The following is a 129,766-nucleotide window of genomic DNA, read 5'->3' as shown; positions in this document are numbered from 1 at the left end:
GCTTGAATCCAGGTCTCTGCCCCTACATCATGCTGCTCTCAGATGGGGTAGCAAAAACCTGCTGACAGATCTACTTTTAGGGCTCATTCAAATGTTTGTTTGTCTTGCGTACAAGCAAATGGACCGATTATTTTGATCCGACTTTGATAACAGCTTGATCAGAGTGTGGGCCGAGTGCCATCAGTTTTTCTCATACGTGGAGAAACCAAAAAAAGCGTTTCTCCACTTTCTCCTTTCTTACAGTCAGTGAAAATTAGCACTCACTTGGATGTCATCCAACTGCAGTTTGATTTTCTTCACAGACCTACAGACTTGCATTGCCAATTTTGATGCAATCGTTTGATCAAAATCAGACGTGCCTCCATGATTTTCCACAGACTGCTCAATCTGCAAAAAGTCACTGACTTATGAATGGCCCCATAGACTATCACAGGTACGAGTGCTATCCGTGAAAACCATGGGTAGCATTCGAACACCAAAAAGAGATGCCTGAATTATATCTTAGGCCGGAGTCAAACTAGTGTACAGCATTAGGTGCTAGATTCAAGCGTGATCCGAGTGTCAATGTTCTGTGCTCCTATCCTCTCACATGAGAGGATCAGAGCACAAGTGTGGAGGAGAAGGTAATTTCTCCGTATCCTCCATTGCCGGCATCCACAGAAATCGCACTGCACTCGGGTGACATCCGAGTGCAGTGTGATGTTTCACACGTACCCATAGACTTGTATGGGCGAGTGCAATCCGATTCTCGCAGCCATTTGCAGCATGCTGCCATTGTTTTCTCATGCCATTCTGGCGTAATAGGATAAAAACAAGCAGGACAAGTTTTCTTAGAGTTACGTACATAGAAAATGAAGGCTAAAATCCATATTTGTGTGCCTTCTATGTTTCTTGGATCTCCAATTTTAATTTTGTATTGAATTTAACATCACAGTGTGGCATTATTTTCTTAACTAGAAAGATGTATGCTGTGGCCATGGACCTCTCTTTCTGTTGTCCTATGCTTTGGCTTCTTGCCACAAAATTGTGCAGTTATCAACATACCCTAAGAAGGTAAAAACTCACTGCCACCATGTACAGTATATTCTACCGTATCCATAAATTACACCCGTGGTCTTAGCTTTCTTTGTCCTCATTGTTCTAAAGGAAACATACAGCAAAATGTTCTAATTGGATCCCACTATGCTGTTCATTTTGTCAGAAGTATTCCGTACAGATCAAGCCCAGGGATTACCTACCAAGTCATTGGAAAAGGGGCATTTTTGCTTGTAAGAGGAAAATATTAACTACTTTTCCCTATATTAAACATAACCAATACTTACCACTATTATTTAAGATGTAACATAATTTCTGTGTCGGTGCAGGTCAGAGAACGCTTTTGTTTCCCGCACTATTTTGCGTAAGAGATCTATTATTGGAATAAATTATGTAGCTATCATTGCTGTTGTTTTCTCTTCTGGGTGTAATTTTCAAGTATGTATATGTTGAGACAATGCTGCAGGTAAGGGTAGCATGATTAAATGGCTGGTTGTATTATCTGTGCCCTCAGTAGTTTATGCATAAAGAATATGGACCGTGAAATATGCTTCTTTTAACTTGACCTAAAGTGGCTTCCAACCCTGGCACTTAAGGCTTTGTCTACTACTAGGCCCACCCTTCTCAAACTCAATGTTTGGCCCGATAAAATAGTAAAGCCTATACTCTATACTCACCTCCCGTACTGGCAGCTTTCCAGCAGTATCAGCACTCTCGGACCCGGGGAGGTGATGTGGTGGAATGACACATGATGCCCAGTGACCATTCAGCGCTGGTGTCACTGTCTTCGCCTTCGGACAAACTGAACATGAAGCGGAAGTCTGTGATGACCTGGAGCCCTCGCTTCCTCTTCATGTTCAGTTTATCCAAAGGCGAAGACCATGACACCAGCGCTGATTGGGCGCCGGGCATCACGTGTCACAACACTGCATCACAGCCCTGGGACCGTGAGTGCCGATACCGCAGGAACTGCGCCTGCACAGGAGGTGAATATAGGCTTTATTATTTTATCGGGGCTGAACATTTAGTTTATGAAGGGGTTGTCCTAGTAGTCATTTATCATGTATTGTCACTCTACTTTGTGCCCTCTGTTTGCCTTCTTCTGCTTTCTTCACTGAGATCAGTGTTTCAGTCTTCCTACATCAAAAATGGCTTCAGCAGTCGTATAGAGAGCAGTGGTAAGTCTGAACAATGTCTCCATAGCACTAAAAAGGCAAGGGAAATGTGGCTCAGGGTAACCACTGTGCTCCCCATAGCGCTTCACAGCCATGTTGAATGAAGGGGCCCTGGAACACTTGTCAAAGGAGAGGAGGAAGCAGGAGACAAACCGACGGAACCAGGTAGACTGGGATTACACGTGGCAAATGTGCAGTCAGTACTAGAAGCTGAAAGGAGGAAAAAGTGTCAGGCTTCAGGATCTAGGCAACAAGAGCTTAATTGTGATACGCCTGTGCCAGAGCATATACAAAATAGCAAGCAGGGCTGACTCCAACTCCACAGTATGTCTTAGGCCAGCGTCACACTACCATAGAATACGGGCAAGTGCCATACGAGAAAACATTGCATAGCACTCGGCCCAATGTTAATCTATGGGGAAGCTCTCATCACCATTTATTTTCTCAGGCGTATTCAGCGTGCTTGTAAAATCATAGCATGCTGCGATTGCCACCGAGACTTGCCAATGCAAGCCTATGGCTGCGAGAGAAAAATTGCATAGCACTTGGACCATGCAAGTGCTGTCCGATTTTTACGCACTTGTGTCCTTTGAAAAGCTGGCAATTCATCTGCCGCATACAGTAAAATCACACTGGCAGGTTAGACTAGAATAGATATATACATAGATATATAGATGTCAATGACACACACACATATAAATATATACAGTGGATACAGAAAGTATTCAGACCCCTTTAAATTTTTTACTCTGTTTCATTGCAGCCATTTGGTAAATTCAAAAAAATTCATTTTTCTCATTAATGTACACTCTGCACCCCATTTTGACTGAAAAAGAAACAAATGTAGAAATTTTTTCAAATTTATTAAAGAAAAACTGAAATATCACATGGTCATAAGTATTCAGACCCTTTGCTCAGACACTCATATTTAAGTCACATGCTGTCCATTTCCTTGTGATCCTCCTTGAGATGGTTCTACTCCTTCATTGGAGTCCAACTGTGTTTAATTAAACTGATAGGTCTTGATTTGTAAGGGCACACACCTGTCTATATAAGACCTCACAGATCACAGTGCATGTCAGATCAAATGAGAATCATGAGGTCTAAGGAACTGGCCAAGGAGCTCAGAGACAGAATTGTGGCAAGGCACAGATCTGGCCAAGGTTACAAAAGAATTTCTGTAGTACTCAAGATTCCTAAGAGCACAGTGGGCTCCCTAATCCTTAAATGGAAGAAGTTTGGGACCACCAGAAGTCTTCCTAGACCTCGCCGTCCAGCCAATCTTCATGGAAGAAGAACCCCAAGATCACTGTGGCTGTAAGTGGAAAGTATTCAGACCCCTTTAAATTTTTCACTCTTTGTTTAATTTCAGCCATTTGGTAAATTTATCAAAATTCATTTTTTTAATTCGGTCTCTCATGACAGCACCATGAGAGAGGGGATCCGCCCTTCAGGGACAGGAAACCTACAGATACAAAGGGGCGGCATCTCACCCACACATCAGTTGGTTTCCTGTGTTTGACGGGGACCCTGTTCCTACAGATAGCTGTAAGGAGTCATCGGATCCCCGGCGCGGCCGGTTCAGGTGGTGGGGGTCCCCTGCCTCTGCCGGTACAGGATTCCTGGAAGCACCATGGTGGGTACAGGGAGGATTCCATGACAGTGAGCGAGCAGGTGGAGCGGTGTCCGGATTACCATCTCCGGAGGTAAGTGTATCCCTTTGGATCTGTGCAGCTCCTGGCCTGCGCTGCCCGGCGTGCTGTTGGGTTTCCGGGTCTGGCGGCGCCTATGGGCATGCCAGGTGACGCATCCGGGGGCTTGACCAGTGACGCATTTTGGGCATTCCTCTGGCGCGGCGTCGGCTGAGGTTGCCATGGCGATGCATCGGGGACCAGGGGGTGCGTCCCGGATACCAGGCGCCTGCCGGCTTTTCAGAATGGCGCCGCGGTCATGCGCTCTGCAGGTGAATAAGCCCCGCCCATCGGACCGTACAAACGGCAGTTTACATCTGAACCGATATAAAAAAGGTATTTATGCATGAAAGGTGCGGGGTCAGAGGGAAGCAAAAGTAATAAGAGAATCCTTATGTGACACACAATTGAATGATATCATTATGATATCTCAAAAAAGGGGTGACAGATTCCCTTTAAGTGTTTTCCAGAAACAAGCAGCAATGAATGTTGCCGGGTGAAAATTGCAAACTGCCATTGCTGTGACCAGTACGCTGTAGCGACCAGTACGTTATGCTCAGCTCATGCTTCTGGAGACATGCACCCGTAAATTAGGCGGGCTCTCATCGCTACAGAAATGCTAAACATTTGGACACTAAATGAGGATTAAGCACACTGGGGCTCAGACGGGGGGGGGTTCTGCTGGATGACAGGCTGTATGGTTGCATCATGCAACCATGCAGCTTGCCATCTAGATGTAGTAGAGCTAGACCCGTTGAGGAACAAATGGATTAACAGCATCTCTGCGGAAAGGTGAGGAATATTGTTTTTTTTTTTAAACTCTTTTGCAGATGATGAGAGCATCGGGGGAATGGGCAAGGTCGTAAGTATGGTTTAATTAAGATCTATTAAACGAGTCTGTGTCATTCTTTCAATTAAAGGACACTTCTTTATCGCCTTATTGGGGGACACAGATTACCATGGGTGTATGCTGCTGCTGCTAGGAGGCTGACACTATGCAAAACAAGAAAATTACCTCCTCCCCGGCAGTATACTCCCACCGACAGGCACTAAGCATCTCAGTTTGTGCTTAGTGTCTGTAGGAGGCGGACCGGGATCTCCCCAGATCCGCATCTAACCATTTTCTTTTAGGTTTTGTGTGTGTATATTAATCTTTTCCCATTTATTTTCCAGATTCTACACCGGGAAACGGGGTAAATGTTCACCCTGCTTTCCCATATCATGCGGCTGAGCGAGCAATGTGGTGTTACCCACATCGCAACTCTCAGGACCGCAGGCAGGACCCTTTCCCTATCACCCTCGGGTGCTACGGGCTGACATCAGGTGGCGGGTCCTAGCCAATTCCCCTCCTCACCCCTCTCCCGGGACAGGGCTGAGAGGAAGACGGCGGTCACCGGCGGTGACTTCCTTGCAGGCAGAAAGGTTTGGCGCCGTCTTCTGCACTATTCAGAGAGAGTGCCGGGCAGAGCACATTCATTCCCAGTGGCACCCCATCATCGCGGGCCCCTGTGGTCATCTTCTTCAGGAAGCATGTGGACGTCAGGTAAGCAGCCTAAAGGGCTACCATCAGTCCCATGCACGCTCCTTACAGTCTCCTTTGAATTTCCCGCCCTTTCTCTGCAGCCGCGCGCCTTTCATCTCCCACGCCGGGTGCCCTTCCCCTGAAGCAGCAGGCAGCGGGACCTCTCTCCCTTACTTCCCTCATCCACCGCGGCATCACAGGCTCATCGCGCCAGGATCAGGGCTTCGGGGGCAGAAACCGGCACGGCGCTGATTTTACTTTCACTTTCTGTTCTGCTCCGGTGCGCGCCCACTGCAGAGCGCGCGCTTTGTTGGCGCCACTCCTCAGCCCGTCACAGGACTGTGCTCTGTTCATGGATCCTCTCATCTCCTCATGACCCGCCCCCCCCGCAGGTCACAGCCAATCGCGCAGCGCTGCCGTCCAGCGCCGCCCATCTCTAAGGTCCTGCGCCTCTCTGATTCCTCGTGTGAGACACGCCAGGGATCTCAGCTTCGGGGGCACTTCTGCTGTTCTGCTGCACATCAGATGACGGTGCTGGTGACGGTAGGCTCTTATTTTTTTTTCTGAGCCCCTAATTTTAACTCCCGTGGCAGTACTCCCTATTTAGATACTGGCCGCAGTAATTCTCCAGTCCTTGCATATGTCCAACCCTGTAGGGGCACCTTACCCTAGACCCACCACTACCCACTACGCCTGCGCGCGCTGCAAAAAGAAGTGGGCGTCAGATCAGTTGTCTCCCTTCTGTCCGTCCCGCAGTCCTTCCGCGATGTCTGCCCCACCGGAGCACCCCGAGTCCCGGGATGAGCGCACCCCCCCCTCCTCCAGAGTGGGCTGCTGCAATGTCTCTCAGTCCCTGGTCCAGGCCTTGGAACGACTTTCGCAACTATCTTCAGCCACCTGTGCTCCGACCGCCTCTCACGGTGAGTCATCTGCACCTGACTGCGACCTCCACAGGGACAGGCCGGGTAGGATTGCTAGAAAGCGCGTTATCTCTAGCTCGTCTTCCGTCTCGCAAGGTCCGTCCGCTCCACCCAGGCTGCTTTCCTCGTCCCCCTCGTCAGAAAACGACCTTAGGTCAGTCAATGTCTCAATCGGGATCTGACTCAGACGCAGATAACATGTCCAAGACTCAGGACATGGGCGATAGTCTCATATCGGCCATTTTCAAAACGCTCAAAATAAAGTAAGAAAAAGCTCCTCTTCAGGACGGCTCCGTCCCCTTTAAACGAGCGAAACCCTCCTCCCGAACCTTTCCTAACCACAAAGAGTTCGAGACTACTTTATCCAAACACTGGGAGCCCCTTGAGAAGCGCTTCTCAGGCCGCAGGTACGTAGACGTCCTGTATCCATTCGATGCGGACCTTCTTACAAAATGGACGAAAGCTCCCGAAGTGGACCCACCAGTTTCTCGTCTATCCTCTTTGAAGCATCCGGCGCCTCTTTCTGCCCTATTTTTTGCTTTTGCCTGGGTGCCAAAAGTCATTTCAGCTTGGGCAAAAATTCTTCGCAGGGGCATTCTGTCTGCCCCTCAGGACGAGTTGGCTGATCTGGCAGACCAAAATAATCATGCGGGTAAATACCTTTTGGCCGCCGCCTTAGTTGCGGCCGGCTGTGTAGCAAGAGCTAACAGCAACATAGTTGCTATACGCCGTATTCTTTGGTTGAAGTCTTGGAGTGCGGTTACCACCTCCAAGAAGTTGCTCACTAACCTGGCATTTCTAGACTCTTTCTCGCCAAGCTGGATCAGAATAATCTCCGATGCCACAGCTGGTAAAAGTACCTCTCCGCGGCCGTTTAGTTCCTTTCGTCCCTTCCCTTCAGCAGAAGGATCATCCCAGCAGGACCGGCCCCTCTGTCTCCAGAGATCGCAGAAAACCATCGTACACACACGCTCCCCGCTGGAGATCAAGAGGCCAACCCTCCAGGTCCTCAGGCTCCTGTTCCGGTAGATTTTCCTCAAAGTGACGGGTCACCCACACCCGGAGATTCTTCCAGGGTGGGAGGCAGACTTTCCTCTTTCATGGACGCATTGCTGTCTGTTGTCGACGACGCTTGGGTCAGGGAAGTCATCATGTCCGGATACAAATCGAATTTTCTTCCCCCCCCAATCTGGCGCTTCTTCCTGTCGCGATCACAAGACAGCGGTCCCAAATTCCAGGGTTTCTTCAAGCCGTTTCCTCCCTTTCCGCCGGAGTTATCGTCCCCGTTCTTTCAAACGAACGGTTTTCAGGGTTCTACTCGAACCTTTTTGTAGTTCTCCCCCCAAAAAAAAAAAGACGGCTCCCTTCGTCCAATCTTGGACTTCAAGTTGCTCAACCGCCACGTAAGGATCCTCCACTTCAAGATGGAGTCCCTGCGCTCGGTGATAGCCTCAATGGAACCCGGGGAGTTTCTCTGTTCTGTGGACATACAGTATGCATATCTTCACATTCCTGTGTGTTTGCAACATCAAAAATATCTTCGTTTTGCAATTCAAGAAAATCACTACCAGTTCACGGCTCTTCCCTTCGGGCTAGCCTCCGCTCTCCGCGTTTTCATGAAGGTGATGGCGACAGTCATGGCCATTCTTCGCTCCAGGGGGATCCTCATCATCCCTTATCTGGACGATCTCTTGATCAAGGGCTCGTCCCGTCAAGACTGTCTTCAGAGCCTTCAGATAACCCTAGATACTCTTTGCCGCCTCGGATGGATAGTCAACAAGGAGAAGTCCGTTCTGACCCCCACTCAGCGTCTGACCTTTCTGGGCATGGAATTCGACACAAATCTAGCCCAGGTGTTTCTTACGAAAGAAAAATTTGCGGCTCTCTCCAAGGGAATCTGAACCCTCAAAAGGCCAATGCCCATTTCCCTTCGGTCCTGCATGAAAGTTCTGGGGAAGATGGTAGCTTCCATGGAAGCAGTGCCTTTTGCACAATTTCACCTTCGCCCCCTTCAGCTGTCCCTTCTCTCAGCCTGGGACAAAACCACGTTGTCTCTGGACTGCCCCATTCTCCTTCCTCTCAAAGTAAGGCAATCCTTGACTTGGTGGGCAATGCCAGCGTCAGTTCTACAAGGGAGGTCCTTCTTTCCGCTTCAGTGGCAAGTCATCACCACCGATGCCAGTCTTCAAGGATGGGGAGCAGTGTTCCATCAGAAAACGGCCCAAGGACGCTGGAATCCACAGGAAGCTCTCCTCCCTATTAATCTTCTGGAGATAAGAGCAATCTTTCTGGCCCTGCTCCGCTGGCAGCCTCTCCTCGTAGGCAAACCAGTCCGCATTCAGTCGGACAACGCCATGGCTGTGGCGTACATAAACCACCAGGGGGGCACGCGCGGCAAGCAAATAATGTCGGAGGTGACCAGGATACTGCGCTGGGCAGAACGTTACGTTACGGCAATCTCCGCCGTTCACATTCCAGGAGTGGAAAATTGGGCAGCCGACTTCCTGAGCCGTCAAGGCCTAGCATCAGGCGAATGGGCTCTTCATCCCTCAGTCTTCGATCAGGTATTCCAGCGCTGGGGCTCTCCGGATGTCGATCTCATGGCATCTCGAATGAACCGCAAGGTTCCGTGCTTCGTAGCCAGGTCCAGGGACCCCCCAGCCGTCGCCTGCGACGCCCTAGTAATTCCGTGGTCCCAATTCCAACTTCCTTATCTGTTTCCGTCTCTTCCCTTGATCCCAAGAGTGGTCAAGAAGATAAAATCGGAAGGCGTCCCAGTGATTCTAGTGGCTCCAGACTGGCCAAGACGTCCTTGGTACGCGGAGCTGGTGAACATGCTCGCGGACGTTCCCTGGAGGCTTCCAGACCGTCCAGACCTTCCCTCGCAAGACCCCCTTTACCACGAGAATTTTCAGTCTCTGAATTTAACGGCATGGCCGTTGAGGCCGCGATCCTGAAAGAATCAGGTCTGTCCAGCCAGGTTATTCAGACTATGATCAGAGCCAGAAAACCAGCCTCTTCCCGCATTTACCACAGGTACTGGAAGGCATTTTTCCGTTGGTGCGACGATAAGGGAGTCTTTCCAATGTCCTTTTCCATTCCATCCATACTTGGTTTTCTCCAGGCTGGGCTGGATGCGGGTCTGTCACTCAGTACCCTCAAGGGCCAGGTCTCCGCTCTATCTATCCTCTTCCAAAGAGAGCTCGCTCCCTTACAGCAGGTTAAGACCTTCCTCCAAGGGGTCGCCCATGTGGCCCCTCCTCATCATTCGCCGATAGACCCGTGGGATCTCAATCTCGTCCTTAGCGCTCTCCAAAAGGCGCTGTTCGAGCCTATCCAGGACATTCCCTTATCTCTCCTCTCATGGAAGATAACCTTCTTGATTGCCATTACATCCATCAGAAGAGTTTCCGAATTGGCGGCCTTGTCATGTCGTTCCCCTTACCTGATTCTCCATCAGGATAAGGTTGTCCTCAGGCCCGTTCCTTCTTTTCTTCCAAAGGTGGTGTCTTCTTTTCACATCAATGAGGATATTGTTCTCCCATCCTTTTGTCCTGCTCCTTCTCACCCTCTTGAGAAGTCACTTCACAAACTGCATGTAGTTAGAGCCTTACGGGTCTATCTCGCCAGGACCTCTTCTCTTCGTCAGTCCGATTCATTGCTGGTCATCCCTGAAGGTCGCCGGAAAGGGCTTCCGGCATCCAAATCCACGATCACTTGCTGGATTCATTCTACCATTCTGGAAGCATACCGACTTCAGGAAAAACGGCCCCCTCCGGGAGTGAGAGCTCACTCCACCCGGGATGTGGCAGCTTCGTGGGCTGTTCGTCACCCGGCTTCAGCTTCACAAATTTGCAGGGCCGCGACCTGGTCGTCCTTGCACACTTTTGCGAGGTTCTATAGGGTTCATACCCAGACCTCGTCTGATGCAGTTGTTGGTAGGAAGGTTCTGCAGGCGGCAGTGGCACACCGTCCGACCTAAGCCCTTCCTGTTCTTTCGTTCCTTATTGCTGTTCCCGTCCTTGGGACTGCTTTGGAACGTCCCATGGTAATCTGTGTCCCCCAATAAGGTGATAAAGAAAGATGGATTTTTGGTTCTTACCGTCAAATCTCTTTCTTGGAGCCTTCATTGGGGGACACAGCCCCTCCCTGTTTAAGTTGTACCGTGTTGGGTCTTTGAGTCCCTTGTTGGGTTGGTACATATGTTTAGAGTTTTTCGTTGCTTCTCCTACTGCTTTCTCACCAACTGAGGTGCTTAGTGCCTGTCGGTGGGTGTATACTGCCGGGGAGGAGCTAATTTTCTTGTTTTGCATAGTGTCAGCCTCCTAGCAGCAGCAGCATACACCCATGGTAATCTGTGTCCCCAAATGAAGGCTCCAAGAAAGAGATTTTATGGTAAGAACCAAAAATCCATCTTTTTCTGGGTGTCTGTGTTTTCTTACAATGTGACTATGGGGTAAGTAATGGGGGCATCTTATTGATGCCTCTCCATTACTAACCTCGGGGCTTGATGTCACTTGACAATACAAAGGTTACATCAACACCCCCAACTATCACCCCTCTTGCCACAGTTACAGGGCAAGTGGGAAGAGCAAGGCTAAGTGCCAAAACTGTCAAATCTTTGAGATGTGCCTTTTCTGAGGCGGCTGAGAGCTTATGTTTTTAGCCTGGGAGGGGCCAGTATCCATTAATATCAGCCCGCAGCTGTCTGCATAGCCTTTGCTGGTTAATTATAGGGGGACCCTACCTCATTTTTTAGGGTCCCCATTTTAATAGCCAGTAATAGCCACCATATAAAGCACAACAGTAAGGCGATCACAGAAAAGGGACGAAGCTAAGGTTTTCATTTAATCCCTGTGTGTGGATGGTTTGTAAGGTCCAAATCCACCGGGTCTCCATTTGACCCAGACGCTGGCACAGCTTATCACCACAGATTCCAATATTCAAGAAATCAGTGCCTCTCACCCGTAACAATGTGCTGTCACATTGGTGAAAGATCTTAAAGTGACGTGGCAAAGTTTTACGGGTGGATGTGTCCGTGTGGTCAACTGCAGCCTGGATGCCCAAAACACGTTCCCTTATGTGACCTTTCAATTGTCGTGTATTTAGACCAACATGGATCAAACCACATGGACAAGTGGCATAATATACAGCATACCTAGATGTGCATGTGACAGGCTACACAGTACCAAATCAGTAATATAATGCTGCACTGTATGTGTTGGATATGTTATTTCTTCTTTTTACATATGAAAATCCTTTGTGGCACACAGTGAATCTTCTGTACATTTGGATATGTTTTGGGCATTATGTGCACGCTCTTTTCTTTATATATATGAGCAAGTGTATGTGTGTGTATATATATATATATATATATATATATATATATATATATATATATATTTCTTTGTATTTATATATTATTGGTCCCAATGGCCTGTATTATAGGTAATTCCTTTGGGAATCGTTGTAATCTTATGCATATCTATATTAATTATAGTATTCGCACCCCTGTGTTGTCATTTACACTTTGTAGTTATGCAGGTTCCGATTTGATGTTCTACTATTTTGTTGCCTGCCCTCTGGTTTGCCAGTATCCTCTACGGCAGATTGATAATGATTTGGCCAGTGCGCAAGCGCTGCCCTTTGATCGCTGCCTCCACCGGCTTCCCATACTCGCGATGCACCCGGCGTTGGATCATGTGGGGCCACACGTGCTTCTAACGTAGGCTGCTGTGTGGTGTGCTGGCCGGTGGGTGCCGCAGTCGTCACGACAACGCAGTGTGATCACATGATTTTCGGCCTAATCTAGTTCCTGTTTCCACTCTATTTTAACTCATGCTCTGGGTACACTAGCTATGCCCCCTGATGAAGGAGTATCCGAAACATGCGTAGAGGTGGGTGGGTCGACTATAGGGGATTCCACTGCCATGTAACCAACGATTTGGGCATATGCTGTGGATCTTTTGATTGTTTAGCTTTGTGGTATATAAATTTGATATCCATTTATATATGGTCTGTACTATCCACTTGGATATGTTTGTGCAAACTATGTACTGTTGGAATACTCTCAAGTGGATCCTCTTTTTGATGGTGAAATAAAACTATATGTTAGCCTGATATATAACATGTTTGGTCTCACCTGCCCTCCGCACTACTGGTTTGTGCTTTTATCCACCTTTTAACTTCGTCTACCCTAACTTGTTCATTTGATCAATAAAGATAATTTGTACTTATATATATGGACTCTATGATTGTAATTTTTGCCCTCCCCCCCCCCCTGTTGTTAGCCCTGACTACTGTAGATACAAAAGCCAAGATGCCAATGTGCACAGAGACTTGCTGAATAAGACAGGCTAAGACATCTAGAGCTTGAGTGTTTTTCCAGATTACTTGGCCATATCATAGCAGTGTTACTGCACAGTGTGTATTGTCTGCTGCTCAGTGTTAAGCCCCCGTTACACATAGCGATATCGCTAGCAATATCGCTGTAACGTCACTGATTTTGTGACGGAGCAGCGATATTGCTATGTCTGATACTTACCTCCGACCGGCTCCCCCGCTGCTCATCATTGGTCACGCGAGAACGTCCTGGACCATTTCTCGTCGGGCACTTCCTGCTGGGCTTCCTGTGGCGCCGACGAGCGACGCGTGGACGGGGGCGGGAGGACGTCAGGATCGCCTCGTCTGACAGGTAACGACCCCCGACCCCTGCTATGTCGCTGGTGAGATCTGCCTGTGTGGCAGCTCACTAGCGACCACTTAGCGATGTACCAGCGATCCATATCGTTGTCGGGATCGCTGGTGCACCGCTAAGTGTAATGGTACCCTTAGAGCGTGTGCAGCCCTCTCCTCGTGTGTATGTACTAATCACCATGTCCACTTGCCTCTACGTAGTCCATTCACCTGTGTTGTCCAAAAGACATGGCTATTTACTGACAATGGCGTGAATGGAAGGAGATGATTTATCTATTGCCTTTGTCTGTTTAATCTGTATGTTACCTATAAAATGCCACTGTGTCTGGAAGGTGTCATTGTATATCCCTTGTAGGGACTCACGCCCTCAGGTAGCCATTAGGCAGCGTTCAGACAAGTCCTGGATTCTTGTATCAAAACAATGTGACTTATTTTCCACTAGTTGTACAATACTAAGCAAAACCATAAACATAAATCCTTAGCCTTGTCCAGGCACTAAGTAAACAGAAGAGACCCTGGCTACTGAGACACGACTGAGCTAGCCGCAACCCAGTCACACAAAAGAGCTACTGTCTGCAACCATCTTGCCTTCTCTCTAGTGATGGGCAGTCCGGCTCTTTTTGGATCTCAAATGGATCCCTATTAAATATATGTTCACAATAGGTGACCGAAACCCCGCCCACCCACAGCCAAAACTCCACCTGCTTGCTGTTAACGAATTAAATTGATAAGTGGGCGGCGATACGTCTGCCAAACACTGGAATTTTATACCCAGTGAGAGCCATGCAGAGAATTTAGTGTCTCTCACTGGGGTGCCAGCTCCCATCGTTCCCAACAGGGAGCCAGCTCTTTATACAAGATCGTTCGCGAATGACCCATCACTATACCTCTCTCCCCCTACCTCTCTTCTCCTCCCCCTTGCCTCTCTTCTCCTTCCCCCCTTACTCCCCTCTCTTTCCTCTCCCCTCCCTCTTTTTTCCTTCTCCCCTCTCACCCTCCCTCCTTACCTACCTCCCTTTCCTCTCCCCCTCCCTCATACCCACCTCCCTTTCCTCTCCCCCCTCCATTTCCTCTCCCCCTCCCTCTCTTCTTCCCCCCTTCCTCTCCTCCCTCTTTTCTCCTTCCACCCCTCTCCGCCTCACCTCCCTTTCCGCTCTCCCTCCCTCTTCTTTTCCCCTCCTCTTCCTCTCCTCCTCCTTTCCCCTCTTCTTCCCCTCACTCCTCCTCTTCCACACCTCTCCTCCTCCCTCTTCTCCCCCCTTTCCTCTCCTTCTCGCCTCCTTATCCACCTCCTTCCCTCTCTTATCCTTTTCCCCCTCCTCCTCCTCTTCCTCTTCTTCCTCCTCCTCCTTCTCTTCGCCTTCCCTCACCTTACCCACATCACTTTCCTCTCCTCCTCTTCTCCTTCCCCCTCCCCTTCCTCTCCCCCTCACTCATCCCCTGCCACATCTCTCACCCTTACCCATTTCCCATTCCTCTCCCCCCTTTCCTCTCCCCCTCCCTCTCTTCTCCTTCCCACTTATCCCAAAACCACCTCTCTTTCCTCTACCCCTCCCCTTTCTCCCCTCCCCCCTTATATACTCTTAGTAACTGCAGCACCTAAGCAATTTAACAGAGGGGGTGCTATGCATTTCAGGCCACCAGTGGGTTTGCATGGTATTTGGGGACCTAAAAAAGGGCCAGAGGCACAGACACACAGAAATGAGTACACTGAAGTATTTATTAGCAGTAGCAATCAAGCAACTGAATTGTGACGTCAAATGCAGAGACTCGGTTCACTTACATTATTATCCTTCTTATTTTGGAAAATTATTTACTTACTTCGAGTGAAGGTTTGTTGTGTACCCAAAAAACCCAGCAGAGGTCACTGTTACACTGCACACTTAGGCTATGTGCACACGTTGCGGATTCCGCTGCGGGTTTTTCCGCGCGGAAATGCAGGTAAAACCGCAGGTAAAGTGACCTGCAGTTTTCCTGCAGTTTAGTCTGCAGTTTTGCCCTGTGGTTTCTTTCCTCTACTATGTTAAAGGTGTGAAACCGCTGCGGAAACCGCCCAAACAATTGACATGCTGCGGTTTGTAAACCGCGGAAAAAACCGCACCGTCAGCACAGCGTTTTTGAAAACCCATAGAGTTTCATTGTACTGTACTTGGTCAGCGGAACTGCTGCATTTCCGCAGGGCCAAAACCGCTGCGGAAACGCAGCAGAATCCACACCGTGTGCACATAGCTATAGGCTATGTGCACACGCTGCGTTTTTTTCTGCGGATCCGCTGCGGTTTTGGCCGCAGCAGAACTGCAGCAGTTCTGCAGACAGTGTACAGTAGCATGTTATCCTATGGGACTTACAATCTGCTGTGCACAGGCTGCGGATTTTTAACTGTGGAAAAGCTGCGGTTTTGAATCACACGTCAATTCTTTTCTGCGGATTCTGCTGCGGTTTACCATCTCCTCCATTGTAGAGGTGATAAACCGCAGGCCAATCTGCAGGTAAAACCGCAGGTCATTTTACCTGCGGTTACGCAGACCAATCCGCAGCGTGTGCACATAGCCTAAAAGCTCCAGGTATTACTACTGTAACCAAACTGACTATGCCAAGACGTACTGTGCACCATTGGTCTGGGATCTTTAACATGTGCATATAAGAAAAACAATTGGGTATTCTGTGTCCGCACTAGATTTAGTTAGTAAATTAAGTAATATCTTCTAAAAGTAATTGATAATTTAAAACAACCCACAGTCTGATAATATGTATTCTCCCCATAGGGAAACACTGAGCGGACAGCTTTATGTTTTTTATTCCACAGGCTAAATTGTCAAATTGTGAGTCCTAAAGCGGCTCCACAGCCAATGTCAAAGTGTTGCCTGACAAGTTAATTATATGTTGTTTTGCAGGGAATCTCTTGTTTTGCTAGTCATATCTGTACACCTTTATTTTGAAAACAAAAAGCAAAAAACACAAATATGCTAAACTAAAAAGTAAAAAATATACTGCAAATAATGCATAAGGGTAATACTTTCTCAGTTCAGATTTGTTTTTTATTCATTTCATTGTACATTCTGTGCATATATGGGTGTGACCGCCCTCTTTCTGAGCTGGGAAAACCATCCTGTCTGGCCTAAGCTGTTACTAGTGGTTCAGCTGCTCGATCCTTATTCACATTCACGTCACTTGGCAAGTGAAAAGGTTTTAAATAGTAGAGTAGAGACTGTCCCACAAGGGTTGCCGTGACGTGGCGGGATGGCTTGTACATTATTTTGATCAAAATTATGTTTACTAAATATCCTTATTATTATTACCTTTATGCATTATTTGCAGTATATTTTTAGTTTAGCATATTTGTGTTTTTTGCTTTTTGTTTTCTCTGGTTAATGGTCATGTGTTAATATGCACTTACATTGTGCATACACATTCATTTACTTTCTCAGTTCAGATTTGTTTTTTTATTTGTTTTTTTTTTAACCTTTATTTTGAAGTAATTATTAAATGGATGCTTAAAAGGAATCAGTCACCAGGTTTTTGCTACTCCATCTCAGAGCAGCATGATGTAGGGATAATGTATCGCTAACTGGGCTGCTTGCTGCTGTTTTGATAAAATCCCTATTTTCTCTGCTGCAGATCTAGCAGTTCTCTGAATGCTGAGCTCTGTATAACCCCGCCCACACCACTGATTGTCAGCTTTCTGTGCACATTGTGCATAGGCAGAAAGCTGCCAATCAGTATTGGGAGCAGGGTTATACAGAGCTCATGAATATGGAAGGCTATATGGTAGAAGTTTCACAATGATTTTAAAACTACAGTAAGCAACCTAACAAGTGACTGGAATAAAATCTTTACCAAAATGCTTCAGGGAACGTCAGCAAAACTTTTATAAAAGACGTTTCAGTATATAAAAAATGCTAGCATATCCTGAAGCGGTTTCCACTTGAAAACCTCATAGCTTTTCCCCGCTGAAAAAAACATCATGTGAACATACCCTTATTTTTCTGAGGCCCTATCTATAATAATAAATGCCCTAACCAGCTTCCGGTTGTAACAACTTCCGTCCAGTTGTAACCGGTGACGTCACCACACACACACGCACGTTAACCCTCAACACACCACACCACCTCAACACACACTCCTCTCACCTTTCACCTCCACTCATGTCCACTCACTCTTTCACTACACATACGTTCCTTTCTCTCACTCCGTTTCACATACTCACACCGTCATCGTCGCTGCCCCATCTTCCTCCGCCGCCGCGATCCAGGATCCAGACGTTCTCCAGGCCGCCGACATCGGGATCCAAAAAGATGGCGTCAGCGAAATCTCGCGAGATTACGCCGACGCCATTTTGGATCCCGATGTCGCCCATGCCAGCGACATGTTGTTGCGGCGACACCATCTTGAATATCGCGGGACTTCACGAAATCCAAGATGGCGTCCCGCAAGAACATGTCGGCGGCCTGGAGAACGTCTGGATCCTGGATCGCGGCGGCGGAGGAAGATGTCGGGGCAGCGACGATGACGGTGTGAGTATGAGAAACGGAGTGAGAAAGGAACGTATGTGGAGTGAAAGAGTGAGTGGACATGAGTGGAGGTGAAAGGTGAGAGGAGTGTGTGTTGAGGCGGTGTGGTGTGTTGAGGGTTAACATGGCAAGAGGTGTGAGGCTGTGTGCACACGCTGCGGATTTTGCTGCGGTTCCGGCCGCTGCGGACCCGCAGCAGTTTTTGCTGCGGTGTACAGTACCATGATTCCCTATGGGAATCAAAAACCGCAGTGCAGACGGTGCGGAATTTTCCGCGCAGATTATCTGCGGTTTTCAATCCGCAGAAAGAATTGACATGTCAATTCTTTCTGCGGATTCTCCTGCGGTTTGCCATCTCCTCTATTGAGGAGATGAAAAACCGCAGGGCAAAACCGCAGAGCAATCCGCAGGTAAAACCGCAGGTCTTTTGACCTGCGGTTTCACCTGCGGATTTTACAAAATCCGCGCGGATGAATCCGCACCTAATCCGCAGCGTGTGCACACAGCCTTAACGACGTCAGCGAAATCTCGCGAGATTTCGCCGACGCCATCTTGCATTCGTGAAATTGCGTCATTTACCTCACGCCGACTTGCTGTGCGGACGCTTGGCATTGCCTGTACCACCATAACTACTGCTGCCTTGGTCCTATGCCTGTTTACTGCCGGTGTCTAATTACAGGGCCAATTTGCCTATACCGCCATAACTACTGCTGCCTTGCTACTCTGCCGGTGTCTAATTACAGGGCTAATTTGCCTCTACCGCCATAACTACTGCTGCCTTGCTCCTCTGCCGGTGTCTAATTACAGGGCTAATTTGCCTCTACCGCCATAACTACTGCTGCCTTGCTCCTCTGCCGGTGTCTAATTACAGGGCTAATTTGCCTCTACCGCCATAACTACTGCTGCCTTGCTCCTCTGCCGGTGTCTAATTACAGGGCTAATTTGCCTATACCGCCATAACTACTGCTGCCTTGCTCCTCTGCCGGTGTCTAATTACAGGGCCAATTTGCCTATACCGCCATAACTACTGTTGCATTGCTCCTCTGGCGGTGTCTAATTACAGGGCTAATTTGCCTATACCGCCATAACTACTGCTGCCTTGCTCCTCTGCCGGTGTCTAATTACAGGGCTAATTTGCCTCTACCGCCATAACTACTGCTGCATTGCTCCTCTGCCGGTGTCTAATTACAGGGCCAATTTGCCTATACCGCCATAACTACTGCTGCCTTGCTCCTCTGCCGGTGTCTAATTACAGGGCTAATTTGCCTCTACCGCCATAACTACTGCTGCATTGCTCCTCTGCCGGTGTCTAATTACAGGATCAATTTGCCTCTACCGCCATAACTACTGCTGCCTTGCTCCTCTGCCGGTGTCTAATTACAGGGCTAATTTGCCTCTACCGCCATAACTACTGCTGCCTTGCTCCTCTGCCGGTGTCTAATTACAGGATCAATTTGCCTCTACCGCCATAACTACTGCTGCATTGCTCCTCTGCTGGTGTCTAATTACAGGGCCAATTTGCCAATACCGCCATAACTACTGCTGCCTTGCTCCTCTGCTGGTGTCTAATTACAGGATCAATTTGCCTCTACCGCCATAACTACTGCTGCATTGCTCCTCTGCTGGTGTCTAATTACAGGGCCAATTTGCCAATACCGCCATAACTACTGCTGCCTTGCTCCTCTGCCGGTGTCTAATTACAGGATCAATTTGCCTCTACCGCCATAACTACTGCTGCATTGCTCCTCTGCTGGTGTCTAATTACAGGGCCAATTTGCCTATACCGCCATAACTACTGCTGCCTTGCTCCTCTGACTGTTCACTGCCTGTGTCTAATTACAGGGCTAATTTGCCTATACCGCCATAACTACCGCTGCCTTGCTCCTCTGCCGGTGTCTAATTACAGGGCCAATTTGCCTCTACCGCCATAACTACTGTTGCATTGCTCCTCTGGCGGTGTCTAATTACAGGGCTAATTTGCCTATACCGCCATAACTACTGCTGCCTTGCTCCTCTGCCGGTGTCTAATTACAGGGCTAATTTGCCTCTACCGCCATAATTACTGCTGCATTGCTCCTCTGCCAGTGTCTAATTACAGGGCCAATTTGCCTATACCGCCATAACTACTGCTGCCTTGCTCCTCTGCCGGTGTCTAATTACAGGGCTAATTTGCCTCTACCGCCATAACTACTGCTGCATTGCTCCTCTGCCGGTGTCTAATTACAGGATCAATTTGCCTCTACCGCCATAACTACTGCTGCCTTGCTCCTCTGCCGGTGTCTAATTACAGGGCTAATTTGCCTCTACCGCCATAACTACTGCTGCCTTGCTCCTCTGCCGGTGTCTAATTACAGGATCAATTTGCCTCTACCGCCATAACTACTGCTGCATTGCTCCTCTGCTGGTGTCTAATTACAGGGCCAATTTGCCAATACCGCCATAACTACTGCTGCCTTGCTCCTCTGCTGGTGTCTAATTACAGGATCAATTTGCCTCTACCGCCATAACTACTGCTGCATTGCTCCTCTGCTGGTGTCTAATTACAGGGCCAATTTGCCAATACCGCCATAACTACTGCTGCCTTGCTCCTCTGCCGGTGTCTAATTACAGGATCAATTTGCCTCTACCGCCATAACTACTGCTGCATTGCTCCTCTGCTGGTGTCTAATTACAGGGCCAATTTGCCTCTACCGCCATAAGTACTGCTGCCTTGCTCATCTGACTGTTCACTGCCTGTGTCTAATTACAGGGCCAATTTGCCTCTACCGCCATAACTACTGCTGCCTTGCTCCTCTGCCGGTGTCTAATTACAGGGCCAATTTGCCTCTACCGCCATAACTACTGCTGCCTTGCTCCTCTGCCGGTGTCTAACTACAGGGCCAATTTGCCACTACCACTTCATAACTACTGCTGGGCAATTACAGGGTCAATTAGTATCTGTTTACTCTACAATACTCCAGGACGCCTTCTTCACTGCCAGATAACTGCCAAATAGACTCCTTTACCTGTGCCAACATGAGTCATAACAAAAAGTATGCCAATGCCAGTGAAAGGAAAGCAGCTTTAGCACTATGACAAAAACAACGCCGTGCTAATGAGACTCCTGAGGAAAAACACCATCGCCTTGAGAAGATTAAGGCTTATAAACGAATTCGCCTCACACACGAATCCCCTAACTCTAAATCCATAAGATTGGCTGAAGAAGCCTCTGCACACCGTCACCGCCGACAACAGACGGCCTCTTCCTCATCATTATTATTAGACTCACAACAGGATGCTTCCACATCAGCATGTGGAACAATTTACTGCTACACTTCATCCCATATGCCGTTCACTGACATAACTAATCAGCAATCTGTTTCTGCCCTATCAATACCACCATTGAATACCGATGCACAGTATGCCAATGCCAGTGAAAGGAAAGCAGCTTTAGCACTACGACAAAAACAACGCCGTGCTAATGAGACTCCTGAGGAAAAACAGCATCGACTTGACAAGATTAAGGCTTATAAACGCCGTCGTCTCACACACGAATCCCCTAACTCTAAATCTATTACATTGGCTGAAGAAGCCTCTACACGCCATCACCGCCAACAACAGATGGCTTCTTCCTCATCATCTATAATAATAAATGCCCTAAGCAGCTTCCGGTTGTAACAACTTCCGTCCAGTTGTAACCGGTGACGTCACCACACACACGCACATGTTAACCCTCAACACACCACACCGCCTCAACACACACTCCTCTCACCTTTCACCTCCACTCACGTCCACTCACTCTTTCACTCCACATACGTTCCTTTCTCTCACTCCGTTTCTCATACTCACACCGTCATCGTCGCTGCCCCGACATCTTCCTCCGCCGCCGCGATCCTGGATCCAGACGTTCTCCAGGCCGCCGACATGTTCTTGCGGCGACGCCATTTTGGATTTCGTGAAATCCTGCGAGATTCAAGATGGCGTCGCCGCAAGAACATGTCGCTGGCGTGGACGACTCGGGATCCAAAAAGATGGCGTCGGCGAAATCTCGCGAGATTACGCCGACGCCATTTTGGATCCCGATGTCGTCCACGCCGGCGACATGTTCTTGCGGCGACGCCATTTTGGATCGGCGAAATCCCGCGATAGTCAAGATGGCGTCGCCGCAAGAACATGTCGCCGGCGAGGACGACGTCGGGATCCAAAATGTCGTCGGCGAAAACTCGCGAGATTTCGCCGACGCCATTTTGGATCCCGACGTCGTCCACGCCGGCGACATGTTCTTCCGGCGACGCTATCTTGACTATCGCGGGATTTCACGATACTCAAGATGGCGTCGCCGCAAGAACATGTCGCCGGCGTGGACAACGTCTGGATCCAGGATGGGCGCCGGCGGAAGAAGATGTCGGGGATCGTGGAGCAGCGGCGATGACGGCGTGAGTATGAGAGACGGAGTGAGAGAAGGGGTCGTATGTGGAGTGAAAGAGCGAGTGGAGATGGTGAAAGGTGAGAGGAGTGTGTGTTGAGGAGTGTGTGTGTTGAGGGTTAACATGGCAAGAGGTGTGATGCTATCGCATCCTCCCGATGCGATAGCATCGGGCCATAATCTAGTGGAACATAAAATCGCTGGTTTCTGTGTACCAGTTTTCATACAAATCCATCATTAACTATGGATACATAGCAACTCTAAGGGCTCCTACAGATGTCTGTGGCTCTCAATCCGAGCACGGACAGAACTGCACAGTATGTCCACAGGTCTCCTCACCTGAACTTCACAGTTTCATAGGCATCTATGATGCTGGCGAAGTTCAGGTTGTGAGACCCAAGGCCAGTCCAATTCATTTTGGTCCACGATCAGACTGAGATCCATGGACATCTGCTTGAGCCCTAAGAGGGTGCCTACAATGGACACAGTTATTACATACTCTGAACCGTGACGTAGTAAGCACTCTGGAGAAATGTCTTTCAGTCTATAAACCTGTCTTAATTTATTGTGTAATGTAAGTGCAATAAAATACTTGCTGAATGCTGTTTTCCCCAGTCTCCAGCTTTGGTCGGGTCCTCTTCTCACTCACGAAATTACGACTCGCTGTATCACACTGGGTTCTACGTAAGACGGAAATCACTTTTACAGGGTAAATTCACAGGCTTACATTTTAATAGGGACTTTCGGCTCACACATAGACCCCAGTGTGATCCAGAGAGTCAAATTTTAGTCACGTGAATGAGAAGAGGACTGGAGCGGGTGATGTGACCCCTGCAGCCAGTTGGGCAGCTACTGACTGGGTACAGTCTTTACTAATTTGCCAAAGAAGACGTTCTCTATGACAGTATGTTGATTCCCTGCAGGTGACTGACAGACGCTCTGACCCAGTAATGGACAACCCAAAAGAATATGACATACAGCTCTGGCAAAAATTAAGAGACCACTGGACAGTTTTATAAAAAAACATCTCCACGTGTCTGACAGCCATTCCAGTGTCAGTTGAATTCCAACCAGAGTACACCTCATTCTACTTAATGTGCTTCTGATTAGGTGATCACCTGAACCAAATCTTATTTAACGAAGGAAAGTATGAAAAAAACCCTGCTGTGGTGTTCACAATCCTCTTGCAATAGGACAAGCTGGATGGCAAAACAAGTGCTAGTAATATCCCAAAAATAATAGGAATGAAAAAATAACTTTTAACCATGTCAAAGGAGTTGAAAAGAAAAGTCTTGAGTGAGGAAAAGAAGGGCTCAATTCTGTGTTTACTAGCAGAGGGATACAGTGAGCGTCATGTTGCCTTCATCCTTAAAATTTCTAAGATGGCAGTCCATTACAACAAGGTCAAGGAGCAGACATTGGGGATAACAAAGCTACAGACCGGCAGAGGGCGAAAACGACTCTCCACTGACTGGGATGACCGTCATCTTATTCGAATGTCACTCGGTAACCGCAGGATGACATCAAGTGACCTAAAAAAAGGAATGGCAAATGGCGGCTGGGGGGAAAAGCATGGAAAGAACAGTTCGTAACAGGCTGCTAGAGGCAGGGCTCAAGTCACATAAAGCTAGAAAAAAGCCTTTCATCAATGAGAAGCAAAGAAGAGCCAGGCTGAAGTTTGCCAAAGACCATAAGGATTTGACCATAGAGGTCTGGAGTAAGGTAATCTTCTCTGCTGAGTCAAATTTTCAGCTTTGCCCAACACCTGGTCATCTAATGGTTAGAGGGAGACCTGGAGAGGCGTACAAGCCACAGTGCCGTGCACCCACTATGAAATTTGGTGGAGGATCGGTGATGATCTGGGGATGCTTCAGCAAGGCTGGAATCGGGCAGGTTAATCTTTGCGAAGGATGTATGAATCAAGCCGCATACAATGTTATCCTGGAAAAACAGTTGATTCCTTCTGCTCAGGCAATGTTCCCCAACTCTGAGGACTGTTTTTTCCAGCAGGACAATGCACCATGCCACACAGCTAGGTCAATCAATGTGTGGATGAAGGACCACCACATCAAATCCCTGTCATGGCCAGCCCAATCTCCAGACCTGAACCTCATTGATCAAAAACAAAAAAGGAAGCACTCTAGCACAATAGCATGCAAGCATGAAAAATGAAATGCATTACTGCATTAGAAATATGAAAAATTCAGAAAGCTTAGTGCATAAAATGGCCAATTTATGTGTTCCTGGAAGCCATGATAAGGCGTTTCTCGTTTTCCAGGGCCCTAACCTAATGCCAATCCTCACTTAGACTAAAGTCTTCATCTGTATGGGAACCTGTGTAAATCCTCTCCTTAGACTGATCCTGTTCACACTTAGTTTATGCTTGGATGTGACGGTCAGTTTTTTGAAATCTGAACCCCATTGTAAACCTCTGGAATGTAATTAAGAGGAAGATGGATAGTCACAAGCCATCAAACAAAGAATTGCTTAAAGTTTTGTACAAGGAGTGGTATAACGTCACCCAAAAGCAGTGTAAAAGAGTGGTGGAAGGCATGCCAAGACAAATGAAAGCTGCGATTAAAAATCATGGTTATTCCACAAAATAATGATTTCTGAACTCTTCCTAAGTTAAAACATTAGTATTGTTGTTTCTAAATGATTATGAACTTGTTTTCTTTGCATTAATTGAGGTCTGCAAGCACTGCATTCTTTTGTTATTTTGACCATTTCTCATTTTCTGAAAATAAATACAAAATTTAGTGCTTGGAAATTTGAAGACATGTTGTTGTCAGTAGTTTATAGAATAAAAGAGCAATTTACTAAAAAATATTCCTATGAAAAGAAAAATCAGACAAACTGAAAATTTTCAAGTGGTCTCTTAATTTTTGCCAGAGCTGTATGTGCCTGTTATCTGTATACAGTTAGGTCCATATATATTTGGACAGAGACAACATTTTTCTAATTTTGGTTCTAGACATTACCACAATGAATTTTAAACAAAACAATTCAGATGCAGTTGAAGTTCAGACTTTCAGCTTTCATTTGAGGGTATCCACATTAAAATTGGATGAAGGGTTTAGGAGTTTCAGCTCCTTAACATGTGCCACCCTATTTTGAAAGGGACCAAAAGTAATTGGACAGATTAAATAATTGTAAATAAAATGTTCATTTCTAGTACTTGGTTGAAAACCCTTTGTTTGCAATGACTGCCTGAAGTCTTGAACTCATGGACATCACCAGACGCTGTGTTTCCTCCTTTTTGATGCTCCTCCAGGCCTTCACTGCGGTGGTTTTCAGGTGCTGTTTGTTTGTGGGCCTTTCTGTCTGAAGTTTAGTCTTTAACAAGTGAAATGCATGCTCAATTGGGTTGAGATCAGGTGACTGACTTGGACATTCAAGAATCTTCCACTTCTTTGCTTTAATAAACTCCTGGGTTGCTTTGGCTTTATGTTTTGGGTCATTGTTCATCTGTAGTATGAAACGACCAATCAGTTTGGCTGCATTTGGCTGGATCTGAGCACACAGTATGGCTCTGAGTACCTCAGAATTAATTTGGCTGCTTCTGTCCTGTGTCACATCATCAATAAACACTAGTGACCCAGTGCCACTGGCAGCCATGCATGCCCAAGCCATTACACTGCCTCCGCCGTGTTTTACAGATGATGTGGTATGCCTTGGATCATGAGCTGTACCACGCCTTCGCCATACTTTTCTCTTTCCATCATTCTGGTAGAGGTTGATCTTGGTTTCATCTGTCCAAAGAATGTTCTTCCAGAACTGTGCTGGCTTTTTTAGATGTTTTTTTTAGCAAAGTCCAGTCTAGCCTTCTTCTTCTTGATGTTTATGAGTGGCTTGCACCGTGCAGTGAACCCTCTGTATTTACTTTCATGCAGTCTTCTCTTTATGGTAGATTTGGATATTGATACGCCAACCTCCTGAAGAGTGTTGTTCACTTGGTTGGCTGTTGTGAAGGGGTTTCTCTTCACCATTGAGACTATTCTGCGATCATCCACCACTGTTGTCTTCCGTGAGCGCCCAGGTCTTTTTGCATTGATGAGTTCACCAGTGATTTCTTTCTTTCTCATGATGCACCAAACTGTAGATTTTGCCACTCCTAATGTTGTAGCAATTTCTTGAATGGGTTTTTTCTGTTTTTGCAGTTTAAGGATGGCTTGTTTCACCTGCATGGAGAGCTCCTTTGACCGCATGTTTCCTTCACAGCTAAACCTTCCAAATGCAAGCACCACACCTCAAATCAACTCCAGGCCTTTTATCTGCTTAATTGAGAATGAAGGGATTGCCCACACCTGTCCATGAAATAGCCTTGGAGTCAATTGTCCAATTACTTTTGGTCCCTTTATAAACAGGGTGGCACATGTTAAGGAGCTGAAACTCCTAAACCCTTCATCCAATTTTAATGTGGATACCCTCAAATGAAAGCTGAAAGTCTGAACTTCAACTGCATCTGAATTGTTTTGTTTAAAATTCATTGTGGTAATGTCTAGAACCAAAATTAGAAAAATGTTGTCTCTGTCCAAATATATATGGACCTAACTGTATATTGTTTTTCCATCACCATCTCTAGCAGCAGGGAGACAGATTGCACTTATGAAACCAGTGCATATAACACAAGCTTTTAAGGAAATGGAACACCTACGTTTAGATACTGATATATTTTTTACTAATCTGTAATTTTCAGAACCTTTGCTAATTTCTGTTAATCTGAAATATGATTTATCGCAGCCACAACTATGAAAAGCAGCAGGAGATGTTCATTAACTTCTATGGAAGTGTTGTGAACATGTTGTGCACAGAGGAAGGTGAGGATCTGCATCTGTCACTTATAGTGAATGGTTGATCCAGCGTTATCTATATATAGGTGTTACCTTTCATTGTAATCCTGACTGTGATAACAATGGCTACTGAAAAGTCATCTCAGCAGAACAAGATATGTCCGTCATCATGTATGTGGACAGACTGACATCAGGAAAAAGAGAAATTGGGGGCATTGGATTTCATCGTTTCTGAGAGAACCGGATCGCGCCGCATGTGCTTCCGTTTGTTCCGGTTTTTACTGGATCCGGCTGAATTCCTCTGTCTGGCGGCTGGACAGGACGGGTGCTGCAGCGTTTTTTGTCCGGCGAAAAAAGCCGGACATGGACGTTTGCGGCCCTTCCGGCTCTGCGGAACAATGTTTCTCAATGGCACATTCCGGCCGCCGGATCAGGCTTCTACCTGATCCGGCCGCCGGATCAGGCTTCTACCTGATCCGGCCACCGCATGCACGGTTTTACCCTGTGCGCGTGCCCGGATATATCTCTCTCTTTCATACCCCGGTCTCTCTCTCTCTCTTTCATACCCCATTCTCTCTCTCTCTTGCATACCCCGGTCTCTCTCTCTCTTGCATACCCCGATCTCTCTCTCTCTTTCATACCCCGGTCTCTCTCTCTCTTTCATACCCCGGTCTCTCTCTCTCTTTCATACCCCGTTCACTCTCTCTCTCTTTCATACCCCGTTCTCTCTTTCAAACCCCGTTCACCGGCTCGTGGATCCTTTTCTTCCCCGGCGACTCCTTTGCAACATAGCTGTGTCAGGCGCCGTAAGATGCGCCGCATATACTTCCGGTCCCTCCATTCACGGCTGGACCCGGCACTCCATCTTTTTGCCACACGGCGCCGGAATGCCACCGACGGACATGTGAAAGTAGCCTTAGGGCATGTGCACACGCACAGAATCCGCATCTCTTGGCAGAACACGCAGGTACGTTTTTGATGCGACTTTTCATGCGTTTTTTACATGTGAATTTGTATGCATTTTGTAAGCTAAATAAAGATGTTATTTACCAAAAAAAAAATAAAAAATTTGTGATGTCATTTCTGTCCAATCTCCTCTTTTACATTTGTCCAACCCACACTCCATTACACACACAGAGAGACAGATGATAATAAATATGGGAAAGATAGATAGATATTGGATAGATAGATAGATACATACATAGATATATCTATCCATAGACATATCCATATTTATAAATTAACAATAGGTTTCATTTTGACAAAAAAAATGGTGTGGGCTCCCGCGCAATTTTCTGTGCCAGATGGGGACAGCCGAGGGCCAATATTTGAAGCCTGGGAAGGGGGTAATACCCATGGCCCCTTTCCCAGGCTATGACTAACGGCCCGCAGCTGTCTGCATAGCCTTTACTATGGGGTCCCCCTATATTTTATAGCCGGAAAGGCTACGCAGACAGCTGTGGGCTGATATTCATAGCCTAGGAAGGGGCCATGGATATTGGCCCCACCCTGGCTACAAATACTAGCCTGCAGTCGCCCCAGAAATGGCACATCTCTAAGATGCGCCAATTCTGGTACTTAGCCCCTCTCTTCCCACTCCTGTGTAGCGGGGGTATAATAAGGGGTTAATGTCACCTTGCTATAGTAAGGTGACATTAAGCCCAGTTAAAGGAGAGGCGTCAATAAGACGCCTATCCATTATTAATCTTATAGTTTGAAAGGGTTAAAAAAAGACCCACACATAAGAATAAAGCATTTTAATGAAATAAAACACAACACAGTTTTCAAATTTTTTATCAGGAACACCGCACTGCACTTGCTCACTGAGCCAGTGCGCGTGTCCTGAGTAAGACAACCTATGCTCAGAGATACCTGTGGAGCGGGCAGCAGCAGAGAAGATGCGTGCTTCAGACCCACGGACCTGAAGCATGTGACTGCTGGGGGCGTGGCCTAAACTCCCGAGAATTAGGAGCTGCAAGAAAACTCCTAGAATGGTAACTACGGAACAAAGTTACTAATAGGCATACACAGGGAAATAAACAAGATCAAGCCGGGGTCAAAGCACGAGATAGCACGACAATTACCAAAGGGCAAGACAGAACGGATAGTCAGGACGTAACAGATAGTCAGGACGTAACAGATAGTCAAGACGTAGCCAAGAAGTCAGAAACCAGAGAAGCAGATATACAGTACAGAATCAACAGGCAAACTCACAACGGGGGACAGAACCGGATCAGAACCATATAAGCAAGCTATAAGACAACGAACAGGCACACAGGGGTCACAACACTCGGCCAAAGGCAAAAGTATAACTGACAGGGATTGGAGTTTCTCAGGGCAATAAAAAGCTTTGCCTGAACCAAAGAGAGGTCACAATAATTAACCCCAGGTGTGCAGGTCAAAGCCTGCACTGAGCTCAAGACATTAACCCCTGATGTGCAGGTCAAAACCTGCACTGGGATCATGACATTTTTATTGTACGCCCAGATCCAAGCGACGCCCTCGGTCTCCTATAATAAAAAGTAAAAAAAAATAAACCAACCGTATACTCCCTGTCCGACGCAGTCCAATTAATAACGAGTGTCTCATGACGATTTCCCCTATAGAACAGCGACATCAGGTGATGTCACTGCTCTATAGGGCCTCCCAGTGATGAACTGACAGGAGACAATGGCTCCTGCAGTGCATCACTGAGGTTACCTGAGTTCAGGCTCACTTTACAGCAATGCTGCGTGAGAATTAGGGTTAGGCCAGGGTCACACTGGCGAGGAATACGGCCGAGTGAGAGGCGCTAAAAGCACGCATTAGACACGGACCAATGATTCTCTATGGGGTCCCTCGCATCAGCCGTATATTTCTCATCCGTATTCTACAGTCCGTGCCAATCGCAGCATGCTGCGATTGTCAGCGTACTACGGCCGTAGTACGCCAATGCAAGTCTATGGGTGCGCAAAAAATACGGATTACACACGGACCACACGTGACTTGCGAGAAATACGCACCAGGTGTCTTTTAGCAAAGCCGGCAATTCAGTGCGCTATACAGTAAACTCACACTGACAGTTTTAATAAAGAAACGAAAGAATAGATATATACACATAGAATATATATATATATATATATTCTATGCGCATTCTATGTGTCTATATCTATTCTTTGGCTTCTGTTTAGAAACCGTCATAGGGCTCCATTATATGTCCATTTTGCAAGCCTGCGAGAAAATCTCGCCATACGGATTACATACGGATGCTTACATGCGCAAAATACGCGACCACACCTTGATTACGGATGACATACGGAGCACTGTTTAGGGGCCATTCATCCGTATTACGCATGTAAAATAATGACCGTATTTTGCGTCAGTTAGTGTGACCCCGGCCTTAGGGTCATGGGACCTCTTTCCCGGCGGCGGAGATACACATTTTGTCATTTAATCGCTGGAGCCCCTGTAGAGCACTGACATCACCTGATGTCAGTGTTCTACACCGCAGATCGTCGTGGGACTCCGTTTATTAACTGGACTATGGCAGAAAGGTGAGTATAGGTTGTTTTATTATTTTATTTTTTATTAAAGGAGACAAGGGCTTCGGGGATTAGGTGATTGGTAAGTATGTACTCTATATGTTATGTGTTGTATGTTCTATATGTTTTTTTACATTCAACACATTAGCCAGATGATGGGACTACTACTATCCTATCATTGGCTATTGTGTCACTCACTGTCAATGTAGCAGGCATAGACGATGCCGGCATACACACACACAGCCCTGCAGACCCCCGCACAGCCCCAGCAGACCCCCCCCCCCCGAACAGCTCCGGCAGATCCCTGGACAGTCCGCAAACGCCCCCGGGACATGCCCGGCAGACCCCCGTAAAACCGGCAGACGGCACAGTCGACAGACCACCCCCTGCACAGCCCCACAGACCCGGCAGACCCCTGAACACACACAGCCCGCACACACCATACACGCACACAGTCACCACCCACACACTATATATGCACACAGTCACCGCCCACACTCTTCCCTCCTCTCGATCTGCATTTCATCCGCAGCAAAACCGCAGATCTTTTTTAGACCTGCGGTTTTGTTGCGGATGTGCCCGACTCAATGCAAGTCAATGGGTGCAGAAACGCTGCAGATCCGCACAAAGAATTTACATGCTGCGGAAATGAACCTGCAGCATTTATGCTGCGGATTTTTCCGCAGCATGTGCACAGCGTTTTTTTGTTTTACATAGGATATAAAGGTATTGTAGAGCGCAGGAGATGCTGTAGAATACGCAATGTGCACATACCCTTACCCTCAACACATGGGGGATTGCCTGTTTGTTAGAGAATCCCCACGTGTTCAGGCTGTCTAACAATTACAAATCATGCAGCCGCGGGAACTCGAAAATAATATACAAGCACGCCCAAGATATTCGGATAACACCTGGGCGTGCCTAGACAGGACATTATCGGAGAATGTTCGCTCATTACTAATGCAGAGCTTTTTCTAATGTGCACGTTGATGGAATGGCAGCTAATCTACTTGTTAGTCCAACCCCCATATCTACATATAATGGGAACATCTTACCAGAACATGGGAGGAAAAAGATTATAGAATATGAAGATTTAGGGTTTACTACATCATTACTTGCTTTACTACTGCAGAAGGGTAAAATCCTGTTCAGTCACCTTTCTACAGCAGCATGACACTGTAAAGTAAACCACTATACCAGAAAGTGCACATATCACCATGACTTAACATTTTCTACTCTAGTGTACAGAAGGCATGTATTCATAACTTGCTAGCTAAACACTAGGCTAAAATATACAGGGGGTGAAATAAGTATTGAACACATCACCAATTTTCTAAGTAAATATATTTCTAACGATGCTATTCACCTGAAATTCTCACCAGCTGTTGATAACTTATAACTCAGTTTATTGGACATCTGTGGTTGATTTCTTTGCCTGTGTGGATCGGATGGATTATTACCGACATCTGGTGAGAATGTCATGTCACTAGACATGAAACACAAGCCTTCTCCCCCAGCCACCATGAAATAAAATGCAGTCATCAGTCTTTCAGTACACAGTCAATGACTTTCCTAAGGGCCGCATAGGTACTTTGGCCTTGGGAGCAGGGCTGTGGAGTTGGAACCCATTTTGGTGGAGTCAGAATTGGTGTCATGGAAATTGAGGAGTCGGAGGTTTGGCTTGCCAACCCCACAGCCCTGCTTGGAAGTCAGGGAGTTTCCCATTGCTCAGATCGTTATAGTGTCATTATCTATGGCGGCAATAAAGCTTTATAAAACAAATGTAATAAAATTGCTGTTTTACCAAAATTGTGCTATTTATTAACAAAAGTAATAGAAATGGACCATACATATCAGAAAGCAACAAAATTAACTCCGATTTAATATCTTGGAAATAAGTGATATTGGTGCAAGTTGCGGAGTGTCCAACCAGGGCGCCTGCAAATTCCCATATTTTTCTAGAGTAACTCTTTTTGTATATACACGTTTTTCCAGTCGGCTGATATTGATTTTAGAGACATATTCTTCATTAGGTGGCTCCACGTCCTTCCAATGATATGCAATATGCTTGTGGGCCTCACATAAAAGATGCGATATGGCTTGCCCATACAATGAGCTCAGAAATATTACCAAGTATCGGTACTTAGGGATCAAGTGTGAGACGACATTGACATAGTATGCAATCAGATCTATGGAATCACTCCAATACCGTCCGAACAGTTATAAAATCCCACATAACATTTAGCAGGTCAGCCTCTGGCATGTGGCAGCTAACACATTTTGAGTCAATCTTATATTGGAAATAAAGCACTGGCATAAAACTAACTTTGTGTATGAGATAGATTTTGGAAAGCCTGTGGGGGGGTGAGACTTTTGGAATTCCCTGCAAAACTTGCACCCATTTATCATCAATAATAGAGCCAAAATGTTTTTGCCATCTATTTGTAAAAATACATAGACACTTCCGAAGGGAGGCCTTCAATAGACATCTGTCTAGAGATGACTCCCTGTGCGCTACCTGCATTTGATACGCTATCTATAGAGGATGAATACGATGAATGTCAATTCGTTGCCTACTTGCCTTTGTCCCATTCATTGTAAACAGTAACTGTCATTTTAATTTTTCTTGCATAAATCAATAGTACACATGAAAATAAAAGACTGGACTGCTCTTTCTTTATGAAGATTTTCCATTCAAGGGTAGAATCTGTATTGTGAAGACAGACTTTCCCTTTGCTGAGATAGGAGATGGCAGTTACTACTGATAAGATTCAATGTAGATGTAAGGCTTGTTTCACATTTCCGTTTTTTGGCGTCCGCCAAAGTGTGAAAAAACGGATCCATTTCCGTTTTGCCACAAACGGATGCTACCGGTTCCGGTTTTTTTTGGACGGATCTGCTAAAATACTCTGGGAAAAAACTGATCCGCCAAAAAAAAAATGGCAGATCCGTTTTTTTTTGCAAAACGGCGGATTTTGACGGACGTCAAAAAACGGAAGTGTGATCCACCTCTAAGAGAGAGGAAGAAGAGTGGTTCTGGTTCTAGCTCTTCCGATCTCTCCCCTCTACCCTATATTGATGATTGGTTATTAATATTCTGATTTTAGAGAACAAAAAAGGATTTGTGCTCTTTGTCAGTATGTCTGACAGATGTGCACTATTTCAAAATTCACTCCAGCTTATACACCGTACTTACACCACTGAGGTTAAAAAGAAGCTCAAAGTTAAAACAGCATCACGCCTTGTAAAAACCAGACATCAGGTTTCGCCTTCTTGGCATCTTCAGGGGTGCACTATGTGTAGTTCTGCATTCAATAGCTGACTACTGTGAGCCAACACGATGGGAGAGTGTGAACAAAGGCAGAGAAGAATAATTGTTACGTACAGGTATGAATAACCTGTGGCTCCTACACTATGTAGTATCATATTGAGCTGATCATACAGTGTTTTATTCAAGTGGATAAAGACAAGAGTTATTGTAAATTTGCTTTAAGTTGTTTAGCACAGCGTTGGGGAGTTTTATACATGTTTGTTAGCCTCATACATATACATGCTGCTTGAGTCACGAGACACGCAGTCTGGCTGGAAAATGTGGCTATAGCGTGGACAGAAACCAGACTGCCATTGGCAGCCCATTTTTAAGGACACCCTATTGCATCGTGTAGCTGATCTTCACAAGGAGACCTTAAATAAAAATCAGATCTTCGGTGAGGGTTAGACCGTGACAATACAGTTTTTACAATACACTTTAATATAGTCCATTGGTAACTTTTTCTTACTGCATAAACTTAATATTTCCACCTTAAAGAGCATTGCTGCTTTATAATCTTCACATTTAGTGTTTAGGTTTTTGATTAACTTCTTGGCCTCTAGTGTGAGGAAATTAAACTGTACATTGCCCAAAGCATTCTCTAACATCCGCATATACTGTAGTGCGATGACAAAAATAGCCCCCATAATGGCCGAACAGGGAATTTGTTTCTTTATGTAGTTATAATACCATTTAGGCCAAAATATAGACTAAGTTATACAACATGGTTATGAACCAAGGTCTATATTGAATATGACAAATACCCGAGTTTTCTGTACACAGCATATATACACACACACGAACATCTGTAGTCACCCATATAAAATTAGAGCAGGAATGTACTTAATGGCTGTCTATATATGCCGCCACTACAATGACAGGTAATATACACAAGGCATTTATTTTTCATCCAGCACTCATGAAGTAGGGGTTTTCCATGGATAATGGTTGCAGAGTCCAATGGCTTTGCCACAGTGTCTCTTCAATCAGTCTCCGTCTCTGCTTTATTGTGGACGTGTCTTCACGGCTGCCATAACAACACCAACCATAATGGCGGCAACGGTAAATCCTTGTGATAGAATACGCGCCCGCATCAACAGCTGGGACTGTCTGGTTTTTCCTTGCTTGAAAGCGATGAGCCCATAGGTCAAAACTCCTGCGGTGGCAAGACACCCTGGGGTGGGGGGGAAAGGGACATCCAATTACAATCATTTATATGTATACAGCCTGCTCAGAATTCTGCATTTCTCTCATAGAATAATATAAGAGAGAAGCAAGAAAAGGCGTAGAGTTATGAAGAATAAAAAAAAAAAAAAAGTGCTTTATTAACCAGAAAATATACACAATAAAAAACACACTAAAAACAAGGAGAAGTATCAAGAGAACACACAGCACCAGGGTAACCGGTAATATAACCGCAGAAATGATGGCATGTAATAACAGATAAATCAAACAACCAACGATTAGTAAAAAGCACTCACAGATAAAGGGCTATGTGCACAGTAACAAGGATCAGATCCCAGAGGAACTCACATACACTGGTAATCACAGAGGTCAAAAATATATATTTAATAATTAGTCATATAGGGAAAGTTCCCAGAATGCAGCAAGGTGCCATAGCAATGCAAAAACCACAGAGTCCATAATAAATTCATCCTGTCATGATATCTGTTTAGAAATGCATATAGAGGTCCCAAGGAGTAACAGGACTCAAAGTTAAGCGATAAATATTACCTGATGCTGGGAGGTGGCACCCGAGTTTGGCTTTGGTCTGCTGTGAACTGACTGAGGTGAACTCAGTGACTTTTTCCTCACAGTGCAGATGTCACCACAGTTCAGCCCGGCTGAGAAAGCTGCCTGAGCGGTAGGCAGTAATGTCAATGATGTCACCGCTGCTCACTGACGCTGCGCTCGCCGCAGCTTATTCATCAGTGGTTCTCAATCTGGACAGGACCATCTTGGCACCATCCAGGTTGAAAACTATTAACCCCAGACATGGATTACGATGTGGGACAAAACGACCGACAGGTGAGGGATATTTTTTTATTTTATTTTGGTTTTATACACGAGATGAGGGATTCAATGGAATGGGCGCTAGGTGAGTATAACTGTGTTTGTTATTTTTTTAAAAAAATGGAAAAGTGTGTTTTGTTTTTATTTCAAATAAAGGACTTTATTCTGGCTGTGTCTTTATTTACCAAATAACTATAGGATTAGTAACGGATAGGTGTCTTATAGATGTCTCTCCATTAGTAAGCCGTGGGGTTGATGTCACCAGACAATACAAAAGGTGACATCAACCCCACAAATATGAACCCCACTTGCCACCGCTATAAGGCAAGTGGGAAGAGCCAGGCATCTAATACATGTGCCTTTTCTGGGCAGATGTGGGCTATTTTTAGGCTGGGGGGGGGTCAAAAATGGTGGGGACCCCACGCCAGTTTTTTAAAATGATTTATTATTTAAATAATAAAACAAACAGTGTGAAGACCCCTCTATTCTTGATAACCAGCCTTGCTGAAGCTGACAGCTGAGGGTTGCAGCCCCCAGCTGTGAGATTAACCTGGCTGGCTAATAAAAATGCAGGGGGACCCACACTGGTTTATTTAGATATTTATTGCCCAGCTCATCATCAGCCGCCACCTGCTGTCACTGTTATCACTTGAATATAATTCATCATTCTCCCCTGATTGCCGGCAGAGCAGAGGAGAATGATGAGAGCAGTCTTCAGCACCCGGTGCCAGGGAAAAGCGCTTACTGTACCACTGCTTCTCAGGCGCCGGTATGTGTGGTAGTGATGCAGCACACGGTTGCCACACATATGCCTCAAGTATTACCCACACTGATATTTCCGATACTGGAAATATCAGGATGTGTGAAACAGGCCTAACCCAGAGCAAATAGCTCCTTGATAGATTCTTTGAAACAGGGGCAAACATGCCATTGGTGCAACCTATGCGGCCAAACAGGGGCCCAAGAGATGAGGGGGCTGTCTGCCACCATCAAAGCAAGTGGAATCGTAAATGAAGAGGAGCTATTGGGCTGCAAAAGGCCCATATTTTGTTCTTGTCTGTGTCCGTTAGTGCTTTGAAACCATGTATTATGGTCCAATCGCTACTTATTACTGTAGTGATACACTGATATAACCTTTCAGGGCCTTGTTCAGACAGTGGGTTGAACAATCTAAGCTAATACAAATCATAGGGATCCATGACCCTATTAGTTTGGGCCATTAGCCGGTGGTTGAGCTGATCACCTGACTGACAGTCACTGTGATCCAGCACGTGTCCCATCACCTTGATTACCATGCAGAGCTAGGCGCTTTGCAGGACAACAAAGATGGCCTATCCTTGGGCAAGGTCATCAGTATCAGATCAGGGCAGACACCAGCCATTGATGACTTATCCTAACCATAGGTCGTCTAAACTGATACAGTGGAAAACCCCTTTAAAGAATTAACAACCCTCATATATTACCCGAGAATAATGGCTTTATTTTACTAAGCCGGCGAACTCCTCGCCTCAGTGAATGCACAGCCCCCGCAGCTTCGCCTTGCCCGTCATTTCTCAGAAACCCGCTATTGTGGTTGTTCAGACATGTGACCACTGGATCCAAGCAATGGCTGCGGCGGTGATGACTGGGTCACCAGGGTGCCAGGCGATTGGCTGCAGCGGTGATGACTGGGTCACCAGGGTGCCAGGCGATTGGCTGCAGCAGTCACGTCTGTCCCGGGCCTTAGGAAAAACCACAGTGGCCTGTATTGCTATAGGGCACTACTAAGGCATTGTCCAATCACAGCGCTCCGCCAAGGGCGACCCCAATCCCAGACTCGCAGCAGGAGCCCTGTGGATGAAGTGTACATGGAACTGCCCTTCAGGGGGGTGTACTTCTATAGGGTTCCCCCATCAGATCGAGAATGGAACACTCCGACAAACACGCCCGTGCTGCTGCCCGCTCCCAGCACTCACCTAGTGGCACAAATGGGTTCTCTTTCACCTTCCTACTGAACTTGCTGCCGAACTGCTCCTTCTCCATGTAGGGTGTTGGGGAGTACCCTTCTATCACCGGGGGCTGAGGTTGCGCCATGTTTCTACTCTTAGGCACCGTCAAGGACACTCTCCCAAAGCTGCTCACTCACCAATAGAAACCATGCACAGGCCGCCCAATAAACAGCGGCGACAGAGTGACGCTTCTGGTCACATGGGCTCTGGGTGTCACGTGTCTACGGAAAGCGTTCTGCTATGACTGTATTGACTGGTACTAAGCTCGTGCGCCACCTAGTGGCCCTCAGTGGTAATACAGCGCTGTGTGTCTCTTGCCTGGTAACGAGCCCCTGACACACCGCTTGGTGCAGGAGAGTGCACTTACTCCTAAGGGCTTACTCACACCACTGTTTTCATGTTTAATGAATGTCATACTGTACATAGGAGCCACATAGCAGTATAGTCATATATACCCATTGTTATAAAATTAAATCCCTCATAACCCCTTCACCACATATGACGTACACTTATGGCCTCTTTCACACATCCGTTTTAGGCGCGACCCGGATTTTTTTTGTAAAACCGGATCCGGCGAAATGCAATGCCGGATCCGGTTTTTCCGCATTGACTTGTATTAGCGCCGGATGGCATTGCGGTTCGTCCGTTTTTTGCCGGATCCGGCTATGTGTCTCATTCCGGCGTCTGGAAAAAACGGCTACTGTAACGTTTTTTGTCTCCGGCGAAAAAGCCGGAAGCGCCGGATCCGACACTTCCAGCTTTTTGCTACAATGAAAGTCTATGGGCGCCGGAATGCACCGGATCCAGAAAAAGACGGATCCAGCCACCGGATCTGTTTTTTTAAGTCTGCGCATGCTCAGATCCAATTGGCCAGCCCCCAGGAACAGATATAACCTGCTAGACGGATCTGGCAGAAAAACAGATCCGTTTCTGCGGTTCTCCAAAATTTACACCGGATCCGTTTTTTCTAAAAATAGCCGGATCCTGCCTGATGGCAAAAAACTGATGTGTGAAAGTAGCCTAAGTCATATGTCGTGTCCGATTACATTGCAAGTGGGAATGAGCCCTATGAGTGAAGGCTCAGCGTTGGACCTGAGGAGACTGAGAAACACTTCATTCAGATGGTAGGTTTTTTCGATGCACGAGTTTCATCAGTTTCATTTTCATCAGAATTTGGTCAAAGTTTCATCGATTTTTTTTTTATTTTCACTGACCCATAGATTTCCACTGCTGAGTTTGTTCCGACGCTCTGATCAATATCGAATTGTTCCGACGCTCTGATCAATATCGGATATGTCTCCCCGATTTTGCATGGATCACTCTGTCCGGAAAAAACGGTATCGGAGGTATCCATGTCCATGTGTCTATGTGGATATGTGGTACAAATGTGGTTACTATCAGGTACGAGGGATGCAGTGACAAGCAGAAGGCAGAGCAAGGGTTAAACTCAAGTTTTATATATGTATATAGATCAAAGCTGACAAAGAGTTTCCCACGCAGGGAAGTAAAACACCAATACAAAATCCTACACAGAATAAACAATACGGGGGTGAAAACTGACCGTTATGCGGCCACGGGCAGGTCAACTATGGAACCTTATGCTAAAACGGGGGGACGAACAACGGAGAGTCCTGCATAGTTGGTGTAGGAAAATTGTCCTGGCAGCGCCTCAGTCAACGTGTCCAACCGAAGAAGCGTTGCCGGAGGGTCTGGAAGCGGAAACCGCGGGGCTCGATGAGGAGGCCGCAGCCACGGCGGGGAGTCGAGGGTAGGTGGCCGCGGGTCCCGATGTGGAGGCCGCAGTGTGAGGCAGAGCAGAGGCAGCCGCGGGGCTCGATGGGGTGGTCACTGGCGGCGGTGTGAGGCAGGGCACAGGCGGCCGCAGGTCCCGATGTGGAGGCTGCAGCTGCGGTGTGAGGCAGAGGCAGCAGCGGGGCTTGATGGGGCGGTCAAGGGCAAGAGGCGAACTGCCCGCGGTGAAGAGAGCTCTGTTTGGTGTTCGGGAGGTGCCGCGCCTGAGGATGCACCGTGGCCCGCGTTTTGCAGCGGGTCGGGGAGAGACTTATGCTCCAGCCACGCAGTCAGGGCCTTCCGCTCGGTCAGGTCGGGTCCTGTCTCTCCTCTCTCCGAAGTGCTGACTCGTTGTGACGCCTCTGGCTAATACGTCCAAGAGTGGACCCTCTGGATCGCGGATCCGGAGCCCCTGGGCCGAGCACACCTGGTGAAGACCGACCCCTGTACAGGGATCGTTAGGGGCAGGACCGCAGGGGGCGGAACCGCGACAGCCGGAGCCAGCAGGGACGACTCGGAGGACTGGCAGACAGAGCAGGAGTAGCGAGGTGGAGGGCAGAAGGAAATGGCTGGAAGCCTACGGGAAAGGTACAGCGAGGACCACAGGAAGGGAACAGGCAGACAGACACGGAACAGGAACAGGGCAGACAAAGGAACAGTAAGGATAGGCAGGGTACACAGAAGAAGGTAGGGCCGATGGGTGCTGCAAGTCACAAACAATCATCAGGCGCCCTCAGAATAGAGCGGACGCCTGATATATGCGGAGACCGGAAGTGCGCCCTACAGACCCTCCCCTAGCGACGCCCCCTGCCAACGGAAGAGGCCGGGGGAACGCGCGTGCGCGGCCTAAGGCCGTCGCGGTTACCCGCAGCAGAGCGGCAAGCAGCGCGGAGGAAAGCGCGAACCGGGGGGCGCAGGTGAGAGGAAGCTGCGGCGGGCACCGCCGCTAAAGGGGCATCGGCGGGCACGACCGCCGATGTCACAGTACCCCCTCCCATATGCCCTCTCCTTCTGAGGTTGGTTAGAAATCTTTTCATGATAAGGGGGGCATCGACATTCTCTCGGGGCTCCCAGGACCTCTCCTCTGGGCCAAAACCCTTCCAGTCGATAAGAAAAAGAGTCTTACCTTTGACCCTTTTCATAGCCAGGATGTCCTTTACTTCAAAGACATTGTCAGAACAAATTGGCGAGGGAGGGGACATGGAGGTTGGTTGGAACCGATTCAAGACCACAGGTTTAAGGAGCGAGATATGGAAGGCGTTAGGGACCCGGAGTGACGCCGGCAACCTCAATTTGTAGGCTACCCTGTTAATGCGCCCAAGTACTTCAAAAGGCCCGATGTACCGAGGACTTAATTTGTAAGCAGGGACTTTCAGGCGGATATGTTTGGTAGAAAGCCAGACTTTGTCCCCGGGCTGGTACGGGGGTAGATCCCTTCGTCTTTTGTCCGCGTGTTTCTTAATTCGGACGTTGGCTAGCTCGAGCGCCTCTCTGGTCTCCTTCCAGATTTGCGAAAACTCCTTGGCGAGAGTGTCTGCTGCAGGAACTCCAGACGATGCGGAAAAGGGCAACGGAACCCCAGGATTTAGCCCAGTTACCACAAAGAACGGTGTCTTGGACGTTGATTCGCTGGAATGATTATTATGAGCGAATTCCGCCCAAGGTAGAAGAGAGACCCAATTATCCTGATGAGCGTTAGAAAAGTGGCGCAGGTAGGTGGTCAGAATTTGGTTAATCCGTTCCACTTGGCCGTTGGTTTGAGGATGATACGCTGAAGAGAAGTCGAGAGACGTGCCCAGGAGCCGACAGAGGGCCCTCCAGAATCGGGAAGTAAACTGGACCCCTCGATCGGTCACGATTCGCAGAGGGAGACCATGTAGCCTGAACACGTGGTGGATAAAGATTTCGGCCAACTTTGGGGCAGATGGCAGTCCGACCAAGGGAATAAAGTGGGCCATCTTGGAAAAGCGGTCAGCGACGACTAAGATGGTAGTACACCCAGCCGAGCGAGGCAGATCAGTCACGAAATCCATGGCGATTTGCTGCCAAGGAGCCTCTGGGACAGGCAACGGATGAAGGAGGCCGGAGGGGAGAGTCCTTGGAACCTTGTTCTGAGCACAAGACCTGCAGGAGGCTACAAAGTCCTTTGCATCCTGGTGGAGAGAGGGCCACCAGTAATACCGGGAAAGAAGCAAAAGGGTCTTCTTAATCCCAACGTGCCCAGCAACCTTGGAAGAATGTCCCCAGCGCAGTACTTCCAGGCGTTTGTTTGGAGGGACGAAGGTCTTGCCAGGCGGAGGGTTAGAGAAACTCACGGGGGCCACGGAGATAACCTTAGCCGGCTCGATGATATATGATGGATCCTCCTCCCTCTCTGGAGGCTGCAAAGACCTGGAAAGCGCATCGGCTTTGATGTTCTTACTGCCGGGCCGGAAGTGGAGCTTAAACTCAAAACGGGAAAAATACAGAGCCCACCTGGCTTGTCTGGAGTTGAGTCTCTGGGCAGATTGCAGGTAGGCCAGGTTCTTGTGGTCCGTGAAGATAGTAAAGGGGTGCACTGCCCCCTCGAGCAGATATCGCCATTCCTCCAGCGCCATTTTAATGGCCAATAATTCCCGGTCCCCAATGGAGTAGTTGCACTCCGCCGGAGAAAAGGATTTGGAGAAGAACCCGCAGGGGACAAGACGTCCAGATGGAGCCTGTTGGGAGAGAACTGCCCCAGCTCCAGTGGAGGAGGCATCAACCTCCAGAATGAAGGGCCTACTGGCCACTGGACGGTGTAAAATCGGAGCAGAAGCAAACGAGCGTTTCAGGGCAAGAAAGGCGTCCTCGGCTTCAGAGGGCCAGACGTTAGGCTTCGTCCCCTTACGGGTCAGGACCGTAATGGGCTTGGTGACTGTAGAGAAGTGGGGTATAAACTGCCGGTAATAATTAGCGAAGCCGAGGAAACGCTGGATGGCCTTTATGCCAACCGGACGAGGCCACTGGAGTACCGCGGACAGCTTGTCCGGATCCATCTTAAGACCGGAATCCGTGATGATATACCCCAAGAAGGGTAACGCTGTTTGCTCGACGAGGCACTTCTCGATCTTGGCGTAAAGACGATTTTCTCGAAGGCGCTGCAGGACCATGCGTACACTTCTCCGATGGGAGGAGAGGTCGGTCGAGAAAATGAGGATATCGTCCAAATACACCACCACGCAGGAATAGAGTAGGTCTCGGAACACCTCATTTACGAATTCCTGAAACACCGCTGGGGCATTGCAGAGACCGAACGGCATGACCAAGTATTCATAATGGCCGTCCCGGGTATTGAAGGCCGTCTTCCACTCGTCCCCCGCTCGGATTCGGATTAAGTTGTAAGCTCCCCGCAGATCCAACTTCGTGAAGACTCTGGCCCCCCTCAGCCGGTCGAAGAGTTCAGGAATCAGCGGGAGCGGGTACCGGTTTTTAACCGTGATGTTGTTCAGGCCCCGGTAGTCAATACAGGGTCGCAGGGACCCATCTTTCTTCCGGACGAAGAAGAAACCTGCGCCCGCAGGGGACGAGGACTTCCGGATGAACCCCTTGGCCAGATTTTCCTGTATATATTCCGACATAGCCGAGGTCTCTGCTGGGGACAAAGGATAAGTTCTCCCTCTGGGAGGAGTGGCACCAGGAACTAGGTCGATGGGGCAGTCATAGGAGCGATGAGGGGGTAAGGAATCCGCCTCCTTCTTGCTGAACACGTCGGCAAACGTGTGATAGGGTGCGGGTAAGCCCGGGAGGTCGGCAGGCTTCAAGCATGGACGAGGACGCGTGAGAGCCCGTAGGCAGTGCCCCTGGCAGGAGTGCCCCCAACGGAGAACTTCCCCAGAGCGCCAGTCAATCACAGGCTCGTGCCGTCTGAGCCAGGGCAGTCCTAGGAGAACAGCATGGGCTAGTTGTGGCAGGACATAAAAGGCTATCTTTTCGAGGTGGAGAGCTCCGATTTGAAGATCTACTTCGACGGTAATCATGGTGATGAGTCCGGGTAAAGGTTTACCATCAACGGAGGAAATAGCGCGAGGGTTCTTCAATACCAACACCGGAATCTGGAGTTTGTCAACCTCCTCCTGGCGGATGAAATTACCGGCAGCACCCGAGTCCACATACGCCTCCACAGACCCACGCCCCCGACCTGTAATTAGCAAAGCTGAAAGAGTAAGGGGAAGAGAGGAATTTTGATCACCTAGGGGGTCCTCTCTTACCTGACCTAGGTGGAGGCATTTCCCGACCTCTCTGGCTTCTCTGGACAGGAACGCACAAAATGGTTGGCCCCTCCACAGTACAGGCAGAGGCCCTTGGTCATCCTCTCCCTGCGGCGTTGCTCGGACAGTCTGACCCGATCAACCTGCATAGGCTCAGGAGCGGCGCTAACAGGAGATACAGGAAAACGGGGGACAGGGGCCTGATACAGCCTAAAGGACCTTCTCTCTCCGACTGCCTCTCGAGCGCGCTCCTGAAAGCGTAGGTCTATGCGAGTGGCCAGCGAAATAAGGTCCTCCAGAGTGGTGGGGGTGTCTCGCCCGGCAAGCTCATCCTTGATCTTACTGGAGAGGCCTCTCCAAAAGGCTCCCACAAGAGCCTCATTGTTCCACCCTAACTCAGAAGAGAGGGTCCGGAAGCGGATGGCGTATTGCCCCACTGTGAGGGAACCCTGGCGGAGGTTAAAAAGGGCCTCAGTGGAGGATGCTAAGCGACCCGGTTCATCGAATACCTTGCGAAAGGTTTCTAAGAAGGTCTGTAAATTTAGCACTACGGGGTCATCTCTCTCCCACAAGGGGTTCACCCAGGACAGGGCCTCACCCTCAAGATGGGACACAACGAACGCCACCTTGGCGCGGTCAGTAGGGTACTGAAGGGGGGCAAGCTCAAAATGTAGCCTGCATTGATTTAAAAAACCCCGGCATAACTTGGGATCTCCGCTGTACCTGGGGGGTTTACCCAGACGGGGAGCCGGAGTAGAGGCTACATCCGGGGAGGAAGTTGCAGCGGCAGCAGAGGATTGCAGGGCCAGCAATCGGTCATCCACGGATGCCATGTAACCCAAGATGTGGGATTGGGCGTCGCGCTGCTGCGCGAGCTCCTGTTGAAGGCTGACTAAGAGAGGAGCGTGCCCGGGGTCAGAGGTCTGCAGGGCGGACAACCGGGTGTCCATAGACTTCATAAAGGACATTATCCGGTTCTGATTTTCACGAAGGAAAAGCAATTCCTTTTGTGTGGCGGCTGCGGCACCGGCGGGATCCATGGCCTGATGATACTGTGACGCCTCTGGCTAATACGTCCAAGAGTGGACCCTCTGGATCGCGGATCCGGAGCCCCTGGGCCGAGCACACCTGGTGAAGACCGACCCCTGTACAGGGATCGTTAGGGGCAGGACCGCAGGGGGCGGAACCGCGACAGCCGGAGCCAGCAGGGACGACTCGGAGGACTGGCAGACAGAGCAGGAGTAGCGAGGTGGAGGGCAGAAGGAAATGGCTGGAAGCCTACGGGAAAGGTACAGCGAGGACCACAGGAAGGGAACAGGCAGACAGACACGGAACAGGAACAGGGCAGACAAAGGAACAGTAAGGATAGGCAGGGTACACAGAAGAAGGTAGGGCCGATGGGTGCTGCAAGTCACAAACAATCATCAGGCGCCCTCAGAATAGAGCGGACGCCTGATATATGCGGAGACCGGAAGTGCGCCCTACAGACCCTCCCCTAGCGACGCCCCCTGCCAACGGAAGAGGCCGGGGGAACGCGCGTGCGCGGCCTAAGGCCGTCGCGGTTGCCCGCAGCAGAGCGGCAAGCAGCGCGGAGGAAAGCGCGAACCGGGGGGCGCAGGTGAGAGGAAGCTGCGGCGGGCACCGCCGCTAAAGGGGCATCGGCGGGCACGACCGCCGATGTCACACTCGTGTCCCCGGAAGCTAGTTTGCTAGTTTACTTATCTCTCCCCATATATATATATATATAGTGACAGGGTCACTGGTGCTGTACGTGAAGGGAGATATGTGTTGCAAAGGTTGCTTTCCTGCGTGATCATAGAATCATAGAATCGTAGAGTTGGAAGGGACCTCCTGGGCCATCTGGTCCAACCCCCTGCTCAAAGCAGGATTCGCTAAATCATCCCAGTCAGATGTCTGTCCAGCCTCTGTTTGAAGACTTCCATTGAAGGAGAACTCACCACTTCTCGTGGCAGCTTGTTCCACTCATTGATCACTCTAACTGTCAAAAAGTTTTTTCTAATATCTAATCTGTGTCTCCTCCCATTCAGTTTCATCCCATTGCTTCTAGTCTTTCCTTGTGCAAATGAGAATAAAGATGATCCTTCTACTATGTGACAGCCCTTTAGATATTTGTAGACAGCTATTAAGTCTCCTCTCAGTCTTCTCTTTTGCAAACTAAACATTCCCAAATCCTGCAACCTTTCCTCATAAGACAGGGTTTGCAGACCGGTCACCATTCTGGTCGCTCTTTTCTGAACTTGCTCCAGTTTGTTGATGTCTTTTTTAAAATGTGGTGCCCAAAACTAGACACAATATTCCAGATGAGGTCTGACCAAAGAGGAGTAGAGGGAAATAATGACTTCACGTGATCTAGACTGTATGCTTCTGTTAATACATCCTAGAATTGCATTTGCCTTTTTTGCTGCTGCATCACACTGTTGACTCATATTCAGTCTGTGATCTATTAGTATACCCAAGTCTTTTTCACATGTGCTGTTGCTTAGCCCTATTCCTCCCATTCTGTATATGCTTTTTTTCATTTTTATTGCCCAGATGTAGTACTTTGCATTTTTCCCTGTTAAAAACCATTCTGTTAGTTGCTTCCCACTTCTCCAGTTTATTTATATCTTTTTGAATCCTCTCTCTCTCTTCTCTAGTATTAGCTATCCCTCCTAGCTTTGTGTCATCAGCAAATTTAATCAGTTTACCCTCAATTCCTTCATCTAAATCATTGATAAAGATGTTGAACAATACATGGCCCAGGACAGGGCCCAGGGTCATCTGTGGCCGATCGGTTAAAAATGGTCTCAGGGAGGGTTCAGTACATAGAATGGGCCAGTGTTTTTGGGGAAACCCCCTCATACTGTCCCATTCATGATTGAAGTCAGAAATAAACCTTACTTTAGGGAGTAAGTAGAACGTTGGTATTTTTGGGAAAGTAACAGTTAGCCCCTCCAGCACTTTTTTATTAATGATCCCCAAATCAAAAGCTTTTAAAAGGATTTTTTGGAGAGCCGCTGAAAAAGAGGCAACCGGGCTGTGTGTTAATTTATTATACACATCACCATCCTAAAGTTGGCGAAATGCCTCACGTTCATATTTAACTACCGGCCAAATCACAATGTTTCCCCCCTTGTCAGCTGCCTTTATCACCACATCATTGAGTGATTACAATTCCTGAAGTCCCTGTCTTTGTTGAGATGTCAAATTATCAACCCGCCGATATGTGGGCAGTTTCCTAAGATCTTCAGTCACCATTTTGGTGAATACTTCAACCTCCGGACAGAGTGACAAGGGGGGAAACCTTGTTGACTTAGGGAGTATTGTTTTTGGCCACCCACCTTGTTTTGTGGGGTTCTGTTCCTCCAGTAGCTCATCCAATATCCCGATTGCCTCTCTTTCAGCGGGAGTCCAACCCTCCTGACTGGATTCACCCCTAGCATGTAATTTTTTTAGGATGAGTTTCCTTGAAAATAAGTGGAGATCCTTCAGTGCTGTAAAAAAATGGAAGCCATTAGTAGGAGAAAATGATAATCCTTTACTAAGTACTTCAATTTGTACACGTGACAACTCGTGATCAGACAAGTTCATTACCTGGAGCCCCCCCTGAGATCCATCATCTGATTGTTTAGCTGATGCCACTTTCTTGGCATTTTGTCTTGTGTTCCTTTTACCATTGCTAGTTGAGGCACAATTCTTATCCCTTTCACCCCTGGGCCTTTCATCCATTGAAAATGTGGATCTAGCTGAAGTGGAACGCGATCGAGAATAAGATCCATTTCTATTGAGGGGTCGTGATCGATCATTGATATTTCTCCACCTATGCATCTTATTCTGTTGCTTGTCATTAATGTCACGTTGAAATTTTTTTGATTTCACTTGCTGAATCTCATCAGCCCACTTCTGTGTCGTATCCTCTATTTCAGCATTAAATTTCTTTAGAGCCTCATTTGACATGTCCTTTTTGATAACATTTTGGAGGGCCTCAATCTCTCCTTCAATTATCTTTAGGGATTCAGCATTCATTCCCTTCAATATCTCCATGAAGCCATATGAGCATGTATTCGCATATCCTTCCCATTTCTCCTTAATTTCCTGACTGTCAATCGGAAATGAGAGGAAAACCTGCACCCTCAGACCCCTGGGTATTAGACCCTTCTGCAAATATTTGTCAAGGAAAGCATGGTTCCACCATATTTTTGTTCTTTTTCTAAGTAAATCCTTAAAATTTAGGATCACTTCCTGCAAACCTTTATCCTTATCCTCCACATTTGAACTACCAGTGTCCTTAAATACATTGTCTAATTGAGAGAGCCAGGCACCGTCCCGGGCTCTAAAATCTATTACCGTATTGCTGGGATGAACTGTGAAAAACACAGAAAAAGCAATTAACATAACATATACCAGACTCATAGTAAATTAGCACCGGGTGTGCACACGCCCTTTAAGTGCATTGAAAAACTCCACTGTGAAATAGTAGAGAAACCAGAGAACAACAGGAGTTTTGCATAAAAATATATAAACTTTATTACCACATACAAAAAAGATAAAATGCATAACACATATGTGGACAATGTATTCAAGTAGACACCAGAACCGGGAAACGTGTTGCGCTTATACCATCATAACAAGTGTGACTTTCCCCATATAATTGACCCCCATGGAATTAAATGTCAGACAATAACATCCATCCCATAGTGGAAATGCACTTAAAGTACATAAAGACCCCATCAACCCTCCAGGACGTCCGATTGTGTTGGGTATTGATGGGTTATGTGACCCAATTTGTAAATTCATAGATCATTACCTAAAGGGATTGGTGGAAACCCTTCCCTCCTTTGTTAAGGATACGACGGACATCCTGACTAGGGTTGATGGGGTTTGTGTTGATGCAGAGACGATAATGGTCACTGCTGATGTAGAGGCATTATATACCTGCATCAAACATGAGGATGGGTTACGAGCGGTCCGCTTTTTCCTCTAGGCCTCCGACCTGGACGGCCCTTTATGTGAGCTAATCCTCGAACTGCTGCATTTTGTCCTCATGCATAATTTTTGTTTTTAAAGATCAATTTTACCAGCAGAAGCACGGCACGGCCATGGGGGCGGCCTGTGCACCCGCATACGCCAACCTCTTTCTGGGATTTTGGGAGAGGTTGGTGTTGGGGGATGCGGGTGTGGGGGGCCGCCGACCGTGTGCTGCATTTGCTGCGTTATATTGATGATGTACTTTGGCGGGGGACGGTGCGGCAGTTGGAGGATTTCATGGCTGTGTTAAATAACAATTCTTTCAACATACGCTTGACTTATAAATACAATTTTACGAAAATTGATTTTTTGGACATTAGTCTGGAGGTAGATGCTTCATCTTTCATCCAGACTGATGTCTTTCGTAAAACTACATCTGTCAATGCATTGTTACATGCGGAATCCGCACATAGCCAAGCCACTGTAAGGGCCGTCCCGGTCGGACAGTACTTGAGGATACGGCGGATCTGCTCCACGGACCATAGATTCGAGAAACAGGCGTTGGATATGAGGGAGAGATTCAGGCAACGGGGCTACAGTAGGAGAAATATTAAGAGTGGGTACAATAGAGCCAAAACTACAACTCGTGATCAGTTGTTGTACTCCAAGAAGGAGGTGAAAAAGGATAATGAAATAGTAAGGTTTATTTCTGACTTCAATCATGAATGGGACAGTATGAGGGGGATTCTCCAAAAACACTGGCCCATTCTATGTACTCAACCCTCCCTGAGACCATTTTTAACCGATCGGCCACAGATGACCCCCCGGAGATCCGAAAATTTGAAGGTTCTGCTTACTAAAAGTCACTATGTACCACCTAGAGGGAACCCTTTTGGATATACTAGACAGACGAGGAGAAGCTTTAGGTGTGGGCACTGTTTGGCTTGCAATAATGTCCTCCGTATTGATTCATTCTCCTCTGCGGATGGTTTGAAAAGCTATGCGATCAAGGAGTTTATCTCCTGTAACAGTAGTAATGTTATATATTATGCTACTTGTGGATGCTCCCTCATTTATATAGGCCTAACATCAAGGGAATTAAGGATATGTGTGAGGGAGCACGTTCGCGACATTGTTGCGGCTAAAAAAGTGGGCAATGATTGTGATCTTAAAACAATCCCCCGACACTTTAAAGCGGTACACAATTGTGATCCATCTAGCTTTATGGTAAGGGGGATTGAGTTGGTCCATACTGGGATTAGGGGGGCAATATAAAAGAATTGCTCGCTCAGCGAGAATTGAAATGGATTGTCATGTTAGGCACAATGAAGCCTGCTCGCCTGAATGATTCCCTTAATTTTGGCCCCTTCTTATGATATCTACCTGCATTCAATTTAGTTCCTCCATTTTTGTGTTTTAATTTGTGTTGGTGCAGTTTTTTAATTTTTATTTTTTCTTCTTTATTCAGTTTTTTGTTATTTCAAGCTATACAGGAATGAAAGATTGGTCTTATTCATCGTGATGACAGATCCCTCAGTACATATGGAAGATGACTGAAAATTACTCAATATATTTACTATAATATGATACCCAGTATGTTTAAATTGATGTGGATCTATGTGCTATCTGTCTTGTTTTTAATATGCATACTTTGCACAATATGAATCATGTCTTTATATGGTATGTCTCAGTCCAGCGCTAAGTGTTGTGCGCCTGTGCGGTTTCTCCGTCTCCCCTGGCCCGGAGGGTCCGGCACTGCCTGGGTCGGTGTGCGATTGGGGACACCTTGTCCCCGCTCGCTTGCTGGCAGGGCGCCGCTGGGCGTCTTGGCCTGGTGGGTGTCGGGGATCGGCGTATGCGCCGCTTACACACGGCGCCTGGCCGACATGACAAGCTGATGGTCATGTGACTAATTATGATGGGGTAAAAAGGTCCTGTGCCAAGAATCTCCACACTTCCCCTTGAGACAGTTAACTGGTATTAGCGAAACGTGCGTCGGGTTGTCCCGGGACGCGGTGGTGGCGCTCTATTTGTGAGTATTCATCTCTCCCTGTTTCCCCCGTTCTTACTTTTGTTTTTACAATTTTTTCCATGCGGTTATTAACAGTGGGCTAACTTAGGCTGTGGATAGCCAGGCCCTATATTAGTGCATGGGATTATTTCCACTATGGGATGTTATTGTCTGACATTTAATTCCATGGGGGTAAATTATATGGGGAAAGTCACACTTGTTATGATGGTATGAGCGCTACACGTTTCCCGGTTCTGGTGTCTACTTGAATACATTGTCCGCATATGTGTTATGCATTTTATCTTTTTTGTATGTGGTAATAAAGTTTATATATTTTTATGCAAAACTCCTGTTCTCTGGTTTCTCTACACACAGAACATTATAGGGGTTGCACAGTGTTAAGCCACAAGTCTGCAGTCATCCTACCCATCGCATTCTGTGAGGATTTTCCGGTGTTGGCTGCGAATGGGTGATGGTAAGTATGGATTTGCATACATGAAGTCAAGTGCCAACTAGATGGGCATGGCATCAGTCAATGCAAGTGTATTGAGCGACACTGAATACAGTCTAGTCAGAATGTAGCCGAAAGTATGCATATTACATACTTGCGGTCATATGACCCCCTCCAGGCATTGGCACCAGAGAATTCACACAATGTGCAGACCGGAAAACCTCTTTAAGATTTCAACACCTAAAAGGAGATCACAGGATCCATAGATATGTTAATGATATGCAAATTATGAAAAAATTGAAAAAAGCATTTTTAAACATCTACATTTATTCAGTATGGTATATGAGTGTCATGTGCAAAAATACATGTACTTACACACCCTGACATGCTATCAATGAGGTTATTAATGGATGTCTGAGGAATCTTCTGCCATGCTGAATACACTTAGGCAATAAATACACCACAATCTGCTGGTGGCAGCTCCCTTTGCAATGGCAGCCCAAAGACGTCCCAGATGTGCTCAATGGGAGACAAGTACGGAGACACTGAAGGCCATGGTAGCACGTTTAGGTTACACAGGCTGCTCAGCTGTGAGTTATGCTGCAGCTCAATGAAAATTAAAGGGGTAAGTTGCGGTTTGCTGCAGAACCAGCCACAGCGACACGTGTATGGATGTTAATATGTCAGTTGTCAGTGAGTGCCACAATGCCTTCCCTTTTTACTGATCAGTGAGTGTCCCTGGGGGTCAGAGACAACCTACTTTCAAATCAGTCATATCCTCCTTCATCTCATTACGCTTCTGGGTCACCCTCCCAGGGCGTGGGGTACTCGGTACCGGGCCGGTCTCTCAAAGGGGAATGTCACAGCAGCGGTGACCAGGTCCGTGGCCCTGGGCGCCCATGTAAAAGGGGTTAAGTGATGGAATAAAGTTTATGAGTGAATGATTCGTGACGCCACCTGTGCTGCTCGGCAAATAGGGGGTTAAGCTAACGCTGCCGGCAGATCCTCTGGGACAAATGGTGTAAGGCAGCAAGGTGTATTAGCTCCCCACAGGTAGTGCTGTAATCCCAGGGCAGTGAGGATAGGTGTTGAGGAAGAGGGTGCAGTGTCTGTCATTGGGATGAAGCAGTGCTGACGGGGTTGCAAGAAGAAGGCAAGGACACAACAGGGTGCAGTTTCTTTACCTTTACTTTGCTTGGCAAATGCAGTCCAGGGTCCAGATTACAGATGGCACAGGAGCTGGCTAGCCTGGAAGCAACTTAGGAACCTCTCTGTGCAGATGGGTTGTGTAGTCTCCTTCCTAGTGCTTATTTTTAGGTACTTGCAGCACTGTGTTGCACTGAAGTTCCACTTGCTTATTCTCTTTAGAACCCCCTCATATGGCAGACAGCTGTAGCCTTCCTCTTCTGGCTCACACGTCGCTGTTGTGCCTCTGAGTCTTATGTGGGAATAGAGCATTTACAGCTTCCTATTCCTCTGGTTTCTGTTGCAGGACCATCAGTGTCCGTACAGCCTTGGAGACCGGGCTCCAGATCATGCGCTATAGCTGGGAATGAGCCTGAACTCTCTGCTCAATCTCCCAGCTCTTCTCCTCCACGTCCACACACGTTGCCCTCCTCACACGAACTCCCCCTAATTTTCCCTCCTGGCCCCCAGAGAGTAGCTCCTCCCCAGTTTTGGTTCAGAGCTCCCTCTGCTGACCTGGAATGGAAACTGTGTTGTGTGTTGTGGTTAACTGCCAGAGAGATCCTTTATTGCTTCCAAGCATGATATCATACTCCCTAGGAGGAAGGCAATGCCACTGTGGCGACCATACTCCTGGGGGCGCCACACTTCCTAAAGCTAAATGTGGACAAAATTGAACTTATCATGTTTCCTCCATCTCGCCTAACCCCCATACCAGATCTATTACAATAAATTACATCACGCTTTCTCCTGTAATGGAAGTCCGCTGCCTCTGAGTTACCCTCAACCTGTCCTTCAAGCTATACATTCCAAACTCTTGCTGGCTCCTGCCATCTCTAACTCAAAGGTATTTCCAGATTTTGTCCATTCCTCAAACTTGAATGTACTAAAATGCTAGTGCATGTCCCTTTAATCTCCTGCCTTGACTACTGCAATATCCTCCTCTGTGGCCTCACAGCTCACATTCTTGCACCTGTCTGTCCTTATCTCTGCTGCCTGACTAATCCATCTCTCTCCTCCCTACTCCTCTGCTTTTTCCCTCTGCAAATCCCTTCATTGGCTCCCAATTCCCCAACATATCTGATTTAAACTACTAACACTGATCTACAAAGCCATCCATAATCTGTCTCTGCTGTATATATCCAAACAAATTGCCTGATATCTTCCAATACATAACCTCCAGTCCTCTTAAGACCTCCTTCTCTCCTCCACACTTAAACGCTTCTCACCCAATCGCCTCCAAGACTTCTCCCGAGTGTCCTCCATCCTTTGGAAATTCTGTGCCCCAACTTGTCCGACTATCCGCCACATTCAGAACTTTCAGACGGAACTTGAAAACCCATCTCTTCAAGAAAGCTTACATCCTGCGCTGACCATGCTGCCACCTCACCACCACCGAAGACGCCACAGCCTGCTGCTCTACTGTCTCCTTCCCCATTATCCTGTGGACTGTAAGCCCGCAAGGGCAGAGCTCTCTCCTGTCTGTGCCAGTCTGTCATTGTTAGTTTGTTCTCTCTAATTTATATTTGTGTTTTGCATGTAACCCTTTCTCATGTACATCAAAATGGAATCAATGGTGCTCTAAAAATAAATAATAATAATGATGATGGCCTATCTTGTCCCATGATACTCGAGAAGACAACAAAAGAGACACATTATGATTTTACTGCTTTTCATTTCATTTATTGAGCCTTTGATTATTATTAAAGCACTAAGCTGCACATAGAAACCAAATTTTTGCAAAAGGAAACATTCAGCCGAATTTGATTCAGAATTGTCTTCTTCTTCCTGTATTGAGAACATAAATACACAAGTTATTACTTGGCAGTAGATAGTAATTACTGACATTCAATATTATGGAGACATTTTATGAATCTGTTCAGGCCCTTTAAAGTTGTCTTTATTAGTTGTCAGTCATTAGGCTTTTCCCAGGAAAATGATAGCAAGCTAAGTAGAATTTTTATTTGGCAAAAGATGATAACAAAAGGGAATTAATTTACTGGAAATTTAAATGGTTGTCTCAGGCTAAAGATTTTATGGCCTAGCCATAGGATAGGTGCAATTCCAACCAGAGGCCTAACGATCGTGGTCACAGAGGTCACGACCAGGCCGGTGCGGGGAGCGCTTCGACTCCAGTTCATAGTTCAGGTGGACGTGAAGTGTATTGCGGCTCAGAGACTATACTGCAATACATGCCGCTGGCCAATCAGAGGCCGGCACCTGACATCATTGAACCAGTCGCAGGCTACGCATGGCAGTGATGTCATGTGCTGCCCATCGATTGTACACATAAACCAGCTGCCAGCTTCAGAAGAGGACGCTGTGCAGCGAGGGAGCATGGAAGGTGAGTGGAATTTTTTATTTTTTTATGGGTTATAGAACAGTGGCAAAACGTGGGATTTATATACCAGGATGGGAAACATATATACCAGGATGAGCCCAGTTGAGGGACATATATACCAGGATGGCGGACATATATACCAAGATGAGAGCATTATGTACCCAGATGGGAGCCATGTATATCAGGATGGGCCCAGATGGGTGACATATATACCAAGATGGGAGACATAAACACCAAGGTGAGACAAGGACGGGAGATTTACTGTATATACCAGAATGGAAGACATATATGCCAGGATAGGCACAGGATGGGGGACATATATAGCAGGAAGATACTAAGAGTGGGGGACATATATACCAAGAAGGGACCCAAGATGTGAGATATGTACAGTATATCAGGCTAGGCCCAGATGGAGGACACCTATACCAAGAAGGAAAAGTTTGGGCACCCCTAGTCAAAATTGCTTTTATTGTGAATAGTTAAGGAAATTGAAAATGAAATGATCTCTAAAAGGACTGAAGTTAAAGATGACACATTTCCTTTGCATTTTAGGCAAAAATAAATAAATATATATACTGCTCAAAAAAAATAAAGGGAGGATTATAACATAGGATGTGGTATTTTAGTGTTCCCTTTATTTTTTGAGCAGTATATACACACACACACACACACACACACACACACACACACACACACACACACACACACACACACACACACACACACGTGCGTCTCACAAAATTAGAATATCATCAAAAAGTTAATTTAAGTTCTTCAATAAAAAGGTGAAACTCATATATAGCGTAATTACAAACAGAGTGATCTATTTCAAGTCTTTATTCCTGTTAATGTTGATGATTATGGCTTTCAGCCAATGAAAACCCAAAAGTCATTATCTCAGTAAATTATAACACTTTATACAGCTTGAAAAATGATTCAAGCAGATGGGAGACATATATACCAGAATAGGCTAAGATGGCAGATATAAGAGTGAACATGTATACCAGGATGGGAGACATATATAACAGAATGGGCCCAGCTAAGAGACATATATACCAGGATGGTTCCAGTTGGGAGACATACAGTGGGGGAAATAAGTATTTGATCCCTTGCTGATTTTGTAAATTTTCGCAGCTAAGAGACATTTCTACCAGGATGGGTCTAGTTGGGAGACATACAGTGGGAGAAATAAGTATTTGTAAATTTGCCCACTGACAAAGACATGAACAGTCTATAATTTTAAGGGTAGGTTAATTTTAACATTGAGAGATAGAATATCAAAAATAAAATCCAGAAAATCACATTGTGTAAGTTATATAAACGTATTTGCATTTTGCAGTGAGAAATAAGTATTTGATCCCTCTGGCAAACAAGACTTAATACTTTGTGGCAAAACCCTTGTTGGCAAGCACACCAGTCAGGCGGTTTTTGTAGTTGATGATGAGGTTTGCGCACATGTCAGGAAGAATTTTGATCCACTCCTCTTTGCAGATAATCTCTAAATCTTTAAGATTTTGAGGCTGTCGCTTGGCAACTCGGAGCTTCAACTCCCTCCATAAATTTTCTGTGGGATTAAGGTCTGGAGACTGGCTAGGCCACTCCATGATCTTAATGTGCTTCTTTTTGAGCCACTCCTTTGTTGCCTTGGCTGTATGTTTTGGGTCATTGTCTTTTTTAATGTCCTGGTGGAGGGAAGGAGGTTGTCACTCAGGATTTTACGGTACATGGCTCCAACCATTCTCCCATTGATGCGGTGAAGTAGTCTTGTGCCCTTAGCAGAGAAACACCCCCAAAACATAATGTTTCCACCTCTATGATTGACAGTGGGGATGATGTTCTTTAGGTCATAGGCAGCATTTCTCTTCCTCCAAACACGGCGAGTTGAGTTAATGCCAAAAAGCTAAATTTTTGTCTCATCTGACCACGGCACCTTCTCCCAATCACTCACAGAATCATCCAGGTGTTCATTGGCAAACTTCAAACGAGCCTGCACATGTGCCTTCTTGAGCAGGGGGACCTTGCAGGCACTGCATGATTTTAAATCTTTACGGCTTATTGTGTTACCAATGATTTTCTTGGTGACTGTGGTCCCAACTGCCTTGAGATCATTAACAAGTTCCCCCCATCCCCCGTGTAGTGTTAGGCTGATCTCTCACCCTCCTCATGATCAAGGATACCCCACGAGGTGAGATTTTGCATGGTGCCCCTGATGGATGTCAATTGACAGTCATTTTGTATTTCTTCCATTTTCTTACTATTGCACCAACAGTTGTCTCCTTCTCACCCAGCGTCTTACTTATGGTTTTGTAGCCCATTCCAGCTTTGTGCAGGTCTATGATCTTGTCCCTGACATCCTTAGAAAGCTCTTTAGTCTTGCCCATGTTGTAGAGGTTAGGGTTTGACTGATTAATTGAGTCTGTGGACAGGAATCTTTAATAAAGGTGACTATAAGACATCGGTCTTTAATGCAGGTAATGAGTTGATTAGGAGCTTCTAACTGGTCTGTAGGAGCCAGAACTCTTAATGGTTGGTAGGGGATCAAATACTTGTTTATCACTGCAAAATGCAAATAAATTTATATAATTTGTACAATGTGATTTTCTGGATTTTATTTTAGATATTCTATCTCTCAATGTTAAAATTAACCTACCCTCAAAATTATAGACTGTTCATATCTTTGTCAGTGGGCAAACTTACAAAATCAGCAAGGGATCAAATACTTACCGTATTTTACGGATTATAAGATGCACTTTTCCCCCAAATTTGTGGGGAAAATGGGGTGCGTCTTATATTGTGTATATACCTTGCCGGTACCGTTGCCGTAGGCTGGGATGAGAGGGTGCCCGGCGGTGCTACGGGGGTGTTCGGCGGAGCTGCCTGGTGCTGCTGCGGGTGTCTACTTCTGCTCATGCTCCACCCCCAGCGGCCATGTTCCCGGAATCCACCACACAGGAAATCATGGAACTGTCGGGGCTCTGGCCTGTCACAAAATGTCAGCAGAAGCCTGGCAGCGCCGGAAACCTCCGTAGCCCCAGACAGCACCGCCGGGCACCCACAGCACCGAGCAGCACCGGAGATACACGGCAGCAGTGCCAGACAACGCAGCAGCAGCATCAGATACCCACAGTGGCGCGCTGCACATCGAAACACTCCCTCATCCCAGCCTGCGGCCTGCAGCATCACCCCACGCCTTGTCCAGCAGCGACCCTGGGACCCTGCTTCACTGTAGCCACCACCCCCCAGTAAGCAACAAGACACATGGATTATAAGAAGCTCCACTATTTTATATAAAAAAAAATAATTACCTGTTTTTCTCCTCAAAATTTGGGGTATGTCTTATAATCCAGAGCTTCAAAAAATACGGTATTTCCCTCACTGTATATACCAGGAAAGGTCCAGATGAGGGACATATATCAGGATGGGCCCGGATAGGAGACATATATACCAAGATGAGGGAAATATATACCAGGATAACTGCCATATATGTGAGGATGGGAGCAATATATAGGAGTATGAGCCCAGATGGGGACATATATGCCAGAAAGGGTAGACACATACCAGGATGGGGAACATAAATACCAGGATCACAGAAATATATACCAGGATGGGCCGAGGATGATCGACATATATGTCAGGAAGGAGAACAGGATGGGTATATATATACCATGAAGGGTCCCATGATAGGGGACCTATAAACCAGGAAATGGCCCAGGATAAGGGACATATATAACAGGAAGGGTAGACATATATACCAAGATGGGAGACATAAATACCAGGATGGACCAGATGTGGGACATATATAAAGAGGATGGAGGACATGTATATTTGGAAGGGGTCCAGGATGAGGATATTACTACATAATGGGGAAAGGGGCAACACATACATCCTTATAGGATTGCTACAAAAGCCCACACATCTGTCCAACATGTGGGCACCATGGCCCATAAAACTCTAGTTCTGCCGCTGAATCCGACACCTGGTTCGCCCAAGGTTCACCTGAAATCTGTTCCAGCAGTGGACTGATTTAAGCAGTGTAAGGTGCGGAACACGTCCCACACGTCCCACACTGCCAAGTACTGGAATAATCTCTTACTCAATTAAATGGTGTTCAACACCATACATTGCTTATGTTCAGCTTTTGCTGGAGCTGGTATCAGCTGATCAATGGTGGTGCCAGGTGTCGGACCCCCAACAATCTTATACTGATGACCTATCTTATGGATAGGTCATTAGTTGTTTAGTCTCGTGCAACCCCTTTAACACTTTCATGACAGGGCTATTTTCCAATTTCCCCCTCCTTTTCAAGAGACATAACTTTATTATTTTTCCAACCACATTGCCGTATGAGGGCTTGTTTTTTTTTGTGGGATGAGTTGTATTTTTGAATGACACCATTCATTTTATCATGTGATGCACTAGAAAGCGGGAAAAAAATTACAAGTGTGTTGAAATTGCAAAAACAAGTGTAATTCCACAACTGCTTTGGCTTTTTTCTGTTTGCCATGTTGACTATACAGTAAAACAAACCTGGGAGTATGATTATCCAGGTAAATACATTTACATAGGTGTCAAATATGTATTTTTTTTTTACAAGTAGAGAAAAAAAAATTGGAGATTTGTTAAAAAATACAATTTTGGTTTGGTCGCCATATTCTGAGACCCATAACAATTTCAGTTTTCAAGATATAGTGCTGTGTGGTGGCTTATTTTTTGCGCCCTGAGCTGATGTTTTTTATTATACCATTTTGGAGTAGATATGATATTTTGATCGCCTCTTATTGTATTTTATTGCAATGATGCAGATTCCAAAAAAATTTAATTCTGGCATTTTGATTTTTATCACATTATACAGTTCACCTATAGGATTAGTTTATTTTATATTTTAATAGATCATACTTTTACGAATGCAGCGATACCAAACATGTGTATTTTATTTTTTTCAATTGATTTATTTTTACTGGGGCAAATGGGGGGGTTATTTGAACATTTAATTTTTTTCATACTTTTTACAAAACATTTTTCACTTTTTACTGTATTTGTTAGTCACCCTAGGGGACTTGAATCCGCGATCGTCTGATCGCTTGTACTATAATCGATCTGATTGCTTGAATTAGCCTTGGAGTATTCCTTTACAAATCTAATCCTGAAACAGCTATTCCACTTGACTCCCCCATATACAGTACTTGGCTCAGAAAAGTGTGCATGTAATGTATTTTCAATAATGAGAGGGAAAAAAAGCTGCTGTCAGACCATAGACTGTGTTCTTGTTCATATGAAAACAAAAAGATCAATTATATTGAAATCCAAAAATTGATATTTCTTTCTCACAATGTCTGTTATTGAAGGAAAGTCAGTAAACCCTTGCAACCGTTAGATACTTGGCGGGTTTAGGCCTTAATAATTTAATGTGTATAGCCAGCTATAAGCATACCAGAACATATTAACTTTTAAAAGTATGAGGACTCTACAGATTTGGTCAATGGTTGCTTAATATATGTATGGGGCAGACAAATCATATGTGTGACATGTCATGCTGCACAAGGGCCCAGTAGTTTAGAGGGCCAGTAGCTTCCCAACATTCTATTAGATTGCATGTAAGGGACTGAGTTAATGAATATCATGGTTCATAACTGCTAGGACATTTTAGAGATAGATAATGACACAGGGGCCTACTGTCTGTATCTGCCCCAGCATGGGTGTAACTATAGATATACATAGAAATAAATACATTACCTTCTTTATCCTCCAAGAAGTCCACCATTAAGGATTCCACCTGTGAGACCTCCAAGTGTACCTGTCAGTCCACTAAGGATGCCTCCCACTCCTCCAAGTAAACCTCCCTGAGATGAGCCACTTCCTCCCAATCCTCCCAATAAAGGATCAATCAATCCTGTAACTCCATTAACGCCACCTCCAAGTAGGTTTGTCACTCCACCAAGCCCATCTAATAGCTTTCCCACCAGTAATAAAACAGGGTCAAGTACTTTTACTGCTTTACCAACTATACCTAGTAGGTTTAACAGTGCTCCTATTCCATCAAGACCCCCCGTTAGTCCACCTACAAGGCCTAAAAGGTCACGAGTTGTTCTGTTATTTCTTTTAATGACCCCGTTACTACTCTGTGGAACAAAATCTGAAAATTTCTCAATATAATTCTGTAAAAGAGAAAAAAAAATATATTGTTAGAGAAAACACCTAATTGGGATACCCATAAGTATAAATCATTTCAATATTTTATGATTTCAACCTTTAACATTACTTTTGTAAATTATTTTGATTTGATGCAAAATCATTTTTGATCGGCCAAGAACCTATGCCCTTGTTGCAATTCTCTTTCGGTAAGGATTCAGAGTATGTGTGTTACTTGCAATGTAAACAATGTGTTACGTCTTTTGTAAATACTGTGTCATGTACTATATTCTGTATAGAGTGTGATAAGTATTTTAAGCACAAAATGCATACTGTAAGCTAATGTTAGTAATGTATAATGTAGGATGTGGTAGTGTAAAGTATCGGAATATAGGGGCTAATGCCTGCTTGGAAAAGGAGATCTGGCGTGCGTAGTGAGCAAACATGCATAAAGGTTGACCCTAAGTGAGAGGAGACTAAGAAAAGGGATAGTGCAATCCTAAGAAAAAGTAACAAAAAGAGAAAGCGTGGTCTTTCGGAGATGGGTCCTAAGAGAAAACGCCTAGCCACGAGACCCGAACTTGTAACGCAGAAGATGATGGGCTACAGAAGGACTGAGAGATAAGGACTAGTGAAGGGTCATGAGTAGTGATGAGCGAGTATGCTCGTTACTCGAGTTTTCCGAGCATGCTCGGGTGTTCTCCGAGTATTTTGGGCGTGCTCGGAGATTTAGTTTGTGTCGCTGCAGCTGCATGATTTGCGGCTGCTAAACAGCCTGAATACATGTGGAGATTTCCTAACAAACAGGCATTCCACACATGTATTCATGTAGCTGCGGCGACACAAACTAAATCTCCGGGCACGCCCAAAATACTCAGAGAACACCCAAGCATGCTAGAAAAACTCGAGTAATGAGCACACTCGCTCATCACTAATCCCGAGTCGTAGATCCAGACTGCCAGTAGTGGAAGAAATAGCATGAGGAACCGCTGAACAAGTAAAACGGACTTGTGAATCAGGACTGTAGTGTTAAAGCTTCCTTGTGGCGAAGTAGGGGGAAACAGTGTGTTTTGAAAGCCCTGGAGTATACTACAGAGGAAGGATGCTGTGTGGAATAAGGCTTCATACTGTTAAGGAAATGTTCATAAGACTTTGCTTCCACTATCCTTTGTATAAAACCCTTACCTAGTTATCATTTAGTAAAGACTATATTTTTGATGTCGGCCTCCCTTATTGAACTGTGAAACACCTGGTCCTGTCCAGCCCACAATACCGGCTACAAGTGGCCTGCACGGGCGTAGTGCCCCCATTGCCCAAGTCCACACACCCAGCAAGGACCCACACTTTCATGTGACATGCCGGGGTGCTCATACAACCAACCAGGACCCACACTTTCATGTAACATCCCGGGGCGCTGAAGACGAGCGCCTTGCCCACAGCCACCACCTTGTACCATGTTACACTTGCAGGAGCCGATTGGTGGCTGTTCAATGACTAGTTAATTTATGTTAATAAGGTAAATGGACCATTAGACATTTTGTTCAGGCTAAAACAGCAAAGTGTAAGCAAAGAAAAGTCACTCCAATTACAAGTATGGAAGTTCCCATATATTCTATATACTATAAAACTCACACATTAAAAAAGGTTTATTAAGCTAAATGTAACAGAATTCTGACATAATTTAATGCAAAAAAACGTCTTTCATGTCTACAATATTTATTCTGTGTTTTAGGCGGTTTGTGCACCTTGTCCGTCAAAAAGATATGGATTCTCAAAAGAGGGACATAGCCTAAAGTGCAATCTAATGACTATGAATGGACTTATATATAAAGTAGTAGTTACATTTACCATCCAACTATCAGATATATATCTATAGAGGGAAACTTATTATAAAATTAATACTTTATTATAATTACTTTAAAGTAATTACTACAAGAATGCTAAATCCGACTAAATGCATAATTATTGCATCACCCCAAAATGCACTGCAGTAATAAATATCGTCTTTTCTCTGAGGTTAATAGAGAAGAGATATTTACGCCAATATGTGAGATTGTCATTTAATCGTGAGTGTATGGACTCCTTCAGACGTCCATTTATCTCACATGTGAGAAAAACGAGCCAATTATTTTGATCAGACTTTTATCAGAGTTTGACCGGAGTGTGGTCCGAGTCTCATCAGTTTTTCTTATGTGTGAAGAAAAAAAAAATCAGAGCACACTTGGATGCCGACACCTGGATCAAAAATGGATATGTCTCAGCAATTTTGCACAGTCCACAAAAAATAAATAATTTCTATGTCCCACTTTGTGACAGTTCATTTATCTTTCAGGGGGGATTTCCTAGTACACATTTATCGAAATGTCCAAAATTGTTAATTGACCTAATGGATATATTAATTGTCACAAATTGGAGATAGAATTTATTTTACTTTCTTTTACACTTACAATTAAATGACAATAATCCCCCTTACTGGTTTAAATATCTCTTCTCTATAAACCTCAGAGGGAGAGACGGTGTTTGCTACTGCAGTGCATTTTAAAGTGCTGCAACAATTATGCATTTAGTCACATTAATTTTTCATGGAATAATTATTTTGAAGTATTTAGAATAAAGTATTCATTTTATATTTTTATAATAAGTATCCCTCTATAGCAGACCTGCGCAAATTGTGGCCCGTGGGCCATATTGAGCCTGCAGACCGAGCCAGCCAAAAGGCTGAAATAGTGGCCAACAAGCCGCACCATGCCCTCACCCCCCATCCAGCCGCATCCTTTAGATGCAGACAGCAGTGAATACACTGGTGAAGGATGGAGCTACCAGCTCCATCTTCCACCAATCAGCGCTTGAGACAGCACTTGTGATGACGTCATTTCATTGCGTCAGCTGTGCACTGAGGAGAAAACCGAGCCCTGGGGGAATGGGAACAAGGTGAGTATGCATTGTTTTTTTCTTCATGTGTATGGAATATTTGTATGTATACAGGAGGCTGTGCGGGGCTCATACTGTATATGGAAGACTATGTGAGGGCTCTTACTGTATATGGGAAGCTATATGGGTGCTCATATGAGGTTATGTGGGGCTCATATTGTACATAGGAGACTATGTTGGGTGCTCAAACTGTGTATAAGAGGCTATGTGTGGCTCATGCTGTATATGGGATGCTGTGTGGGGATCATGCTTTATATCAGAGGCTATGTGGGGCTCATATTGTATATAAGAGGCGTGATGACACAGCATTTAATCTTAATTATCCCGACATCCATTTTCAGTAAGCCAGGATGAATAGAATCATTTCTATTTGTTGACTTTTGACTATATGTGGTTTTGTTGTTTGGTTGGTCTAGAAAACACTTTTGTTCATATAAGCCTGTAGTATTGACTTTTAAGTTGACGTTTGTTGTAACATATTGTATTGTTATCCTGGATGACAGAGACACAGGGTAATTGACTCTTACTGTATATAAGAGGTTATATGGGGCTCATACTGTATATAAAAGGCTATGTGGGACTCACGCTAAAAGGGAGGCTATGTTTGGCTCATAATGAACATAGAAGGTTATGTGGTACTCATGTTGTACATGAGAGGCTATGTATATAAGACGCTATGTGGGGCTCATGCTGTATATGTGAGGCTATGTGGGGGCTCACACTGAGTATAGGGAGGCTGTTATGAATGGGTCACCGAGGAGGAGCGCGCAATAGGCTATGCCACCAGAACACCAGAGAGGTTGGTCTCTCAGCGGATTGCAGACCCCTGATCTTAACAACACAACTAGCAGTAGCCGTGGAGCGTTCCAACGTTGCCCTAGACGCCTCGTCACAGCCGGAGGACTAACTAAGCCTAAAGACAGAAAGGTGAAATCTAAACTGCCCCGGAGCGGATCCCCAAAGGAATAGACAGCAGACAGAAATCCTCAGTAAGCAAAGAAAGGAGTATCACCGGCAGTCTCTGAGAGAAGTCTGCTCGCTTATGTAGTCCCAGTCACTACCACCACTCCTCCAATTATCTTCTGCAGCTGTTGGGTTAACATCATGTTGACCAGCACCACTACCAGCAGTATCCACCAGAGGGAGCCTTGCCTCAAAAGTCGGATCAAGAGAGCTCACAACAGTACCCCCCCTTGAGGAGGGGTCACCAAACCCTCATCCACACCACCAGGTCGATCAGAATGGGTCTGGTGAAAAGCACGAACCAATCTCTCGGCATGAATATCGGAAGCAGAGACCCAAGAATTATCCTCCTGGCCATAACCATTCCACTTGACCAAGTACTGGAGTCTCCGTCTAGCCAGACGAGAGTCCAATATTTTCTCTACCTCATACTCCAAATTACCTTCAACCAATACAGGGCCAGGGGGCGCCCCCACAGGAACTACTGGCTCCACAAACCTTTTCAACAATGATTTGTGAAAAACATTATGAATCTTGAACATACCTGGAAGAGCCAAACAGAAAGAAGCTTAAGGATTTCCAAAATCTTATAAGGTCCAAAGAACCTTGGCTTGAATTTTGGAGACACAACTTTCATCGGAATATTTTTTGAGGACAACCAAACCATATCACCCACTTTGAACCGGGGACCAAAGGTCCTATGCCGGTTGGAAAATCGTTGGGCCTTTTCCTGAGAGTGGGACAACTTGTCCACTACTTGGTCCCAAATCTGCTGCATTCTGTCCACCACAGAATCCTCACTTGGGCAAGCAGAAGCCTCCACCTGCCCCGAAGAAAATCGAGGATGAAAACCAAAATTACAGAAAAATGGAGACATCAAAGTGGCGGAACTAGCTCTATTGTTTAGAGCGAATTCGGCCAATGGCAGAAATGAGACCCAGTCATCCTGATCAGCAGATATAAAACATCTCAAATAGGATTCCAAAGTCTGGTTTGTTCTCTCAGTTTGTCCATTGGTCTGAGGATGAAATGCAGAGGAGAAAGATAACTGAATTCCCAGTTTAGAACAAAAGGCCCTCCAAAATCAGGAAATAAACTGGACTCCTCAGTCTGACAAAGTGTTCTCAGGAATCCCGTGCAAACGAACCATCTGTTGTAAAAACAGGGGCACCAACTCAGAAGAAGATGGCAACTTCGGGAGTGGTACAAGATGGACCATCTTGGAAAATCTATCACAATTCACAGAGATAACAGTCATTCTCTGAGAGACAGGGAGATGAGAAATAAAATCCATTGAAATATGGGTCCATGGCCTGCTGGGCACCGGCAGGGGCATCAACAAACCACTAGAATGAGAACAGGACGTGGAACTGTAACAAGTCCCTCAGGACTGCACAAAATTCCTGACATCATGAGATAAGGCAGGCCACCAAAAAGACCGACTCACCAAATCTCTGGTACCAAAAATACCCGGATGACCAGCCAGCGCAGAGCAATGAATTTCAGCCATCACTCTTTTCCTCCACTGGTCAGGGACATACAATTTCCCCACAGGGCATCGTTCAGGCTTGTCCTCCTGAAATTCCTCCAGGGCAAGTCTCAAATCGGGTGAAATGGCAGAAAGAACTACACCCTCACCCAGAATGGTAGTAGGCTCGGTCACATCAAGAGAATCCGCAAAGAAACTCCTAGAAAGGGTGTCCGCCTTAACATTCTTAGTGCCAGAAAGAAAGGTGACCACAAAATTAAAACGCGTGAAAAACAAGGCCCACCTAACTTGTCTAGGTTTCAAGCGCTTGGCTGATTCAAGATAAATCAAATTCTTGTTGTCGGTAAGGACCACAACTTGATGTCTAGCTCCCTCCAACCAATGTCTCCACTCTTCAAATGCCCACTTCATGGCCAACAACTCTCGATTCCCCACGTCATGGTTACGTTCAGATGGGGAAAATTTTCAAGAAAAGAAGGCACAGGGATTCATCTTAGAGGTTACCGGATCCCTTTGAGACAAAACGGCTCCGGCACCAATCTCAGAAGCATCTACCTCCACCTGAAATGGGAGTGAAACATCAGGTTGTCGCAGAACCGGAGCAGTAGTGAATCTCCGCTTAAGCTCCTGAAATGCCGAGACTGCCTCTGGAGGCCAATTCACCACATCAGCACCTTTTCTGGTCAAATCCCTCAGTAGTTTAACAATACCAGAAAAATTACTTATAAATTTACGATAGAAATTAGAACAACCCAAAAACTTCTGAAGAGCCTTCAGAGAAGTGGGCTGAACCCAATCATAGATGGCCTGTACCTTGGCCGGGTCCATTTCAATAGCAGATGGGGACAAAATGAATCCCAAAAACGAAATCCTCTGTACACCAAAGAGACATTTCGATCCCTTAACATACAAAGTATTTTCTCTCAAGATTCAGAACACAGTCTGAACATGTTCCACATGAGAATCCCAATCACTGGAAAAAATCAAAATAACATCCAGATAAATGATCAAAAACTTATCCACAAAGTCCCGGAAAATATCGTTCATAAAAGACTGGAAGATGGAAGGGGCATTAGTGAGCCCAAAAGGCATCACCAGGTACTCAATATGTCTGTCATTGTTAGGACATGGACACAGAAAAAGCACACAGTATGGCAAACGTGCACGAATACTCTGTTGTAAAATATATATAACAGTAAGCAGCAAAGTGCTAGTAAAAGATGATAACAAATACAGGGTGTTTAGTTGATACGTTTTTTGGAAAAAATGTATACCAAGCCACTCCACCACGTCACGGTAAACCTTAACGGAGCAGCCCTATCTAATGTATTTAAAACCTGATCATGTCAACAATACCTACATGAGCAGGGTTAAGAAAGGCTGCACGGTATGGGCACGCTAGGAAAAATGACTTTTTATGCACGTCCTACAAGAGAGAGGCGGGGGTCTCCCAATGCTTGCATAAGCAAGAAATCAATGAATTAAAAACACATGAGATGTGCACAAAATTGAACAGGTCAGTGAGAAACTGTTCACACCACCCAAAGACTAAGACACAGAAAAAGCACACAGTATGACAAACGTGCATGAATACTCTGTTGTAAAATATATGTAACAGTAAGCAGCAAAGTGCTAGTAAGAGATGATAACAAACACAGGGTATTTAGTTGATACGCTTTTTGGAAAAAATGTATACTAAGCCACTCCACCACATCACGGTAACCCTTAACGGAGCAGTCCTATCTAATGTATATAAAACATGATCATGTGAACAATACCTACATGAGCAGGGTTAAGAAAGGCTGCACGGTTCTTGGATATGGTGATGAGTGTGACACAGGGGAGGCACTCTGCTGAATGGTTCTGCTCAGAGTTTAGACGTTGGACCGCCGAAGTATCCTGGAACAACGCAGCCCTGAGGGGGTTGTTCCGCAGGGGCCTGTCTGACCGTCTGCAGGACGCTGTGGCATTACATCCTCCCCCTGATACCCTGGAGGATGCCATGATGCAGGCGGTCCGTATGGACCGGAGACTCCGTGCTAGAGGAATGATGCAACAAGAGTCTCCCTTGTACCCCAAACTGTGTGACACTGCACCTGTATCTGAGCCCATGGAGGTTGGGTTAGTCTCGGTTAAGGATAAAGAGAGAAGGCACCGTAGAGACAATCTACTATGCTTTTACTGTGGAGCCTCTGGACATTGGAAAAGGAATTGCCCCTCCTGCCCTTCTTCAGAGAAACCATCAGAGAAACGGCTGAGTCTGGGCAACAATCGAGGAGGTTGTCCAGACTCCCAGGTACATTTTTTCTCATGTACAAAGATGGTGCTCCAGGTTGAATTGGAACTTGCTGGCAGTCCTGTTATGACCACCGCCTTTGTTGACTGTGGTTCCTCCATTAATCTGATTGATGCCCAAGTTGTGACTCTTAATAAGATAGGGACAGTCAGGTTAAAAGACCCTGTTAAAATTGTGGCTGTGGATTCATCCCCTCTTACCCGGGATGGAATTTGCTTTATGTCTGAAGTTTTTTCTATGAAAATGGGTTGCACTCATGTGGAAAAGTTAAGTTGTTTCATTATGAATAATTTGCCTGCAGGACTGGTATTGGGGATGCCCTGGTTGCAACGCCACAATCCTCTCATTGATTGGGTGAAGGGGAGATCATCCGATGGGGATGTAATGATAATGGTCTGTGTTGTAACCCGGTTCCTTTTGTCAATCCGATATGATCTGCATCTGTGTCGTCTGTCGGTCTGGAGGGTATTCCGGAGTACCTGAGAGACTTTGAAGACGTGTTTTCTGAAAGCGAGGCTGAGGCGCTCCCAACACATAGACCATTTGATTGTGCTATCGATTTAGTACCTGGAGCCAAATTACCCAAATTGTTTATTTAATTTGTCCGGGCCTGAGCGCCAAGCTATGAAAGAGTACATCAAAGAGAGCCTTCGCAAGGGGCATATTCGGCCCTCGGTCTCACCCGTGGCAGCGGGGTTTTCCTTTGTAAAGAAAAAAGATGGTGGGTTGCGACCGTGCCTTGACTTTCGGGAACTGAACAAAATTACTGTTTAGAACACGTACCCTCTCCCGTTGATTCCTGATCTATGCAACCAACTCACGGGGCCAAATGGTTTTCTAAGCTCGATCTATGAGGGGCTTATAACCTTATAAGGATCCGGGAGGGGGACGAATGGAAAACAGCGTTCCTGACAACTGAGGGGCTGTTTGAAAACCTGGTTATGCCCTTCGACCTCACTAACGCTCCTGCTGTTTTTCAGAACTTCATTAATGTTGTTTTTTCTGACTTGATTGGGCATTATGTAGTCATCTACTTGGATGACATCTTGATATACTCTGAGGACACTTACACCATTTACGTACGGTTCTTATGAGACTCCGGGAGAACCATTTGTATGCTAAGCTGGAGAAGTGCTCATTTTTTATGCAAGAACTGTCTTTTCTGGGTGTAATTGTATCCGGGGAGGGTTTCCGCATGGATCCAGGGAAGGTTCAGGCCATTACCGATTGGGTGCAGCCTCATGACCTGAAGGGGTTGCAGCGATTTCTGGGCTTCGCTAATTATAGGAAGTTCATTAAAGGGTTCTCGCAGGTTGTGAAACCCTTGACGGACCTCACTCTTAAGGTGGCAGATTTAAAAAATTGGTCCGTGGCCCCCAAAAATTCCTTCATTACATTAAAGAAGTGTTTTACCACAGTCCCTGTGTTGGTACAACCCGATTCGTCAAGACCTTTTATCATCGAGGTCGACGCTTTGGAGGTGGGGGTGGGGGCAGTATTGTCACAGGGCCCCTCTACCCTGACTAACCTCAAACCCTGTGCCTTTTTCTCTAAGAAGTTCTCTTCGGCCGGGAGAAACTATGATGTAGGTAACAGGGAATTGTTAGCGGTTAAATTGGCCTTCAAAGAATGGAGGCATTTTTTGGAGGGGGCCGCTCATCCCATTACGGTTATCACTGATCATAAAAATCTGGCCTATATCGAGTCTGCTAAGAGATTGACCCCCAGACAGGCTCGGTGGGCACTTTTTTTTTCTCAATTTCATTTTACCATCACGTTCCGACCAGGGTCTAAAAATGTAAAGGCGGATGCCTTATCCCGAAGTTTTGATTCTGTGTCCCCTCCAGAACCTCCTTCCTCCATTCTTCAACCGGTAGTGGTTGTAGCCAAAATCTCCTCTGAGTTACAGAGAGAGATTCTGGAAGCACAAGCACAAGCTCCCAGGAATAAACCCCAGGTAAATTGTTTGTACCCGAACAATTCCGTCTCACACTCCTTCAAGAATTTCATGATTCTGTGTTAAGTGCACACCCTGGTATTGCAGCTACCCGGGGGGCAGTAGCTAGGGGTATTTGGTGGCTGTCATGCCCGCCATGTCCGTTATGCCTCTCATGCCCGCCATGTCTGTTGTGCTGCATGACCCCTGGAGCAGTGTGCATGTGCACTGAATTCTCATGCATGTTATGTCTCATGCAGCAAGATCCCTGGAAGCAATGTGCACACGCACCTTGTGACTGTTGTGCTGCAAGATGCCTGGGGCAGTGTGCACGCGCGCCTAACATCATGGCTGCACGCAATTGCTAGGTAACCATCCGTGTCTGCTCTGATTCTGCAATCCTTTCTGTATTCCTGGAGCCCCTGATCATGTGACCTTTGCTATGTTCCAGCACTGCCTGACCCAGCTAACCTCTCAGTGTTTGTGGAGCCCCTAAACATGTGACCTTCTCTATGGTCCAGCCCACTCTGATCTAGCAATGCTCTCTATGATCCTGGAGGAACTGAACTGGAAGTTCTCCCCTGCTCCTGACCCAGAAGTGCAGGTGCTAATGCCCTATATCAGACTGCCCCTTCCTATGGTCGGGGCCTGAGTATCGTGTTGCTTCCCTGCATGGCTGCTTGCTCTGCTCAGTCGCTCCCTGTATTCTGTGCCCCTGCACTCTTCCCTGTAGTGCTTCTCTGCACATGCTCTGTACTTGTATTCTGCCTCTTGTCTTATGCAATGACTTGTGTTGTCTTTTGTGCCATGTTTTGTCTCTGTCATACTTGGACTTGTAGTCCTTCCTGTGTTCTCTGCCTTTGCCATGTTTTGTCTATGCTATGCTTTCCTTGTACTGCTTCCACTTCCCTGTTTCTGCTTGGTCTTCCTTGTTCTAATCTAGGGTGCTCTCTTGTGCCTCCTGGCACACGCACCATTCCTCCTCTCTTACCTATGGTGCTCTGCTGTGCCTCCTGGCACACGCACCATTCCTCCTCTCTTACCTATGGTGCTCTGCTGTGCCTCCTGGCACACGCACCATTCCTCTACTCCCTGAACTATGGTGCTCTCTTGCACATTTCCAGGCTAGTCTCAAGGTTCTCCCTTGACCCGGCTCTGAGCTTTGGCCTACGCTCCGCTGCTAGCCCTATACTCTCTGATCCCGCTCTGTGCTTTTGCCTACGTTCCGCTCCTTGTTCCGTACCTTGTCTTGCTTTGCCTTGCTTCTTCGTGTGCTCTTTGCATGCGCCTGGCCTTCCTAGCCTCCTGTTTGTGCCTCAGCTGTGCCCGCCCTAGCCGTGCCCGCCTGCTTGTGCCTCAGCCGTGCTCGTCGGCCAGTGACAGCTGTGTCGCCTGTTTTGCCCCAGCCGGGTTCGCTGGAGTCTTGCCCGCCTGTCTGTGCTGCAGCCCGACCAGCTATCCAGTGCCCCAGCCGTGCTCTCTGTGCTTCCTTGCACCATGCTGGCTCTGCACTGTGTTTGCGTGCTCCTCTATTAGCACGCGCAGGCCCTCGCTTGCCCCGTGGCATACTGTTGTGAGTTCATTTTTCCCTTCACCGTTGAGGTCTGATGAACTCCCTCCTCTGGTGAAGGAAGGTAGTGAGGCTGATTACCAAACACCTGGGCAGCTAGATGATGACTGGGTGGCTGGAATTGAGGACTGGATATAAGGCAGCCGACGCCCTTCTGCCTTGCTGGTGATCCTGCTGGATTCTTGGAGACCAGTCTGATTCCTGCGTCTCAAAGCTAAGTTTTTCTGCTCTGCTTTGTACTCTTCAGTTTTGTTTTTGTTTTGCCTTGTTTTTTGGGGGTTCTGCCATCCCCGGCCGGGGGTGAGCTGAATTCCATTTTTGTCTCTGATCTGTTGATCTTTTGCTCTGTCTTCAGAATATACCTGAGTGCTGATATAGTCTTTTGAAGCCTAGCGACTTCAGGGCCTGTTTTTCCTATCAGTCGGTTGGCTCATTTTGGATAGGGTTTTTGCGAATGGCAGACAGCAGCTTTCCTATCCTGTCCTATTTAGTTAGCTTGGGCCCCATCATTTGCTCAACCTATCTTTCTATCTGTGTTAGTGTTTTCATCTTGCTTCACCGTCATTATATGTTGGGGGCTGCCTATTGCTTTGGGGTCTGTTCTGGGGCAGTTTAGTTTTTCCCCTTTCTGTCTTTAGGCTATGTAGTTCTCCGGCTGTGATCGAGGGGTCTAGGGCACTATAGGAACCCCCACGGCTACTGCTAGTTGTTGTGGATAGGTTCAGGGGTCTGCAATCCGATAGCTGCCAACCTCTCTGGTTTTTCTGGACTTAGCTAGTATTTTGTTTTTTCCTCCTTCGGTGACTCATCATAACAGAATCACCAGCCATACCACAGATCCTAGGGTACTCAATAGCAGGAGAGAATTGTAAAAAAAAAAAAAAAAAAAAAAAAAAAAAAGTGTGTCAGAATTTTTTTTTTTGTGCATATTTTTTCCTCTATATCTCTGGGGCCATAGGGGGAATTTTTCTCTCAATGGAGATGAAGCAATTGTCTGATCGTGTGGAGCAGCTCGCTGCTGAAGTGCAGGGAATTTCCGCCTATCTTGCTCATTCACATGCTGCTGAACCAAAGATTCCTACTCCTGATGTGTTTTTTGGGGATAGGTCTAAATTCTTGAATTTCAAGAATAATTGTAAATTATTTTTTGCCTTGAAGCCTAACTCATCGGGGAACTCCGCGCAGCAGGTTAAGATTGTCATCTCTTTGCTGCGCGGTGATCCCCAGGATTGGGCGCTTTCATTGAAACCTGATGATCTTATTCTGAATAATGTGAACGCATTTTTTCAAGCCTTGGGGTTGTTGTATGATGAACCTAATGCTATTGATCAGGCTGAAAAGACCCTGTTGGCATTAAGCCAGGGTCGGGATTCGGCAGAGTTGTACTGTCAAAAATTCTGAAAGTGGGCAGTCCTTACTACCTGGAATGATGGTGCCTTGGCAGCCCTCTTTCGGAAGGGTTTGTCAGAAACTGTAAAATATACTATGGTGGGATTTCCTGTTCCCTCTGGTCTTGACGATTCTTTGTCATTAGCCATTCAGGTGGATCGGCGTTTACGTGAACGCAAAACTACACGAGAGATGTTGCCACCTGTTGAACAAATGTCTGAACCTATGCAATGTGATAGAGTTTTGTCTAGGGCGCAACGTCAGGAGTTCAGAAGGCGTAATAAGCTGTGTTTTTTTTGTGGAGATGCCTCGCATATTATTTCTGTCTGCCCTAAACAAGAGAAACGTTGTGCACACACGTTTTCTGTGGGTGGTGTTCAACCTAAGTTTCTTCTGGCAATTACTCTGATCTGCTCCCTGTCCACATTTTCCGCCAAGGCTTTTGTGGATTCGGGAGCAGCTCTGAACCTGATGGACTTGGATTTTGCTAAACATTGTGGATTTCCTATGACACCTCTGCGGACGCCTATCCCTTTGAGGGGTATTGATGCTACTCCTTTGGCAAAGAATAAACCTCAGTTTTGGACCCAGGTGGTAATGCGGGTCTCCCCAGACCATCAAGAAAATTGCAGATTTTTGGTGTTGCATAATTTGCATGATACCATTGTTCTGGGGTTTCCCTGGTTGCAAATCCATAATCCAGTTCTGGATTGGAAATCTTTGTCTGTGGTGAGTTGGGGTTGTCGGTGTGCCCTTAGTGATGCTCCTGTTTTCTCCACCTCTCCCCAGTCGCATGATGTTCCTGACTATTTGGCTGACTTTTATGATGTATTTAGTGAGAATGAGTCTGCGTCTTTGCCTCCTCATAGGAGTTATGACTGTGTAATTGAGCTGAACCCGGGGTGTAAATTCCCCAAGGGTCGGCTTTTCAATTTATCTGTACCCGAGCACGAGGCTATGCGATCCTATATTAAGGAGTCATTGGAGAAGGGTCATATTAGACCCATATTAGGATGGTCTACATCCTCTTCACCCTTAGGTGCTGGTTTTTTTTTTCGTGGCTAAAAAGGATGGTTCATTAAGGCCTTGTATTGACTATCGTGCCCTCAACAAAATTACTGTTAAATATCAGTATCCGTTACCCCTGATTTCTGATCTATTCTCCAGAGTTAAAGGTGCTTGCTGGTTTACCAAGCTTGACCTCAGGGGGGGGTATAATCTTATTCGCATTAAGCATGAGGATGAATGGAAGACGGCGTTTAATACTCCGGAGGGACATTTTGAGTACGTGGTGATGCCTTTTGGGCTCACTAATGCCCCTTCTGTCTTCCAGTGCTTCATGAACGATATATTCCGAAACTTTGTGGATTAATTTTTGATTATCTATAAGGATGATATTTTGATCTTCTCCAAGAATTGGGACTCTCATGTGGAACATGTTCGGACTGTGTTCCGGATTTTGAGGGAGAATTCCCTGTACGTCAAGGGATCGAAATGGCTTTTTGGGGTACAGAGGATTTCATTTTTGGGATTTATTTTGTCTCCGTCAACTATTGAAATGGACCCGGCCAAGGTACAGGCCATTTATGATTGGGTTCAGCCCACTTCTTTGAAGGCCCTCCAGAAGTTTTTGGGTTTTGCTAATTTTTATCGGAAATTTATAGCTAATTTTTCTGGTATTGCCAAGCCATTGACGGATTTGACTAGGAAGGGTGCTGATGTGCTGAATTGGTCTCCGGAGGCTGTTTCTTCCTTTCAGGATCTGAAGCGAAGATTCACTTCTGCTCCGGTTTTGCGGCAACCTGATGTCTCACTCCCGTTTCAGGTGGAGGTAGACGCTTCTGAGATTGGTGCAGGAGCATTGTTGTCCCAAAAAGATCCTGTGTCATCTAAAATGAATCCTTGTGCTTTCTTTTCCCGAAAGTTCTCCCCATCTGAACGTAACTATGATGTGGGGAACTGGGAACTGTTAGCCATGAAATGGGCATTTGAGGAGTGGAGACATTGGTTGGAGGGAGCTAAACATCAAGTCGTGGTCCTTACTGACCACAAGAATTTGATTTACCTGGAGTCGGCCAAGCGCTTGAATCCTAGACAGGCTAGGTGGGCCTTGTTTTTCACACGTTTTGATTTTGTGGACTCTTTTCTTCCGGGCACTAAGAATGTCAAGGCAGACGCCCTCTCTAGGAGTTTCCTTGCTGATTCTCCTGTTGTGACTAAGCCTGCTACCATCTTAGGTGAGGGGGTAGTTCTTTCTGCCATCTCGCCCAATTTGAGACGTGCTCTGGAAGAGTTTCAGGAGGACAAACCTGAGCGTTGTCCCAGTGGAAAGTTGTATGTTCCTGACCAGTGGAGGAAGAGAGTGATGTCTGAAGTTCATTGCTTTGCATTGGCTGGTCATCCAGGTATTTTTGGTACTAGAGATCTGGTGAGTCGGTCTTTTTGGTGGCCCGCCTTGTCTCATGATGTCAAGAATTTTGTGCAGTCCTGTGGGACTTGCTCCCGGTCTAAACCTTGTTCTCGCTCTAGTGGCTTGTTGATGCCTTTGCCGGTGCCCAGGAGGCCATGGACCCATATTTCAATGGATTTTGTCTCTGATATGCCTGTCTCTCAGAGAATGACTGTTATTTGGGTGATTTGTGATAGATTCTCTAAGATGGTCCAGCTTGTACCACTCCCTAAGTTGCCATCTTCCTCTGAGTTGGTGCCCTTGTTTTTGCAACAGGTGGTTCGCTTGCACGGGATTCCTGAGAACATTGCATCTGACAGAGGAGTTCAGTTTATTTCTAGATTTTGGAGGACTTTCTGTTCCAAGCTGGGAATTCAGTTGTCCTTCTCCTCTGCGTTTCACCCTCAGACCAATGGTCAGACGGAGAGAACAAACCAGACTTTGGAGTCGTATTTGAGATCTATTATTTCTGTACAGACGCCAGTACAATTGATCCCTGGGAGCCGGCGCACTGCAGCTTCTCTGTGCCGACTGTCAGCTTGACAACCGACACAAAGAGCGGCCGACTCCCAGGCTGCGGGGCTGCAGAATGCAGCCGCCAGGGGAGACACTGGTGGCCCGAATGTGCCTCTCTGCCAGTTGCCCCCCCCCCAGAAATGCCTCTGGCCCCCATAATGTCCTCAGATTTCTGCCGCCATATGTTCCTCATATTTCTCCCCCCTGGCCCCCCCATATATTTCTCATATTTCTCCCCCCTCGCCCCCATATGTTCCTCATAGTTCTCCCTCCTTGCTCCCCCATATGTTCCTCATAGTTCTCCCTCCTCACCCCCCATATGTTCCTCATATTTCTCCCCCCTCACCCCCCATATGATCCTCATATTTCTCCACCAAACACATCTGTCTGCACTCTGGCCTTGCTCCTCACACACTGTCCTCAATTTTCTCCCCCTGCTCCCTCCCTATCCATGAGACTGCACCCATTCCCCAATCTCACACATTCCCTTGCGCTGACTCCATATAGTATCCCTGACCCCAACCATCCCTTCCTAGCCCCTAGGGCATGTCCTTACATTTCTTAAATCTTCTTTGGTGTCTTCAGCTCCATTGCCCTGTATGGGGCTGGAGCACTTACCACCAACCCCAACGCTGCCTCACTGCTTGCCAGCCCTGTTGTCTTCGCCTCTGAAGAGCCGGCGAGTGACGTCAGCAGCGTGATCATGTGACCTGATCACGCTGCTGGCGCTTCACTGATGCGGAAGTGCCGGCGGCGTCAGGGCTTAGGTATCAGCAAGTGAGTGTACTAGCGTCTGAAGACGCTAGTACAATCCTTGAGAACCGACACGCAGCACTTTCTCTGAGCTGGCTGTCAGTTTGACAGCCGGCTTAGAGAACGGGAGAATCCAAGTGTGGGGGGCGGCAGAATGCCGCCAACGGGGAGCCTCCTTCTGGACCGCCGCATCAGACGGCCCGATGGCGCCCCTCTGTGGGCTGCGCCCGGGGCAAATGCCCCGGCTGCCCCCCCGGATACGCCCCTGGATAGCCCCCCAACATATATTGTCGGTGAAACAAGATGAAAACACAAACGCAGGTAGGAAAATAGACTGAGCAAATGATGGGGCCCACACTGACTAGACAGAACAGAAAAGGCACTGTCTGCAATCACGCAAAAACCCTAATAATTCCAACACGACTGATGTACAAAAAAACTGAGGTTTGAACAACCTCGCCCACACTATATCAGCACTCAGGTGTGAACTGGCAGCTAGCAACAGGGTTATAAAGTAGGGGACTGAGCAAACAAACAAGATACAAAAATACAGGGCAGGAGCCAGCAGCCCCAGGGGGAGCAAGCTGACCCCTGACAGCAAGGCAAAAACAGATGAAAAGGGTTTAGCAAATGACACTTAGCTGAAAAAATGCAGGATCAGGCAGCAGACAGAAATCCTCAGTAAGCAAAGAAAGGAATATCACCGGCAGTCACTGAGAGAAGTCTGCTCGCTTATGTAGTCCCAGTCACTACCACCACTCCTCCAATTATCTTCTGCAGCTGTTGGGTTAACATTAGTGTTGAGCATTCCGATACCGCAAGTATCGGGTATCGGCCGATACTTGCTGTATCGGAATTCCGATACCGACTTCCGATATTTTTTCAATATCGGAATTCGGCATCGGAATCGGAAGTTCAGTTGATTGACGGCCTGACGTCATCATGATGCGCGGTGTGTGCGCATCATGATGCGCCGTCATTTCGGGCCTTCCGGGGGTCTCTGCCGGCCTGCCGGGGGGCTGTGCCGGCCTGCCGGTGGTCTGTGCACCCTGTGGGGGTCTGTACCGGCCTGCCGGGGGGCTGTGCCGGCCTGCCGGGGGGCTGTGCTGATGTCCGGGGGTCTGTGCAAGCATCGTCCGATGGGACTACAAGTCCCATCGGGCGATGCCTGCTACCATGACAGTGATTGACACATTAGCCAATGATGGGACAGTAGTAGTCCCATCATCCGGCTAATGTGTTAAATGTTAAAAAAAAAAAAAAAAAAAAAAATACTACATACATACTACATGCATGCTACATACATACTACATGCTACATACATACTACATATATACTACATGCATGCTACATACATACTACATGCTACATACATACTACATATATACTACATACATGCTACATACATACTACATACATACTACATACATACTACATGCATGCTACATACATACTACATGCTACATACATACCACATACATACTACATACATGCTACATATATACTACATGCATGCTACATACATACTACATATATACTACATGCATGCTACATACATACTACATACATACCACATATATACTACATACATACAATACATACATAGACATACAGTACATATAACATAGAGTAACATACTTACCAATACTTGTCACATTGTTCCCCGAAGCCATTGTCTTTCCGGAATAAATATTAACATAACAAACCACAAAAATACTCACCCACGATCCGAAGCAGTCCACGAGTGTGTCCCACGACGATCTTGGGTAGAGAACTGCAGCATCAGATGATGCTGCCGTTCTCTACGGGCTGCAGGAATCCAATGACGGAAGGTAGGTATCCTTCCGCACTGTATTCCTCCGCCACTTAAAAAAAAAAAAGTCCCTAGTCTCACTTTATGCCATTGCTGCGTGGGAATTTCCCACACAGCAATGGCATAAAGTGAGACTAGGGACTTTTTTTTTTTTAAGTGGCGGAGGAATACAGTGCGGAAGGATACCTACCTTCCGTCATTGGATTCCTGCAGCCAGTAGAGAACGGCAGCAACAGCTGATGCTGCAGTTCTCTACCCAAGATCGTCGTGGGACACACTCGTGGACTGCTTCGGATCGTGGGTGAGTATTTTTGTGGTTTGTTATGTTAATATTTATTCCGGAAAGACAATGGCTTCGGGGAACAATGTGACAAGTATTGGTAAGTATGTTACTCTATGTTATATGTACTGTATGTCTATGTATGTATTGTATGAATGTATTGTATGTATGTAGTATATATGTGGTATGTATGTAGCATGCATGTAGTATATATGTAGTATGTATGTAGCATGCATGTAGTATATATGTAGTATGTATGTAGCATGCATGTAGTATATATGTAGTATGTATGTAGCATGTAGTATGTATGTAGCATGCATGTAGTATATATGTAGTATGTATGTAGCATGCATGTAGTATGTATGTAGCATGCATGTAGCATGCAGTATGTATGTAGCATGCATGTAGTATATATGTAGTATGTATGTAGCATGTAGTATGTAGCATGCATGTAGTATATATGTAGTATGTAGCATGTAGTATGTATGTAGCATGCATGTAGTATATATGTGTTATGTATGATGCATGTAGCATGCATGTAGTATGTATGTAGTATATATGTAGTATGTATGTAGCATGCAGTATGTATGTAGCATGCATGTAGTATATATGTAGTATGTATGTTGCATGTAGTATGAATGTAGCATGTATGTAGTATGCATGTTGTATGTATGTAGCATGTAATTTTTTTTTTTTTTTTTTTTTTTACATTTAACACATTAGCCGGATGATGGGACTACTACTGTCCCATCATTGGCTAATGTGTCAATCACTGTCATGGTAGCAGGCATCGCCCGATGGGACTTGTAGTCCCATCGGACGATGCCTGCACAGACCCCCGGAGCCTGCACAGACCCCCGGAGCCTGCACAGACCACCGGCAGGCCGGCACAGCCCCCCGGCAGGCCGGCACAGCCCCCCGGAGCCTGCACAGCCCCCCGGCAGGCCGGCACAGCCCCCCGGCAGGCCGGCACAGCCCCCCGGAGCCTGCACAGACCACCGGCAGGCCGGCACAGCCCCCCGGCAGGCCGGCACAGCCCCCCGGAGCCTGCACAGCCCCCCGGCAGGCCGGCACAGCCCCCCGGCAGGCCGGCACAGCCCCCCGGCAGGCCGGCACAGCCCCCCGGAGCCTGCACAGACCACCGGCAGGCCGGCACAGACCACCGGAGCCTGCACAGACCCCCTGGCAGGCCGGCACAGCCCCCCGAAAGGCCCGTACAGACCCCAGAGAGGCTGTACAAGGGCAGGAAAGGGTTTTTCTTATTCCGATACCGGAAGTCCCATAGACTTGAATGGGACTTCCGGTATCGGAATCGCGATACCGATACTTTTTTTAAAGATCGGCCGATACCATCCGATACGATACTTTGAAGTATCGGACGGTATCGCTCAACTCTAGTTAACATCATGTTGACCAGCACCACTACCAGCAGTATCCACCAGAGGGAGCCTTGCCTCAAAAGTCGGATCAAGAGAGCTCACAACAGTACCCCCCCTTGAGGAGCTGTCACCGAACCCTCATCCACACCACCAGGCTGATCAGGATGGGCCCGGTGAAAAGCACGAACCAATCTCTCGGCATGAATATCGGAAGCAGAGACCCAAGAATTATCCTCCTGGCCATAACCTTTCCACTTGACCAAGTACTGGAGTCTCCGTCTAGCCAGACGAGAGTCCAATATTTTCTCTTCCTCATACTATGTGGGGCTAACACTCTATATGGGAAGGCTATGCGGGGCTTATACTGTACTTAGGAGGCAATATGGGGCTCATGGTATATAGAGAGGCTGTGTGAAGCCTAATATGGTGTATACAGAGGATGTCGGCATAATTAATTCTGCTCAATATTAAGTGATATAATTAATTAACATTAACATTAAAATGAAATAATTCTAACTAATATGTTAATATTAATATTGTACAGATTTCATTTCAGCCTATTTCAGCCTTCTGTAACAATCACGGTCTCTCATGTGGTCCCTTGGGAAAATTAATTACCCACCCCTGCTCCATAGATACAGTATATACCTAATTTGCAATGCATTGCAACAAAATTTGTATGCAAATCTTTGGCACAAAGTAAGTCAACCAACAGGTGGTGTAACTCAATGATGTGCCAGACTCATGAAGCAGCATGAACAGCTATGACAAATATGGCACATTTTTATACCATCTGTTATGCAGCCTGGAGGGGCTTAACTTAGCGACCACCTAGTTCTTCGCTAGAGCCTCTGATGGTGTGGTTAGAGTTGAACCAAGGTGGATGGCAAGTGCTACTCCAGGACAGGCCCCAGAGCCGTGGCAGCTGACCCCAAAATAGGTGAACATGCCAAATTCCCTGCTGGGAGCAGGAAAGGGACACGTACAGGGATGCCAGCGCTGTTCTAACATTATCTAGATACAATTTGCAGTGTCTAATAATTAGAAATGATTGAGAACTATAGCCTAGTATTCTTATCATAAAATGCAAGTAGTTGTAAAAAGTCTTACCAGGAATGCACATGCTGTTGTGGTTATAGGCAGTATCACATGATTTTCCTGTAAAAACAACCTAGGATGAATTACATTTATCAATATCTGTGTATATAATAAAAAATATGACAATACATCTGTTGGACATTTTAAACATGGGCAAATAAATCACCTATTTATTTTGTCTGAATTATTTGCCTGCATTTGTTCTTTGTTTCTACTGCAAGTGGTTGGACTGGATTATAACTGCTGGGTGTGCAATGACTATTATATGTAAACTGTTGCTGCTAGTTTTTCCTTTATATACACAATACTGTTCAAAAGTTTTAGACAGATGTGAAAAAAAAAACTGGAAAGTAAAGATGTATTAAAAATTAGCAGTGGTAAAAGCTTATTTTTTTAATCAATTTACGGAAATGCAAAGCGAATTAAAAAAAGAGAAATTTAAATCAAACCAAAATTTCAAACTTTGACTTCAAATCAGCATCAATTCTTCTATGTACTCTTGCACACAGTTTTTGAAGGAACTCTAGAGGAAGGTTCTTCCACACATCTTGGAGAACTAACCACAGATCTTCTGTGGATATACCCTTGTGCAAATCCTTGATTATCTTCATTCATCTTCACACAGACTCAATGATTATGAGATCAAGGCTCTGTGTGGGTCATGTCACCATTTCCAGGACTCCTTATTCTTCTTTATGTTGAATATACCGTAGTTCTTGATTACATTCGCTGTAATTTCGGGGTAGTTGTCCTGCTGCACAATACAATTGGAGCCAATCAAATGACTCCCTGCCTGTATTTCTCAGGACACCTTTAACCCCTTTACCACCTTAGACGTATAGCTAAGTATAAGGTGGTCTGCTGTTTGCTGCGTGCTCCGGCGATGAGCCAGCAACTTTCCGGCACATGTCAGCTGATTTTATCAACTGACATGTGCCCCTATCAGCCGTGGGTGGAATCGTGATCTACCCGCAGCTGTTAACATGTTAAATGGCTCTGTCAGTCTCTGACAGCAGCATTTAACGCAATTGTGCCGGAAGCGCGTCAATAAACCTACCCATCAGCGCCCATGTCACATGACTGCAGGTCACCGATGGGTTGGCATGACAACCCTGGGTCTGCAGCAGACCGCTATGGTAGTCATTGTCGGATCGCTATGAGCGCTGCCCAGCTGTCAGTGCTCAGAGCAAGTGATCGTTTCTGCTACACAGAACAGGGCTGAAGACCTGCTCTCTGTAGCACAAGCGATCGGATAATCGCAGTTTCTAGTCTCCCATGAAGACTATTGAAGCAATGCTCCCATCAAGATCACTTCTGACCAAGCTTCTCTGAATAGTAGATGGATGTATCTGGGTCCCACTGATTGATGCTGTTTTGATCTGATGGCACTACTGGACATCTTCCGATTTTGAAAGGAAGTAAGCATAATATTTCTTTCATCTGCTGCACTAAGTTTCCTTGACTGACCACTGTGTGTACAGTCCTTGGAATTGGACATTTCTAGGTGTGTCTTCAAAAGAGCTTGAACAGTACATCTGTAGATCTTGAAACCCAGTCTGTTTTTAGCGGGGCAACTCTCTATTTAAATGGCCAGCAGATTATTTCAAACTGCCAGTTATATTTTTGTCTCTTTTCTCCCGATTGTATCCCTGACTTTGCCCTCTAAGATTAGACCTGGTGTGATGAACCCACACCTTGCCACCCCGCCTGACGTCACTATTACGTCAGAAGGATCACGTAATTCAGTCTCCCCAATATCAACAACGTGACGTTCCATACCCCCTAGGGACACATAAGGTCAGTTTGGTATAGTTTTACACCAACACTCTATATCCACATGGGCCCAGGGAGTCACGATGAGAGAGAGAGGATGTCTCCCATGCAGTCACTGACGTGGCACCACACTCACTCACAACCCTGACAGGCTGAGAGTGTTAGGGACGGCAGAACACACTAAATATAAATAATAGGAAGTGCGTTCGTCGCCCGGGGTCCACCGTGCAGTAGATGTAACAACCGCTGCTGAGTAATGGCAGACTCGCTATATGGCGGTATACTTCGCTCGGGTTAAACGTCACCCGAGGTGCGCAGAGCGGACTCTGTTAAGCTCACAGAGGCGCTTTAGTACAAATAAAGCATAAACGCCGAGCCTGTTAGCTTCACAGGTCTCAGCTGGCGTGCAAACACGGTGTATGGCCACAGGACACGGCCCAAGGCAGAAGTCGGTGTCCAACTTGACCTACCGTGCATGCGGCGTCACTACCGCGGACGCCAGTAAGTGCTGCTAACTGCAGCGCGGCAGTAACTACTGCCGCTGTACGACAGTGCCGTGAGGCATCACTGTGGTGCCCTTGAGGGTTCAGTCGCCACAGAGGTACTGCACCTCCTCCTGAGGTGTGGTATCCCACCATCCAGGTAAGGTGGAGACACCTGACCACACTCCAACACCTGCACCCCACACCACAAAGTAGTGTAGCAAAGCACCTTCGGTGGCTCCCTGCTTGGAGTGTAGCATAGCTCCCTGCTTGGAACACGAAACGTGCTGGGAGGTGGGTGGAGTTGAGTTTACATAAAAGAGCGGAAAGAGTTGAGTGAGTGAGTGAGTGAGTGAGTCAGTCAGTCAGTCATTAAGTCACCTTCAGTGAGTGAAGATGTAGAAGGACAGAGAGTGAGACAGAGAAGATCCCCGGGAGAGGGATGGAGGAGGGAAGTGCTGCAGCAGGCCACAGTGATCTGGGTCTGCTGGCACAGGAAAGAGACAGAGAAAGGAAGCTTGATTCTCCCTTGGGAAGAAGGATTAGCATGGAACGTGAGGAGAATAAGAGAACAAGGACTAGGGTTAGAGGAGAACCCTTCTCAAGTTCTAAGCGCAAGGCCGGGGTCCGGTCCCCGAGGTTGTACAGATACTAATGGTCCTGCAGCAGACACCGGAGGAATAGAAGTAGTGACCACTTTATTCCCACACAAGACTTGGGGGCACAACAGAAACATAAGAGTGAGCCGGGACTTTGTAGCAAGGAGTCCCCGAAGCAGGCTACAGCTGTCTGCCGTACAAGTAGAGTTCATAGGAACATCTGACCGGAGGAACTCCAGTGTAACTCAGTACTAGGAGTACTTCATTCAAAGGCGCTATAAGAGGAGATATTCAGAAAAGGCACATATGTTGGCGGAGTGTTGGAAAGGAGTACTTCATCTTGCCTTGAAGTTGGCTGAGCTCCTGACCCGGAGGACACGGCACGGAGGCGGGCACCTGTACCTGCAACAGACTGTGAGTAAAGCTTTGGAACTACATGCCCTGGTGTCCTCCACTTATTCTTGCGCCAACCCGCCCAGCACTGCTGCATCCCTTGCACCTGACACTACACCATCTAAGTGTCACTTCACCTTCACTGCCCTGAGACTACTGCCCTGCCTGTGAAGGGCTATAACATCATTGCTGCACCACACCATCTGTCCCAGAGGATCTGTCTGCAGCGTCAGCTTACATCTCCATTGCCGAACACCACAGGTGGCGTCACAAATCACTTATAAACTTTCACCACCATAAGCACACTGCTACAACTTCCTTTTACAATGGGCGCCCAGGGCCAAAGGCCGGGTCCCAGCTGCCGTGACATCTCCCATTGAAGCTCATCGGGCCCGGTACTGAGTACCCCACAGCCCTGGGAGGGTGACCCATTTCTGCACCACACCATTGCTGCACCACACCATCTGTCCCAGAGGATCTGTCTGCAGCGTCGGCTTACATCTCCATTGCCGAACACCACAGGTGGCGTCACAAATCACTTATAAACTTTCACCACCATAAGCACACTGCTACAACTTCCTTTTACAATGGGCGCCCAGGGCCAAAGGCCGGGTCCCAGCTGCCGTGACATCTCCCATTGAAGCTCATCGGGCCCGGTACTGAGTACCCCACAGCCCTGGGAGGGTGACCCATTTCTGGCGTCACGAACAGGATGACGAAGCCCGGTGCCACCGGGTTCTGTGTGTCTACGATTTATTGGACTTAAAAGTTTGTGGAAATGTACAAAAGACCCAATTTGATAGACTGTAAAATGAATGCTAAAAATGGCCGCCAGCGTGGAGAAGAGGGGCGTAATAATATGGGTGGTCCTAAGAAAAGACCGCAAACTGTTCTGTGCCTCCCCTGTCTGAACTTCTATGCGACAGCAACATGGCCCACCTCCCAAGGGGTTCGTATACTGGCATGGTATGGAGGAGTAGGAAAAAGGCGCCGCCCCCAGAAGGAGGAGCGGGAGCCGGTTGCGGGAAAAGAGGCCAGACAGGAAGAGAAAGGAGAGAACGCCATGATGGAAGGAGAGAGGAGGCCTGAAGAGCGAAGGGAGGTTAAGTTGAATCTCCCAGGCGCAATGGCTGAAGGCTCCAATCTGGCTTCCCATATAGACTGCCAACAGCTGGAGGAGGAGATTGCCCGGCTGACTCATGAACTGCGGCTGAAGCAGGAGGCACTCTGGAGGAAGAAGTGGCAGCCCGCCCTGGAGGGGCCTACACCCGCGGTACCCCAGTCACCGGTATCCGCCATTGCTGCACTGGATCTCCCCCAGGCAAACCCTGTGGAGCCTGCGGCCACTGCAATACCACCGGCAGCATCCATTACCACCGCCCCGCTGTCACCGCCGCTGTGTGAGGCCCGTCTGGAAGAGTTATCTGAGGGCCTGGGAGCTGCAGAGGAGGAAGATGAGCTCCCGCCTGGACCGGACGCGGCCGCGCCGGTCCCACCAGAGATCCCCGCGGATCCGGAGCTACCATCTGCTTCACCGCCATCTCCAGTACTTAACCGGGCAGCTCCAACCGCCACCGCTGCCACCGGGAGCCGCATCGTGCCTGCACCGGAGCCAAGACAGCACCACCGGGAAACATCAGGTACGACCGCCGCCCCTGCAACTGGGTTGCCCCCTGAGTTCCCGTACACTGCGTGCAGCGGGCCGGCGCTCCGCATGGGACAAATGGTGGAGCTGTGTTCCCAACTCAAAAGTACTAAGTTGACTGCAATGCGGAAATGAAAGAAGTCCCTGCTGAAAAGAGTAAGGCTGGAACAGGCGCGTCCCATTCAAAATCTTCTGATCTCAGCAGAAGAGCCTGAGCAGCTAATGGGTGTCACTATGCATCACGGGTTTCCTTTACCACAAATTCAGGACCCCCGTCTCAACCCCTATAAGCGCCCACAAGCACCGTCACCACCAGATGTCAGGCCAAAAATCAAGTTAGCAGTGCCGCCTGAGACTGAGGCACCAGCCGCAACTCCTGCAGATTCACAGGCAGCAGAGATACCCCCAGCAACAGTGGATGTGCTATCTGTAGATGCCAATCTCACGCCAGGAGAAAAGGAATACCTGTAATTTGTAGACCGCCAGCCACAGGAGGAAGACACCCAGAGAATCTCCTCTGGAAGCAGCAGCCCAAGCAACCCCCTTCCGGTACCCCAGGAGGGGACCATCATTACTAAGAAGCTGTAAAATAACTAACTTTGTTACCCAGGAGGGTATTTGCACTGTTGTGCCCCATTGTTTACAATTATGTTCCAGTTTTCTTCAGTTTGCCTAGTTGCGTTGGCAGCATTTATTATGAAAATTTGAACTATGGTGATCATGAACTTGGAGTGAATCATAAACTTTCTTGTAAATAGTTTGCACCTCTTTAGGTGCCCTCTCTTGGTTTTACATAGCTCTTTTTTTTATAAATAAGGACTACCTCATCGTGGAGCATGGCTCCTACTAAAAGGACACTGCAAGAGATCCCGGCTGGGAGCGGTGTCCAGCACTAACAAGAATTATTGATGTTTTGATGTGAAGTATTTTATAATGTGCCTTATGACAGTATTAATAGAGAATAGCTTTTATATAGATTCTAGTTAGTATCAATGACAGATAGGAATGTTTTAATAAAGAGATTAGAATAAAGATGAAGATTTTGAAAAAAAAAAAAATGCAGGGGACGAACCAGGCATCCACGGTTGTCACTTAAGGTTAATAAAAGAAAGTAGAGAATGTGTAAGAAGAAGTGATAATGCTTGAAATAGCACTTTAAATTAGGTAGCATAACTTTAAAGTTAGTTAGTTAAAAATTGTTTGCAACGTTCAAGAGACAGTGCCTCTCATATTGAGAAGATTAGATAAGAACTGTTTGTTTTGCATTACAAAATTTAGTATGTTCCTGTATTTGTCAACTTCTGTTTTCTTGCAGCCCGCGGACGTGCTGTGTTTAACGGGGGGTATGTGGTGCCCCTGAGGGTTCAGTCACCACAGAGGTACTGCACCTCCTCCTGAGGTGTGGTATCCCACCATCCAGGTAAGGTGGAGACACCTGACCACACTCCAACACCTGCACCCCACACCACAAAGTAGTGTAGCCAAGCTCCTTTGCCGGCTCCCTGTTTGGAGCGCAGCATAGCACCCCTTGGTGGCTCCCTGCTTGGAACACGAAACATGCTGGGAGGTGGGTGGAATTGAGTTTACATAAAAGAGCAGGAAGAGTTGAGTCAGTCAGTCAGTCAGTCATTGAGTCAACGTTCAGTGAATGAAGATGTAGAAGGACAGAGAGTGAGACAGAGAAGATCCCCGGGAGAGGGATGGAGGAAGGAAGTGCTGCAGCAGGCCATAGTGATCTGGGTCTGCTGGCACAATAAAGAGACAGAGAAAGGAAGCTTGATTCTCCCTTGGGAAGAAGGATTAGCATGGAACGTGAGGAGAAAAAGAGAACAAGGACTAGGGTTAGAGGAGAACCCTTCTCAAGTTCTAAGCGCAAGGCCGGGGTCCGGTCCCCGAGGTTGTACGGATACTAATTGTCCTGCAGCAGACACCGGAGGAATAGAAGTAGTGACCACTTTATTCCCACACAAGACTTGGGGGCACAACAGCAACATAAGAGTGAGCCGGGACTTAGTAGCAAGGAGTCCCCGAAGCAGGCTACAGCTGTCTGCCGTACAAGTAGAGTTCATAGGAACATCTGACTGGAGGAACTCCAGTGTAACTCAGTGCTAGGAGTACTTCATTCAAAGGCTCTATAAGAGGAGACGTTCAGAAAAGGCACATATGTTGGCGGAGTGTTGGAAAGGAGTACTTCATCTTGCCTGGAAGTTGGCTGAGCTCCTGACCCGGAGGACACGGCACGGAGGCGGGCACCTGTACCTGCAACAGACTGTGAGTAAAGCTTTGGAACTACATGCCCTGGTGTCCTCCACTTATTCCTGCGCCAACCCGCCCAGCACTGCTGCATCCCTTGCGCCTGACACTACACCATCTAAGTGTCACTTCACCTACACTGCCCTGGGACTACAACCCTGCCTGTGGAGGGCTATAGCATCATTGCTGCACCACACCATCTGTCCCAGAGGATCTGTCTGCAGCGTCGGCTTACATCTCCATTGCCGAACACCACAGGTGGCATCACGAATCACTTATAAACTTTCACCACCATGAGCACACTACTACAACTCACTTTTACAATGGGCGCCCAGGGCCACGGGTCGGGTCCCAGCTGCCGTGACATCTCCCATTGAAGCTCATCGGGCCCGGTACCGAGTACCCCACAGCCCTGGGAGGGCGACCCATCACACTATCGGACGCTAGTGTAGCGGTGCGGTATGCAGTGTGGCGTATGGCTTGCCACTGACTGGCGCTGACTATAACTCTAATTCCCTATCCACATGCGTAATATCAGAGGGAAAGGGTTTTATAATGAGTCAGTCACCAGAATCATACATTCATCACCATTCACACATAGCAAGTATAGTCTATACTAGCGCATGGCCGAGTGGCCATGCGGGCCTTTTATAGCCATGCGCTTCCGGGACCTTCCAGACCTCTGAGATGTGCCAATCAGATCAGGACAAGGACCTGAGCACGTGACCCCCGATCTCCACTAGGAGATCATCTCGTGGGCATGCCCAGTATCGCGGCGAGAGGACTTAGCCTCTTGAGTGGTTTCATGCAAAGCAGGTTGCGCTACCATTGCTGGTCCAGAGGTGGCAGCAACATCCAGACCCAGAGAGCTAGTCTGAGCAGGGTGCCTGGATGGCTGAGATTTCTGTGCAGGTCCCTGAGCGGTCGTAAAGGAATGGGAGACTGCTGGATATATGGCTCTGGATTCCTGCTGTGCAGCTGCAGGAATCCGACGCCTAACAGAGAGGCCTCTTTCACTAGCACCTGTGAAACAGTGTCTGGTCAACCCGGTAGGACTGTCACCAGTTGTTCGTTAGATATAAGCTCAGTACAGTAACAAGATTATATTGGGCAAGAAACCAGCCATGGTAGCATTGTAAGTTAAACCGAGAAATGAATGTGTGGATTGAGATAAAAGAGCAGCCCAAGTTTATATTATATGTTTAATTGCCCTATGAGCACATGGATCGCCTGCCAGGGCTAGCGGGGTACTCGGTACCGGGCCCGTTGATCTCAATGGGAGTTGTCACGGAAGCTGTGACCCGGCCCGTGGCCCTGGGGCTCCATGACAAACAGGGGGATTTGCAATAGTGGAATGTATTTAGATGAATAGTTCGTGACGCCACCTGTAGTGTTCGGCAAGTGAGATGCTAGGCCGACGCTGCATGCAGATCCACTGGGGCTGGTGGTGTGTTGCAGCCAAGATGGTGAAGTTCCCCACAGGTGGAGCTGCGGCCCCAGGGCAGTGTAGATGTAGGCGCAGACGGTGTAGAAGCTGGTACCCAGATGTAGCGGTACCAGGGGTGTTGGCGCAGGAATGAATGGAGGACACCAGGGCTTGCAGTTCCAAAGCTTTACTCACAGTCTGTAGTACACACCGGTGCCTCCGTGCTGTGTCCTCCAGGTCAGGGACTCAATCAACCTCCAGGCCAGATGGAATGCTCCCTTCCAACACTCCGCCAACGTGTGCCTTTCTGAACGTCTCCTCTTATAGCGCCTTTAGGTGTGAAGTACTCCCAGTACTGAGTTACACTGGAGTGCCTCCTAACAGATGTTCCCAAGAACTCTACTTGTACGGCAGACAGCTGAGCCTGCTTCGGGGACTCCTTACTCCTGAGTCCCGGCTCACTATCAATGATGCTGTTATGCCCCAAGTCTTAGATGAGAGTAGTGCATTTACAGCCCACTACTCCACCGGTGTCTGCTGCAGAACCATTAGTGTCCATACAACCTCTGGGACCGGGCCCCGGCCTTGCGCTTAGAACTTCTAGGCAGGGTTCTTCCTCTAACCCACGTCCTCTGTTCCCTTTTACTCCTACGTTCCGTACTTGTCTTTCCTTCTTATGAAAGATCAGGTTTCTGTTGAATGTCTTTCTCCTTCTTCTTTTCTTGTGCCAGCTGGCTCAGATCACTGAGGCAGCTGCAGCACTCCTTCCTCCATCCCTCTCTCTCAGTTATCTTCTCTCCTCACTCCTCTCTGAGTGACTCTCTGACTGACTGACCTGAAATCCTATACCTTCCCGCTCTTTTATGCATTCTAACTCCACTCGCCTCCCAGCACGTTTAGTGTTCCAAGCAGGGAACCACCAAAGGTGCTCTGCTACACTCCAAGCAGGGAGCCGCAGTGTGGCTTTGCTGAACTACTGTGTTGTGTGGGATGCGAGTGTTGGAGCGTGGTCAGGAGCCTCCAACTTACCTGGATGGTGGGGCACCACACCTCAGGAGGAGGTGCAGTACCTCTGTGGCAACAGAGCCTCAGGGGCGCCACACACTAGACAATACACTATACACACGATGCTTATACATACAGTGTGCTGCGAAAGTATTCGGATCCCTGGAGCTTTTCAACCTTTTCCCACATATCATGCTTCAAACATAAAGATACCAAATGTAAATTTTTGGTGAAGAATCAACAACAAGTGGAACACAATTGTGAAGTTGAATGAAATTTATTGGTTATTTTAAATTTTTTTGGAAATTCAAAAACTGAATTTTTTGAAGTGGGTTGTGCAATATTATTCGTCCCCTTTACTTTCAGTGCAGCAAACTCACTCCAGAAGTTCATTGTGGATCTCTGAATGATCCAATGTTGTCCTAAATTACTAATGATGATAAATATAATCCACCTGTGTGTAATCAAGTCTCCGTATAAATACACTTGCTCTGTGATAGTCTCAGGGTTCTGTTTCATGCACAGAGAGGATCATGAAGACCAAGGAACACAACAGGTAGGTCCGTGATTCTGTTGTGGAGAAGTTTAAAGCCGGTTTTAGATACAAAATGATTTCCAAAACTTTAAACATCCCAAGGAGCACTGTGCAAGTGATCATATTGAAATGGAAGGAGTATCATACCACTGGAAATCTACCAAGACCCGGCCGTCCCTCTAAACTTTCATCTCAAACAAGGAGAAGACTGATCAAAGATGCAGCCAAGAGGCCCATGATCACTCTGGATGAACTGCAGAGATCTACAGCTGAGGTGGGACAGTCTGTCCATAGGACAACAATCAGTCGTACACTGAACAAATCTGGCCTTTATGGAAGAGTGGCATGAAGTAAGCCATTTCTCAAAGATATCCATAAACAGTGTCGTTTAAAGTTTGCAACAAACCTGGGAGGCACACCAAACATGTGGAAGAAGGTGCTCTGGTCAGATGAAACCAAAATTTAACTTTTTGGCAACAATGCCAAACGATATGTTTGGCGTAAAGGCAACACAGCTCATCACCCTGAACATACCAACCCCACTGTCAAACATGGTGGTGGCAGCATCATGGTTTGGGCCTGCTTTTCATCAGCAGGGACAGGGGAGATGGTTAAAATTGATGGGAAGATGGAAGGAGCCAAATACAGGACCATTCTTGAAGAAAACCTGTTGGAGTCTGCAAAAGACCCGAGACCGGGACGGAGATTTGTCTTCCAACAAGAAAATGATCCCAAACATAAAGCAAAATCTACAATGGAATGGTTCACAAATAAACGTATCCAGGTGTTAGAATGGACAAGTCAAAGTCCAGACCTGAATCCAATCGAGAATATGTGGAAAGAGCTGAAAACTGCTGTTCACAAACGATCTCCATCAAACCTCACTGAGCTCGAGCTGTTTTCCAAGGAAGAATGGGCAAGAATTTCAGTCTCTCGATGTACAAAACTGATAGAGACATACCCCAAGCGACTGGCAGCTGTAATCGTCCCACTTTTCAGTTTTTGAATTTCCAAAAAAATTTAAAGTAACCAATAAATTTCATTCAACTTCACAATTGTGTCCCACTTGTTGTTGATTCTTCACCAAAAAATTACATTTGGTATCTTTATGTTTGAAGCATGATATGTGGGAAAAGGTTGAAAAGTTCCAGGGAGCCGAATACTTTCGCAAGGCACTGTATATAATGGTCAAATATGCAAATAGTAGTAGGACAAAAGATCTAAGCAGATGGATCATGTCAGTTACCATGTTCATGTTTCATGTTTCATGTGTATGCTGGGCTACAGGGAGCATGGACTGCCTGCTAGTTCCTAGATACTTCCCCCAATTTCGAAGTGAAGCGCATGCGTAGCAGAGAGAGAGAGAGACCATATGGTATAACTCTAGCTTTTATCCTTTTTGGGTCACTCCCCTCCTGCTCCTGCCCTCTGGACTGAACCTAAATCCCCTCCCCTTGCTTCTAGCAGCTAAAAACTCCAAAACCAGGCCTCAATCACACCTATCCTCAAAAAGCCCTCTCTTGACCCATCTTCTGCATTTAGCTATCGCCCTATATCACTTTTCCCCTATGCCTCAAAAATACTGGAACAACACGTCCATCTTGAACTGTCCACCCACCTCTCTTCCTGTTCCCTCTTTGACGGCTTACAATCTGGCTTCCGACTGCACTACACTACTAAAACTGCCCTAACTAAGGTCACCAATGACCTATTAACCGCCAAGGCAAAGCGACACTACTCTGTGCTCCTCCTCCTGGACCTGTCCTCTGCCTTTGACGCAGTGGACCATTCCCTATTACTACAGACCCACTCATCTCTTGGCATAACAGTCTTGGCCCTATCTTGGATCTTGTCATACCTAACAGATTGGACATTCAGCGTCTCCCACTCGCACACCACCTCCTCACCTCGCCACCTATCTTTCGGAGTCCTGCAAGGTTCAGTCCTGGGGCCCCTGATCTTCTCCATTTACACCTTCGGCCTGGGACAGCTCATAGAATCTCACGGCTTTCAGTATCATCCCTGGACCAGATATCACCTCCCTACTAACCAGAATCCCACAATGTCTGTCTGCTATTTCATCGTTCTTCTCCGCTAGATTTCTAAAACTTAATATGGACAAAACAGAATTCATCGTTTTTCCCCTCATCTCACTCTACTCCCCCAATAGATCTATCCATTAAAGTAAATAGCTGTTCACTCTCCCCAGTCCCACAAGCTCGCTGCCTCGGGGTAATCCTTGATACTGATCTCTCTTTCAAACCACATTTCCAAGCCCTTTCCACTTCCTGCTGACTTCAACTCAAAAATATTTCACGGATCCGTACATTCCTCAACCAAGAATCTGCAAAAACCCTAGTCCATGCTCTCATCTCCTGCCTTGACTACTGCAACCTCCTGCTCTGTGGCCTCCCCTATAACACACTCGCACTTCTCCAATCTATTCTAAACTCTGCTGCCCGAGTAATCCACCTGTCCCCCCCCCTGTGCCCAGGCCTCTCCCTTCTGTCAATCCCTGCACTGGCTCGCAATTACCCAAAGACTCCAATTCAAAACCCTAATCATGACATACAAAGCCATCCACAACCTGTGTCCTCCATACACCTGTGACCTCATCTCCTGGTACTTACCTGCACGCAACGTCTGATCCTCACAAGATCTCCTTCTCTACTCCCTTCTTATCTCCTCTTCCCACAATCGCATACAAGATTTCTCCCGTGCATCACCCCTACTCTGGAATTCTCCCCCACAACATATCAGACATTCGCTTACCATGGAAACTTTCAAAAAGAACCAGAAGACCTACCTCTTCCAACAAGCTCTGCAACCTGCAGTATCTACCGATTGACCAAGCCACTGGACGACCAGCTCTACCTTCGCCTTCTGTATCCTCACCCATCCCTTGTAGATTGTGAGCCCTCGCGGACAGGGTTCTCTCTCCACATGTACCCGTCGTGACTTATTTAAGATTACTGTACTTGTTTTTTTTATGTATACCCCTCATCACATGTAAAGTGCCATGGAACAAATGGCGTTATAATAATAAATAATAATAATGGGTCATAACTCCTTAATAGATGGTCCTAGCAAGGTGGTTGTGCCACTATTGGATACAGCCAGACCCCTGCTACACGTTCAGACCAAACACAGCTTTGCCACCTGGCTCCTACTAGCCATTCTAGATAGCTTCCCACCATGTGGTGCTAGAGCATATTGGGACCCTGGAAGGTGCTTGACCCAATCCAGAGATCTCGAAAATGTAGTCATTGTGTGGCTAGGACATACGATAAGTTCATATTCTCCTTATGAAACCATAGCTGTTTAAACAAAGCAGTTAGACTGCATGGTATGGATCCACAGGGGGTCTTCCTGTACTAGCTAGTTGGAGGGGGTGTGAATTCCTTTTTGAAGTCGAGAAGCTGGACCCCCCAGCTGAGCCAGGTGTTCTGTCACTGCTGCACGTTTTCAGGATTGTAAGCTGTCAATAAATCCCCCCATCCTTCACATCTGGCATCACAACAATTTTCTGCTTATTCACTCCACTGGCCAGTATCCACTCTGTGGATATAAAAGTCCAGATCCCTGTATAGGCATTAAATAGTAAAGTCCAGAATTCTCCTGAGCCCTGCTAAATGGAAGAGTTGTCAGTCTTGTGACAATTACAAGGAGACTCATTTTAAAAAGGTGAGATGCACATCACTCTCAGTTTAGGGAAACTAACCCAACTTCTGTGGGAGTAATCATTGCCATTATAAACATCTTTGTTTTGTTTTCACATGGAAAAGAAAATAGGAAATAAGGAGAGGTACTGTAGCTGTCAACAAGCGTTTGGCCGTCATCTGTCTAAAGTGTAGCTAGGAAAAAGTTATCGTGATCAGAAATCTTTTTGCACTTTGCTGTTTGTGGCCAGTTTTCAAATAAAACTGCTATACACAATTTGTCACAGATGCAGTATATGTTTATTTTACCAGTAATTGCTCCATGATGGCTATATGGCTTGTAAGAACACCATTCCTATCCAGAGCCACCTGTTCCTGAGGGACAGTAGAGAAAGAGTATACATATATGATTAATCAAATTTCCTTACCATTTTTATGTAACAATGCAAGCCTATTTGAGATATTGCCAAGGTAATATAATCTTGTACATATTATCTTTCTGTAATAATCAGATTATTAGCCTAGGTACTGCGTCATACTTGTGTCACACCACATTCATATTACTAAGTAAAATATCACAAGATGTCTGTTCGGATGTAGTTCTGACTTATAGTCAAATGATTCCTATTAAAGCGAACCTGTCATCAGTATTTTGCTAAGTAAACTACGGCATTGTCAGTTTGGTGCTGTTACGCTAATTAAAATTATACCTGGGCTCAAGAAATCTGTCTTGTGGTTGTTGTTTAACCTTTGTTTGCAGTTTTGAGTTAATGATATGCTAGTGCTTCGAGGTTTGCCTGTGGGTGGGTCTTTTTTTAGTGCTCTGGCTTCATTGTGATCATTCTGGCTTAAATGACAGGTCACTGAACCTTCAGTGACCTGCGTCCTATTTTAAATACTGCACTTGTGCAGTTAATATTGTGGTCTTTTAAAAAAAAAATTAACTCCAGCAAAATGGCTCAGGCGGCACATTTGCAGTAGCATCTATCTGCAAGCAATGCTCTTAAAGGGAACCTGTCACCCTCCCAGGCGTTTTTAAGGAAAAGAGCCACCTTGTGCAGCACTAATGCTGCATTCTGTCAAGGTGGCTCTTTTATTTGGCGTCCCTTCCACCGCAGAAAGAAGCATTTTTAAAATTTGTCATTCATACCGGAAGTTTGTACGGGGGGGGCAGGTCTTTCCCCCTCTGACACAGACGCCTCACATCCATCAGTCATTTCTTCCTTGAGTCTTTGCTCCGCCTCCTCAGTGCTCTTTTGAAATCCTGGCGCCTGTGCTGTACTATATTTTCTTGGGCATGCGCAGTTAGCGCTGCCCTTGCTCTCACATCACATCCTGGCCTTCCTATCGCGCCTGCGTGGATGCGTGGCCAGAGATCCCGCCCCGCAGTCGCTTATGATTTATTCACACTGCGGGGCTGGGAATCTTGGGCATGCGCAGTAGTTCTCTGCGGCTCTCGGACTCCCTGAAGCCACAGAGAACTACTGCGCATGCCCAAGGTTCCCAGCCCCGCAGTGTGAATAAATCATAAGCGACTGCGGGGCAGGATCTCTGGCCGCGCGTCCACGCAGGCGTGATAGGAAGCCCAGGATGTGATGTGAGAGCACGGGCAGCGCTACCTGCACATGCCCAAGAAAATATAGTACAGCACAGGCGCCAGCATTTCAAAAGAACGCTGAGGAGGCGGAGCAAAGACTCAAGGAAGAAATGACTGATTGATGTGAGGCGTCTGTGTCAGAGTGGGAAAGACCTGCCCCCCGGTCAAACTTCAGGTATTTTTGACCAATTTTAAAAATGATTAATCCTGCGGTGGAAGGGACGCTAAATAAAAGAGCCACCTTGACAGAATGCAGTATTAGTGCTGCACAAGGTGGCTCTTTTACTTATAAACGCCTGGGGGAGTGACAGGTTCCCTTTAATCTGCATAAGCTCCACCCACTGGTGGGAGGCACTTGCATGGAATGAGAGCATAGCTTGCAGATAGATGCTACTGTGCAAGCATAGGCACCATTTTGTTGAAGCGAAATAAACTTTGGCTACAGCAAAATGGCGCCGGCTCATGCGTAGTAGCATCTATTAGCAAGCGATACTACGCATGTGCCGCTGCGAGTGCCATTTTACTGGAGTTACTTTTTTTTTTAAAGACCACAATATTAACTGCGCAAATGCAGTACTTAAAACAGGTGGCAGGTCACTGAAGGTTCAGTGACCTGTCATTTAAACCACAATGATGGCGATGAGGCTAGAGCATCACATAAAGCCCCAACCACAGGCTGCCTTAAAGCAAGAAAATCTCATTAACTCAAAGCTGCAAACAGAGATTAAACAACAACCACAAGATGTATTTCTTCAACACAGGTATCATTTTAATTAGTGTAACAGCACCAACCTGACAAAGCCTTTGGTTTTCTTAGCAAAATCCTGATGACAAGTTTGCTTTACAGCAAATCTGTATTGCGTGCCCCTGGCACATAGTCCTAACAGAAATGTTTTTTATAGATTATTATATGTTCAAGCATACAGGTACTTGTCGCAAAATTAGAATATCATCAAAAAGTTAATTTATTTCAGTTCTTCAATGCAAAAAGTGAAACTCATTATATAGAGTCTTTACAAACAAAGTGACCTATTTCAAGTGTTTATTTCTGTTAATGTTGATGATCATGGCTTACAGCCAATGAAAACCCAAAAGTTATTATCTCAGTAAATTAGAATAATTAACTAAAAACACCTGCAAAGGCTTGCTAAACGTTTAAAAAGATGCCTTAGTCTGTTTCATTAGGCTCCACAATCATGGGGAAGACTGCTGACTTGACAGATGTTCAGACGGCAGTCAATGACACACTCCACAAGGAGGGTAAGCCACAAAAGGTCATTGCTAAAGCTGGCTGCTCACAGACTGCTGTATCCAATCATGTTAATGGAAAGTTGAGTGGATGTAAAAAGTGTGGTAGAAAAAAGGTGCACAAGCAACCAGGATAACCGAAGCCTTGATAGGATTGTTAAGAAAAGACCATTCAAAAATTTGGGGAGATTCACAAGGAGTGGACTGCTACTAGAGTCATTGCTTCAAGAGCCACCACACAAAGACGTATCCAGGACATGGACTACAAGTGTCGCATTCCTTGTGTCAAGCCACTCATGACCAATAGACAACACTAGAAGCGTCTTACCTAGACCAAGGAGAACAAGAACTGGACTGTTGCTCAATTGTCCAAGGTGTTGTTTTCAGATGAAAGTAAATTTTGCATTTCATTTGGAAATCAAGGTCCCAGAGTCTGGAGGAAGAGTGGAGAGGTGCATAATCCAAGCTGTTTGAGGTCTAGTGTGAAGTTTCCAAAATCAGTAATGGTTTGGGGAGCCATGTCATCTGCTGGTGTAGGTCCACTGTGTTTTATCAAGACCAAAGTCAGCGCAGCCGTCTACCAGGAAATTTCAGAGCACTTCATGCTTCCCTCTGCCAACAAGCTTTTTGGAGATGGAAATTTAATTCTCCAGCAGGACTTGGTACCTGTCCACACTGCCAAAAGTACCAATACCTGTTTTAAAAACAACACTGTATCACTGTACTTGATTGGCCAGCAAAGTCGTCTGAACTTAACCCCATAGAGAATGAGATGAGAGACACCAGACCCAACAATGCAGACGAGCTGAGGGCTGCTATCAAAACAACCTGTACTTCCATAACAATTCAGCAGTGCCACAGGCTGATCACCTCCATGCCACGCCACATTGATGCAGTAATTGATGCAAAAGGAGCCCTAACCAAGAATTGAGTGCATTTACTGAACATACAGCTTCTTTAGCAATGACCTTTTGTGGCTTACCCTCCTTGAGGAGTGTGTCAATGACTGCCTTCTAGACATCTGTCAAGTCAGCAGTCTTCCTCGTGATGTGGAGCCTACTGAAACAGACTAAGGGACCTTTTCAAATGCTTAGCAAGCCTGTGCAGGTGTTTTTAGTTAATTATTCAAATTCACTGAGATAATTACTTTTGGCTTTTCATTGGCTATAAGCCATAATCATCAACATTAACAGAAATAAACACTTGAAATAGATCACTCTGTTTGTAATTACTCTATATAATATATGAGTTTCACTTTTTGTAACGAAGAACTGAAATAAATTAACTTTTTGATGATATTCTAATTTTGAGAAGCACCTGTATATAGACCCATTTTTAAGAGATGTAGCAATTGCAAATAAACATACATACAGTACATAATACTGACAAGTGGAAGGTCCTCTAAAAAGTATAATATGAACCACAAATCTCTTACCAGACTTGCTTCCGTTCCAAAAATATCTTTGGTACTACAGCCAGTGATATCCTAAATCAGAAAGTAAAGATTACTTATATACCGATGTTTCATCGTTATGTTCAGTCTGTATATGTTATAGTCCCAGTTTAATAGTGTTGTTCAGGAAACTGTCATCAGGATTTCACACTCCCTAAACTATTATTTGTACATGTTGCGCTAACAAAGACAAGTCCAGCAATACCTTAACATAGCCAGTTCATTTCTCCATTATTGAAAAATCTGCATTAGAATGGATATGCACTAGAGGTTGAAGAACTATTGTAGCTATAAAGCCTCTGTCACTCCAGTTATATTTCCCACCCATCGCTGCCTCATCCTGTTTGACTGACAGCTCCTTTGCCTGAAGTCAGACAGTATAGAGGCTGTCACGCCAGCAGGAGAAGACATCGCTGGACGGGAAGTAGAGCTGGAGTGACAGAGGCTTCAGATCTACAGTCTCATTTGCATATCCATTCAAACTTTGATTTCCCAGTAATGGAAGAACGGACTGGCCATGTAAAGGTATTGCTGTACTTATATTTGAAGGAGCAACATGTGCATATAAAGGAGAGAAATTCTGCTGACATATTTCTTTTAGACCACTACTAATTGTTCAAACTAAGAGACAGAAATGTCCAGTTTATCCTCGATTGCAAGCACAGGGCAAAAGAAAATCTATGGGTCAATATGGCCTGCGCACTGCAGTATTCTGCTCTGCCCTCAACAGGGCAGAGCAGTGCGCCTGCGCAGGAGCCACGACAGGCAGCAAAGAAGAGGACATCACTGTTAGAAGATGGGAGGCGCCGGACGGCAACACCCATCGGACCAAGACCAGATCGTCACCCTGGGTGAGTATAATATAACTCATTTTTCTTATCTTTCAGGTTTCAGCATTACAGAATGTTGTAGATAAGCCCCTGATGGCGGTGCCAGCAGCTGATACTCGAAAAATGGGGTGACAGATTCCCTTTAAGCCTTTGCATCTGCATCAGTAGACTGCAAGCTGTGGCTCCCCAGCTATTGGAGAACTACAGGCCTGATTCAACAAGACTGATGTCTGCTATGTCAGCTTTTACTAATTGTGTGTTACTTCAGTCAGGAATGTTATTGTCATACATTATCATAAAATAGTCAAGCGGGGGATGTAAAATGGCTAAAATTCACAACATTTTGAGACATTTGTAGGTGTTTTATGTCAGAATTTTAGCAAAGAACACCTTGATCAATCAACCCCTGCAACTTTTATTCTGATTGACATAAGAGCTTTAAATCCTAAATTTTTGTAACCTGCAAGCAAAAAAAGTCTTTAAGCAGAACACACATAATTTTTAGTTCAATACATCCTATATTGAAAAAATTACACATTTCCTGAACATGCTGGCCTATAAGTACAATACAGAACAATGGGTGTCCATGCATAAAACCGATTTAGGTAATCGAGGTGCTGAAGATGACAATAATGTTGATAACAATATCGAAATGTATCTACCACAAGATGCTGAATTGCTTCCATGAGTTCTTCTTTGTTTCTCATATCCTAAAAAGCAAGTGTATTGCATGTATTAGCTATGCAAATATTACTTCTGCATAGCAAACAACCCTGGAATTAAAGGAATATCCACATTTTATAAAGTTATCACGTTACAAGGTTATGTCAATCCTAAGAACAAGATGAGTGCGACATCTATTTGAAGAGGCAGACCGGTCTCATATATCTTTTACTTTCTCATTTGTAAAATACGGTCCATATTTTTTTTATGTGTGCTAGACCCATGTTTGGTCTGTGTGACAGGTTTTTATCCATCTTGAATCTGTTTTCATGTATGTTATGAAAAATTCTTAGCTTGTTCTACCCATTATATAGGATAACAATAACGGACAGCGAAAGGACGACATCCGTGTGTTGTCCATTATTTTTTTAATGGGGTTATTGAAATTCTTTGATAAGGCTACTTTCACACTTGCGTTCTTTTGCGCTGCGCACCGTGCGCAGTGCAAACGCACATAAAAAGAGCATCATGCGTTTGTGTGCATTTTTTGGCGGTTTTGTGCATTTTTTTGGCGCTGACTTGTGCATTACCATGCGCACGTCAGCGCACCCATAGACTATAATGGGTGTTTGGGTGAAAAAACACGCATTGCGTGCGCATGCGTTTTTTTGGGACGAGTCAGACGCACAAAAAATGCAACAGGATGCATTTTGTGCGCCCGAGCGCCCACTACAAAAAAACGCATGCGCATACAAACGCATACAAACGCATGTGTATGCGCACCCATGTAAAGTATAGGAAAAAAAGTATACGTTTTTTTGAACAAAAAAACGCAAGTGTGAAACCAGTCTAACTTTGATCCACAACACGGATCAAAGTAGGACAAGTCTCCACTGTCTTTGGGGTTTTGTGGTGTGGACAATCGATCCATCAAAAAAAAGATTCATTAATCTGCAAAAAATACGAATGGTACACGTACCAAATAAACTAATATGTGAAACCAGTCTTAGGCTATGAGCAGACATCTTTTTCAGGCAGATTACGCTTCACAAAACGACACTTCTGTGTACTTATTCCATCTTATGTCACTTCTTTTATCTGCTTCAGGGGGTTCAGAAATCCTGAAGTAGTTAAATGAAGTGACATGCTCAATCTTTGGGTGCCTTCTTTTTCCAGAATAGAGTAAAAGACGCCAGCAAAGCCACTTCAGGAAAACTATTCCCAGTGTTTTTCTAAAGCGACTTTGCTTGAGAAAACTCGGTGGCTGCGCTGACGTCCAAAAGACGCTGTGTTCACATAGGGGATCTTACAAGTCAAATTTACACTGATCAAAAGGTGATACAAATGCAAGTAATCTACTATATAATCGTCTAATTCTGTCTGTCTCTCTGTTTGTAACGGAAATCCCGCGTCGCTGATTGGTCGAGGCCGACCTGGCGTGACCAATCAGCGACAGGCGCAGTCTGGCCGTGAATTGGCGCGGAATTCGAATGATGCACGCCACCCCAACCGTCGGGAGATCAGCGTAGGGGTGGCTCATCTCCCGACGGTTGCCGCGGGTCATCAGCCGCATGGAGGTCAGCGGCGACGCAGTCGGGAGATGACCGGCGCTAGCCTGATTCGTCGCGGCCGGCCGGGCACGACCAATCAGCGACAGGTGCAGTCCGCCCGCAAATTGTCGCAGGATTTGAACCATGCTTTTCTGATTGGTCGTGCCCGGCGACTAATCAGCGATATTGGCGCGGAATTTAACCCTCACCCACAGCGCGACGTAGTTCACTCATCTTTACTGAACAAGTTCTGTCAGTCACAGTGCCACATAGTTCAGTCACGTTTATATTTTACCTGGAGAATCCTGTGTATTCATTGCATTATTCTTAAATCTTCATAAATAAACTACATACATATTCTAGAATACCCGATGCGTTAGAATCGGGCCACCATCTAGTTACTTATATTGATAAGAAACCCTCTTTAGTACCAAAGAAGCCATAAAACCAGTAAAATTCACTGCTGTAATAATTTACCTTATACTTCATAAATGAACACAGGAATACTATCACACCATCAACAGCTGTCCCATCTTCTACCTAAAAAGTAGAAAATCATTTCTATCATATATACCATCATTTTTAAAAAGTCAATCTAATGCAGCATACTATATATATCAGAGTAAAGGACATATTTTAATATATACTTTTGCATATATTTACCATGGCTTTCTGCAAGCAGCTTCTCATTCCAGCAGAGTCTTGTTTGGTGTCTCCATCTCTATTTCTAATGATGTAATTTGATGTGGCAGCATCTAGAACCAATTATTTTATAATTTAATATAATTTATATTTCCTTCTTTATTGTCTGGATGAGACCCTAGATCAGTGTTTCCCAAACTCCAGTCCTCACAGCACCCAATATGTCATGTTTTCAGGAATTCCATAGTATTTCACAGGTGATGGAAGTATCATTAAGGCATCAGGAATTCTCTCACATGTGTAACACTATGGAAATCCTGAAAACATGACCTGTTGGAATTTGGGAACCACTGCCCTAGAGGATACATTAAAATCTGTTCCAAACATGTCACCTCTTTTAGAAAACCACTCAGGCATCACAAACTCCTGCACATAAAGTAATCAGTTACTTGCCATAATATGGCCCTCACAAGAGAACACAGCATGTAGGTGAAGCAACACATATTTCTGCTCAAGACATTGCTCACTTGCTTGTAGAATCATAAAAATATGGTCAAAATATGATAGTAATAAATATTATAAGAGAGTCACAAGACCAAAGATTTTGAATAAACAAAGAAAGAAGTCAGCCAGTAAGCAGGAGCAAGGTGTCATGATCCAGGTTGGATCTGACAGATAAATGTACAAAGTAACCTGTTTTTCCTTAAGCTGTGCGCGTAAGGTTGGTTTTTGCCCCCGGTGGCCATTAGGGTCATTGCACTGGTGTTTTTAGTTCTAGTTTGCCCCCGGTGCTGGTTAGTGTTATTGCACGGGAATCACTAACAGGTGTGATTGCTCAATAAAGGTGTGTCAGTTGTGCTCACTCACGGTTGGTGGTATTATTGGTCTTTTCCAACCATCCTTGGTGAAGGAAAGAGCTGTAGGAGAGAGAGTCCTGGGCAGCTCAGTCAGAGTCCTGGAGTGGCAGCTATGGTATCAGTGAGAAGGTCTTGCATAGCTTGGTGGAGTGGCAGCTATGGTGTCAGTGGGGAGTTCCTGCAAAGCTTGGTGGAGTGGCAGCTATGGTGTAGAGCTGCACTCAGTTGCTGGACTCTGTTGCCGGACAGTTGCACTCAGGTGCTGGACTCTGTTGCTCCAAGGCGGCACTCGGATGCTACATGCTGTTGTTGTAAAGCTGCACTCAGGTGTTGGACAAGGTCGGAGGAAGATGCACTCAGGTGTTGGACTCTGTTGAAGGGAGCATTAGCAACAGAGCAAAGCTAAGTGGTGTTCCCTGTTTGTCTCTTTTCCTTATGTGTGTGTTAGTCCAGTGGTGGGATTAGTGTCTGCACCGCCCACTTCACTAGAAAGGGCTAGGTGCAGGGCGAGCTAGGGATATTAGGTATCCTGATCAGCGCCCGATGTGGAACCAGCCTAGGGATCGTTAGGAGTGTAGAGACACTGTCTCAGGGGAGTGCAGGAGGTCTCCACGTCCCCGTTCCCTATCGCAGGGCCACCATTGTAATTGTTTCCCTGGTTTTCACCTTTATTCTGAAATTTGCCCTCCTGGAGGCGGTGTATCCAGACATATGTGTACCACTGAAATTCGCCTGCTGGAGGCGTTGTATCCGGCTGCACGTGTTATTATTTAAATTCGCCCTGCTGGAGGCGGTGTATCCAGGATCACGCGTGTCATATAAATTTGTCCTGCTGGAGGAGGTGTGTCCAGTCGCACGTGATCATGACACAAGGTGTCCAGATGCTCACCACAAAAAAAGGCGTTTCACGCAAAATGTTTCATCAGGGGTTAGCATACTTAGGAAAGGTCATACATATCACCCAACACCCAGCACTCCCACTAATCAGCTGGTTTTAGTCAAGGTCGTGGCTGGTTGTAAACATTGTACGAAGCTCCATTCAATGTGTAGTGCCCGCCACTGGGTGCTGGAGATAAACTCCTTTTCTCCTAAATAGTTGCCTTTATACATTTATGTTAAATTTTCCCAAACAAAATTTTTAAACTTTAAGCAGATATTCATTTGTGCAGATTGCGGTTTGTCTAAGGCCTGTTTCACACTTCCGTTTTTGTGTCCGCCAAACGGATCCGTTTCCGTTTTTTTGACGGAAACTGATGCAAACGGATCCGTTTTTTTAAAAACGGATCCGTTTTTTTGACGGATCCGCGGTAACCGTAATGGAAGTCTATGGGACAAAAAAAACGGATCCTGCAAAAAATGGCGGATCCGTTTTTTTACGGAAAACAACGGATTTTGACGGATTTGAAAAAACGGAAGTGTGAAACAGGCCTAAGGAATTATCAATGCAATGCAGATTAATGCTTACCGTGTCATCTTTCATATAACATTCACTTTTGTTGAAAAAGTATTTTTAAGTCAATAAAAACTTTAAAATTGTATTACGTACTGCATATTCTACTGATCTTGATTCAGATTTTGCAAAATATTGCTCGAACTGACAGTGTAAATTGTTGACACTCACCAAAGCAAATTGTGACTCCAATCACCAGAAGTGGCAATATAGTCCTCATTTCCATCCTACCAGCAAAGTATGTCTTCAGTGTACTGTACAGAGACATTGGGGATTTTGTCAATTTATACAGCAGATTTAGTTGTACATTCAATACTAAGCAAACAAGCATCATAAGGAAGAAAGTGTGATATCATTGTGAAACTTAAGACGGATGAAATCTGATGATCTTGATATTTGTCGTATTAGCAAGGAGGATCAAAGGCTGTTGCCTTAATGTTTAATGTTATTCTCCTCTCAATATATACAATGTTTTCTAACACTTTACCTGACAGAATAAGAGGTGCATAAAGATAGCACAGGTAAATCATGATGACATTCATTACTTAGTGGGAAAATACAGACTAGAGCAGTTCACTCTGAGGTTAAACACAATTACCAGCTAGAATATGATTGAATATACTGTAGATTGTCACCGTCAACAACTAGAACTGGATTAATTGAATTACAAACAGATCTTTTCTGATAAAACACAAATCTGAAATCTTTTATTCTAGTTTTGTAAAGAGTTTTTATTGTTAGTTTAATTGTTCTACCATTCAAATACAATTGCCATTTCACAGATATGGAACCTGGTACAACCTGGACAGGAGACCCCACACCATAATACATGTTTAGTTGAGAGTAGTGTTGAGCATTCCGATACTGCAAATATCGGGTATCGGCCGATATTCACGGTATCGGAATTCCGATACTGAGTTTCGATACTTTTTGCATATCGAATACTGGAATCGGAAGTTCCCATAATGCTATGAGCCAGTTTGATTTGATTCAGCCTATGAGGAATCCTAAGAAGTGTGGGCACATCCTGTTAGGCATGTAGGCATGTTAACTAATGGCATGGCTGTGATTGGCTGCTGAAATGATGTCATGATGCATTATAAAAGCCGCCGCCGCCATTTTGGGTTCACTCTGCTGTGAATTCAGTTAGGGTCAGGACGCTGCTGTTCTGACTCTGAGGGACAGTTTGAGATAGCGATTTGCTATATTGTGCTTTACCCAGGCTACTTTAGCAACTGCTGTGTGAAGCTTTCTTTTGCCTTGCAGCGCTGTTCACAGCTGTCTGCAAGGTCTGTGTGTGTGAGTGCAGCTCACGCTGTAGTGTGTTCTGCAGCCACCTCTGGCTGTAGTCTGCTCAGCGTGCGTCACTGCCTCATACATAATCCTGTTTTTGTTTTATTGCTGCTCATTTTTCCTGATTTCTCCTATTAGTGTGCTTCCATCCGTATCCATCTATATTGGTTGCAAACACTATATAGAAGTAGATAGCGGAGCCTTTCTGCAGCCTTTCAGTGCTAGTGCACAGTTCTCTGCACTGTTCACGGCTGTCTGTCAGGTCTCTGTGTGTGAGTGCAGCTCACGCTGTAGTGTGTTCTGCAGCCACCTCTGGTTGTAGTCCGCTCAGCGTGCGTCACTGCCTCATACATAGTCCTTTTTTTGTTTTATTGCTGCTCATTTTTCCTGATTTCTCCTATTAGTGTGCTTCCATCCGTATCCATCTACATTGGTTGCAAACACTATATAGGAGTAGATAGCGGAGCCTTTCTGCAGCCTTTCAGTGCTAGTGCACAGTTCTCTGCACTGTTCACGGCTGTCTGTGAGGTCTCTGTGTGGGAGTGCAGCTCACGCTGTAGTGTGTTCTGGAGCCACCTCTGGTTGTAGTCCGCTCAGCGTGCGTCACTGCCTCATACATTGTCTTTTTTTTTGCTGTAGTGCTGCTTATTTTTCCTGAATTTCTCCTATTAGTGTGCTTCCATCCGTATCCAGCTAGATTGGTTGCAAACACTATAAAGGAGTAGATAGAGGAGCCTTTCTGCTGGCTTGTGCCCTGCAGCCCCAGCCAGATTAGTATTAGCCTATTTTTTGGAGCCTCATCTATTGCATTGTAGGTTACCTTCCTGCATTGTAATAGCTACAAAAAGTTTGTGATACTATCGCTTTTACATATTTGGTCACATCCTTTTTTTTATGTGAAAAAAAAACGTAAATAAAGTTCACCAAACACTCCACTTGACAGTTGTGTGGGCCACATTAGCTGATATTAACGTGTAGTCCACACTTTATAAAATTAGTGTTTCTTATACCTGTTAGCAGCTGATCAGGAATAATCACACTAAACCCTTAGTACTTTTCTGCCTATCTTTATCAGTCTACCAAGTTGAAGAAGGCAGGGAGTAAGGCACGTGGTTGTGGGCGTGGAGTTTCAGCAGGGAGAGGACGTGGGGATTCTGTGCCTGCTGCAAGCACCAGTGACTCAGCATCCCCCAGTTTTATCAGGGAACAGTCCTTTATGCGCAGCTTTGTAGGAGCTCGCCGTACCCCACTGCTGCGGGAGGAACAAATTGAAGCCATTGTCGGATGGATGGCAGCTAACGCATCGACTTCAATTACTTCCACATCCTCTCAGGTCCAGAGCACTGAAGAGCAATCATCTGTCTCTTCACCACCTACCAAATTGCCCAGGCAATCAGAGAGCCCTGGACAGGAGCTATCTCTACTTCTGTTCTCTGAATCTCTTGGCTTGGAAAGAGGGGGCCAGCCAAGCAGCATTCTAGAATGTGAAGAAGAGGGAGTATGCAGTGATGCGCAACTGCTTTGTCTCTCTGAATCTGAAGAGGCGGGTGGGCCAGTGCCTATGGTCAGCACACCTCAGTACGCATCTGATGATGAGACTCAAGTGCCACTTTCTGGTGCGTACTGTGCTGGCGAGACTACCCAGGAGAAGCAGGTGTTTGAAGAGGGTAGTGTTGATGATGAGGTCATTGACCCATCATGGCGTGAGGAACAGGAAGGTGGTGGGAGCAGCTCTGAGGAAGAGATTCCCCGAACGGCCAAAACAGGAGGGAGAGGGAGGGGGAAGACTTGGTTGCCTGTAGCCTCCACTTCGGCACCCATTAGGAGCATTCCTCTTCCAAAACCCAAAACAGGCGCTCCCAGGACTTGCAGTGCGTGGTCCTTTTTTGACACAGTTGCAGATGACATTTGCTTTGTCAAATGCAAGCTGTGTAATCAGAAAGTCAAAAGAGGGAAAAGTGTCAGCAACCTCAATACCACAAATATGTGGAAGCTAGTGTTGAGCGATACCGTCCGATACTTAAAAGTATCGGATCGGAATGGATCGGCCGATCTAAAAAAAATATCGGGTATCGCCGATTCCGATACCGGAAGTCCCATTCAAGTCTATGGGACTTCCGGTATCGGAATAAGAAAAACCCTATTTTTGCCTTGTACAGCCTCTCTGGGGTCTGTACGGGCCTTTCGGGGGGCTGTGCCGGCCTGCCGGGGGTCTGTGCAGGCTCCGATGGTCTGTGCCGGCCTGCCGGGGGGCTGTGCCCGCCTGCCGGTGGTCTGTGCAGGCTCCGGTGGTCTGTGCCGGCCTGCCGGGGGGCTGTGCTGGCCTGCCGGTGGTCTGTGCAGGCTCCGGGGGTCTGTGCAGGCATCGTCCGATGGGACTACAAGTCCCATCGGGCGATGCCTGCTACCATGACAGTGATTGACACATTAGCCAATGACGGGACAGTAGCAGTCCCATCATCCGGCTAATGTGTTGAATGTAAAAAAAAAAATAAAATTACATGCTACATACATACAACATGCATACTACATATATACTACATGTAACATACATACTACATATATACTACATGCAACATACATACTACATACATGCTACATACTACATACATGCTACATACATACTACATACATAATACATATATACTACATGCATGCAACATACATACAACATATATACTATATATACTACATGTAACATACATACTACATATATACTACATGCTACATACATGCTACATACATACTACATACATAATACATATATACTACATGCATGCAACATGCATACTGCATATATACTATATATACTACATGTAACATACATACTACATATATACTACATGCTACATACATGCAACATACTACATACATGCTACATACTACATACATAATACATATATACTACATGCATGCAACATACATACAACATATATACTACATGCATGCAACATGCATACTACATATATACTATATATACTACATGTAACATACATACTACATATATACTACATGCTACATACATGCAACATACACACTACATGCTACATACATGCAACATACATACTACATACATGCTACATACATGCTACATACATACACTACATGCATGCAACATACATACTACATATATACCACATGCATGCAACATGCATACTACATATATACTGCATATATACTACATGCATACTACATATATACCACATGCATGCAACATGCATACTACATATATACTGCATATATACTACATACATACTACATATATACCACATGCATGCAACATGCATACTACATATATACTGCATATATACTACATGCATACTACATATATACCACATACATGCTACATACATACAACATGCATACTACATATATACTACATGTAACATACATACTACATATATACTACATACTACATGCATACTACATACATGCTACATACTACATACATGCTACATACTACATACATGCTACATGTATACTACATACATAATACATATATACTACATGCATGCAACATACATACAACATATATACTACATGCATGCAACATGCATACTACATATATACTATATATACTACATGTAACATACATACTACATATATACTACATGCTACATACATGCTACATACTACATACATGCTACATACTACATACATACAACATATATACTACATGCATGCAACATACATACAACATATATCATGCATGCAACATGCATACTACATATGTACTATATATACTACATGTAACATACATACTACATATATACTACATGCTACATACATGCAACATACACACTACATGCTACATACATGCAGCATACATACTACATACATGCTACATACTACATGCATACTACATACATGCTACATACTACATACATACACTACATGCATGCAACATACATATATACTACATACAATACATACAGTGGGGGAAAAAAGTATTTAGTCAGTCAGCAATAGTGCAAGTTCCACCACTTAAAAAGATGAGAGGCGTCTGCAATTTACATCATAGGTAGACCTCAACTATGGGAGACAAACTGAGAAAAAAAAATCCAGAAAATCACATTGTCTGTTTTTTTTTCATTTTATTTGCATATTATGGTGGAAAATAAGTATTTGGTCAGAAACAAGCAAACAAGATTTCTGGCTCTCACAGACCTGTAACTTCTTCTTTAAGAGTCTCCTCTTTCCTCCACTCATTACCTGTAGTAATGGCACCTGTTTAAACTTGTTATCAGTATAAAAAGACACCTGTACACACCCTCAAACAGTCTGACTCCAAACTCCACTATGGTGAGACCAAAGAGCTGTCAAAGGACACCAGAAACAAAATTGTAGCCCTGCACCAGGCTGTGAAGACTGAATCTGCAATAGCCAACCAGCTTGGAGTGAAGAAATCAACTGTGGGAGCAATAATTAGAAAATGGAAGACATACAAGACCACTGATAATCTCCCTCGATCTGGTGCTCCACGCAAAATCCCACCCCGTGGGGTCAGAATGATCACAAGAACGGTGAGCAAAAATCCCAGAACCACGCGGGGGGACCTAGTGAATGAACTGCAGAGAGCTGGGACCAATGTAACAAGGCCTACCATAAGTAACACACTACACCACCATGGACTCAGATCCTGCAGTGCCAGACGTGTCCCACTGCTTAAGCCTGTACATGTCCGGGCCCGTCTGAAGTTTGCTAGAGAGCATTTGGATGATCCAGAGGAGTTTTGGGAGAATGTCCTATGGTCTGATGAAACCAAACTGGAACTGTTTGGTAGAAACACAACTTGTCGTGTTTGGAGGAAAAAGAATACTGAGTTGCATCCATCAAACACCATACCTACTGTAAAGCATGGTGGTGGAAACATCATGCTTTGGGGCTGTTTCTCTGCATTTCAAGGTCCTGGAGTGGCCTAGCCAGTCTCCAGATCTCAACCCTATAGAAAACCTTTGGAAGGAGTTGAAAGTCCGTGTTGCCAAGCGAAAAGCCAAAAACATCACTGCTCTAGAGGAGATCTGCATGGAGGAATGGGCCAACATACCAACAACAGTGTGTGGCAACCTTGTGAAGACTTACAGAAAACGTTTGACCTCTGTCATTGCCAACAAAGGATATATCACAAAGTATTGAGATTAAATTTTGTTTCTGACCAAATACTTATTTTCCACCATAATATGCAAATAAAATGAAAAAAAAAACCAGACAATGTGATTTTCTGGATTTTTTTTTCTCAGTTTGTCTCCCATAGTTGAGGTCTACCTATGATGTAAATTACAGACGCCTCTCATCTTTTTAAGTGGTGGAACTTGCACTATTGCTGACTGACTAAATACTTTTTTGCCCCACTGTACATATAGACATACAGTACATATAACATAGAGTACATACTCACCGTCACTTGTCACTTTGATCCCCGAAGCCATTGTCGCCTGAGGAATAAATATCAAAATAAAAAAACACCAATATACTTACCCCAATCCGCAGAAGTCCACGAGGGTCCCACGTCCATCTTGCGTGGAGAACAGCAGCATCAGCTGATGCTACTGTTCTCTACCAGCTCCAGGAATACAATGACGGAAGGTAGGTATCCTTCTGCACTGTATTCCTCCACCACTTTAAAAAAAAAAAAAAAAAGTCCCTAGTCTCACTTTATGCCATTGCTGCGTGGGAAATTCCCACGCAGCAATGGCATAAAGTGAGACTAGGGACTTTTTTTTTACAGTGGTGGAGGAATACAGTGCGGAAGGATACCTACCTTCCGTCATTGTATTCCTGGAGCTGGTAGAGAACGGTAGCACCTGATGTTGTGGAGGGAAAACTTAAACATGCGCTACTAAACGCCGTCGGTAGCAAGGTCCACCTGACCACCGATGCGTGGACCAGTAACCATGGACAGGGACGATACCTTTCCCTCACTGCCCATTGGGTAAATGTTGTGGAGCCGGGTACAGATCTTGAGAGTGGCGCTGTACGTGTTCTGCCAACTCCAAGGATTGCAGGAATCCAGTCTGTACACATTGACTCCACCTCATACTACAGTTCCTCTGAATCAGCGCTGCAGGAGCCGTCACGGTCTACCTCCACATGGACCCGTGAACGCTTACCTGTTACGACCGATATGAGCACAGCCATGGCCAAACGTCAACAGGCCGTACTGAAATTAATTTCTTTGGGGATTCGAAGCCACACAGTGCAGGAGCTCTGGAATGTCATCAAGCAGGAGAGCGACGTGTGGTTTGTGCCAGCGAATCTCCAGCCAGGCTTGGTAGTGTGTGACAATGGCCAAAATCTGGTGGCAGCTGTGGGCCTAGGCAACCTCACTCACATCCCATGTCTGGCACATGTGCTTAACTTGGTCGTGCAGAGTTTTTTGAGGGACTATCTGGATCTTGATGTACTGCTGCACAACGTCCACATAGAGTGTGCTCACTTGCGGTGTTCCAGCATGGCAAGATCACGCATTGCAGCTCTGCAGCGCCGATTCCGCCTTCCGGAACATCGCATCATCTGTGACCTACCCACCAGGTGGAATTCAACGTTACATATGTTGGAGCGGTTGTGTGAGCAGCAGGCAGCAGTAATGGAGTACCAGCTGCATCAGGCGCAAACAAGTCGCACTGCGCGCCGTTCACACTTCACCACCACTGAGTGGGCCTCTATAAAGGACATCTGGCACGTTTTGCGTGCCTTCGATGATTCCACGTGGATGGCGAGTGCAGATGATGCACTAGTCAGCATGACTGTCCCCCTTATCTGCTGGCTTACTTTTCTGAAAATGAACAAGGCCTGGATCTCGCCAGAATTTGCAAGTCCTCTTCCAGATTAAATAATTGGTTGGCAACAGTATCCAGGTCTCCTGTTCTGTTCATGCTTCTACCACGTGAACTGTAATCCCTGGGCTCCAACACCGCCAGCTACTGCTCAGAAGTGCCGTCTGCACAGAAAAACACTAGCTCCTGTGTTATTGGGGTTCAGTAACGTCAGCTGCTCCCCTGCTGTGTGTCCGGCAATGTCTCCTGCTCCCTCCACATTCACACTACATCAGATATTAAACTTGCTCCAATTAGGCCTCAGCCTACACCCTGATTGACCCTGGGCTCCAACACCTCCAGTTGCTGCTCAGAAGTGCCATCTGCACAGAGAAAAACACTAGCTCCTGTGTTAGTGGGGTTCAGTAACGCCAGCTGCTCCCCTGCTGTGTGTCCGGCAATGTCTCCTGCTCTGTCCTCATTCACACTACTACTGATTTTAAACTTGCTCCAATTAGGCCTCTGCCTCCACTCTGTTTGTACTATTGACCCTGGGCTCCAACACCGCCAGTTGCTGCTCAGAAGTGCCGTCTGCACTGTCAACATATGCTCCAGTGTTATTGGGGTTCAGTAATGTCAGCTGATCCCCAGCTGTGTGTCCGGCAATTTCTCCTGCTCTGTCCACACTCACACAACTACAGATTTTAAACTTGCTCCAATTAGGCCTCTGCCTCCACTCTGTTTGTACTATTGACCCTGGGCTCCAACACCGCCAGCTGGTTCCCGGCAGTGTCTTTGGCACGGGTACTCCCTCCTGCCCAGCCTGGTTCCAGCGCGCCAGCTGTTTCCGGATAGTGTCAACGTCATTTTGCCTCCAGAACTTTGTCCTGTCGTGTTGCGGTCGGGTTAGCTGACTCTATTGTGCCTGCAGTTTAGGTGCTTCCTATGTGGGCTGCGGGATCTGTCAATAAAGGCTGGTTCCGTAGTGCCAATAGGACAAGCACCCCCTGTAGAACTGTGGGTTTCGGTAACTGCGGCCGGCTCGTGGCCTTGCAACTTTGTTTTTCATGGGTACCTTCTGCTACCCATCTGGGTTCCAGTACCGTCAGCTGGTTCTCGGCAGTGCCTTTGGCTTAGGTGCCTACTTCTCGGTATCCGAGTTCCAGCAACGTCTGCTGGTCCTCGGTAGTGCTTTCTAGCACAGGTACCTCCTGCTTAGTAACCAGGTTTCAGTAACATCAGCTGCTCCTCGGTAGTGCCATTGGCTCTTGTTCCTTCTGCTGCCCCTCCGGGTTCCAGCACCGTCAGCTGGTCCTCGGTAATTCCATTGGCTCTTGTAGCTTCTGCTACCCCTCCGGGTTCCAGCACCGTCAGTGTCATGTCGGACACTGTTCACACCAGGGTGTCCGGCAGACAGCGGTAATACCCTGTTGGGTATTCTGTTCCAGTCGGGATAGGGTTAACCAGGTTGTCATGCTGGCTGAGGGCTGGGCCACGCCCTTGGTCTTTAAATAGTTCGTCCTGACTATGGGCGTCGCCGACTATAGCTTTAGCCTAGTGCTAGCAATACCGGTCAGCAGTGGTGGTGTTGGAGCGTCTGATATCTGGTGCAGTATATCCCTCAGTGGTTCTTTCTCCAATCTGTTATATATATATTTGGTTGCCCTTGCACATTATTGTATTCCCTTTTGTATTAACTGTGTGGTGTTTCTTTTACCCCTGTCCATACGTATTTGTGGGGTCTGGTCCCCTCACTGGGTGGAGGGTGGTGGGTTCAGCTTAGGGCTGGACAGGAGACAGGGACAGGGTGGAGGCTCAGGCAGGCACACCTTCAGTGTAAACCCTGGGTAGAGGGACAGACAGGGTTCCCCTAGTCTGAGGGACATCGCAGGGGTCCTGGGGTTTTTGCCTAAAGTAACCTAGGCATACCATGACATTATAGTCGGCCCAAATAATAAAGTGAGAGAAAAAAAAAAAAAAAAAGGTATAGATAGGGAATATAGGGGTTACTTACTATGGATCCTATACTTTCCCTAACCAAGCAGCTGGAGGCTCTATCCATACAGGTCACTGAACTCAGGGGGGCGGTCCAGCAACAAGGCCTGTCAGCTCCTGCAGTACCTGCTGAGGCTGCAGCCAGGGCAGCTGAGCCCAAGTTTCCCCTTCCTGAACGATTTGCTGGTGATCGTGGTAAGTTCACGGTGTTTCGTGAATCATGCAAATTGTATTTCCGTATGCGTCCACATTCCTCAGGTAATGAGGCTCAACGCGTGGGCTTGGTGATTTCTTTGCTGAGTGGTGACCCACAGGCCTGGGCCTTTTCACTCCCTTCAGACTCACAGGCATTTGAATCTGTAGATTTTTTTTTCTCTGCTCTGGGTTTGATCTATGACGATCCGGATAGATTAAACTTAGCAGAGTCTAAGATACGCTCACTGCTACAGGGTGATCGACCAGCTGAGGATTACTGCACGGAATTCCGGCGCTGGGCGGTGGACACGCAGTGGAATGACCCTGCGCTTAGAAGTCAATTTTTGCATGGGGTTTCTGGAAGGGTTAAACAGACTCTCCTAATGTACGAGACTCCCGCCTCTCTGGAGGCTGCGATGGCACTTGTAGTACGCATAGACCGACGTCTCCGTCAGGGGGCGCTGGTTTCGTTGCCTCCGGGAGGTGGGGGAGTGGTCGGTGAGGTTGCCGCGGGTGAATCCGTGGAACCCATGCAGATCGCTGGTATAGAACAGTCACCGAGTAACAAGCCTAAACGTCCTTGGCACAGAAGGCAGGGGCTCTGTTTTTTTTGTGGCAAAGGAGGACATTTTATGAACGCTTGCCCCCTGGTACCTAAGAAGGGCGCGCCGGCGGAAAACTGATAGGCTCAGAGGGTTTGGAGGAGTCTAGTCTGAGCCTTTGTGTATCCTCCGTCATGGTTTCCCAGTGTATGCTCCCTGCTAGGGTGGTACTTGGGGGGCAAATGCTCTCTATTACAGTATTTATTGATAGTGGCTCAGCTGCCAATCTCATTGATGAGAGGTTCGCGCATACAGCGGGATTTCCGGTGGAGAAATTGCCGAACCCCATCCGGGTGGTTACCATCAATGCTTCCCCGTTGTCTCAAGGGGAGATCACAGAGTGTGTGTTGGATATACAACTCCACATCGGAGTATTACACTCAGAGCGGGTAACTTGTAAGGTGCTTAGTAACTTACCGGCTCAGATGGTTCTGGGCTTTCCATGGTTGTCAATGCATAATCCTGTTATTGATTGGAAGACCCAGGACATAATTCAGTGGAGCAGGGAGTGTCAGGAGAGGTGCCTGGCTACATGTATTTCCGCTTTGACCCCCAGTATCTCGGAGCCGTTGCTGGATTATGCGGATGTATTTTCTGAGAAGGGTTGTTCGGAACTACCACCGCATCGCCCCTATGACTGTGCTATTAGGTTGAAACCAGGGGCCAAGTTACCTAAAGCTAGAATGTTTAATATCTCAGGTCCCGAGAGGCTAGCTCTCAAGGAATACATTGCGGATAGCCTGAGCAAGGGTCATATTAGACCTTCCTCTTCTCCTCTGGCTGCTGGCTTCTTCTTTGTTAAAAAGAAGGATGGCGGTTTACGCCCGTGTCTGGATTTCAGAGAACTCAACCAGATTACGGTCCGTGATCCTTACCCTATGCCACTTATACCCGATTTATTCAACCAAGTGGTTGGTGCCAGGTGGTTCTCCAAACTGGACCTCAGGGGGGCGTACAATCTTATAAGAGTCCGTCAGGGGGATGAGTGGAAGACAGCGTTCAATACCCCTGAGGGTCACTTTGAGAGTTTGGTAATGCCGTTTGGGTTGACTATGGCACCGGCGGTCTTTCAACACTTCATTAATGATGTCTTCTCTCAGTTGTTGGGGAGGTTTGTTATAATTTATCTTGACGACATCCTCATTTTCTCTCGCGACCATGATACACATATAGAGCATGTTAGACAGGTTCTGCAGTTGCTCAGAGAGAACAGGCTCTATGTCAAGCTTGAAAAATGTGTGTTTTTCGTACAGGAGCTACCGTTCTTGGGTTATATAATCTCCGCCTCAGGTTTTAAGATGGACACCGCAAAGGTGCAGGCGGTACTACATTGGGATCGGCCTGATAATCTTAAGGTGCTTCAGCGATTTCTTGGCTTCTCCAATTACTATAGGAAATTTATTAAGAACTTCTCTATGATTGCCAAACCACTGACTGACATGACTAAGAAGGGTACCGACTTTTCTGACTGGTCTGAGCCTGCGGTACAGGCGTTTGAATTCCTCAAGAATAGTTTTGCCTCAGCGCCCATTCTGGTGCAGCCCGATGTCTCCTTACCGTTTGTCGTGGAGGTGGATGCGTCGGAGGTTGGAGTGGGGGCTGTACTGTCTCAGGGCCCTTCTTGGGCCAAGTTGCATCCGTGTGCCTTCTTCTCCAAGAAGCTGTCGCCTGCGGAGCGTAATTATGATATTGGCAACAGGGAACTATTGGCCATCAAATTGGCATTTGAGGAGTGGCGACACTTCTTGGAGGGGGCTGTTCATCAGATTACTGTGATAACCGACCGTAAGAATTTGCTTTATTTAGAATCTGCTAAGCGCCTGTCCTCCAGACAGGCTCGCTGGGCATTATTCTTCACCCGGTTCAACTTCATTGTTACCTATCGACCTGGGTCGAAGAATGTTAAGGCAGACGCTTTATCCAGGTGTTTTCCGGGTGGAGAGTTATGTGAAGAGCCGGTGCCTATTCTCCAAAAGGGTGTGGTGGTATCTGCCATCACGACAGAGATTGAGGCAGAGATTGCGGAGGCTCAGGAGGTGGTACCGCCGGGGTTGCCTGCTAATAAATCTTTTGTGCCCCTACATCTACGCTCTAGAGTGTTGGGCGAACATCACGACACGGTACTGGCAGGTCATCCAGGGGTTAAGAGCACTCTGGAACTGGTATCGCGTCGTTTTTGGTGGCCTAAAATCCGGCAGGATGTGGCCTCATATGTGGCTGCCTGTACCACGTGCGCACGGGCCAAGACTCCTCGTTCCCGTCCCGCTGGTAGCTTGCAGCCTCTCGGGGTGCCCAGTAAGCCATGGACTGAGATTTCCATGGATTTTATTACTGACTTGCCCGCCTCGGCAGGGAACTCGGTCATTTTGGTAATTGTTGATAGGTTCTCCAAAATGTCACATTTCGTTGCTTTACCGTCTTTGCCCAATGCTAAGACTCTTGCTCAGATATTTATTCGCGAGGTGGTCAGACTTCATGGTGTCCCGTCTGACATTGTGTCTGATCGAGGTACGCAGTTTGTGGCAAAGTTTTGGAGAGCTTTTTGTTCTCGCCTTGGAATCAAATTATCTCATTCATCGGCTTTCCACCCTCAGTCGAATGGACAGACTGAGCGGATGAACCAAAACCTGGAGCAATACTTGCGCTGCTTTATTTCCGACAATCAGGAAGAGTGGTCAGCGTTTCTTCCTCTGGCAGAATTCGCAATAAACAACCATTGCCAGGAATCGTCTGGGGAATCTCCTTTTTTTGTGTGTATGGTCAACATCCTCAATTTTGCACCTTGCGTCAGGGGTGCTCAGTTGGCGTCCCTGAAGAGGACCAGTTGGGAGCTCAATTGTCGTCTGTTTGGAGGAGAGTCAAGCAGCGCTTGTTGAAGGTGTGTTCCAGGTACAAACGGGTGGCTGACTGCAGACGTGTGCCAGGTCCGGACCTGTGTGTGGGAGATTGGGTGTGGTTATCTACTAGGAACATTAAGCTCAAGATACCGTCACTTAAGTTGGGTCCCAGGTTCATTGGCCCATTTAGAATCTCCGCAGTGATCAACCCAGTGGCATTTCGTTTGGAGTTGCCGGCTGTGTATAAGATTCATAATGTATTTCACAAAGTATTGCTAAAGAAGGTCGTGGGTTTGGTGGATGGTTCCCCCGGGCCACCACCTCCCGTCTTGGTGGATGGCGCGTTGGAATTTGAGGTGTCCAAAGTGGTGGACTCTAGGGTTGTGCGTCGCACTCTACAGTACCTGGTCCACTGGCGTGGCTATGGTCCTGAGGAGAGGACATGGGTGCCGGCCTCTGACATTCATGCTGATCGACTGGTTACTATGTTCCATCGTCGCCATCCGGACAAGCCAGGTCCTCGACATGGTGAGGTTCCGGAGGTCCCTCGTAGAAGGCGGGGTACTGTCATGTCGGACACTGTTCACACCAGGGTGTCCGGCAGACAGCGGTAATACCCTGTTGGGTATTCTGTTCCAGTCGGGATAGGGTTAACCAGGTTGTCATGCTGGCTGAGGGCTGGGCCATGCCCTTGGTCTTTAAATAGTTCGTCCTGACTATGGGCGTCGCCGACTATAGCTTTAGCCTAGTGCTAGCAATACCGGTCAGCAGTGGTGGTGTTGGAGCGTCTGATATCTGGTGCAGTATATCCCTCAGTGGTTCTTTCTCCAATCTGTTATATATATATTTGGTTGCCCTTGCACATTATTGTATTCCCTTGTGTATTAACTGTGTGGTGTTTCTTTTACCCCTGTCCATACGTATTTGTGGGGTCTGGTGTCTGGTCCCCTCACTGGGTGGAGGGTGGTGGGTTCAGCTTAGGGCTGGACAGGAGACAGGGACAGGGTGGAGGCTCAGGCAGGCACACCTTCAGTGTAAACCCTGGGTAGAGGGACAGACAGGGTTCCCCTAGTCTGAGGGACATCGCAGGGGTCCCGGGGTTTTTGCCTAAAGTAACCTAGGCATACCATGACAGTCTGCTGGTTCTCAGCAGTGTCTTTGGCACGGGTACTCCCTCCTGCCCAGCCTGGTTCCAGCACGCCAGCTGTTTCCGGGTAGTGTCAACGTCACTTTGCCACCAATACGTTGTCCTGTCGTGTTGCGGTCGGGTTAGCCGACTCTATGGTGCCTGCAGTTTAGGTGCTTCCTATGTGGGCTGCGGGATCTGTCAATAAAGGCTGGTTCCGTAGTGCCAATAGGACAAGCACCCCCTGCAGGACTGTGGGTTTCGGTAACTGCTGCCGGCTCGCGGCCTTGCAACTTTGTTTTTCATGGGTACCCTCTGCTACCCATCCGGGTTCCAGTACCGTCAGCTGGTTCTTGGCAGTGCCTTTGGCTTAGGTGCCTCCTTCTCGGTATCCGAGTTCCAGCAACGTCTGCTGGTCCTTGGTAGTGCTTTCTGGCACAGGTACCTCCTGCTTAGTAGCCGGGTTCCAGTACCATCAGTTGGTCCTCGGTAGTTCCATCGGCTCTTGTTCCTTCTACTACCCATCCGGGTTCCAGTACCGTCAGCTGGATCTTGGCAGTTCCTCAGCCTTCTTGTACCTTCTGCTACATTTCCAAGTTCAAGCTTTTTGAAATGGCTTTTGGTAATCACTCTGGATCTCCCTGACGACGACCCTGAAGACGACGACCCTGAAGACCACCCCGAAGAAGACGATGACCCCGAAGACGATGACCCTGAAGACGACGACCCTGAAGACTACCCCAAAGAAGACCAAAAAGATGACCCTGAAGAAGATGACCAAGAGGACAAAGGACATGAAGATGGGTCGCCCTCCCAGGGCTGTGGGGTACTCGGTACCGGGGAGATCCTTCAGAGGGGAATGTAATAGCAGCGGTGACCCGGTCCGTGGTCCTGGGCGCCCATGTAAAGGGGTTGAGTGCTTAAATAAAGTTTGTGAATGATCCGTGACGCCACCTGTGGTGTTCGGCAACGAAGATGTTAAGCTGACGCTGCAGACAGATCCTCTGGGACAGATGGTGGGGTGCAGCAGTGATATTATAGCCCTCCACAGGCAGGGCTGTTGGTCCCAGGGCAGTGGAGATAGGTGTTGGGAAGGAGGGTGCAGTGTATGGCACAAGGATGTAGCAGTGCCGGAGAGTTTGTAGGAAGAAGGCAAGGACACAACAGGGTGCAGTTTCTTTACCTTTACTTGGCAAATGCAGTCCAAGATCCTGATTACAGATGGCACAGGAGCAGGTTAGCCTGGAATCAACTCAGAGATCTCTCTATCAGATGGGTGGTGTAGTCTCCTTCCTAGTGCTGGCTTGAGGTACATGCAGTACAGTGTTACACTGACATTCCTCCTTATCTTCTCTTAGAACTACCTCATATGGCAGACAGCTGTAGCCCTCTGTCTCTCTTGGATCACCGGTCGCTGTTGTGCCTCCGAGTCTTAGGTGGGAATAGAGCATTTACATCTTCCTACTCCTCTGGTTTCTGTTGCAGGACCTTCAGTATCCATACAACCGTGGAGACCAGGCTCCAGATCATGCGCTATCACTGGGAGGGAGCTCTCTCTCCTCAGCTCAACCACCAGCTTCTCCCCACACGTCTACACACGTTGCCCTCCTCACACTAACTCCTATTTCCTCTCCTGGCCCTCAGAGTGCGCTCCTCCCCCAATCCTGGTTCAGAGCTCCCTCTGCTGGCCTGGAGTGAGAACGTGTTGCATGTAAATGATTAACTGTTAGAGAGACCCTTCCTTGCTTCCAAGCATGACATCACCCACCCTGGAGGAAGGCAATGCCATTGTGGCGACCATACTCCTGGGGACGCCACATTCCCACTTAGTGCAAGTCAGCACTCCTGGGCTGATGAAAAACATAAAACACCATATAAGCAAATAAGCAATATGAAAGTTACAAGATTTGAAAAAGGAATAATTACAAAAACCAAAAGCTCCAAAAATAGTCCTGTGATGATAAGTCCAACACCAACGTCCATGGTCCATTCCTGGGCAAATGGTGAATTATTTACAAGAGTAGTGACCACACACAGTCCTGTGGTCAAAATGTCCATAAAAAGAAGCGGGAAAAATTCAAAAAGAACAATCATACAGAATATCTGTAGGCACAAAACTTGAACAGTTACATATATACATTTTCAACAGTTACATTACTTTAATTTGATTATATGCAGAATCTAATGGGTGGTATACCTTGTGTAGTACGGGTAGACCTGCATAACTATGGTGTGGGTAAACTGAGTAGTATCCTGCGAACTCTTAGACTCACCATGGGTATGACAGATTCACCACTGGCAGGGTGAGGGTTCTCTAGCTCCACTGCTGGTATGGCATCTGCTACCTCAACTTCCTGATTTTCAGAGTTCTTTTGAGTCACGTCTTCTTGTACTACCAGTTGGGGAAATGTTTACATTTTTTTTCCCTGATTTAGGGGGTTGGTTGGATTTCTGGTGCATGGTTCAGCATGCTACATTTTCATGATCTCTGGTTCTATAGTGCTACTATTGAGACTTTTCTGTATAATGTTTGTGATATTTCTGACATAACATTGCACTTTTTATGTACAGCAGCCTAACAGCTCATGATTTCATAATGTTTCAATTGGGGCTCTTTAATAACTGTATGCATATTTAGTATGCTTGATACCATATGGCTGTGTTACTCAATTTTTGGACCAGTTGTTAGCTTATATTAAACCTTGGATGACAGGGGAGTCTGTTAGGGTTATATTATTAACCCATAAGGGTCTAATTGTCATTTTGTGACTTTTTAATGTTTTTAAATTGTGTTCTTGGTTTGATTGACACTGAATAAAAATGGTATATTTAGTCATTTATAGTGGTGATCCCAATTTTTGGTCAGTAGCTTTTTCTCTCTCTTGATGGAAATGTTAACACTGACACCACTATAGCATCATTTAGTTTAGTGCAATTTGCAGGGAATTCTCCAAGTATAGTGCTGACTTTTGCTTCTTCTTCCATGGGTTGGATGTTATTTTGTTCTTCCATTCTTTCTTTTAACTGGTCAGGGCATAATTTCAAATGATCCCTTGATATTGCTTCTGAGGTTTCTCCTCCATCTTTGATAATAAGGCACACCTTGGTATTGTCAAAGTTTGAGGGTAGTATGGTGTAAGGTTCAGCTTCCCATCGGTCATCTAATTTATGCAGTCTTCTTTTCCTGTTGAGAACTTGTTCTCCTGGTGACAAGGGAACTGCAGGTGCATGTTGATTGTAGTGCCTTTCTTGTTTTTGTCTTGCTTGTGCTAGACTCTTTTCCACACACTCTTGTACTCTACGGTACTGCTGCTGCCATTCTGTATCCCAGTCAGCATCTGGGGATGTCGCCTCAGGTGTAAGGACTCCCATGTCCAAATCAACAGGCAACTTGCCAGGCCTCGCTCTCATTAGGTAGGCTGGAGTACAGTTGGTGGAATTCACAGGAATGTGATTGTAAAGGTCTACCAGATCTGGCAACTTTTCTGGCCACAGATTCCTCTCTTCCAAAGGCAAGGTTTTCAGTAGATCAATCACCACCTGGTTCATCTTTTCACACATGCCATTGGTCTGTGGATGGTATGGTGTTGTCCGGATCTTCTTACAAGCATACAAGTTACAGAATTCCTGGAACACTTCCGCCTCAAAAGCTGGACCTTGATCTGTAAGCACTCTTTCGGGATATCCATGTGGTCTACAGAAGTGCTGTTGGAACGCTCTGGCTGCTGTCCTGGCTGTTTGATCCTTGACAGGCACTACTACCAGGAATCTCGAGTAGTGGTCCACGATGGTAAGAGCATAAATGTAGCCTGACCTGCTTGGGACCAGCTTCACATGGTCCAGGGCGACCAACTCGAGTGGCTGTTTGGTTACTATTGGCTGCAGAGGAGCTCTCTGGCTGTTTCGATCCTTTCTGCGTAGTTTACATTGTCCACACTCCCGACACTACTTTTCAATGGCTTTCATCATATCAGCCCAGTAGAATCTCTCCCGGAGCAAGGCTTCCAACTTCTTCCATCCGAAGTGGCCAGCTCCATTATGGTATGCTTTCAAGACCATTGATGCCTCTCTCTTTGGGACTACCACCTGCCAGACCAGCTCATGAGTGCGGGCATTGATACTCCTCCGACACAGCTTTCCTTCATAGATGAACAGCCGGCCTCTTTCCTTCCACAACTGCTGGGTTTCTTCAGGAGCATTCGACTCTGGGCGTGAGTCAGCTTGTGACAGTAGCTCCTTCACCATGCGGACTGCGGGGTCGCTATCCTGCATTTCTGCCCAGTCATGATGGGGCAATGGATTTAGGGTGACCTCTTTCAAGCCAGACCGTTGTTTTCTCACTCCTTGAGCACGTTTGGCAGCAATTAGCCATTGGAAGGGAGGTAACTCTATCTCTTCGAGAGCCTCAGGGTCTTCTCCTGCATCAGGCAGATTAGGCATCCTGGACAGCGCATCTGCATTGGCATTCTTGTGCCCTGCTCGGTATTTGATGGTGAATTCATAGTTAGATAGCCGAGCCATCCATCGCTGCTCCAGTGCACCTAGCTTGGCAGTTTCCAAGTGAGTCAACGGGTTGTTGTCCGTGAAGATGGTAAACTTGGCTGAAGCTAGGTAATGCTTGAATGTTTCAGTCACAGCCCAGACTATGGCCAAGAACTCCAGCTTGAAGGAACTGTAATTGTCAGAATTCCTTTCAGTGGGGCGAAGCTTCCTGCTGGCGTAGGAGATCACTCTTTCTTTGGCATTCTGTACCTGTGACAGTACTGCTCCTAGTCCCACGTTGCTGGCATCAGTATACAACACAAACGGTTTGTCATGATCTGGGTAGGCCAGAACTTCGTCCCCTGTGAGAGCCATCTTCAGTCGAGTGAAGGATCTCTCCAACTCCTCAGTCCATTCAAAGGTGGAACTTTTCTGTTTGGCTTTCTTGGACTGCCCCACCAGAAGATTTTGGATAGGGGTGGCTATCTCCATGAAGCCTTTGATGAACCTTTCGGTAGCAGCCTACCAACCCAAGAAATTGGCGTACTTCATGGAGGTTACTGGGCTTCGGCCAGTCCCGGATGACTGTGACTTTGTCCAAATCTGGTGCCACACCTTCTGCACTCACTACATGACCGAGTTACTGTACCTTGGGCTTCAGGAGGTGGCATTTGGAAGGCTTCACTTTCAAGCCAAAATTGGACAAGGCTTCAAACACCTCAGCCAGGTGCTCCAGATGGTCTTTATAAGTCTTGGAGAAAACAATGACATCATCAAGGTACAACAGGACTGTCTCAAAGTTCATGTGTCCCAGGCAGCACTCCATCAGCCGTTGAAATGTTCCTGGGGCGGTGCAGAGCCCGAATGGCATATAGTTGAACTCACAGAGACCCATTAGGGTGGTAAATGCTGTTTTCTCCTTGTCTGCCTCTGCCACGGGAACCTGCCAGTACCCACTAGTGAGATCCAAGGTGGAAAAGTAGTTAGCAGTTTTAAGTGCAGCTAATGATTCCTCAATTCTAGGTAATGGGTAGGCATCTTTATGTGTAATGCTGTTAATCTTCCTGTAATCAACACACATTCTCATGGTACCATCCTTTTTCTTTACAAAAACTATTGGAGCTGCCCATGGGCTACAACTGTCTCTGATAACCCCAGCTTCCTTCATCTCTCTCAACATACCTTTAGCACATTGGTATTGTGTTGGGGGTATAGGCCGGTACCTTTCTTTTATGGGTGGATGATTCCCAGTGGGGATATGATGTTGAACCCCTTTTGCCTTCCCAAAATCTAGAGGGTGTTTACTGAATACCCGCTCATACTCCTGGGTTACCCTGTAAACCCCATTTTTCTGGTATGAAGGTATAGAGTCAGTCCCCACCTGCAGTTGCTGGCACCACTCCTCCAGCTGCTTTACAGAGCCATTGTCCTCCACCTGGTTGGATGAGACCAAGAGCTCTGCTGCCTGCATTGCATTGTTACTGACAGTGAGCAGCTTAGCAACTGTGGCATACCGAGGTATTGTGGCCTCCTCCTCCCCACAATTCAAAAGGCGTGCAGGTACTCTCCCTTTTCGGACATCAACTACCCCTCTGGCTGTCAGGACAGTGGGCCTGCTATCAGAGTATACTGGCTCTACCAATGCCTGGCAATCTTTTCCTCTGAGGCCTATTGCTGCCCGACACCTAATCATCATTTCACATCTGGGGGGTATTGCAATGGGGAAAGCATCACTCACTCTGACGCTGCCAATTTCTCCGCCAGAGCGTTCTACCTGTTGTCTTTGCATCAGGGCCTTGATCTCCTTCTGCAGGACTCGTTTACAGGAACCAGCAGTCTCAGCCACCTGTTCCAACAAGACAATAACCTCAGAAAGACAATTTTCAATTACATTTGTTCCAAGAGTCATCATGGGATTACATTCACGGTGATCAATATCCACAACTATTAGACCTTGAGATTTTAGCTCTACCCGACCCACTTTAACAGTAATTTCTTTACACCCTACTTGAGGTAAAGACTGACCGTTGCTGGCCACTACTGTCAGTTCATCGGTGGGGCCATGGGTAAGTTCAGAGTCAGCCCAATACCGCTTGTAAAGGATATAGGGCATAGTGGTCACCTGGGAGCCAGTGTCCAGCAAAGCGTTCATGGGGATGCCATCAATCACCACTGGAAGGATCGGTCTCCCTCCAACATACTTGGCTCGCCAGTTCTTTGGGCCTTGTGGTCCTAGTCCTGGGGGTTAGCCCTCCGCCCCAGGGGTTACTCGTTTAAAGGACAGAATCTCGCAACATGACCTGCCTTGTGGCAGCGACGACAGATGGGACGTCCGTCCTGGTCATAGCGGTCGTTGTTCCTCCCTCGGAGAGGCGGGGTTCTCCTCTTCCGGAGCCATGGGACATCCTCTCGACTGGAAGCAAGCTGGATCTTCTCCTTGGAGGACACCTGCAGGGACTGCACGGTTTTAGTAAGTGCAGCCATACCTTTGGTCAACTCCTGGACCTGAAGACGCAGCTCTTCAGTTGGATCTTTATCCAGAGTCTGTGCATCAGCCTCCACAGGGATGGTAGGGAAAGATGTTGCTTCCTGGTGGTAGGTGATCGCTGGGCGCCTAGGGGGCGCTGGACGGTTGACAGTTGGTTCCTGCAGTACCCGAATAGCCCTGTCCTTGAAATCAGCAAAGTCTAGATCAGGGTTCTGTAGGGCTATGATGTGCAGCTGTGCTCTGTGGGTACTAGATAGGAGTCCTTCAATAAATTGCTCCTTTAGCAATCCGTCTCCATCTTTCACACTGTCAGGGTCAATCTGTTTGACGGCTCGCAGCACCTCCTGCAGGTTAAGAGCATAGTCCCTTATATTTTCCTGCACTTTCTGTTTACATCCAAAGAACCTCATCTTGATTTCAGCTGCATTGCGGGTGTCAAGGGTGCGTCTTAGCTTGGCCAAAATCTTTTTAACAGTCTCTTTGTCAGTGTCCTGCCAGGCTTTTACTTCTCTCTGTGCTGCACCTGTTAGCTGCCCAATAAGGATGTTCACCTTCTGGCTTTCAGATAGAGGATACACCTCAAACAAACTGCACAGTCTCTCTTTAAATTCACTCAGGGTATGTGACTCCCCTGAATACTGCGGTAGCCAGGCTGCTCCCGGTATGTAAGGCATAGACAGCGGCATTATGGGGGACCGCTGCGGTGGGCGTTACTTCTTGCGGCGCTGAGGGGTTTGTGGGAGCGTCCGCCACTGCACTGGCGTTCTCCTCAGACATTTTCTCTCCCCCCTAGTTAATGTGAGCCGGGCCACGGGGTTGCGCTGGCTTACCGGATGCTGCTTCTCGGCTGGATCAGGGGACGCCGGAACCACAGGCCTCAGCTTCTCCCTTCTCGCGCGCTCTTTTCCTTTCGTGCTTCTCGGCTGGCTCTGCCCACGAAGGTCTGCCTCTTTTTCTTCCCACGCACGCCAATCAGCGGGATAATGGCGGCAATGGCACCAATTTCGCACACAGTCTATAGCACACAACAGTCTCTGGCACACAGGACCCGGGGATACCGGGCTCCGTAATCCTGTTCGTGATGCCAAAATGGGTTGCCCTCCCAGGGCTGTGGGGTACTCGGTACCGGGCCGGTCCTTCAGAGGGGAATGTCACAGCAGCGGTGACCTGGTCCGTGGCCCTGGGCACCCATGTAAAGGGGTTGAGTGGTTGAATAAAGTTTATGAATGATTCGTGACGCCACCTGTGGTGTTCGGCAATGAAGATGTTAAGCCGATGCTGCAGACAGATCCTCTGGGACAGATGGTGGGGTGCAGCAGTGATGTTATAGCCCTCCACAGGTAGTGCTGTTGGTCCCAGGGTAGTGTAGATAGGTGTTGGGAAGGAGGGTGCAGTGTATGGCACAAGGATGTAGCAGTGCCGGAGAGTTTGTAGGAAGAAGGCAAGGACACAACAGGGTGCAGTTTCTTTATCTTTACTTGGCAATTGCAGTCCAGGATCCTGATTACAGATGGCACAGGAGCAGGTTAGCCTGGAATCAACTCAGAGATCTCTCTATCAGATGGGTTGTGTAGTCTCCTTCCTAGCGCTGGCTTGAGGTACATGCAGTACAGTGTTACACTGACGTTCCTCCTTCTTATCTTCTCTTAGAACTACCTCGTATGGCAGACAGCTGTAGCCCTCTATCTCTCTTGGCTCACTGGTCGCTGTTGTGCCTCCGAGTCTTAGGTGGGAATAGAGCATTTAAATCTTCCTACTCCTCTGGTTTCTGTTGCAGGACCTTCAGTATCCATACAAACGTGGAGACCAGGCTCCAGATCATGCGCTATCACTGGGAGGGAGCTCTCTCTCCTCAGCTCAACCTCCAGCTTCTCTCCACACCTCTACACACGTTGCCCTCCTCACACTAACTCCTATTTCCCCTCCTGGCCCTCAGAGCGCGCTCCTCCCCCAATCCTGGTTCAGAGCTCCCTCTGCTGGCCTGGAGTGGGAACGTGTTGCATGTAAATGATTAACTGTTAGAGAGACCCTTCCTTGCTTCCAAGCATGACATCACCCTCCCTGGAGGAAGGCAATGCCATTGTGGTGACCATACTCCTGAGTGCGCCACAAAGGCAACCACCAAGATACAGAACAACAAGAGACAGAAGACCAAGAAGCAGAATAACAAAAAGCAGAAGAACAAAAAGCAGAAAAACATTAAGCATAAGACTAAAAATCAGCGCAAAAGATATTATCTAAATTATAAGCAGACGAAGACTAAGCAGTGTATGGGGGTGAGTCCGTTCCTTCTCGTGGTGCCCCTGGAAAATGCCTGCTGCTGCAGGCCAAACTGAACGCGGATAAATCCTGTTGTAAATCTTTTGTGACAGGCAGAACGGAAGGT

At 46.6% G+C, this 129,766-nt stretch overlaps 2 protein-coding genes across 2 annotated transcripts; both read right to left on the bottom strand.

Moving 5' to 3' along the window:
* Positions 1-32,065: 32,065 nt before the first annotated feature.
* HIGD2A (HIG1 hypoxia inducible domain family member 2A) lies at positions 32,066-37,787 on the bottom strand. Its single transcript, XM_073545063.1, has 2 exons — positions 37,548-37,787; positions 32,066-34,753 (listed from the first exon to the last, which is right to left on the bottom strand). The coding sequence occupies exons 1-2, from the start codon at positions 37,663-37,665 to the stop codon at positions 34,584-34,586; spliced, it is 288 nt and encodes a 95-aa protein (XP_073401164.1). The 5' UTR covers positions 37,666-37,787; the 3' UTR covers positions 32,066-34,583.
* A 16,101-nt stretch (positions 37,788-53,888) lies between these two features.
* On the bottom strand, positions 53,889-105,851 carry LOC141048966 (uncharacterized). The gene is made up of 9 exons (XM_073545047.1): positions 105,779-105,851; positions 103,322-103,413; positions 103,136-103,198; positions 101,108-101,155; positions 99,598-99,648; positions 95,627-95,692; positions 81,560-81,607; positions 60,290-60,711; positions 53,889-54,003 (listed from the first exon to the last, which is right to left on the bottom strand). Exons 1-8 carry the CDS (start codon positions 105,831-105,833, stop codon positions 60,295-60,297), a joined length of 840 nt encoding a protein of 279 aa, XP_073401148.1. The 5' UTR covers positions 105,834-105,851; the 3' UTR covers positions 53,889-54,003; positions 60,290-60,294.
* Between the last annotated feature and the right edge of the window lie 23,915 nt (positions 105,852-129,766).

Source organism: Dendrobates tinctorius, unplaced genomic scaffold, assembly GCF_039654945.1.
Source record: "Dendrobates tinctorius isolate UK_male_01 unplaced genomic scaffold, ASM3965494v1 ptg000139l, whole genome shotgun sequence".
Taxonomy (NCBI): Eukaryota; Metazoa; Chordata; class Amphibia; order Anura; family Dendrobatidae; genus Dendrobates; species Dendrobates tinctorius.
Note: the sequence above shows the minus strand (reverse complement) of the source record. Positions and strands in the feature narration are given on the sequence as shown.

Excerpts from the sequence above, each read along its gene's own strand:
- HIGD2A (XM_073545063.1), bottom strand. The coding sequence starts at position 37,665 with ATGGCGCAACCTCAGCCCCCGGTGATAGAAGGGTACTCCCCAACACCC. Across the intron at positions 34,754-37,547 it reads GAACCCATTTGTGCCACTAG|GGTGTCTTGCCACCGCAGGA; the intron begins GTGAGTGCTGGG and ends CCCCCACCCCAG.
- LOC141048966 (XM_073545047.1), bottom strand. The coding sequence starts at position 105,833 with ATGGAAATGAGGACTATATTGCCACTTCTGGTGATTGGAGTCACAATT. Across the intron at positions 103,414-105,778 it reads TGGAGTCACAATTTGCTTTG|ATGCTGCCACATCAAATTAC; the intron begins GTGAGTGTCAAC and ends AATTGGTTCTAG. Across the intron at positions 81,608-95,626 it reads CCATCATGGAGCAATTACTG|GAAAATCATGTGATACTGCC; the intron begins GTAAAATAAACA and ends TTGTTTTTACAG.